The 116,224-nt window shown below is 39.5% G+C and overlaps 2 protein-coding genes and 1 long non-coding RNA gene across 4 annotated transcripts; 1 reads left to right on the plus strand and 2 right to left on the minus strand.

Annotated features, from left to right (window-relative positions):
• Positions 1 to 1,864: 1,864 nt before the first annotated feature.
• On the minus strand, positions 1,865 to 15,436 carry LOC111932000 (uncharacterized). Its single transcript, XM_086898075.1, has 6 exons — positions 14,902 to 15,436; positions 14,477 to 14,860; positions 12,699 to 12,826; positions 9,759 to 9,887; positions 7,140 to 7,190; positions 1,865 to 2,064 (listed from the first exon to the last, which is right to left on the minus strand). Exons 1-6 carry the CDS (start codon positions 15,434 to 15,436, stop codon positions 2,026 to 2,028), a joined length of 1,266 nt encoding a protein of 421 aa, XP_086754201.1. The 3' UTR covers positions 1,865 to 2,025.
• On the plus strand, positions 14,900 to 115,761 carry BMPR2 (bone morphogenetic protein receptor type 2). 2 transcript variants are annotated; one of them, XM_086897087.1, is made up of 14 exons: positions 14,906 to 15,667; positions 66,903 to 67,076; positions 68,347 to 68,526; positions 94,685 to 94,795; positions 95,313 to 95,404; positions 97,446 to 97,676; positions 100,359 to 100,473; positions 102,054 to 102,214; positions 103,294 to 103,441; positions 104,388 to 104,524; positions 108,108 to 108,280; positions 109,353 to 110,614; positions 111,981 to 112,061; positions 112,309 to 113,546. In XM_086897087.1, the coding sequence occupies exons 1-13, from the start codon at positions 15,592 to 15,594 to the stop codon at positions 112,028 to 112,030; spliced, it is 2,910 nt and encodes a 969-aa protein (XP_086753213.1). In that variant the 5' UTR covers positions 14,906 to 15,591; the 3' UTR covers positions 112,031 to 112,061; positions 112,309 to 113,546. The 2 variants fall into 2 exon arrangements, with proteins under 2 accessions (XP_023786605.2, XP_086753213.1); XM_023930837.2 differs by lacking the exon at positions 111,981 to 112,061 and having other exon boundaries at positions 14,900 to 15,667; positions 112,309 to 115,761.
• LOC147652210 (uncharacterized) lies at positions 87,739 to 89,631 on the minus strand. Its single transcript, XR_015289138.1, has 2 exons — positions 89,519 to 89,631; positions 87,739 to 87,911 (listed from the first exon to the last, which is right to left on the minus strand). It is a non-coding gene; the product is annotated as an uncharacterized LOC147652210 (long non-coding RNA).
• Positions 115,762 to 116,224: the final 463 nt, after the last annotated feature.

Here is a 116,224-nt window from a genome sequence, read left to right on the forward strand (position 1 = left end):
CTGTGCTCTTTCTCTGATTTCTCAATCAAATTTGCTCCACATGCAACTTAAACATCTGGGTTTCCTTTGGCTGTCAGCTGTTGATTGTCGTCCCCTCGTGATGCCCTGACCTTCAGAAATTGCTGCAATGAACTGTTTTGCCTACCCATAGTCAAGTTTCATGCCTGCAAAAGATGCAGATCTTTCTTCTTTCCTATTTTTAATTCATATTTCTTTTTTCTGGTCCCTGTGCTGTCAGCTCAATGTCAGAAACCACAAGAAATGCTGCCCTGTGAGGGCAAGTCCCTTGAAACATCAAGTCCTGTCCTCATCTTCCCCTTAATTAATGAATTCAGACAGAGAGACAGGGGCCCACAGTGACCCTCATGGCAGCCTGTATCAGCCAGCCCTGCTCTCTGCTGGGGAAGGGTTTGGGCCAACTTTGTACTAGATTTTGGCTAGACTGGTTCTGCCAAGCAAAAAATGAGTGTCTTTACTGTGACAAGTAGTGCTCTGGTGTTGGATCTGACACAGCTCTGCCATTGCATCACACAGACACATCATCACTGCCCTTCAGCTGGGCTCTGTGAATCATCACAAGATGATGCCTACAGGAAAGAGAAGCCAGCTTGGTGATGTCTTCTTCCGGAAGCTACTTCTCTAAGATGGACCACAAAGTCTGTGCGCTCAGGTGCCATTTGTCCATGGAAGTTAGTTTTGCATGTCTTTCAAAGGACACAGTTAAAAAGTGGTTTTATGCTTTATGCAAAGGTGGATTTTTCCCATGAACTTGCTCATGAAAGCAAACGAAGAATCCAACACTCTTCCTGGGAGCAACCCCTTTATCCTAAGACACTGTTCTGATGTGAGGGGAACAGCCATGAGGCAAGCCCCCCTGTGCCCACAGGGCCACCCACAGGGGCAACGTGTGCCACTGTCCCTAGAAAGGCAGCCAAGGAAGAGGGGGGCAGAGACTCAAGGCTGTTCCTGTGTGGATGGGACATGCTTCCCATGCACCTGTGGGCTGGAGGAGACTGTCTGGGTCTGCACCTACCCACTGCAAACACTGCCCATCTTTGGTCTTTTTCCATTTACTTGGGGATTAGTCATGCCAGGGCTTCAATGTTGCAACTTTGATGGTGTAATCCTGCCCTGTCTTTGGTAACTCAGAGTCTTCTTGAACACGATAGCGAAGTTTAATACCCGATGTGAAAAGCAAAAATATCTATAAAGATGAGTATTAAAGTCCTTCTGGATGAACTAATGTGTCATGAAAAAATGAGAATAGAAATGGCACAGAGGGGATTTCTTTTTTGATCTGTCATTGCAGACCACTTTCAACTGTGAATTTCTTGATAAACATTTAATATTCATTTCACAATTCCATTTTGACATGAAATCTTCAGGGATGCATAGTTCAAATACAGCAAAAACCATATTTCTAAAAGAAAGTTAAACTGTTCCTGGTCCATGTACTTATTTCAGTCTTTCCAGATTTCTGTAATCTCTTCACACCAGTTGAGATGCTGCAGAGAGACCCTGGTTTGCTTTGGCTGGTGATCCAGCAGAACTGGGATGTCACATTGGCAGTGACCAGCTGAAGTCCCAGGGGATGAGATGCTGGAGGGAGCCTGTGTGGGCTGTGGTCCTTGTAATTTGTGACAAACATGACAGGCAATGAGCTTCCATCACTGGGGACAGCCCTACCCCCCATCAGAGTCACCCTATGAGAAAAGCACATAAGGGGTGAGGAGCGGCTGGCTGGCTCTAAGGAAACTGCTCGTGCAAACCCGTGGCTCAGGGCCATCCCCATCAAACAAGGTGTAATTCCCCTTCTGAGGTGGCTCAGTTTGGTCTCTTTAGATTCATGCATCAAAAGCACAGCTAAAACTAAACATCACCTTTACTCAAGCTGCACAGGCTACAGAAAATACAGAATACTTGCCCTGGTTTGTTTTGTGTGGATCACGTCCTGCTTTCAGTGAGTTTTTGTTAAACATCTCAAACACAGTTTGGGGGATTTCCCTTCAGCCTTCACAGCATCCTTCATTTCTTGCCCATTGGAGTTATCCTGCTGCTGTTGCACTGTGGGAACATAAGAGTTTTGACCAAGTATTTGTGAAACTCCCTCCACCATAACAAACCTTCCTGAGCTTTGACAGAGCCTGGACTGGTGCTCTGAGCAGGGGAGAACCTGAGAGGTTGGCATGAGCACCAAGCCAGCCCCCAGCCTGCTGAAGGTGCTGCTGGGAGGAAGGTGAGAGTCCTGCCAGGCTGAGAGACGCTTTTGAAGGCTGCAGCTTCATCTGATATGATTTCATAAAGCCAACATTTAAGGGTCAGATAATGAGATATGCTGCCTTCAGACATTGCATACACAAGCCCAGCCCACTGCTGAGACAAAAGTGGCTTTAAGCCCCATCTATCCAACTATCTGATCCATCTGTTTGCCTTTTGCCAGCTGGCATGAAAGGTTCTTTTATCTAAAACTATTTCCAGCTATTTCTTCTCTCAGAATCTCCAAAGTGTTTGCATGATTTGAAAGAACTATTTCCAGGATTTTTGGCTGCACAGCATTCAAGCTTCAGATTTTACAACAGGTATTTGAGCACATTTCCCTTGTTTTTATAAGGGCTTTTACAGCAGGTCATCTGTCATGGGAAGGGTGTGTCTCCTGCTCCAAATATTCACTTTCTCATGTTATTTTTGATACCTCCTTAGCAATTGCAGGTTGGCAGCATATTATTCCTGGTAAGCCAACTTGAAAGAATGAGCAGGGAAGTTTCGTGCATGTGATGAGTCTCCAACTGGAATGGGGAGAGGTTCTGGGAGGAGAGAGGTGTCTCATTGTGGCTGCATCTCTTTGGGACTTACTGGGCTCTGGGATTTGCAGATGCCCCACTTGAAACTACACAGACTTCCAGGTGTGAAGCCCAGAGCTGCTGCTGAGCCCAGTACTGCCCATGGAATGGAATAGAGAGAATCCTTTTGCTGCTCTTGTGAGCCTGCCACTGAGGTATTGGTAGTTTTTTACTCAGAACAGCTACTTTGAAAAGAAACTTTTATTGCTGTTCAGCACATGGTGGGCAGCAATGATTGCTATGTTTCCTTATGGCAGTACCCAGGCTACTGTATATTCAGTTTTTCAGGAGTAGCTTTGATAGGTCCAAGTGGGAGGAATTGTGATGTGGATTGTACCTCACTTGTTTCAGAGAGCTTGAATAGCATGTAGTTGTCTTCATACCAAACAGCCACAGTTCCCACTTCTCTGGGTGGCAGCCGCATAAGGGAGCAAAACCTGAAGACTGGCCTGTCCCTTACAGTGATGCTGGATGGTGGCATAAAGCAGAGGACTTCAGCTACCTACTGGAGAAGTGTTTGATGCCAGTCAAAGCTATTGCCTGCTATGTATTTCCAGCCAGCATAAAGAGGAAACCTTTGTTTTGTTGTGTGCTTTTTTTTTCTTCTGTTTTTTTAAATATGTAGCAATTTGTGGCCAAATCACAGGGTCTCAAGGGAGCATTCTTGGCTGAAAAAATTACTTCAGAATTTGGCCCAACATAACTTTAAGATAAAAACTTTTATGTAATCACTAATTCACAGTCACAGTTGCTTTGGCTTCTCTCATTATCATTCCTAAGTTATTCTTTTCATGCTGGGAGTTGGATTTTCCTGGCACTGCATCTGTTTCCAGCAATGTATACACCACAACTGCTGACAACTAGGAGTTGGATCCCATGTTCCTCGACCCTGGCTGTAGCTTGTTTTTTCTGGCACCACTTTAAAGTCTCCCATCTGCACTTGTCTCCTGATGACCAGTGGCGGTCCTTCAGCCATGTGAGAAGTGCCTGATGTTATCCTGTTGTTCTCGCACTCCTCCAGACCCGTTTCTCGGTCAGGCCATGAGCACAGCCCTCGCCTGTTCCTAGATAGAGCCTTATCAGGGCCAGCCGTGGCAATGCTCCCAACCCCTTCCAGCCCTCCCCTGTGGCTACTGGAAGGCCCGTAGCTCTGTGCATTTTAGCGTAGCAGAAATGCTGCTCTGCTGCTTCTCTGGTTTTTCAGTCCTCTTTGCCTTCCTGTAGAAATGTCCCCCTGCCTTTGTTCAGTCTGGGCTCTGTAAGAAATCACATCTGCATCCTTCAGTTGCTGAGAGCCAGAGGGAGAGCTGTGTACTGGTGTCTCTTCTTGCCTCTCATCTCCACTGGGCTATTTTTGCTCAAGCCTGCTGCTGGTTGCGCCATATCCAGCTTACTCATAAGATGCCGCTGTTCCTCTTAGCAGTATTTTGAATGAGTACAGCTGTTCTACGTTTGAATTCCTCCTCCCTTGGCTTACCAGGAGTACAACTTTTTAAGGGTTGAGTGCTGTTTGGTAACAAGCAGGTGCCCATGCTCAGCCGAGAGGCTGGGTATTTCTCTGGGTTTACTGTGTAGTTTGATGTGGGCACCGTGTACTTGACAGATTAACAGTGTGTTCATTCCTCCTCCACTGCTTGTCTGGGTTTGTTTATTTCTGTTATTCCTGTTATATTCAGTTTCATTTGTTATTTTTGGCTTTGTTTTCCAGGCCTCTCTCCTTTACTTACTTTTGTTCAGGTTAAAGGAATCCTTTTTTGAGCTTTCTTAGTGTTTTGAGGGAAAACTGATGAGTGTTTCATGCCTTTTAATCGTACCTCACCAGACAGGGCAGGCAGGAGCTTGCACATACATGTTCCTTCCCTGTCCTTATTCAGTTGTCAACTGACTTTGATCTTCCTATACTTCCCAGCATGTGTTGAAGCTTTACTTGGCACTCCAGGTTTCCATTACTTCCATACCACAGCTGACATGATGTAGCAGTTTTCAGCCATCCCTCTTTTTGCTGTCAGCCACTGGCCGCCGCCAGGAAAGCGTTACCCCAGGCCGGGAAATTACTGGGAATGACTCTCTCCTGGAGCCCAGCTCCCACCAGCAGCAACACTGGTGGTTAGGCACGTAGGCCTCCCTCACTCAGGAGGGGAGCAGTGTCCCAGCCTGGCTGTGTTTCATGGAAAGCCGTTTTTTAGCTTATTTCCTTTCCTGCCTGCCAGTGCCCCACTGGTTTCCATGGTATTCGTGGTTGTGCAGGGGTGGCAATTTCAGTATCCTGGCAGCCTTCCAGGCTGCCTCTCCATAAAACCCTGTGTGGTTTCAAACGTGTATGTATATATATAAGGCTTTTTTCTTATTTTTCCTTCATCCCACAGAGCTGCTGTGTGCTTTTAAGCAGTTAATCTATTCCATCCTTCGCTTATCTCACAGGCACAGTGTGAGGTTGTGCCCATTCTTGCTGGCAAGTTGCTTTGAGGTTCCCCTGATGAAAGGTTTGCTTTAAAAGCAAAAAGCGATCAGAGCCATGTTATCGCTCTCACTTCCAGGGGCTCATACAGAACATCCTGCTGAAAGGACAACGTGGTCCCAATGACCATGAGCTGAACTTAGATGGGCTGGCATCCCCATCACTTCCATCCTATCACATAAGGGCTCCTTCCATGTCTTCATGCACTTCACACAGCATGAGAGCTGCTGTGGTCACTGTTGTCAGTGGGTGTGAGCTCCCAGCCCAGCCACACATCTGTAACAGCAGTGCAGAAAAACATCAGAAAATCTTTCTTGTTCCAGAGGAGATTCTGTCAATCCTGTTTTGTTTAAAAAACAAAACCAAAACAATCCAGAGCTTTGCTCTAAGCAGTATTTGGAGTCATCCACAGACACATCTGGTCTCAGCTTCATGCAGGCTTTCATAATGGTCTCTAGCCATAATAGTCTCATTTTTTGGAAGCGAGTCATTGCTGCTCTTCGGGTTGAATGAACTCTGAGCAGGCGTGGACCTCAATGCGTCAGGGTGAAAAAACACCTCGTGTCTGGGCTGTGGGAGGCTGGAGGGGTTGGAGAGAGGGGGTGCTGTGTTTGGATACACACAGGATGGCCTCTGTTACACATAACTTGAGAAGAGTGATTAAATGGCGACCTTCTTGGCTAAAGATGGCAGGCTGTGATTTGTGATTTTGACTGTTGTGGGCTATGTTTCATGTGATAGGATACATCTGGCAACACAGGGGAGTACCACATTGAAGGCCCTCATTGTTGAGATGTGTTTAATGGCCCTGAGTTGAAGGAGGATGGTCCTTGGTCTGCTAAAGGGAAAGGGACTGTAAACTGCAACATGTATTAACTATTTCTATCTGTAGAAACCACAGGAAGAGATAATCCAGTAGTAACAGCTGCCCCTGGAATTATTTGTGCACATGTTTGGCTCCAAAGCTTTTTACCCAGCTGGCTGGAGGTCACAGTGAGTACAGATAAGTATTTGCCAAACGCTAAGGAGAAGACAGGACAAGGTCAGAAGCTCTTCTGGTAGCAAGGCAGAGCATGTTTAGCAAATGCTATCTCCTGAATTGGGGTGAGAGATTTCATCAACAAAGTACGCAGGGGAGCTCGGAATACAAGTGGAGGGCAGGAAGAATATGCTTTACAACTTTTGGTTAAGCCAAGAAAAACTTGAGACTTGCTGTTTCCTTTGGAGTTGAGGACTATCTGCCAGCCTGTCCCAGGGACCTACTCCTGCAGATGAGCATTGTGAAACTTCCAAGCCAGTGTCCCTGGCAGTGTGGTTCATATCAGAGATCTGAGTTTAGCACCCTCCTTTTTGTTAAATCAAAATGCATTTTAATTTTAATTTTTCTCCTGTAACTTTTTTTCTCCTCCTCTCACTCCTCAGATCCTCTCTCTCCTGCCTACAACTTCCTCCCTCTTTCTGTTCAACATTTAGTTCAGGGTCCATGCTTCTCTTTGCCCCCATTTAACACCCCTTCCACCCTTCTGTTGCTGGAAATGTGAGAGCTTCAGCAGTTATGAGAGCAGAGCTATAGGGGTGGTAGCTTTTCCTTTTGCTAAATGCAACTTCTCCAAAGTTGAGGGGGTTGAAGGTTGAAAGTAAATAAACACAAAAGTGAAACTGGCAACAATGCTGGGGATGGGAAACCCTGCTCAGACATTGATTTTACTCAGCTCAGAGGGGCATGAAGAAAAGGGAGGAGAAAAAGAAATATGCAAAACATGACAACTATTTTGTGGCAAATGTGGGGGGAAAGAAAAGAAGGCAAAGTGCTTTCGAACTTATGAAATTCCTTTGAGCACCTCTGTAGCCTCTTTGTGAGATAGTCCTCTCCACTTTTGGTGAGTTTTCATCTGTGGAAAAATACAAACTCTTTACAATGGAGATAAAGAGCAATTTTTTCTCTAGAAGTCTCTTCCCACTTATCCCTGCATCCTTATTTATGTGTTTGCCTTTTAATCTGAAATTGCAAGCAGAGGCAGAGGTTTCACAGAGTCTGAGTGCTGCCTATGCCCCCTAAGCCACTCACCCAAGGCTCACATAGCCCATTTTGTGTTGTGGAAATAGCCTCTGGAGGCCTGGCTCTTGTTTGAAAATTAAAGCTTTTAATGTCTGCACAGTTTCAAATGACTGTAGATGGTGTAGGGAGGCACTGTGCCCTCAATGTTTCCTGCAGGCCCTAGCAAACAGGACTGATGCTGGTGGCTGGAGTTGGTGTCCTGGCCTGTATCACTTCAAGGAGAGGGCTCCTGATGGATGCTTTGGGGAAGCAGTTAGTTGGGTTCATGTTTCCAAATCAATCCATGAGAAACAAGCAGGGTGTGCAGAGCTACTGACTCATTTCTTGATCTGTAGGAACACTCTTCTCAGATAAAAATGTCTCAAAATTGTCAGGCAACAGATGTCATGTTACAGGCAGAAGCAGAAGGGATAGAAATCTCTTGTTTGGTTTACTAAAAGGTAAAAATTTTACTTTTATCTTCCCGCAGGTGATGTTCCCAGAGCTGCCTGCATGCAGGAGAGGAACACTGGGCAGGCACACTCAGTAACACCTTTCTCTGGAAGCTATGGCTCTGAGGCTGGTCAGCCCTCTGACATTGTCCTTGCAGTGGCAACAAAATCTGCATTAAAAGGGGCTTCAATTCAACTCTTTTACTCTTTTTCACATTTGCAAGAGAAGACAAAACCTGAAGAAGCTCCGCTGTTTGGCTCATAGTTGATGCCCTCCTTTCTCACTGCAAAGGGCAACTGTTGTAAGAAGTCTGAGCAAAAACTGTTCCCTCCACACTGTCATTTAAAATAACAAGGAACAAGTGAATGTTGTAGACACCACTTCTGTCCTTTATGCCTGACATGTGCCAAGCTGATGTGGAGTTCAAATATGGCCACCAAGGAGCACAAACAGAGGCTGCATCCTCTGGACCTCCACCATGGAAAACTGAGTGCAGGTCTATCAGTGCTTTACCAGAGACTTTCATTTTGTTCTCAGAGGGAATTTTTATTACCTTCCTGATAGAAGTATTGAGCTGATTGGAGAAATATTTTCAGTTCCAATCCTAATTGTCTGTGAGAAATTAAAGACCAAAAATGAAAAGGTGGCTTTTGAAAACCAGCCTGACTTGCACTGCTAACTATCTTGTGTAGTGAGTGATTAAAAAAACATCAACTAACAACAGAAAAAAACCCAAACCAAAAAACCCAGAACCAGAAAGCAAAAGGAAGGTAACAGTAGCAGGAGAGAGTGTTGGAGATTCCGTGAACACTGTTCCCAGCCGCCTATCATGAGTCTGAGAAGGCTCAGGTAGCTCTCAGGAATGAAACCCTGCAGGTCTGTGGTGATGACAGACCCATCTGCTATGGACCAGAAGATGATTCTGACACAGCTCATCACATTTCTATTTCTGACTACGTCTGTTGTTGGATTTAATGAATAAGTGATGTTTTGAACTGATAAAAACCCTGTAGCAAACTTCCCATTTTATGTCATGATCTACAAGCCAAGAGATTCAGACAAGCTGTAAAAGGCCTTTAACATATGATTTCAGACTTAATTCAAATTGGGAGGTGCTTCTCAAAGCTAACTTGAAAGTTTCTCTCACCTCCACCCCCAAAGTGGACATAAGATTTCCACAGACTAAGCAGTGTTATCTCTAAAACAAGACAGCAACTGCTATCAACACTGTTGGTAGTTCATTATCACTGGGAAATATAACGTGTTATGAAATGTAAAAATGGTGATTAACTATTTCATTACTAATACTTTTAGAGACAAAATACTCCCTTTGTTTATCCCAGAGTGTGCATCTTCCTCGTCCTTCTCTGTGCATACCCAAGGCCGACCTGTCCCACACTCACCTGCTTATGTTTCCAGGCTTGATCCTCACACCTTTGATCATGCAATTATGGGCTCCCAATAGGAAACCACTTGCTACACCAAAATCAGGGAATGTGAGACCAGCATAAAAAAAAAGAAGTGAACCATCAAAATAGATCTTTCTGGGGACTGCCACAAAAGTGGTGCAATTAATTTTTGCAGTAACTTACTAAAAATCTGCCATCAAAAAATAAACAAAGCTGCCACAAAACTTCTCTTATGATTCAGGATGTTGATGTCAAAGACTGTTATGGCTTCATTGCACAGTGTCATTCACCTTGTAGTAGATGACAACAGCCTGGTAGAGTGAGAAAAACTCAGGTCTGAAAACACTTACTAGTTCATACTCATAAAAGTTTCGGGGTTTTTTTCAAGAGCCCAACAGTAAGGTGCTCTTTTCTGTGCCTCAGAGACAAAGGAAAATGAAGCCATAACAGCCCTCAGACAGATTTTACGAGTCTAAAGGCCAAAAGCAAGGTCTGGTACAGATTATTTAACTGGACTAAAGGGGAAATTAATTCCCTCTGAGGCAAGGAATTTGATTTACCATTTTCTTAAGGCTTTTGGTAGAATTGGGAGCATGAGAGCCTGGTCTGGTATGTGATGCCACAGGAAGTTTTGCCACTGTCACGTCTTGGCAGGACAGGCTGACCATTGTGGATTGGGCTTTTCCTGCCTGTCAGAAAGAACAGAAAGAAATGGACTTTACTCCACAACAACCTCTCTGGGATTTCAGTCATGGTTTGGTGTCCCTCTGTCCCTCCTTTGTAGAATCCATTTTCACAAAATAATACCAAGCCCCAGAAAAGGAGCAAAACCCAGCATTCAGACAAGATGAAAGTGCTGCTTCCTATTCCCAAGGAAACATGTCCATGACTGGGAAAGCTGCTTTGGTGTTCATATTGCCTATGAAGTCTCCAGAGGCTACATAGTTTTTCCTTATGCACGCGTGCCTGCTTCCCTGAAACTGTGGTCTTCCCACAGCCACCTTCCCTTCCTGACTCCAAGGGGACTTTTGGGGTTGCATTAATGCCACTTGCAGCACCCAGGATTGGACACTGATGGGAAAATCTATATAAAACAAGTAACCAAACACTTCCAAAGGTAATGACGTCTGCATGTGGTTACTTGTTTGGCTGCACTGGCTGAAGCTGTAGCTGCTAACTCAGCAGACTGGAAGTAGACACTATTGTCTTTTCAGTGAGTCCTGGCTGCAATTCAGGATGTTAATAATATCTAGAGAGCTATAGGAGGCTTGGATCCCATCTATCAGGAACCACCTCTCCACATACAGTTACAGGAGCAAGACTGGGGAGATGATCTTGCTGACAGTTCCCTAGTGTTCTCCTAGTTCTCCCAAAAAGTGGCAGGTATTTGTTGGGGAGATCTGTACCGAACCCATTATTTATTCAGCTATCACTTAGGATCCAGAATGGGTGTATTTATTTGAAGGGAAGTGTGTAAAAATCATGATGGCTGTTCTAACATATGTTTATGCATCAGAGTCAATGCTAGGGGGATGCTTTATTTTTAAATTAGGAACAAAATATCCCCTAAAAGCTAAATATCTGGATGTGTTATATTCTTTCCCCAACACTTATGGCAGCACTGGGAGAACATCCCAGCCAAGCTGACAGGCAGCCAAATACAATTTATGGCTTGTTTTAAACTGATTTGTTGACTTCATGAAAGGCCCTGTCAAAAAGAACAGTCCCCTGAGTCCTAACAATGATAACAGTTATATTGCATCAGTGCTGAAAAACTCTTGGATAACAGTGAACCTACCCTGAGAAATCTTTTCAAAGTGCCTGAGCATTGGATTTTCTGAAAATAAATGAAAATCATGAAATTGTTTCATAGTTCATTTCAGTTTTCTTCATTCTTTGTTCATCTCATTTTCCACTGATTGGAATACTCTCTTGGTAGCATGAAAATAGTTTCCTTTATTCCAGGTAATTAAAGATACGTGTTGTTTAAAGGAGATGCTGCTAACAAGGACATGTTTAATTTCTCTTACGTGCAGTGTTGAATTTACCAGTGATATCAACATGTTTGTGTCTGCATCAGTCTGAGCCAGAGTGGGACACTCCTGAGTCTCCTATCAGCTGCATTTCTCCTCTCTGTATCCCACTGAAGCAAAGGGCAACCCCCACGTGCTGTTTGTGCCTGTGCTGTTCAGAGCTCCCTCACCCAAGGGCAAGATACACGTCTCCTTCTCTATCTGACCTGCATCTTGGGGAGCTTCCAGCCACCAGACCCTGGCTCCTCTGCCACTGTCCTCCTCATCCTTGCCCCATGACCGTGCTGCTGAGGCAGCCTTGCCTCTGCCTGGCTGGGAGAACAGTGAACACAGCTGAAAAAGACCATCTGCTTCCTAAGGTCTTTCCTCCTCACATTTTCTAACAGTCTTATCTCCAATAAGTTCAATAGTGTTCACTAGTGTTGTTTCATTTCTGATGGTCAGATTTCTTCCTGGTGGAAATACAGTGCTTCAGTCAGAATATTGGCTTTTAAATCTTGGTAAATTTGACGTGTTTTCTCTTGTCTCCCCCCCTATCTTTACCTGAACCTGCACCCCAGATCTACTGTCCTGCAGCTCAGCAAGTTTTCACTATCCTGACTACTTTCCTGTACGTCGCACTTGGTGTTGCTGAATATTAGGAGAGCGAAATCCTAGCTTACAGATAAAACAATATCACAGGAAGAATTATAAATATGTTCTTGTCCAAGCACATAACAATGAGCGAGCCTGACTGTGACAGTCTGGTTCTCTGGTTTCCTCCCAGCACCGTGGGAAAAGGAAGCTGCTTCTGTGTTTAGACAGCAGCGATTGCTTTCTACATGTGTGTGCTGAAGTGGGAGTCAGCCCCTCCTCGGCCCTGCCAGCTCCAGGGACAGCGAGGTGCAGCAGCTCCTGCTCTGCCACCTGGCATCGGTGTGTGACTGGCGCCAGGTGCAACCTTCACAGCCACACCGCGCCAGGAGGGACCTGGCCCTTGCAGAGAACATCTACAGGGCTCAAAATAGCTTAGGGAAGGAAGGGAAATTCTTGCAAACTGCTGTGATTGCAAGTGTGTGAGATTAGTCCAAGGGCCTGATATAAACTCAGGCAAAGCAGATGGAAAGCCCCATGCCCTTCAGTAGTGTGTTTTCTTGATCAGGTTTTGGTTTTTTGTGAAACTAAAAGGAAATAATTGTATTAAAAAGGGCATGTCTTTCCCCTTCATTTTAGGAAAACAGAGAACAAAAATCCAATCCATTTTGTGGAAAGAAAAAAAGAAAAGTAGTTTAAGGCAGAATATATGTTTTTGCACAATTTCTTGTGGAGAAGAACTCCTAGTGTTAATTAATGAGCCAAAACTAGAACCATTGAAACAAGTGAGGCCTCTGTCATTTACTTCAGGGTGAGCAGGTTTTCATACATGTCATAAACAATTACAGTAATTTTCTTTTACCATCTAAACAGTGAAAATGCTGTGCAACTCACATGGCAAGGTTCTTGTTTTCTCTGAACAAAGTAGATCTCACTTATTCTGTCGGTAGGTACAGCTGGGCAGAAGATGTGTTGCATAGTTTGGTGTCTGTGGAACCAGAGAAGAACACTGGATTTTGGTGCTGCAGAAAAAAAAATTCTGTGTTGGGGTTTTTTTCCTCTCTTGGAGGTAAAACTGTTCTAGCTGTTGAGGGGGGAGAGTTGGTGTTGGTGTTGCTTCTAAAGGTTATTTCTTGACATTCACATTCCACAAATAACAGGAAGGATACTGTGGTTAACATGTGTGGTTAACATTGCAGTTCTGGAAAGTGGCAATACAAATTACAATCTGTGATGCTGTATTTTATTGTCTCACCAATATCCATATTAGATCTGCATAGACTGGAAGTAAAAGTATTATAGGAAACTTTAAAAGCATTTTATAACTGTCAGTGTAAATTCACCTTGACCCTAGGAATGTCAAACTATGACTTTGGCCAGAGCATCACAATGATGAAAATCCTAGTACAATTTATTTAATAATTCTCTTTATGATAAAAGTATCAGATTACATCTATTTCATCTGTTATGGCTTGTCAATAGGAATGGAATTATGCAGAATATCACTAAAATTGCAACTCTGACTTGCAACTACACCATTTTATTTAGTAGCATTCAATATCTTGAAGTGTGGAATTTGATTTCTGAACTTGTATTCCACTCTTGAAACTAGTATAGGAATATAGGTGTGTGTGTATATATATATATATATATATATATTTGGCACAGAGAAGCATTTCCCATAATCAAACCTTTGGTGATGCCCAGATATGAAGGTGCTTCCAGTGTGTAAGAATCCTTTCTTCTATGCTATAGCCAGTAAAACTTGCTTGAAACAAGTTCTAGGCCAGAACATCAGACACTAAGTTCCAGTCACAATTCTCCATCAGCTGTTGCCCTCAATTTATCTCTTTGGTCCTGTGCAATATAGCAAAGGTTAAAGCATACAAATAGCTGAGTGGGCTCACTTTATCTTTGTTTTGAAATCATAAAATCTCTTTAATTTAAGAGGTAGATAATGGTTTTGCTTGAGAGATTCAGGTGGCTGAAGCCATATGAGCTGAATGGATTTCAGACTGGACATTAGGAAGAAATTCTTCACAGAAAGTGTGATTATCTATTGGAATGGTGGAGGTGAGGTGGAGGTGGTGGAGTCACTGTCCCTGGAGGTGTTTAAGGGAAGACTGGACATGGCACTTAGCGCCATGGTCTAGCTGACAGGATAGTGATCGGTCACAGGTTGGATTCGATGATCTCAGAGGTCTTTTCCAACCTAACTGATCTGTGTCTCTGTGACTTGCCTGCGCTCAGCGAGGGAGAGCAGGAGGTGGTACGGCCAGTGCTCCTAGGGAAGCTCACAGGGACAGAGATAACGGGGGCTTGAACCCAAGGACGAGGCAGAAGCTGCGGGGTGCCTGACAGGCAGGCCACGGAGTTCAAACATGACGCAATCTCTGAGACTGCTAAACATTTTTTTTTTTCTTGTTGTTACAGGCGTTTTTTGTGAATCCTGAGCTCACGCCTCCCTGCTGACAGCCTCCCTCACAGAAAGGCTGCATGGTGGGGGGGCGTTCGCCTCCTTCCCGCGGCCTTCCCGGGAAGGTCTAGCGGGGCCTTCCCCTCCTCACGGAGCCGTCCCTCGCCCCCTGCTCCCCTGCCCGTGGCGGTGTCCTTGGCCCCGCGCCCCCTCCCTCAGCCGGCGGAGCTCCGCCCGACGGCCCCGCTCTGCCTACCTGGAGCCACCTCTATGGTGCGGGGCGGGGCCGGGGGCGGTGCGGCGGGACGGGCGCCCGGGCCGGCGACGGCAGCGACTCCCCTTTGTGTCTGGAGCCGCCCGTGCTGTTGGGGCGGGCGGGCGAGAGGGGGCGCGGGCGGCGGAGCTCCGGCCCTCGCTCGGCTCCCGCCCGCAGCCGGCGGCGGGCAGGGGAAGGAGGCGGAGCGGCCCCTCGCCGGCGAGTCCGGCGCGGGGGGAGGAAGGCGCTGGCAGCGCGGAGGGGCTGAGCGGAGACCGGCGTGAGGAGGCCGGGCCAGGCTGCCCGGCGCTGTGGAAACTCGGGGCGGGAGGCGGAGGAGGGGAAGGGCCTTCGCCCGCGGAGAGCGGCCGGGTGCGCTCGCAGCTGGAGCCGCCGAGGAGGGGCCTCGCCGCCCCGGGCCCCACCTTTGTCGGGGTGGCCGGGGGTGGCGTCGGTGCTGCGGCGGTGGCCGGGGCAGCGCGGAGGAGCCCGCCCGGCGCGGGTGGCAGATGGGCCGGGATGCAGCCGCAGCCCTCGCCGTGAGAGCAGGGAGGCTCGCCGCCGCCTTCCCCGGAGCGTGAGGCAGCGAGGAGGGGCGGCCAGAGGACAGAGACCTTTGCCGGGATGGGACGCGCCGCCGCCGTGAGCCCCTAGCTCGCTCTCCGTGCCCCGGCCAGCCCGCAGGGCCCGCGCTGACTGTGACACCGCTGTGGGCGCGTCTGGATATGTTCCCTTCCCAACCGGGCGCTTTCTTCGATGTCGTGAAGCTGCGTGGGAAATAGCCCGGTTCCCAGCGGGGTCGGGAGCGTGCCGCCGTCCTCCCCGCGGGGGAGATGCCTCGGGGCTGGGAGGCAGAGCCAGGCGCTTCCCCCGTGTCCGCTGAGCGCTGCCGGCTCCCGAGGCATGAAGGCAGGCGGCTGTAATGGAGTAAGAGCGAAGACGGCTCCTCTCATCTGCCATTTGCCCTTCCAGACGGGATTGTAAACCGAGAGAGTTAAGGAAGGCTGTGCGAAAGCAGGAGGAATTTCCTCTCTTCGGGTTTGGGGTTTTTTTTAACCCCTTTTTTTTTTATTTTTTTTTTCCTCCTGCCGGCTCGAACCGTGGCTTGCCCAGGTATGCCTGCCTCACTGCAGCACCTTGTGCTGGTGCTCCTGCTCTCCAGTGCCACCCTGCTGCTCGGCACTGCGGCTGGTGAGTAGCCACTGGGTGTAACGAACTGGCCATTTTGGCAGCGGGAAGGGGGTGGGGTCCGCTGCTATTTGGGCACATCTGTGCCTCCTTACAAAGTGGTGTGCATCTATTTCAGCGGCGAAGCCTGATAAAAGTTTTGAAATCCTGATACGTTAAATGTCTCGGGGAATAAAATCTGCTTTATTGTGTAAATGAGCTCAAGCTGCACTCAGTAAGAATGCTTTGCTTAGATCTGCATCTCTTGTCTAATAACTTACTTCAGTTTTGGAAATATATATAATCTTTTTGTTTTGCATACCTCGCCCTTTGTAAGGTAATGCAGGAATTTTTAATATATATTTTAATCGTCAGTAGAGCAGTGCCTGTTTTGCTGTGGGATCTTCGGGCACAGCCATTTTTAATTTTATCAGCATCGGTGTTTCTCGGGGCCTTACACATGTGCTGTAGTTTTGCAACAGAATTACTGTAATGTGTATTTTTTTTTTCCCTTGAAGAGATCTGAAGCAAATATGGAGCTGTTTCTTTTGTCACTTGTGATTATAGAATGCAAAAAAAAACACTGTTAAGGAATGCTGAGAGGTCTTGAAGGGTACTCTTTTTTTTATAACAAGAAGTTGGAAGCAGAAATGCTAAGAGCATCCGTGCTCATATATTTGGACACTAGTCCTATTTTTAATTGTGTTCGGAAGCTCACTGTTAGATATGCAGGGTGTTGGAATAGAAATATGTGTTGGTCTGGCATCCTTAGCTTTTCTGTCACGGTGACAGATTAACATGTTGGAGCCTTCGAGTGTAACCCAGCTTTGTTAGGCAGGAATACCAATTGTTCTTGCAGTATGCATTTTCCAGCACTTTTGGAAGACTCCTACGACTTTTCTGTCGTTTTACTGATCGGTATCTAATCTGCAGTGCTTGCTTTTCTTCGTGTTATTTTGTAATCTGCTGGGTATAAGCGAATCTTCATAGGAAAATTGCTGAATCTTGTTAAGATGACCCAACAATCTGATGGTAGTTTCCATGTTATATTTCAGGGAGGTCTTGAAATTAATTGGTCAAAGTTGAAGATACTTGGGGTCATTTTTAGGAAAATCCTGTAAATTACACATGTTTAGGCAGTTTCTATGTCGCTCTGACTGGATAGTCTGTGATTTTCTTACCTCTACATACTAAGAGGTCTCTTTCAGGAAGATTCATAAATGAAAAGCTTGATGTTCCCTATATCATCCTGACCTTTGACTGCCATTATTTTAGATGAGTGTCTGCAGCGTCTCTCTGTGGTCGTTTCTGAGGAGTGTTTTTGGTTTTCTCCCTTTTTTTTGATTCCTGAGAGAAGGGACTTCTGAAGGTCAAAAATCTTGGTATTAAAGCACATACGAATCAAGAATGCTTAGCATCTCAACTTTTCTTTCAAATGTATTTTTTTAAAAAGTATAGGCTTTTTTTTGCCTTTGTGAAAACTTCAGTGAGTTAGTAATTTCTGTGCCCTGACGAAGAAGGGTTTTACTGAAGGAGCAAGTACAGGTTTGTACCAGGCCAAGGGCTGGGCAGGTGCTGTAAGCCCATTTGCACGGTTTACCCAATTCACTTCAATTCTGACCTGGCAACAGCGTTCCCAGTATTTCAGTTCTGCCTTGTTAAAAGGGTATTAATGATGCCAGCTTGGTTGGTTGTTTTGTGAATAGGAACCTATTTTCCCATTGTGATTTATTTCTTAATTGTGAAATTTTAACAATTCACATTTTAAAAAAACTTAGTCATAATTCTCTGTAAAAGTTATTATGTGGATGATTTGAGCTTTAGTTAAAGAAGCTAATGGTTGATTTCAAGTTTACACTGCATTTCAGAAAAAAATGTCTATACATGGGGAAGCTACACTAATGTGTAATTCTGCCCTTTTATGTTCATGAAAGAGCCAACACTCTTTCTTCTCTTCCCCTCCCCCAAAGTATGAACTGTATGCTCCCATCAGAGTGAAAATGCTGCCTTTGTAGCTTTGAAACCTCTATTAATTCTTACTTCTGATTAGGGAACAGATACTATATGTCAGCAGTGTATAGAATTGAGTGCCTATAAATGCAAAATCATGACATCAGAGGGAAGGTATTTTGATAACAGGTTTTTAAGTTTCTGTCTGGAGGAGAATATCTGGACCTCTGGGGAGAGCTCCACAAAGACCTGGGCTTAGTATGGACAGGAAAGGGAAGATAAAAGGATGGATAAAGATGACAAAAAAAAGTCTTACTGTGGGGCTGTAGATGATAGTTCCACTCATAATCTGGAATATGAATGAAGAAAGAATGTGGTTCTTCCTTCCCCTTTGTAATTGAAGATAAAATAAAGAACTAGCTCTAGATTCAGAAATATTTGCTGGTTATTAGGAGGAGAATATTACTGGTTTCCTCTATAAAATACAGATCTTAACAATTATCTGGTAAGTCTGCATTTAAATAATGTATTAGGCCTTGTAAAGAGAAGTGCCTCAGTGAGGTCATTTTACTGACAACAGTCTTGGATAGAGGTTCAAAAAGCAGTATTGGACAAAAATGGTTTGCAGTACTTTGTTCTTTATTTCTCAAGTTCTATTTCTAAATATTTTGTTTAGAACTATGAAGCATGTATAAATATGTCTTTGTATTGTGGAGAATTCTGGTGTGTTAATCATGAGGGTTTGTGCCTGAAGAGGTGGTTGGCGAACCTTTGAGCTGTTCCTCAGTATTGCGAAAGAATTTTGTTTGGGTGTCCGTATAGACCAGATATTAAAGATACAATCTTTCCTCATTTCACTTGCTTACGTTCTGTGATATGCAATACTGAACCACTTTTCCTTCTGCATACATGTCCAGGGTAGACAGCATTCCACTGTCTAATGTGTAAATTAGTTGCAGAAAATAAAAGGTAAAAATTAAATCAAACAGAATATCCTTTTATCTTTGGGAGTATTTTCCTAAATCTCTATCTATATGGTTCAACAGGGCTACAAAAATTAAAGCATGAAAGGAATTGGATAGAGATTGAATTATATTTTTAATGATGATTTTAATTATTAATTAAAATGAACTGAAGCATCTTTATCTAATTCTGTCTTGCTGGTTAAAGTTACTTTAATATCTCATCATAATTTCTTTGAAATGTGAATTGAGTGACACGAGGCAAAATATCCCTTGGATATTCAACTCAGTTCTTCTAATTCAGTGTTTTGAATTAGTAACTGATTCTGTGTATCTTGCCTATTAAAGAGTGGGGGTTTTTAAACTTACCTGCACCCCAGTTTCTACCTGTTTACTAGAGCTACACCCATTGCTTATGGCTTTTTCAAATGTAACCTAAGAAGTCAGTTTATTTTCTGTTTGTGTTGGGAGCCGTCTCAGAAGTCTTAGCCTGGGAGATGGAAACCAGGCTGTTGGCTTGAGGAGCACACTGGTATGCCTGATGGATAATCACAACACAAGCACAGCCTGGACGCCAGGCTGGGGCTTTGTGGGCTGTCTGCTTGTGAAAGAAATTGTGTAGCTGTGAAAGCCCAGGGTTCTGCACAGAGCCATTCACCCCACTGGGAAGAGCCTTTTTTTCCAATAGGTATATTAGCCTGTGTGAACTCCTCGATATTTCAACTAAGGTGCTTCCAGTTTCCAGGCAAATCTCAGCACTTGGGTACTGCAGGCACAGCCTGTGAGGAAACAGAAGCTGTGCTCATCTGGTGGCTGAGGAACTCAAATTTCTAGCCCTGAGACATTACACAGATACCGTGCTCCCCTGTCAATGGTTTTACCCTCGAAGGAACCATGTATAAAAAGTTGGCTCAATTATCTGCCTGTCCTTCTCTGATGAGGGCATACTTCACCCTGGACAAAGAGGGAAGCATAACTGTATTTCTTAAAATTATTCATAGTGAAGTTTGTTGAAGTGGTTATTTTAATGGCATCTCCCTAGCACTTACTAAAAATTTCTGTAAAAAAGTTTTGTTGACTTCTACATTGTTGTTCCCCTTTCTTTTTATATTTCATTGAGTATTTATCAGTAATCTGTGTAGTCAGTGGCATTGTTTCCTTGGCAGATACCATCTTCCTCTGCCTTTCTCACTGGAGAGACAAGAAAGTTGTATTGGGTTCTTCAGAAATGTTTTATTCCTAACAAGAGAGTGCCTGGTGCTGGAGCTGCATTGTGTTTGGACTCAGTCTGGCTGTGCTATGAATATGTGCTGTCATTTTCTGGGCAGAATATAACTTTATAGCCAGGGCTGTGAGCTGAGTGTAAAGTTTCATTTGGAACAGAATGTTTATGCCCTGAATAAAACAGGCTGGGTGATGATTTAGGTTGGGTAGGACTGGAATCTGTGCATAGCTTACAGGCAGTAACTATTAATTTTATTGAGATTGTAGACTTAGTGGAGCTACTCACTGCTTGATTTTGAATTTAGGAATAAGTGACATACAGGAACTCTTCCCCTAAAGACCAACATTTCACATTTCAGTATGAAGACTGATTTTCTGCAGTGTGGCTTTTATGGTGTTTTGTTTTGAGGGTTTTTTGGTTGGTTGTTTTTGACTTGTTTGTGGGTTTTGGTGTTTCTTTCCTTTTTTTTTTTTTTTTTTTTTTTTCTCCCCTGAAGCGTAAGTTCACAGAAACGTAAGGCTGGAAGTGATTTCTCTGTTTCCTCCATGGTCTGGTTGTGTAATTTCAGATAATAATGTCTGTCTAACATCTCTAAAATCTCCAGTGAAGAGGGATTTCACAGCCTAAGTAGTCTGGCCTGTTACAGTGCTTAATTGTAATGTTTTTCATAATGCAACAGTAGTAGGGTTTTTTCTGCCTCTTTTATAATGCAAGATTGTTTAAGATATGCCTTAATGAATATGTGGCAATCCACCTGAAAATGTAGTGTAGAGTACACAAGCAGGCAGTTGCCAGGGAATGTCACTTCAGATAAGTTCCTGTGTTAAAGCTTAGTGTCTTGACCTTAGCTACAGTAATCTGTGATGAAAACCTTGAGTTGACATAAGTGTTTTAAAATGCAATTTTGCAGTTCTAAAAAACTTGGAAAACTGTGCTCTTCAAAAAATTTTGATTTCTGATGGTGCCTTCCTGACTCGAGATGTCTGTTCATCTGTTAATTGCAGAGCTGGGAGCTGGGCTGAGCAGCTGAGAATCTGATAGGAGAGGTCAGTCGGGGGGTGTGGTGAGGAGGAAGAAAGGCTGGGACAGGAGAGATTTGAAAGGATGAAGGATTCGGTCTGGTTTGCTGTGGGGTGAGAACCAAGGCGTATTAGACAGCCAGACAGAGATAGTGGCTGAACATTTGTCAGACTTGCTTGGAGAATGAGTGGAATGAACCTTTTGCACTGGGAGGAGTGGGAAAGCATAGTTGTAGGTAGCACTTTTGAAGATTTCTTTCTTGTGAGAATGAATGAGACATAGTCATTTAGATGATCCCTTTACCCTTCCCTTTTCCCCTCAGTCTTCTAAGTTTGGAAACAACAAGCTTTTGGGTGGTGATGGCGTTTTGTTTCAAGTCACTGGGATGTGTCAGTTCTGTCAGTTGCCTTCTTGAGTTTGCATCAGATCATGTGCATCAGATCATTTTGTTTTGAACTGTAAATATGTCTACCTTTTGCATCTCTCAGTATTTTCTGTATTTTCTCTTTGGTTTATTATTTCTGTGAGAGAAGGAAGGAGAAATAGGCACTATGGACCCAGAAGACTGTCTTTGACATATGTTAACCCTTCTGCTTCCACCTCTAACTCTGTAATCTGCTAGCCAATTTCAACCATATGTGAAAGATGAGAAAAGTCTCAAGAGATTAATTTGCTACTGTTTTCATGAAAAATTAGAAACTGAATAGAGGAAACAGTTCCAAGGTAGAGGTTTTTCAAGGGAAAAGGGGAGTGTAACTGAGGCCAGGTAATTCTCTTTGTTTAAAGCTTGTTGCTCAGTCAGTGCAAGGATGTAAGTGTTGGTGCATACACTGTTCTGGACTATGCGCAGAATATTCTGTTTCCTGTTCACTTGGAATGCTGTAGGAGATCTGGGGGAGAATGAGGGATCCCTTCTGTGGGAGGTGTGGGAAAAGTCACATTTCTAGGCAATTACTACTTATGGGACAACTGGTGTTTCTGAGAATGTAGTAGCCAATTTTTTTGACTGAACTTGCAAGACAGTGCCCAAATCGCTTTACTGAATGGCTGACATCCATTGATGAGCTTCACAATGTGCATGAGTAACTTAAATGGTATGCATTGTTTTTCATACTTTGAAAACTGTGTTTAGCTGATTGTCCTGTGTATACACTGTAGTTCAGATATCCCACACATCAAGCTTCCTTATGATCTTCTTTTCAACAGTGCTGGAACTCAGGCCTTTCATGTGGTCCCTCTGAATGTTTTTGTAATGTATTATATTTGCTTCAATCTGTGAAGCTCATGAAAAATAGTTTTATTATTTGTTTAAGCAGGAATAGTGGAAGGTATGTACTGTCACCTTCTGGGCCGGAGTAAGTGGCAGACAATGACACAGGTAGTGGTACAGGGAACCTTGCATTACCTTGCCCACCTGCCACTAACAAGTCAGTACAGAAGCTCTTACTATTATGCCCAGCCAAAAGCTGACCATTTTGCTGCTTATTCTACTATATATCCCTTGACTATATTGAGTTGTAAAAGAAAAGATGGGTAAGAGGCTTTTTGGGGGTTTTTTGGTGGTGGTGAGATGGCTCTAAGTATGATCATAGGTCATGTATATTAATTGGGCTCCTTAGTTTAAACATTAGAGAATGCAGCACTCAATTAATATCAAAGTGTTGGGCGTTGGCAGTGTCATCTCAAGCTCATCATTCTTGGCATGAAGTGCACTTCCCTCTGCGTAAGTCACAAAGGTCAGGTTTACCTGGTGTGAGAAGCTTTAATATAGTTCAGGGACAAGAACAACTGACTAAACATGCTCTACTGCTCTAGCTTTTGCCTTATGAGACTTCCTCAGTATGGTTTGGTTTCTGTTAAAAATAAACCATTTTATTTCTACAATTAAAACAGCAGATACTTGATAGGATACTCTTAGACCATCCATGTTAAAGGACCTTAATTAGATTTTTCCAGGAATTAAAATTAATCCAAATCCTTTATTAGACTTGACAAACTTGTATCAGGAAAAATAGTGGGTTATGATACCATTAAAGCTATTTTCTCTAGTAATGACTGTATTAAATAAATTATATCACAGCAGTATTCTTAGTTATCCACTGTAAAAAATGCTTGCTTTTGTTAGTGACAGGAGTGGTTCTGTTGTAGTTATTTTGTTAGTGAATGTACTTGAAAATTCCTTCTGATGTTGTCCTACAGAGAAAAGTCAGTAAAGCTGATTTCTTTGGGCGGCTTAGTGTTCCCATACCTTCCAAGCCACAAAAATCTTGGTGTGGACATAATTTTTTCAGAAGATAATGTGCTGTACGGAGTGAACTTTTGTCAGTCTTTTTGTTTAAAACCTAAACGCTAGAAATTAGTTTTCTATATTTATTTGTAGAGAAGGGACTTGGCTGAAAATTAAGACGTTTTAAAATGATTACCAGTTCTTAAAATAAATTATTATATTTACCTGTCTAAGATATGAGTGGTATGTAAAGCCAATATAGTAAGGTGAAGAAAACTAAGGATGTAGTAGGAAAATTGTAGCAGCTGTCTTTTTAGTTAGACAGTGGCACTGCCATATATATGAAAAGCAGGCGCTTAACCCAAGAAGAAGCTTTCTATATTAAAATAATTTCACTTGGAATCAGAGAAGGATAAAAGGAACCCTGTAATGAAGTTTGTCTGGATGCCACCATGGTGTTGGTTTCTTACGTTTGCATGTTTGAAGTTCTTTTCCTTTATTTCTGGCTGTAATGGCCCAGGCCGAGGAGCTGCAGCCGGAGCAGCTGCCATGACCGAAATACCCAGCCAGGCCTGGGCTGTGCAGCTGTAGCAGGAGCCCAGGGAACACCTCCTGCCTCTCCTGCCTCCCTGGCTATTGGACACAGACTCGGCTGAGAAGTGGAAGAACTCGTTCCAGCCTTCTGTGCTATTCTTACTCGGCTCTGCAGGCAGGGATGAATGACTCAGTGAATTTAAATGAGTGAAAAAAGATGTGGAAACAGTAGGATAAATTATTCCTCATGCCCACTGCAGCATTTTTTGGATCTCTGTAAAAGATCTCTGGTCTTTTTTATATAGAAAATATGCAGATTCTCTGTTGTAATGTGTATGACGTATGACGAGTTGTAAAACATACATGTATATATGGGTGTGTCTGTATGTATCCTTATGGTATGTTACCAAAATTCCAGCCTACCACTATGCCTTTCTGCTATAACCTAGTATTTTAATATTAGCAGATTTACTGTTTGCATGGTATTCTTAATTTCAAAAAAGTCCTCATAAATGGTTTATTTTGCAGGATGGGTAAACTTTACACTTACTAATTACATCCAGATTCTATTAGGACCTGTTAAATAATTTCTTTTTTAGTTATGTTAAGGTGAATCTGACCTAATTAAATTTTAGTTAAATTTAATCTGTCGTAGCGAATGCTGTTGCAGCAAACACGATTATTTGGTTACAGTTGTTTCTCATTGTTTTAGTCAAGAATTTTAAATCTAGTAAATATTTTTTCCTGATTTTTTTCCATACAGTCTTAGGAATATCAAAAGTGGCAGAGAGACTTTCTTTGCTTTTATTGTTTCCTATCAGAGAAGTAGTACCATTAAGGACGCTGTCAGCAAATTTAGCTTCTCTTACTTTTTTTTTTTACTATTTCTTAGAAATACTGGAATAGAATGTTTGTGTGCAAAACAACTCCCTTATTATCATTTCACTAATCTGTATGTAGACTCTATAGCTACTTAAATCTTAAGATGTGGCCTTTGGGCACAGGAATACACAATCCAAATATGACATCACATGATAAATTTAAAAATGAGGAGAAAGGGGGGTTTATTTATAGTAAGTAGGACTGGTGATACAGTAATAATGTACTAACTCAAACAACTTCATGGTTTCACTTTGAGAATGTAAGAATATTTTCTAATAATTTCTTAATGTGCAGGGGGGAAAAATCAGTGAGGTCCTAAGACACTTGAATAATAAGTGGTACCATAATATATGAGAGTGATAAGAATGTTGTGAGCAGGAGTCACTAAACTGAGGAAATCTAGAGGCATTTAAGAGGGAATGTACTGAAAGGGATGTTGAATTGAGTTCCGTTGAGGAATGGAAGAGTTAAATGTGGAAACAATTATTCAGATATGATGTACTTTGAAGCAGTCATCAAAACAAAGTCTTTCATCTTGAAAAAGTGAAGCTCTGCAAAAGGAAGCAAATATTGTCAAAGTGATACCATGGTCAGCAACTTGATTTCTTCTTTGAGTTTCTTCTCACTTCTTGAGAGTGGGAGAAGGGTTAGTAACAAAAGAACTGAGCTGAGAACATAATAAGGTATGCAGAAAAATAAAGAATGGGCTTTTAATGTGGTATAAACAAAACAAGGAACAGACTTTGTGATCCAGTAAGGAGGGAGGAAGATAGGTGGAAAAAAAGAAAAAGCTCTGCAGTTAATTAAGGTTCTCATTAAACACCGGGGGACCCGTAGTGAAGAGTGAATTGTGTGTAGCACCAGGACAATGTGCATTGTCCTCTTACTCCTGGATGCCCTGTTTCAGAAGAGGCTTGCACTAGCTAAGTGAAAAAGCATCTGAAATTGCCAGTAAATCCAGAATGTGACCTAGAATTCTGTCTGAACTGCACTGTGTGTAGCCAATGCTCATGATAATAGCAGCAGATTTTTGTTTGAACTGGAAAGAAACAGATGAAAAACAAAACCTTCACTTTTAAAAACATTTTAAAAGATGTTTTTATGTGGCATATAATGCAAAACTTTGCAGAGCCTTTTTACAGAGGGCCTGAATAATCCACAGTTTTACTAACTGAAATAAGAATTTGCTTAAAATCTCAACCTTTTTTATTATTTTGTCTTTTGGGTTATAATTAATCTTTCATAAAGTTGTTGTTACATATTCATGAAAACCAGTGCTTCATTTAAGTGATTGAAAGGCTGTGGAGTTTTACATATACAGTACCTATGTTTTATTGTTGCTTTACTACAGCAAGATGAGGTATGGCTTCTCTTTAGTACTAGTTTCATGTATTTGTTGTGCATACGGTATCATTTCTGCCAAGTTCAAATCTTAAAATGTAGTTAAATCCATAGTTTTCAGGCATCAGAATTTGACATACATTTAATGACACTGCTGTATATCACTTCCAGTCTTCCTGCAATATGTTCGTGCATATAATGCAAAAGAAGAACCCAAAGATGTCAACAGCCTTTAGACAGGCTTCTAATGGAGGATAAATCAAGATAATTCTACATACTGAACTTTTTTATTGTACCAACTAACTTGTCTTCTGTATCTAATTGCTGAGGGGAAAATGAATATTTATGTGAGTGTTCTGTATTTAAATGGAAGTTTAAATAAGTCACTTTTTGTTTTCTGTGCTGATGTGAGGCCAGTTCTGAGCTTCTCAATGTTGCTTTTTTCATGTTTTAGTATTCACACTATAAGCTTAAACCCAGAATTACTCAGGGACAATGAAGTCCAGTGCAGTTATATTCTATTTCCAGATGCTTATTATACAAGATGCCGGTGTAATCCCACAAGCTTTTTTAGTATTCCTGTGTTCTGAATACTTTATTAATTTGTACACATTTATAGTTAGTTCTTTGAACTTGACAGAGGTTTTGGAGATCAGGCATTTTAATGAGACTGCCAGGAAACCCTGAGAAGTAAGCCTATTGCAATATCCTGGCTTCCCCAGATAAAACTAGACATCCTGGCTGGATGTTTACCAGTGTTATTACAGAAGAAGGAATTTGTGTCTTGATTCTTTCCTGGATTTGTGCATCCTTCTCCACCCTCGGTTTTGTTATTCTTTTTAGGATGGTTAGAATAAGCATGTCATGAATTTACCTTTATTTTACCGACATGTGCTTTCAACATGTAACTGCAACTAACAAGTTTAAAATCTAGGGATACCACAAACAAACAGTTATTACATTTAGCTGAAATATTTAATAGCACGGGAGGATGACGTATGCGATGGAATCCGATAGTAAATTCCTTTGTGGCAATTACATAAAGCAGCACGTTTCCGTGCTTCATTGGTAACACTAAAGCTTGCTTCACTTCCGTGAGGTGTGGGAATACGAGGTGCAGAGGTAACTGCATTCCATCAAGTCTCAGTCTAGACAGGCACGAGAGCATCATTCATCTTACAGCAAACAAGGTGGGATAATCACCTTCTTTAAAGTGACCTTGCAGCTGAAGAATGTGCTGTGGTGGGCGCACAGAAAGGCAAGGAGAGAGCTCAGTGCCATCACCAGCAGCACAGGTCCTGGAGTTAAGGGTCTCACCTGAAAGGATGTGATCAGAATTGCAGAATGCTGGTTCCTTCTCGTTTTATAGGGTTGGTGGTTTTTGAAAGAAATGGTTTAATGAATTGCTGTACAGTTAATTATGTTTGATTGAAGGAAAAGCTTATTATCTAGTAGAGGTGGGAGGAAGTTTGAAGTGCACTTTTACAGCAATAAGTATTAGGAAGCACTTGTAGAAACTCAACTCTTTAATTGAAGAGTAACAGAGTGAGCTTTGACTTTTTCAAACAGCATTTACAGGAAAAGGGCTTTTTTTGATTATATTTAAATTATGAAAGTTGATGGTGTCTACTTCTAAGGCATAGCAAAATTAAGAGGTGGGTATGATGTAGCACAGAGTGAGCCCTATTTCAATATTTCTGCTGTATTTTGTAGCCTTAGCTCTGCAACTACCAGAATTAGTTGGAGAGGACTTAGGAGTGGAAGAATGTGGGAGCTGTTGAGGAAAGTGTGGAAAGGTATTTTCAAGTTTTCTTGGTTATGTGAGGACAAACAATTAATAGCAAATGCCCCTAATGGCACAGGAGGCACAAAGAGTGAGATGTACCATGACAGCTTGAGGATGCTTGTTAACTCTTAACAAAGTGATATAAAGGAAGAGGATGAGTTCAGATGGAAACTAGTTTGCCAACTACTGTGCTTTGGTTGATTCTGTGAATGTTCCTAACCTGCGGTGTTAAGATAGCTTCTGAAAAGACGTTTTGAATATGCAGATGCTGAGTTGCTGTAGGACAAATTAAGTAAATTAACACTGTAATTTGATATTTTGTTATCTGGCTTTGTGGACATCCTTCCTTCTCCCTTGTCAATTGTACTGCTTAAGCAGGAGATCATAATCCTGCAGATTAAGATCCAAGTAGAGCATTTAAGGAAGGGAAGATGCAAATGTTTTTAGCAGAGAATGAGCACAGTTCTGTAGTTTTGTTTTCACTCACAAAATCAAAATTACCTAAAAAACATAGCATCATAAATAAACATTAAATTAGTCATATAATTCTCTAAACTATCATAATAGCAACTATTTGACCTTAATTCAGATGCTTTGTGCACTATGATAGTTTTTATAAGGTGTTTTTCTGAGCAGGGTATTTGCCTCATTTGGTGAAAAAGGGGTAATTTCAAGGCCTTGCAGGGAATAGACTTTCACAGTTGCAGAGTGTACTGATTCTCTCTTCCCCATGGATGTTACATACCCCAGTTCAGAGGTGGTTCTGTATGTGTGCTTCTTTCTTGATACTATGCATCTCTTCTTAAGTTTCACTTACTGCCCTTATTTCAGTTATTGTAGAAAGACATTTTTATTTCCACTTGAACATTGCTGTTATATGCATTTCTTCTCGTTAATGAAAAGAAACAAGTTGTATCATGTTACTAAAAAGAGATCTTTGATAAGTGCTCAGATCAACTGGGGTACATAAAGGAAGTGCAAGAGACTGAAGTTTATTCTTCCCTAGAGGAATGCTTAGTTTCTCTGACTCTTCTGGTATGCTTTCAAAAAGTAAGACTCCTTTATTTTTCTACTTTTATTGTCCTGCAGAACACAAACTCTGAGAATCTTAATAGCTGGTAATATAATTTGTCACTGTGTAGACAAAAACCAAAATTATTCTCAGCATTATCAACTCCTGTGTGGCAAGGGAAGGTGGGTGTGACAGTTCAAAAAGAAAATGATCATGTGCTCTTGGAGATCTGTATCTAGTCATTAATGTGATAGCAGATACCTTGTAGTTCTGCTAGATTTATTTTGAATTCTCATCTTTGTGTTTGGAATTGTATTGTGCAAGACTGATGAGATCAGTCTTTGGAAGTTAGCTTAGAACTGCTGTAGCCTTTGCTTGCTCTGCCCTTCCTATCCTTCCGGTTTTTATTCCCCAAATGTATACAAATGTGAACACAAATACTGTCTTCATCTCAAATGTCTCCATCTGAGGACAAAGATAGAGTTCCTTTCTCATGTCCCATACTTGGCATATGGTAGCATTTATCTAGTTTTGCTAAGGACTGCAGAAGACTTGTTCTAGCAGAAGACTTGTTCTACCTTATGACAATAAACTTCTCACAACTTTAAAATAAACAGAATTAAATGAGAGTCAGAGTTAACTAGGATTTCAGCAATGGTACTCCAAGAGAGAAGCTCTTAAATTCCTCTTCACTGATCCACCAAATAATTGCTTTTGGCCATCAGGAGCTGACAATTCGTGCAGTGCTGTCTGTCTCTACAGATTCCTGTACTTGAATTTAGTTGTTCCAAGTGCAAATGATCCCACCAAGTCGCAGTACTTGAGCAGCACAATCAGAATCTGTTTGTGTGAGGTCTGCATCCCTTTTTACACTTATACACCAGCAGCTTAAGTCTGGCTCCCCTGGCTGGCCTCAAGGCCTTACCTAATTCAGGCTTGCTATTTCTGTGTGGAACAGAAATAGATGCACTCAAAGGTAAAGTTGCCTGCTGCCCTTTAGGGCAGAAGTTGGTTTGGGAGCAGTATTTGGCTTTTGCTTTGAACCTGTGACAGTATTGAAGACAGTGCATAGTTGCAAGCCCTGATATTTTGTGAAAACAGCTGAGAGCAAAGGAAATAGTAGTTACGGCTGCTGTGTAAGATGAAGAAAGGAAATGGGAGCCTCCCTTAAGTGCGGCCACTAAGAAGGATAGTTAAAAATAGCTGCTTTTCCCCTCTAAACAATTGTCTAAGTTGCCATAAATCTCGTGTTTTCTTGGGATGTGGAGACAAGCCTCGTTCCCTGGGTGTTCTGTTCTGAAACACCAGTTGTGTTTTGAGAACTTGCTCTGCACACATTGATTATTGCAGTACAGATGTTTAAAAGGAAAAAACAAACATTGAGGCCCAGCTGTAATTGTAATGAGCAAAAGCATGACAGTACTTTAAAAACAAATATTGACAGTGGATGGGAGGAGGACCACAGTGAGATGAAGTATCTTGCTGTTGCTTAGTGTGCCACCAGCAAAAAGGAACAGATACCTGGTTTGCTGCCTCCAAGTGCATTGCCATCCACTTCATCATCCATTCATTATGATCCCAAACTGATGGATTTTTTGAGATTTATCATGCTAGGAAGCTGGTTGTGATAGCTTTGTGCTAAGTAAAGCTGCTCTCAGAGAGAAAAGTTAGGAAAAGTGGCAGCTTTATCGCAAAACATACAACTATTAGAGATGCCAATTTTAAAAGGAAAATTTGGTTTTGGAATGCTTAGAAATTCGTTTATTGCTTTCTCACCAATGTTAACTGCTCTGTTTCACTTCTATGCAAAAAGTTCAAAAGATAAAGTGCTGTCATTTCAAATATATTTTGGAGTGTTTTGCTTTGTGTCTTACCCTATTGCTGTTTGAGTTCTGATTAGTTAAACTGATTTTTTAATATCATTCCTGACCACTACTAATTTCTTCAACTTGTTATGCCAAGCAGGCCACATATTCCAAATAGCTCTAGTTTTGTATCATCCACTCATGCTCTTTGTCTTTTTGATTGAGCTGCTTCTGTGATGTTTAATAAAACAGCTAGGAAACAGATGACTAAAGAAGTAGTGTGTACAATTGCCCAACTGCTTAAATATATTTTAATGACTCAGCAAAAAGTGTTTATTTGGAAGAGGCATGGTGGACGTTCCTTATTTTAGATGAAAGTGAATTTCTAATCTTAAACTGCATCTAAATTAGCAGTTCCAAGTGTCTGTACTCTGACATGCTTTCACTGCTTTTCTTAGAAACAGCAGGAAACTAGAATGTTCCCTGTGTAGCTTATTTTCGTCCTTGTCTTTTGACAGTGAATCTAGTTGGGGTTTTATATTGCGAGAAAAAACAAATTGTAAAGACGTGGACACACTGCTGGAATTTCATTACTTTTATTTCCTCTTTTTCATATTTGCGTATTTCCTTTGGGTTTTCCACTTTTGTTTCTCTTTTCCAGTGTTCTTCAAGTCTGTGCAGAAGAGAGAAGAGGTAATTTGAGCCTTAGCATTATCCACTTACGTTGCTGGAATGCTTTGGTGTCTAATACATGTAGCATTATTCTGAGTCCTGCTTTTTTTGTAGATACCAAGAAACTCCTAGACCCAAAGGACATTTAAATGAACATATGAAACCCTAAGAGTGTTTCTGTTTAACCTTTTCTGAAACTATTAATTTTTCGATCTCAAGTATTAAGTTTAGTGTGAGGGAGTCCAGTCAGCTACTGTCTGATAATCAATAAAAGAAGAGTATATGGATTTACTCAGTTATTTCCAACTTCTCAGTGCAATTTGGTGAATTTTAAGATACACATACTATGGTGAAACTTTCATGTAGTTGTGTCTATTTTTTTGTTTTAATCATTTGACTTCCAACTTCTTCCTATTTGTAACAGCCCTTATTTTTGCTAATGGTGAGCTTTGTAATTTTTCTTAATGCTTTTTGTGAGTGTGAGAGAGCAGGTTCAGGATGACTGTGGTCCTAATTAAAGTTATTGGCTTTGGAATTAGGAGACAATATTTTAAGTCATCTTTGGACAGTTGGAACTTTGAGCATCCAAATTCCAAAATGGGCAATGTAGTGTTATTAGATTTTTGGATTAAAATGCTGTAGTTGCCAAACCTTACATTATGACCATATGAAAACCGTTATGAAAGTGGACATGGACACTGAGCTATAGTTTCTTTACTTTGTGGGAAACATTCTGACTAGGTGCAGATTTCAAACTATAGCGAAAAAGTACAGTAGAATTAAAAGTACCACAGTCTGTTGTGGAATACAGATGAATGTGTGACAGAGTATTGGTGAATAGATGGAAAGATAAGACATCTTTAATAGAAAAGGTTGTTTCAATGGTTTACTACTTGGAAGTAGTGAAATTTTAACATGAAAATTTAGTGAGGTGCAAGAATGCTGATAACATAATTGGAGATTAACTTTTTTCTGTCTTGATTTTCCCCTGTGACTGAAAGGCTGAAGCACTAGGTAGGCACTAGGCTAGTGTGAAGAATGAATCCTCTTCACAGGGGCTGTGGAATAAAGATCTGTGTAAGCATGTGGAAAAAACCACATATTTCAGTTAGTCCCCAGAAAAGACTGGACAGAGAGGAATTGTTCTTTGCTGAAAGTGTTTGTAGATTTCTTAGTAAATAAACTAAGGAGTAGATTTCTGATGATGATGCATGCATGCAATTTGTGCATAATTATGTGTCTGCCATAGTATGAGCGTGTTCCTACTTTCAGGTCTGTAGTATGTAGTCTTGTTGGTACTAAACACAAATCTGCAAACCAATTAAAAATGCATGGTATCTTACAATTTTTATTTGTTGATGTAATTCTCTAAATACTACAGAATGCAAATATGTGAACTTGCATCCAGATACCCCAGTGAGAGCTTTGTGCTGTAAGGTTACGGAAGAAATTAATTTAAAAAGAGATAAAAAAGCCAGCCACAAACTCAAAACTTCATATAGTAAAAACAAGATGTTATAAAAAAGACCTCTTGTTGTATGCTTTGAAGTGAGCAGTTTATGTCCTACTGTTTGCTACAATAATATTTTTCTCCTAAGCACAACTTTGTGACCAGAATCATAGAATAAATGCCAGGGACCTAGAGGGTGAGCAGGGGAAGAATAAAAAGCTGCTTCTGCAAGGCAGAGTTACTCTTTATTGGAGACCACAAGCATTTCCAGTCTTTTCTCTGTTGCAGCCACATCTTCTCCCTGGCTTTTGGTCTTTTCACTTGGTTTTGACCTCCTTTGCTTTTGTCTGCTTTCCTGAGCAGTGGCACCACTGCTGCTTTTTCCACTGACCTGTCTTCTGCCTTTTCACTGTTTTTCGCATACAAGCTTTCTTCATATTTTTGGGGCTTTTTTTCTATTTTGTGTGTTTCCCTGGGGAAAGGAAGATTAAAAGACAGAGTCATGCTTTTATTTCCATCTTTACCAGAGTAGCTGCTTGGCTGCTGGATGAGGAGCTGAAGTTCACCTCAGTTTATTCGTAAAGCACCAGGTTTTTCCCTGCCTATGGAAGCAGCATGTGCAACAATCCCATGTCCTAGAGAGACTGTAGAACGTGTCCAGTGCTGCTGGTCTGTGAAAAATTGAGTTTCCAAACTAACAACCTCTTCTGAAGTTTTTCAGAGGCCTATAATTTTGGTACTTTGTCAAGAATATGAGCAATCCTCTCTCTGTTCCCCTTCCACTTCCCCACAAGAAAATAAAAAGCTCGCCGCAAACCAACCAGGAGCCACACCCTTGGTATGAGGCAGCCCGTCTGCCACAGCTTAAATTCAGCTTCTTCCACTTTTAGAAGTCGTCAACAGAATACTTTAAAAGAAGCCTTTTAATAGGGACTTCACAACCTATTTTTTCTAGTCTTACTGCAGGCATGACAACATCATTTTAACAGTCTGTTTTTAACTTCTAAGTAAAAAAGTAGAAAAGTGCTTGCTGTATGAAATCTGTGACCTCACTGATAGTTCAGTGAATGTCTTAAGCAACTGAATATGGAGTTCTTCTAAGATGTGTCAGATCCTTAATTACAGGCAGAATTCCAGGCTGGGTTATAATAAATGTAATTGCTCCCTCCTCTCTCAATTTAAATTAAAAGTAAGTAAATATAAATAATGTCAACCCAACTGTCCCTCAATGCTGTCCTCAATTGGCTAACATTGAAAAGGTAGCTAACAGTGCAATTACTTTTTAGAAGAGTTCCTAAAACTTGAATTTCAGGTTATGTATATGAACGTACTGAGGTGAAATAATGTGAAGATAAATGAGAACAGGAGTACTTGTGGTGGTAAGCTTAACAAAACTGAATCATGATAAAAAGCCAATGACAAAACAGACCTAGTGTGTTAATGTAAATATTTGTAACCTATTTGACCTGAATTACCACTGTCTCCTGCTGTTTTGCAATTATGATGAAAACTTTTGTTCTGCTCGAATTTCTTGTAATATTATTAACAAATTTTTAAAGATATTAATTCAGTACTCAGTAATTTCATGGAGTTTGCATGGCGAAATCTGTAACCACTAGCAAAATTTTTTAAGAAGACAGGCAACCACTCCATTATCTAATGATGGAGAATTGACATCCCTGCTATTCTGCAACTTGTCCCCACTCCTGGTGATTCTCAAACAAGCTAGCAGCTGTGGAGGACAGTGTTCTAGTCACTGCTCAAGCTTGTTTTCTGCTCTGTAAGCAACAGAATGTGTATTCAGGTGAGTGTTTTTAATGGACCTATTCACAAGAGCATTAAACTCCTCAGATCTGCACATGCTCCAGTTTTTACAATCAGGCTTCTGAATAACAAAACCTTGTATCCCAGTGGAGACAAATTTTTGTGTTCTGTCTCTTGGACAATCCCAGTGGCGTAAACTGTGTGTCTGACAACTAGTTTTATGTATGAAAGATTGTTTCAAAGGCCTTTACAGAGCAATTTAATGTTTGTCGTGGTCCCTCTTGTGAAGACAGTGCTGTTACTGGCTGTGCAGGCGTAGGTGTGCAGCTGGCTGGTGTGGATGAGGTACCTTAACACACCCTCCATGTTTTTGAGAGCCTGCATGAGGCAGTCTGGTATTCTGATGGGGCCAGCAAGAGGTTTGATGTTTCTTAATTTACTCAAGACTGTTTTCTGTGGCCATGGGGTGTGTTGAAAAAAAGGAATGTGAGAGACTGGCTTAAAGGTATGGGGAGGAATCAGTGTAGAGTACCCCCCTCCTTTTGTGTATGCCAGGTGAAGCTTACAGAGGCTGTGTTGAAGTAGTTACCCTTCTTGGACAGAATTTTTCATTCCCATCTTGATGAAACATTTGGTGGTTCCTCTAGCAAGGAGAGACCTGCTCCAGGTCTGCCAGGCATTGCAGTTGATAGGGCACTGGTTGTTGGGGGATTCTGGTAAGTGCATGTTTTAACACTCATGTTTTAAATTCCCCAGTGATGCAGTTCCAGTCACTGCTTATGATGAAATCATGTAACCAGTAAATTATTTACAGAGTCAGGGCTGCATTGGCAGAGGTGCCCTCATTGTGAAGTGAAAGCTCCCTAAAGCAATGAAACAATAGAGAGTAGAATTGGAGCAGAATTTAAATGAAGTAAAGATTTTGTGGCAGCCAGTCAGAAGGTCAGGTCGGGCTTTCTGAAGTACTGGCTGGGTTTGTCTCTGTAATTTGATACTGCAGCCCTGGAAGTTTGTAGAGCTTTCTGGTTTTTTTAATCAGGTAACTAAAATGTGTGTTTGTTATAGTATCTTCTAATAAGCTACTATGGCTTTGCTTATCAAGAACCTGTAAGGAATTCACAGATCCTCTTCTCAGGTATTATTAGCAAGGCTGGGGAGACAAGGTCACTTCAGTTCAAGCTGGTTAAGAAGAGCATGCCAACCACTCTTGGTATGGCAGAAATCATATATTTAAAACAACAGCAACAAAAATACACTTCTTTCTCTCTACCTCCAAACTTACTCCTACCCTCCACATCCCAGGCAAAAACCTGACTGAGAACAGACTTGTTGGCAGATGGGAAGCTCCTGTTGTGACCATCCAGCATGGATTACATAGGCCTCCCAGGTCCATAGCCTCGTCTTAACAGAGCATGGGACAGGGATAGCTGGCTGTCTTGGATGGACATCAGGAAGGAATTCAGCAGAAATAAGGAATTGGATTCTGTGAGAAACTTTGGAACACCTTACATTTCAGTATCTCATGGATTCTTGCTGCTTTCAAATATTGTTATCACAAACTTGAATTTACTATCTAGTACTATCATTACAGGCTTTAGGTTACGTCAGCATGTCTTTAAAAGCAATCTGTAAGAGTTTTCATTTGTGTATTTGATGTTAACTCCAAAGTCAAATACTAACCTACATTACAGTGTTTACTACTAAAACTTACTTGCATAATTTTATGGGTTGTACAGTGATTATGAGTATGATACATTTTCAAAAGCTGTGTGAAACTGAGAAAAATGAATTTTGAAGGTAGATTCCCCCATACACAATCCTAATGGCCACTGAAGCTAACAGACAAATTCTCTGGAGCTTTCTAAATATTGTTCATAAACAGTAATAGATGTCTCATTTGTTTTTCTGATTCTTAACTATTGCCTGTGATTTATTACTTCATTAGACGCAAGCCATTATCCCACAGAAAACGGTTTTAGAGCTAATATATAACACTGTAAGAAATAATCTGTTTTGGTTTTTTTACTTTCCATGGTTCCTGTTTAAGGTAAGGCTATATAGTAAATTTTTGAAGAATTCTGAGTAACTTACCCTTTTATGAGTGAATTATCTGTTGTTCTTAACAGTTCGTTGAATATACACAGAATAGTACGCCGTAGCTAGAAGATACTTCAAATCCTTTCAGCTGCAGATAGACATGTGGTTGGACAGACTCTGCATTTCAGTAGTTTCGAAATGTAATCTGTGTTACTGATGGTCTTGGAGGAGGTAGAACAAAGTGAAAACTTCAGGACTGGTATGTAAGCTAGGCAGCTGGAAGCAAAGGACAATATTCACTTGTCATTAATTTAATGCAGAATGGTGCTTACCTGGGTCAGTGTGCTGGGATTTGCAAATGGTGCTACAGTGTCACCATTCTTACAATTTGTGGTTTAGTGGGCAGTTTGTTACCTTGAAAGTAAGTAACCCATGAGATAATAAGTTATTCTGTTTTAAAATGTTTAATAAAAAATTCTAGCTGCACTTCTTTTATGCAGAGAATTTTATCAAGAAATACATTTCTCTCTGTCTTATCCCTTCCCCTGCCACCCTTCTTTTCTTCTTCTTCATTTCAGGGCAAATAGAAGTAATTTCTCTGTGGGGATGGTGTTTAATGTGTTTTTAAAGATGATGTATAAATTTGTAACTATGAATGCTGAATTTGGGGTTTGCGTGGCATTGCTTTTGAAGTGTCTGCAATTAACAGTAGTTGAGGTTTGGTGAGTGAGTGCCCTTTGAGAGGCAGAGGGGTACTTAGAGTTCTTTGCTTACTTGTGTCCCATTCGTCTTATTCTGGCAAGAGCCTTCAGGAACTAGGCAGGAGGCTGAGGCTTCTGGAGCTGATGATTTAGTCATCCTTCTACAGCAGCAACCCATTATGAAATCTCTCCCAGCTTCTCTCCTGCTTCTAGCAATGTAGTCCTTCCTCTCCCTTGTACTCATCTGGAACCCCTCATTAAGCAGATTTAAGTCTCTAACTGGCAGAAATTTAAGCACTGTTTTTGTGGGGCTACTGACCTAGTTTTCTGCCAGACTGGTGAGTTACAGCAGCTCGTGGGGCTCCTGCTGTGGGTCAGCTCCAACACTTGTTAGATAGTGGGAGTGTGCAGTGCTTTTGTACCCTGCTTTGGAATTTTCAATGTTTCTGGCAATTATTCTGAGAAAGAAATTTACCTCTGCCTGCTCACTATTTGTCCAGGAACTTAGGGCTGTTAGATGGTGAAACACAATCTGTGTATGTACTTAGATTCTGTGAGTGGCTGGGTTTCCTGATAACACACATCTATATCCTATTGTAAACGTAAATTTGAAGAACCCGTGGCACTTCCCTCTGGTGCAGAATGGTCTTTATTTCTTCTTTTGTATTATTAGAGCAAGGTTTCATAGCTAGCTGTCTAAAGTAACAACATGAAATATTGTAATGTCACAACTACACTTGGCATACAAAATTTGTTGTAGAATAATACAGTATTTATGTGCTGTACAAAATGTGTTACAAGGTGTAAGCAGTTAAAAGAAGTGCTTCATTATGAAAAATCCAGGTGATTAACTAGTAAAGTTCATAAGATAATTTTTTAAGACTCTGTTGCTGTGTATTTTTCTTCTTACAGCAAATCTTAGAACTTTTTTCACCTACAGATAGATTCACCTGCCTTCCAAGCTGAAAGGCTTGGAAACTGTTTGCCTGCTTGTATTTCCTTATTTTAGTAACCATTTCTGTTAAGAAGATTGAAAAGATGTTCTGAGTAATCCAACACCTTTTTATCTTCCATTACTATGAAAGTTCATTCTTGTAAAACTAATATAAAGTAATTTTTGTGATGATACAGTGCAGTTGCCTTGTGTGGTTAGTCTGTCTTTATACATCATTTCTCTGAGAAGCACTCCCTCTTCCCAGTGCCTTTGCCTTATCTTAGAGGAAGACCTGAGATGTTTGCACTGGACAAGTGGTCTTGAATTTCATGAATACTTGTGTGTAAGGAAAGGCAAGTCTGATGATTTGCAACTTGAAATTCCAAAGTCCACTGGTATTTGTCCAGGAGTGAAGTTACTCAGGGTCAGTACAAAGAAGGAAGTAACAGATTTACTGCTCAGAGATGCTTCGGAAATGTCTGTGTGGAGTAATTGCTAGCAGGAAACTGTATGGGAATAGGAAGTCTGAAAAGGCCAAAACTGGCAAGTTATAAAATTTGGGGAGAATCCAGGCACCTGTGACAAGCAGGCTTATTGCTGATTTTGCTTTTTAACTCGAGTGATGGTTGCCCAACAATCTGCTTTTGATTTTGAGTATTTCAATGTGGATTTGTTTCTTTTTATTTAAAAAAATAAAACTCGGTTTTTAAATATATAATTATGGCAAATTTTTCAACTTTTCGCTTGGCTTCTAGAGGTTTCTAGAGGCTTGTCAGAGATGAGTATAAAATGATTTTCAGGAAGGAAATCACGTTGCTAGTAAATAATCCAATTAAACTTTAATGCAGAGAATGTATAGGTGTCTGATTTCTCTGGGATAGAGAAATCGATCATTCATAGTTACTGAAACAATGAATGTTTTCTCTACAGTTTATTTAAAGGGATGTTCAGAGAACCTCTTGGCATATTCTATGAAAATATATGCAAATTGACTACCCAGAAGTCCACTCACTGAGCTACCAAAAATGTATTAAAGCACTTCAGAAAAATTGAACTAAGCAATCCCGAAGTGTTTTCAGTAATATAGCAGCTTATTTGCATTTCTCGTTTCTTTACTGAGAAATCTGAGATTTCTTCATTGACTGGTAGATGTAGATGTACTTGGTAATAGGTTGATGTGAAGTAGGTGGTGTTACATTTTGGCTCCACAGAGGTCAAAGAATGAAGTGCAGTGGTATTTAGTGCTCAAAGGTTTAGTATTTTGCTCTTCTTTGTACAATTCTATATTGTTAATTACTCAGTGCAGGATGAGGTTGCATCTTAAACTTCTGTAAAATTCCCATAAAGGCACCGTGAGAAGTCAGTGATTTCAAAAATAATTTCCCCATGAAAAAGTTATTGGTATTAATTCGTGCATGGAATCACAAATTGGAATACTGAAACAATCAGATGACAGTGGCAGTTTTCTATCATGGGTCCAGACAGCATTTGATGAGTACAACTTTCTATTTCAGTGATTAGACCATTGGCTAAAAAATACTTGGATTTTTGCATTTGTGGAATTGTTAGCTGTTTTGGTTCACTTTGGAAGGAAGCAGTGAAGCCTGGAGTGCAGTTCTGTGGCGAAGGAAGTTGGTCTGAACCTGGGCCTGGCAGGGACTACCTTTGTGGACTTCCACCCACCTCCAGTATGCACTGGTAGCCAGCTGGCCTTGCCTTCTCTTCCCTGCCAGCCCCAGGGCTTCTCAAGACTAAACTTCCCCTGCTCCCAGTTTGTTCTTTGCCCAGAGCATCTCTCCAAACTGCTTCTCTGTGCAGTTCCATGACTGTCAGCTCTATCTCAAGAGAAACAGCAAGTAGGGCAGGGGAAGAGGCAAAATGGTGCTAATCCTACTTCAGCGTGGGTTGAGAGGCAGTGTAATGGCCCCGGGAGAGAAAGAGAGAATTATTCCTGGATTACTGAGTAACAGGGTTGTCTAGAGTTATTGAGCAGCCGATTAGGAGAAAAATCTGTCTCACCACAATTGGTCCGTGGAGCACAGGAGACCCAGTAGTTCACTACTGATGTGTGAAAAAACACATAAAACAACTTAAAGCTGCATTGTCTCAATGAAAATCTTGGCTTAAGTGTTGATGTTTTGGGAACTTCTTGCCTGACAAGAGAGACAGAGATGTCTTTTTTTCTTCTGCTATTCCCTTTGGTAGTTTACTTGATTTACAGGAGAAGGAGGCTTGTTTTGGCGTTTGACTATATTCTGCTTTTTAGTGATCTTTGGAGGAGACCTCTGCTGCAAAGAAAAAGGAACTGAGTAACTTCGAGCGTGTTGTGTTACACACCGACTTTTGTTACCATCTTTTGAATTTCTGCAGTGATTTTTTTTTTTTTTAAACCTCTGTTTCTGTCACTGGGTAAATAGCAAGTGGTGTGAATGCTTAAGTGTTGGGGTTTTTTCCTTTTTTTTTTTTTCTTTTGTTTTGTTTTAAAGCACCCATTTCTACTTGAGAAGCATTTCTTTGTGGTACTTCCCAGCCCTTATCTTTTGTTTCATGAGGGCCTCCCTAGAATTCTTAAATATGCTAATCCCTGGCAGAAGGAGGGTAAAGGCTTTATAGACATTTTGGGTTTGTGAACCTTTAGTTACTTAAGATAATAAGAAAATGTAAATAATAAAGATATATAAATGATGTGGATATTATTGTCTAAAAAGTGTACAGTAGATACAGCTGGCTTTTGAGAGACTTCTATAGTGGGAGATGAGAGACATTGAAACAGGAAACTTGCAGAGCTCTGAGGAACTGTTTCTAGCTCTGCTACTATATCATATTTGATGTCTTTCAAAATAATATTGTTGCTGTTCTGAAAAGCTACTTGTTTAAATAAATCGTCAGTAAAATTTTGCATAAGCTTATACTTAACCTATTTATAATTTAAATATTTCATACTGAAGAGTTGATTATGACTGGTTTTTCTTTTCCCATTTCATCTATTGCTCTGTTTTAGATTATTTGGTAAGGTGATAGTTGCATTATGGACACAAGCTGTTACTATGGGGTTCTGCATCATATTTGGATAAGCTGTAAGCATGACATGCAGAAGAATGTGCAGTGTGTATGTTGCGTGAGATTGTAAGAAAATAATGTTCATTTTTGAAGAAAATATGGGACTGATACTTGGTGTTAGCTCTGTGATTTTTAGATATGCTAGCATGAGCAAGAAAAGAAGGACGTGAAGACTGATTTTATCACTGTATTTATGATCTATTGCAAACTTGCTAAATACGAGGTTCAAAATCATTTCTTGGGGCACATACAGCAGAAAATTAACAAATCTTTAATGATAAGCACAAAGTTAAGAATGAAGTTATGTTCTGCTGAATACTGATCTTGAATGATAAGTCAAACAGTGACATTTATCTGGTGTTCATAATAAACAGCTTGGGTTTGCATAAAGATTTTTCTTGGTTCTTAATTGCTTTTTTTATAAAGTAATGCTTTATAATGGACTTTTACACAATTGGATAATTCTTTTTTTATGTGACTTGGTAAACAAATGGTTTTGGTAGTCAATTATGGACATTTTAAATGTCAGTTTACATGTTCTAAGGCTATAATTGTCTATTCCAACTCTAGAGAAAGATGTCAATCTTACCAAGATTGAAGGAGGTCATTGCTAGCAAAATGTTTTGTTGCTGTTTTTAATGCAAACTGTTTCATGCCATTACCTTCCTGAAAAGAATATTGATTAATGACATTAAAGGGTATTGAATTGCATTTAAAATTTCGAATTGCTTAACATCCATATTTGCATTTTAGTTGCGTAAAGCCCATTGTTGCTTTTCTATGGAAGTTGTGATTTGATACAGTTCGTTTCTTTGTAAAGACTGTTGGCACATGTGCAGGATAGAACTGGATGATGAAAAGGAGAAATACTCACTTCATATCTGTAGAAGAAAAATTTCTAGAGGGTTTTTTTTGCTGTTTTGTTTTTTTTAAACACAAAATGCCATCATCTCTGACTTAGAGAGTCCTAAGCTGCTGCTGCTTAGAAACCAGAAAAATGTACTGGAAAATATTGTATGTTTCTGTGTCTGACATCTGAAACTGGTCTGAATTGGAACTCATCCAAAAAACATATGCAGTGTGAGTGCTGGATTTCAAAAATACTGTACTCTGTTACTGGCACCAAGTGAATAGCTGGAGGGAAACTAATGTAACACCCTAAAACCTTTCATACCCTGAGCAGTGAGCTTGCTGAAATGCCTTTTAACCAGCAGGATAATCCTTGTAAATGATGTGCATTGGCAAAAACCTTTTTACCCATCTTGAAAATAAAGGTTTTCTGATCATTTTGCCAATACGGTAAGAATGACAAAAGGCCAATCTTGGGCATTTTCCTGTGTCCTCTTGTTCAGCATCACGTAGGGGATTTGTGCTGCACACCGATGGTGCTATAAATAAATAAAAAGCGTGGTTTTCCAAAGCACTCGTCCCTGCTTCTGATGGAGAACGTGGAAGGTGAATGGCCTTAATCTGAAGCCTCACCCTTGCTGTGGTGTGTGTGCTTTGTCACCGTGTGTCACGTAGGCACTGGTGCCATCCTGCCTGCAGTGGGGGAGGTCCAGCGTCCTCGCAGCTCCTTCGCTCTGCTGCTGCTGATCCTGCTGCTTTTCTGCTTCATTACTCTGATGTGGGCATTGTTGATGCCTTTTCACTCTGTCCCTCAGTCTGATTCAAAGGCTACTTTAGTGTATCTAAAGGAAAAGGTCTTTCACCTCCTTCTCTCTCAAAATATACCCTACTTAGCTGACTCAGTGGTGCGATTATGGAACTATGTTCAGCTGCACTGTTACAGAGATTTATATGAAATCCAGACTGAAATTTTCATCCAGTTTGGTGAGAAAATGATAAATGGAATAACAGGTTTTTCGTGATAGCAGCTTGCTATATTACAGGTTGCTGAATATTGTTAAAAAGAGCAAACATTTCCATCTCTTCCATCCTCTTAATTATGCAGGATCAGTGTCTCTTCTCAAATATCCTTATGTATTAATTCTTATTTTTGCATTTCACAGGCATTCATTTGTATGTATTTCATAATCTGAAATTAGCAAAATGAGAGGATGATGTCAGTTGCAACCCTTTCCTTCAATATCATATAGAGGATTGCTAATTATTCTAAAATTAAGTAATATCTAATACATTAAATCATTATTTAGGTATAAAAATGGGTTTACATTTCATCTGATAGCACTGTTATGACCAGTGGATATATAATTTGTGATTAACGTGGCAGTGAATTGTCATGACAGTGGTCATTCAGCCAGTGCCTTGCCCCTCTTGGACAGGTGGACTTATCTGCTGTCTTCCAGCATCCTTTCTCTTGTACCCTTAACCTTCCTTATCTGTACTTTTTGTTTGCTGTTTGTATTTCCCACACCCTGTGTGTGCTGTTACTACTGTATTTAATTAAATGGTTCACCTTAGCAAAATTATCCAAAAGGGCTGCCTTGCTGAGCAACATGCTAGGGAACGCCTTTTGTAGGAAGCAGTGTCTCGTTTCCAAGTGTCATCTGAAGAGACCTGCACCCCCTTCTTCCTTTCAGCAGTGGGGAGGCATTAGGTTTTATCTGTAGAATTTATTACAACTTGACTTTGTGCTCATTAAAGCTCATCCACGTATTTTATGTGGTACAATCTCTTTCTTTTCCTAATTCCTTGTTCAGTGATACATGATCAAGCAGTAACCTTCTCCCTTCCCTTTGGGAAAAGCTTCTTCCATCCCGACAAGGCTGGCATGGGTGGAGGGAGCTGATGCTGGTCCTAACCTAGGATTTACTTGGTGTGTTCATTAGATACTACAAATGTCTGTAATGTAAGATTTGAAGTGTAAATTAGCCTTTGCTAAATACTATATATTTATAGTGTGTATGTAATTTTTATGTTTAAAACAAAAGGCTAGGGCTGAGAACTGCTTTCAGCACAAGATGGTAATAGGAGTAAACTTCCTACGTGTTTGTTTTGAGCTTGGGCAGTGCTGGCATTGAGCCTGAGGAGATGGGATTCTTTGTTGATTCACTGCTGGTAATTTACCAAAGTTACCCTTTTCAGATGGAACTTGGCTGCCAGTAGGATCTGAACGTGTGGTTTCTCACAGGGTGTCCCTCCTGTGCACAAGTGATCTTTTAGAAAGGATGTGTTTTGGGCCTTGTTAGCAAGGATTTGGGTTATACCCTGTAATATGATAGTCAGTCAAACTCAAATTACAGTTTGAATAAAGTTTGCAAATTATTGTAGAGAAAAGTGTCATTTCTTTCCAAGTAAATAAACCCCTAGGCCAAACAAGAAAATCCTACTCCATAAATGGGTAAGAGATAGCACTTTTTGTGCACAATTCATTGTCTTCTGGCTATTTTTGTTGTTGTTGTTTAAACTTGAAACTTAATGTTAATCCACTTGGAAGCAGAGAAGCTGCTCTCTATTGTATGTTTTTTGTTTTAAACCAGTCTTATAGTTAGTCAGAAAAGGAGATAATCTAAAATACAGATATGAAGCATAAAGATGACTGTCATTTAAAAAATGTGGAAGTATGAGTGAGCATTACATTCTTGAGCAAATTGAGTAAGTGGTGTCACTAACGTGTTATTGAGGTGTTTCTTTTGTTGATACTTGTTTAGAGAATGAATCTCCTTTTGCTTTGAAGAATTTTGTTCCTGTTGTAGTTATTTGCCCTATCAGTGATGCTTAGAAAAGAAATAAGAACTTCTCTACAAGTGCTTTTCCCCCCTCAAATGTTGAGTATATAACTATGTTTCTAGCAATTGAAATTAGAAGAGTTAAGGGTTTCTTTTGCATCGAATATTATTAGCTGACTTGAACAGCTACAATACATAAACTTTGTTAATTGTTAGAAGGTATTAGCACCCGCTTTTCTTGGAATAGAGTTGAAGTGACACCGGATTAACTCAGATGAAGTCCGGGGTGTGCGATATTCTAGAATGTCTGTCTGTCTCTTTATTTTGGAAGTAAAAGCCCTGCTGTCAGGCGCGGCTTTGCCCGCGGTCCTTGTCTGTTTGATGAAGGCTGTTTGTGGCGCTCAGAGGCGTCTGCAGTGCCAGGGACTTGCCAGGACCTCATTAAGCGCAGCTTGGAGCAGAGCCAGGCATTCAGGGCAGGGGAGCCTCAGCGCTTTCTCTCCCAGCGAAGAGAGGCAGTTCAGAAAGGGAGGGGGAGAAAGAAAAGACGGCTTCACCCATCAACTGCTGTGTTTTATTGTGCTGAAGGGGTTAGCTGAGTTCTTGGAAATAAACTCCGGGCCGTAACTTCTGCTGGCTCTTGTAAAAGTTGAATGTGGCCCCTCCTGTCAGTGAGACACAATGGCTGTAACAGGACATTCAAAGGTTTTCCCCTACTCTTGGTACTGCTCTTGTTGCATACTCAAAATAAAATGAGAAATAACGTGTTAAAGACGTAAACATCGCCACTTTAGAAAAATACAATCTGGTTTTCACATGTCCCATTTGTTGCAATCTGTAAATTAATTTTTTAAAAATGTACTTAAATCCATTTTCCTAAACTGTAAATGATTAAAATAATAATTTCTATAAGGCATAAAACTATTTTTTGGCTCATACTAAAAGTGTATTCTCTATATCAGTTATGACAAAAACTTCAGGTAATTTGTAACTTTTCTGAAATATGCAGTAACTGGGGGAACTGTTGGAAGAGATCAAGAAAGAACACGTTCTGAGAAGTTCTGCCTGACACGGAAGGATTTTCAACTCTGATGCCAAATTTTTCCTTCTATATTGAACCTTTGATTTTGATCTGGAAAAGATTTAAGGCTTTCTGAAAAACACTGTAGCTCTGAGCAGCACCAATATAAAAAGCTTTTCATTTAAGTGCTCCCCTGCTGAATGTTTTGAACAACTAAGATGAAAAACTGTGCCCGGAGATGTCTGTGCAAGGACAATCCAGAATAATTTAGTGTAGCTGAGCCATTGTCGTGTGGATTGCTTTTAATACACAGCGGACTGGATGTGTGTTACATACATGTATCTGAATCTCTCCTCTGTCTTTCTCTTTTACCCAGAAGTGCCCAAAAAGATTGCAGGGGGAGCAGGGGGAAGCATGAAAATGAGTTACAACCTGCTGCCAGCCAGGGCTGTCAGCTGTGAGAGGGACTGTTTGCTCGTGTTAGCTGACTTGTTTTGGAAATTCGAAAAAACAACTCTTTCCAGACTTTTCTTTAGAAATTACAGTCCCCTCATCAGTTTAATAGTTTATTTAGGAGGATGATGGTCTTCTTAGCACAGCTGGGGAAACCTCTTTTACCTGAAGAAATAAATGGTGGCTTTTGTTGATGGTTGTACTGGCAAAGCTTATACAGTGCTGTTTTCTGTTTTGAGACTAGAACCTGATAATGAGTCAGAATATTCATAAAACTAACACATGGCCCCTCAGACTCCCCAGGACTTGTGATTTCAGCAAAACCCCTTTGTAGAGATGTGGTAGACAGACTGTCATGCAATTTATTGTTTGGGACCTGTATGTATCATTTTGTAAACTAGGGAGTATGTCTTGAAGGTATTTGTTACTGTTTTTCAGGCATTGGACTTACTTAAGCTTAAGGAGGTGCTGTTGAATGAGATAAATTGTAGTAAAGGAGACTGTATGCTGGTGAAACATTGCTGTTTGTACAGCTGCAGGTCAGTTAATAGAAACATAAAGAAGCAGGCCAGGATGGGGATCTGAATAGTCCTATATTGTCTGAAAACTGAGCGGGGTTGATTATGAAGGCGGGAAGCAGCCTGTCCCATACGGTGGTGTTAATCATTTTCTGGGAGCAGGGCAGTGCTGCTGAGTGGCTAGTTAGCTTTAAACCAACATTTGTTTTACAATGCAGATAAGTTGTCTGAAAGAAAATGTACCTTTTTTTTGTTTGCTTTTTCACAGGGACTTAGAATTACTGTAAGGATTGCACAAACTGATGTTAAGTCAGTATAGTGGTTGTCTTTTGCTAGTAAATCATTTGTGTGTAGAGGGGAGTGAGCACTGAGTTGATACACCAGTATTGACATATAGCTGGTACTTGAGCCTAGAGGGAGTTGATTTACAATTTCTTGTAAAATACTGGTTTAATTTTTAGGGGATGTAGCATCAGAGAGAGGAGGATCTACCAATGGCTATTACTTTCTGTTGATTTCTTTTTCAAGAAGTGGCAGTTCTGCAAGTATTTAAAACAACACTGTCAAAAGCTAAAAATACTGGAAATACTGCTGACCAAGCAGAAAACTCTTATTTACACACACACACACACACACACACACACCCTCAGCTAGAAAAGGAGAGTTGATTTGAACATTTACTATGTTAAGTACAAATTTATTAATAATAGTGTGTAGGAAAAGTGTAACTGACTACTGCAGCTTATTTGTTTAGTGAGTCTAGAATGGATGAAGAACAAACTTAAAAATCCTCATAGAAGCATTTGGTTTTGACTTTTTCCCTCCTAAGCTTGACAATGTCATCTTTTGAGGCAGTTTGAAAGATGTATCTATTTACAAATTTAGGAGATTGTAACTTTGCTTGACATGGTCTAAACAGTGCTGCATGTTCTTAGAGCTGTACTTGGAGATGTGGGAACTCCACAGCCATAGATCCTCCCTGCCATCTTTGTGCTTAAAGGTAGCTGAGATAGTTAGTGGGATAGTTAGGAGGAAGTAATTTCGTTGAAATTTTACCTTTTTTCTCCACAAAATACACACAAGTGAGATGTGAACTCCTTGAACTTGTTTAGCTCACAAAAATAAAGTTTTAAAGATTCTGAATAATTATAAGCAGAACCATCTCTAGTTAAAGCTAAGCAGACCAGTATATGTGGTGTTTTTATGTGCCTTGATAGCATGCCAGAAATGTGTACTCGAATTTGCATGTCTGGGTTTGCATTTACTACATAGAGAACCATTTTAGAAATGTTTTCAGTTGTTACTGCTGTTGATGGTAGTTTGTCAACTTTGTTTGCAGGTTAGATATTGATAATGCTTTGAACTTCTTCTCAGACCTGAACTCCATATGTAAGATATCCATCAGAAATTGTAGACACTCCCTCATTTATGATTTAAAAAATGAAAATTATTATTGAAGAAAAATAATTTAAGTTATTACTTACACGTTTGTCAAATGACAGTGGTAACTTAAACCTTTTTATTGTACTTGCCCCATTAGTGACAGTCAGATTCCACACTGCAATAGATGGTATTTATAGGGACTCAAGTTAATTGGCAGCTGAGGTTGTTTTGAGTGTTATGCCCAGGGCTCTAGAAGGGAAGTATAGATGTGTGCTCTGTCTAGTATTTTTCAAATATGGCCTGCACAATATTAATTAATTTCATGACCTGTTTATTTCCCTCCATTATTTATTTTCCTTTCAGAAGGAGAATTCATACTGTCCCTATTTTCCTGCTCTTGAATTCCTTGAGAGGTGTTCCAAGGCAGCACAAATATTTGGTGTCTGCTAGAAAATGTTTTTTCTTCCACTCATAAGAACTGAGCCATCTGCCAGCTATAGCAGAAACTTGCCATGAGAGCTACAGACAGTATTCTTTGATGTATTAACACTTGTTTTCGTTTATGTGAGCTGGAGGACAAAGGGCTGAACCTCCAGGGCACAATGATGTTACTGGTACATGACCATATTGCCATTTGAAAATGGTGGCTTGCAAACGCCCTGTAAATGCTGGAGTCTGTGCCTGCCATTAGCAGTGGTGAGTTATTCGTCTCTCCCAGCACCACAGCCCTGCCCAGGGCCTTCATTTGGCACAGAGGGTGCAATAAATATCAGAATTTCACCTTGCAATGGAGGGGTGACTTCTGCAAACTCAGAAAATGGATTAGACCAGAGCCTGGCAAATGTCTTGATAATTATTTTTCAGAATAGGAGCCAAACCAGAGAATCTATCAGAATTTTTGTTAATTCCACATGGTTTTGGCAATGGGAATACAGTGGAGAAGTGATGTATTCTGATGGTGTTCTAATTTTTACTTGAATATTAAAATGGCAGTTATAGTTTGTACTGGCACCTGAAAGGATCTTTTGGTTTTTCTTGCTTCCATAACATTGAATTTCATGCGTAACTTTGGAACCAATGAACAAAATACACAATTTTCTGTTATTCATCCCTGGCTGGTTTTGTAAAAAAGATAAGCCAGTGGTGCCTTTACTCCAGTCTTTTTCCTTTTCCTAGAGGTAAACCAACCCTGGATCTTTATACAGTCTCCATAATACTTTAAAAAAAATTATTGTTGCTGTTAGTCTTTTCTAAGATTTTGATTCAACAATACACAGACTTTTCTGCAAATTACATCCAGGTAGTTAGGCAGTATTGGTGTGCAGCAGATGTAATGAAATGTTACAAAATACCCTGGATGCAGCATGGTGAGTCAAAGAGCTGGGCTACCAGAGAAATCTGTAAATGTGGAATTCTGGCTCTGCTGAAATATGTGGCAAAACTCTCTGACTTTAATGAGGTCAACCCTTGGGTTGTAAACGGACTCAAATAAATACCTTGCATAACTCTTTTTTTGTTCTAGTGACATTTCCTGCAGGCATTTGGGTGCAGATATTGATTGCTTTATTTCTTTTCAGAACTGTGAAACTAGGTGAATTTATCCAAGTCTGTGTGGTCTTTGCAAAAGCAACTTCTGCAGCAGATGTCCCTGCTAGTGTTTGGAGGCTTTGTAGGAAAGAGAGGCTCCTTAGAAAAGCAAGATAGACATGGCATTTTATTCCATCTGGAATCTGAATGTGTTGCATCAAGGAAGTTTCAAGAGCTGCAGTTGCTATAGTGATGCTTGCAGTGATGTTTTTCAATGCTTATTTTCTTTGAACACATATAAAAAATAAAGCTTAAGAAAATAAAAATTGTCAGCCTCAGATTCATTTAGTTTTAAATGGTGTCTGGAGTGGAATCTTGTAAATCAATTTATGCATGTCAAGAAAACTGTATGAAATGAAAAGAATGTCTGCTGTGTTCATCCTACTGCCAAGTGTAAGCTTTGGGTTTTAACAGACAAAATTCTTGATTCTCTTAAGATGCTGGTTGTGCCAGTGTAGGATTAATGTTAGTGTGTGCTTCAGCAGAAGGTGATGGGGGTGTGTGCCTAGATCCCATAGGATTCAATTGTTTGTAATGCTTTAAAAATGGACACCGCTGTGAGGAGCGTATGCTGAGCTTAGATTAAAACACAGCAAGACACTGTATGTGGCTCCTCTTCCATTTCCTCCCTGTTCCATTGCAACTGATCTTGGTTGGGAAGCTGTTTGCTCTGCTGAGAAGGAGCAGAGAGACCTCTGCAGTGTTTCTCAGCTTTCACCCTGACATCCTTTTTGCTTCTAATGTTGCCACTTGGCACTTGACCGGAACTTAACTTCAGTATGATTTAAGTAAAGTGTAAATGGTTACATGTCTATGCTAAAAAAGTTAGGGAAGTGAGAAATGTGGGTTAGATATGATGATGGGAAAAGTTCTGGCTAAATTGGGAGCGCTGTGTTTCCCAGGGGTCCTCTGAGAGGTGTGCTGGCAATTAAGTAGGAGGCACTTTTAAGTAAACTTTCCTGTGGCTGTAAAATCCCTTGTGCCTAGTAAAATACCTTTTCTTTCCATTGGGGTGGTTCTGGTGCCATTCACCTCTACCTGGTATGCTTTCTTTGTACTCTGGAGAAATAAGTATCCATGAGGTCTTTACTTTTTGGTCAAATTTCATTGGAAATTTCAAGTGAACAATGTTTTATGTTGGGCAGGAGAGGAGGACAGAATCTGTACAAAAGAACTTCTCTTGTCTTAGCATCTGGTGTCTCTAGGTTATGGAGCAGACATAGGGCTTAGAAAGGGACTGTTTTTTGTGTGGGTAGAAATAAACCTGTGGGGGAAATCACTGCTGTCATTCTTACTGCAGTGCTGGGCTCATCCACTGGTGAATGCATATCAGCGTGAGCTCCTGCGGGTCAGTTTGTGAGTTTGGTTGGCAGGCTCAGCTGGAGTCACCAAGAGACTCTTCCACAGTAGGTGCCTGTGCCAGTCAATTTACCAGGGCCCACAGAGGTCTCTGGAATGTCCTCACCTCCCATCCCTCAGATTCTGGAGTTACATAAGTTATCCCATAAAATGAGAGAACAAATTGCTTCTCCTGAACAGGGACTTTGGTAAGAACTTTGTGGTAACAGACAACATGATAGTAACCAGGATGGATTTTATCTTTATTTTAATGTTTTTGATATGTATGTGGATGAAAGCCTGAGTCGGATCATGTCTCCGTTTATTAATAATCAGAATAAAGATACAGTGAAATGACTCAGGGCAAAAAATACTGAAGTGTGAAGGCCAGGTCACAGGCTGAAGAATGCCAAAGACAGTCACAATGGAGCCATGTGTCGTGTCAACTTAATACATCTGTTAGTATGGGGGTTTTGCTGATACTTTTTTAATGGTTTAGAAAAGAGAAACTATTTTCTTTGTTGTATACTTACATTATGGTAGAAATTAATATCTGCAGAAGCTTGGATAAAATTAGGTGAGAGTGATGGTGACTTGGCAGCTGCTCAGAGGAACTGTGCTGTATCTATAGGGTGACCTAGAAAAGGTGTAGTGGTGCTTAAGAAACTGGCAGCTGCTATCAAATGCACCAGGGGAGAAGCAGGCACAAAAATGATAAGCAGATTGAAAAAAAAAAATCAGCGGGGGACTGAATGTGGTGGGACTTTGAAAGGTAAGGTACAATGAGGTTAAGCATCAGGGGGAGGAATGGCAAGAGAGAGAACCTTACTGCTTCAGGGGTGTAACAGGGAGGGGGAAAGGTACATAATAATGACTTCTGTGGTGGTGTAAAACCTATCTGGAACTTTAGACGTTGGGGGACAGATTCTGCAGTCACTGTTTCAGTAGCTTTTAAAGTCCAAATACTAGTGTTATAATGATGGTATTTTATGAGGAAGCTACTCAGTGTGTTCAGAGATTGCTGAATTTTATGGTACTTATCTTGTCTGTATTTTCAGTTACAAGTTAGTATTTTAGGAAAGCTTGATAATTGTCATGTCCTGTTAAAATTTTTCTGTAGTGTTGAAAATACCCTGAAGCTTGATTTTCATGTACAGAAAAAACCTATTTTTGTTTAGAATTTTATTTAAATCTGTAAATAAATTCCTCTTTTTTTTATCCATGGAATGCTCCTTTTCCTCTGTAACTAGTGGTCACTGGTTTATTGTCAGATGGTAACAGTTGCACATTTACTTTGCTGGAGTTTCTTAATTTTCTTTTGCTATTATTCTGCAAAGATGACTTGGCTGGGACTTTTGTGTTCTGCTCTCTTCTTCACAGAGAAGATTATTTGCCAATAATTATTAATTATATTTTTATATATGATTTGCCAACGTTTTCATTGTTTTACTTTCAATTTAGCATTGATACCTGTGTTGTACATCCTTATGGTCAAATGTTCTCAGAGAGCACTTACAACATACTAATTAGAGGCAGGGGGCCAGGGGGAAAGGATTAAGGAAGCTGAGCATGAGCTTCTTTTATATTTCCTCTGTGAGATCCAGCAGATTCTGTTGTTTGGATCTTCTTCACTTCAATTTCTGATAGTGTTTTCTGGTCCCTGAATACTACAGTGACTGGGTAACATTAAATCCCACATCAATCAAAGTATTTTCTGTTTTCTCATCCTTGTTGTCCTCAATGATGTGGAACTGTGATTTAGAAAAAAAGGTGTAATGGAAAGTATAGCTTTTAAAAATAAAGAAAGCAAAGGCACTGTGGATGAACTTGTGTTTAGACCTTCTTAGACACCTTTGTTTGGATGAATGGATAGGGAGGTGGATTTCAAGAGATTTTATGTAAGAGTGAAAAAAGCTTGCAAACCTGAGAGGTTTACCTTTCAGTATTATGGGAGACAGCAAGCAAGATCTGGAGAGGAACCATGTTGTAAACAAAGAAGCTGAGGATAAAACTATGGTAAGCTGCTTTTCTTTAACTACTCTGCCTCGTTCAGACAGAGCATTTAAAAACTGAATGGCTGTTGTTTCATCTTATCTCTGACACAGGATGTTCAAAGACCTTTAAATCGCCAGAAGGTGAGGGAGAAAAGACAAACTAGAGAAGAAGCAAGTAGGAAGGAATAATCTGTTTAATCTGAAAGCTTTCTGGAAAGCTGTGCTTTGAATAACTGGTGCATATTTATATTTTTGTAGTTCCCCCTAGGCAGTCTGTCCTCTTTTGACTGGCTGTGAAATTCTGACTTTGGCTTCCTCTTCTGAGATATAGAAGCACTATCAATACCTACCGTGATCAAGATGATCCTGTTTTTCTCCCTGTACAGGAATCTTAGGATTTAATATAAAATTCCAAATTACATAGACTAAAGCCAGTGTTAGTCAAAGTTAACCATACATAGCAAAACAAAAAGAATGCCATGTCTATATTTTGAATAGAGATACACAGCTGTACTCTGCTAACATTATTTTTTTTACCAACTACCTGAGGGATGAAGTAAGTTGGTTACTGGTGTCAGCAGAAGACTAAAGACTCTTCCATTTTTTTTTTTTTTTGGTGTGTTTTTTTTTTTTTTTTGAAAGCAATGCTGTAAACAGATCAGTGTCATTTTAAATATGCTGAGTTCTGCTGCTTTCCTGTTTGGTAGTAGCTTGGTCTCCACTAAGAACAATAATTCTTTCTCATAGCCTTAGGGACAGAATTTGGGCATAACAAACTATTAGAGGACTATTTAATAACAAGGACGGGTTTTTATTTTATTGAGGGCTCTTGGAAGTTTCTATTTCACAGTTTTTTCCTGCATGTGAACTGAAAAGATACTTGACAATGTTTTGAAGATAAGCCTGTAACTTCCAAATTGTTCCATTTTTTCTCTTTCCGTGATTTATTCTAGCATGTCTAAGGTAATAAGGTCTCATGATAAGATGAATTTCGGCATTGGTTTAGTTTTTAGTGCGATTGAGGCAGAAGGCTGAAAAGTCAAACCTTCACTGCATGACATCCTTAGCTCTGAATGGCTAAGTGTTTAGTAAGCCCCCAGTTCTTCATTTTGTCAGGTTTTACTGTAAATGTAGTTTATAACAAGATTTTCTAAAAGCTCATGCAATTCCTATTACATAAGTTCCATTTTTATATATAATAAATAAAATAAAATAATGAGTTATTATCACATTATCCTTCTATACTCTTCTCTCTGGCAACAATGGAGTATTCCTGAAAGCACTTTCCAAGTAAGCTAGCTGTCTACAGTCTATGATAATCAGCTGTAATGGCACATAGGCAGCTGGTTTGCTAATCCTTTGATTGCAGTATTAGTTTGTCTCAGAGATTCTAAAAACCTGTCTGATCCTGTAAATGTGTTTAGTGAATATTATGGAATAAATTATATCTTGCCTTAAGACTCTAAAACACATATTCAGGTTATGAGTTGTGTATTTTCTGGGTTTTTCCCTTTTCTGATACTTATGTTTATGTTTAAAGGGGAAAAAAAGACATGTCTGTCCTAAAACTGCTCAGCAAAATATTGAACTTCAATTCATTTAACACTGGAAGGATTTGTATTTTAATCATCAGAAATTGTCCTTATCTGGCTTATCACCCTGTCAAGTAATTCAGGATCAGATCAGGATCTCTTATTTACAGAGAGATTGCAAGTAAGTTTTCCTTTATACAAATCTGTTAAGAAGAACAGAAAACCTACTTTGTAGGTACATATGGATTACTTAAAATATGCAGTAATCTGTGCAACAATGTATTTTTTATTAAAAAAAAATTAATATGTGTGCAAACATGAGTGGGTTTTTTTAATGTGAAACTTTAATTTTCATAAATTAGAGCCAGTTTGCTAGGAAATAAGTACATGAGTTAATAAACCTGATCTGACTTGATGTAAAGCTGTTACTTAAGTGTTTCAAGTTATATTGTTTTGTCAAATATCTAGTTCAAAATAAAGAGAAACATGTATCAGTTCATGGAATCATAGGATTGTTAAGGTTGGAAAAGGCCTCTAAGGTTAAGGAGTCTAAGCATTAACCCAGCACCTCCTTGTTCACTGCTAAATTAATTATGTCCTCAGTCATAAGTGAAAATGTTCTTAGTAGAGGCTAACAAAGTGTTTGATCACAGTTTTGTTTCAAAAGACACCAACTAAGTAATATTTGTTCAATGTCCCTGTAATAAAGATATGTAACACTTTGTGGTGTTGAAAGACTAAAGTCTTTCAAAAAAAGTGAAAAGAGAGGAAACCACCTCTTTACTGGTAAATTCTAGTATTGTAAAGCCTCTATGCTATTGCGGTTTTTTTGGTTGTCATAATGAGATTTGGCATTGTTGCTTCGTAACTAGTCCCAAATGCCAAGATGGTGTTTGTGCTTATTTCCTGCCCTTTAAGTAGGTCTAAATCAGAAAAAGTTCAAACTGTCCTGGACTGAAATGCTGCTGATCTCGTGTCTGTGGCAGAGAGCTGCAGTGTGTGTGTGGGAGTCCCTGCACAGCCTGGCTCTGCGCTCACCCCTGCAGCAGCTGCTTGGTAGATTAGGCTGCCTTGCAACCTGCAGAATCTGATGTTTTCTACTCACACTTTTGCTATGTCTTGTGAGATGTTTTAACCTGTGCTGCCTGAGTATATGTATAGGGTGAGGAGGTCAGATGGGTCTTTTGAGCGTAGCTCTAGCCATCATCCTCAGGTGTGTAATGCAAAATGTTAAGCAAGTTGATTGCAGTCTTTTCCTCGAGCTTCTATTTTGGGAGTGCCCTTTTCCATGTTTCCTGTCATTAGCATCAACAAAGATAATTAAAAACAATCTTATAATGTTTAAATTTTTTTTTTTTTGTTTCCTTGTCCCCAGAAGTTTGTTTCCTTGGTGTGACGTACCGTACTTCAGTACGTGAAAGCCAGTCCTTGAAACAAGTGTGTTCAGTAACCTGGGCTTGTCTGCATGTACCAACCATGCCCTTTTTAACTGCATAAATTTAGAAATCAGAAGTTAATGAAGAGCTTGTCTTGACTAGACACTGGTTTGTTTTTTTCTGACTATACAAAGTCTGCAAAAGTTTGCCTCTATCACCTTCTTAGCCAGTTTAAGTTGGTTTTGGTACAACAAGGATTTAAATGGAAAAGAATAAATACATAAAGAAAATGTATGAGTTGATTTTAAATAGTTCATTGCTGTACCCATAAATTTCTAACTATTTAAACACTGTAACATCAAGAAATACACGAACAGTGACCTCTGTGTTCAATGGGCTGATAACCTTGAAGTCTAACAGAAGCAAAAGTCAATATTTTCTGGTTTTGACCAGTTCAACAAACACCATAAATACCTTTAGCTGACAATTCTTTCCATTCCTGCTCTCAGTTAAGGAACATAGAGTAGGAGTGTTTGAAGTAAAGTCCCTTCCTGTAGCAGCCCACAATCTCTTACAGGTCCTTGATAGTTTGTCTTCTGCATAAGCGGCTTTCACTTTGCGCTGGCTGTGTTAAGGTGCCTGGGGAGCTGTTGTGTTGACCATGCTCTTGACTCAAGATAACAGTGGTTTGTGGGGTATTCTGTGGCATACTAACAAATGTCTTGAAGAAAAAGATTTGAGATGTTTTTAAATTTAAACATACATTCTGTGAAGAATTCTGGAAAGGTGAGAAGCTTCAAACCCTCATGAAGCATGTCAGGGTAGAAGCTAGTTTCTGCCTTTTGCTGCTCTTGTCATTTTCTTCAGGGTTTAAGATTTCAAAGCCAAATAGATTATGCTTCTGTCTGAGGGCAAAATATTGATATGATTCTGGAGCTTAATTTCCTTGTAGCTTCAGGTTGAAGAATGTTTGCCAGTTTTTGAATGTTTCAGTATATTCACAGTAGTGTAAGCGTCCTGAAAATGTTTATAGGAAAAAATTTTTGTAATATGCTGTAAGAGACAGGCTGTATGGGTTCTGTCTTTTCCCAGATTTAAGGTACTGAAAAGTTCTCCAGAAAGTGTTTCAGTAATATCTGCAGTCAAAATGGCATCCCTGCTAGGTAGGAAAGAGTGAGTACATTACATGTGTTTGGGGTTTACAAAGTAGCAGATCTTTTTCAGAGGGAATGTAAAGCAGACTCTGAAATAAGCAATTTTGCTGTGGGAAGTCTGTTATATCTGAATTTAGGGGCTAAATACCACATCATTATTTTGCTTTACTGTTGCTTTAGTTGCAGAGTTTCCTGTGTTATTCCATGCAGATACTTTACTTTGACAGCCCAGATAAACAAAAACCAGACACTCATACCCAGGAAAAAAAAATCCCTGAACACCAGACTAGGGCAAAGATAAAGAATTCAGGCTTTTTCAGTTCCATGAATAGACACTGGCCACTGGAAAAGATTATGTGTGACTAAGGCTGTGGTGATTTCTGTTCTGACATAATTGCTAAACAGCAACATGAAATTACTTGTTTTTTCTTTGAACGGAGACAGAGTCATTTAGGAAGTGAAAAATATATTAAAAAAAACAAAAATTGAAAAATGCTAGACTTGTTTAAATCCCGTAATTTAGCCACTCTTTCAGATTAAATGGTGACTGGGATTTTTCCAGGAGACCTTGAGAAGTTGCATGTCTAAAATCTTGCTGAGTCAGTGAAGGCCATCTACTCCCTTCCCTGTGCTTTTCCAGAAATCTGGGTTTAAATGACCTTTAGTGCATGTTGGACTAACTCTTAAATAAAGTGAAAGGTATACTTAAAACTAGCTTGCAAAATACTTCTCATTGAAAATTTTTTTTGCTCTACATTGTGAGTCTGCGAGTAGATTCTATCTGAGGTAATTTGGCTATGTGTAAAGACTGGAATTCCTGTTTGCTCGTGGAGTAAAATAAGCAAAAATCATTTAATCTTGAGACGAGAGGACAGTGCAAACTAGTTAATGTGATTTGAAACCACAAGGATGCTTTTTACCTTGCTAATTCTCACAGAAAATCATCATCTTCAACTACATTAATTTAATGGAAGCTCTAAGATCATTTTAAAATAAAGACAAGCATTTGGAGTTGAGGGTAATTTTTTTATGCTTTGTCCTCCACTAATGTGTTTAGTTTAGTAGATTATATTCTGCTTTAAGTGGGTGTTAAACATACGCTATGATCTGACACTTTTGTGGTATTTAATGGTTTAGTCATGTTTTATGCTAAGTTGCTTCTACTTTCGAGAATTTGAGATTAACAGCATTTTCAGAAGACTTTTTGAATGTGCTTGGACCGTTGTGTTTGTGTAGGACACACTGACTGGATTTTGCTTTAATATGAAATGAAAAGTTTTTGGAAATGGCTGTAAGCTGAAGTCTGATGACAAAGATGGGGGTGTTTTAAAGCTTAATGAAGTGAATGCTAAAATGCCACTACATCTTACTGTGTCTACAACATCAAGAAACCTGCTGTAGTCTCTTGCTATGAAGCATTTAACTGTTTAAATGCCAAGTTGTGTGATAAAATGCCATCAGTCCTGTGTAATTACTGAACTAAGATACTGTTACAGTTTTTTAATATACCAGAGGGTTTTTTTCACAGCTAGAAGATGATATATTGAGGAATTTCATATTGGTCAGATTGATAACCTTTTTCCACTACCTTTTTCTTACATGTCTTTTGTTTTAATTTTGTCTTGTTAAAAATCAATGGGAATTTAGCAGAGGGGAGAAAAAGATGGAAGGAAGAAACCTGCTGCACTAGACAGACTTATACAATAGAAACAAATGTTCTAAGTGTGTATCTGCTGAACACAGCTATACAACAATGTTAAGGAGAATGCTGAATCACTGTGAGAAGTAGATTCCTTTTCTTGTTTAGTTGTATACATTGTGGAGGAGATATTGTAAGGTGGGGGAAGCTCTGGTTAGTGGCCCAGGTAGTCAGAGGTCAACTTGTTACGGCTGTGGTTGAGGCTTCGGGACACTTGAGTTCAATTCTGCAGTTTGTCCTTCTCTGACCCTAATATCCTCATTGCAGATTCAGCTTGAATCTCTCCGCATATCAGCTGAAAAATGCTCAACCTTTTGATGTAAAGCACTATTAACTGTTCAAATTCACTTGACATTCTTGAATTTTGACCCAAAACACAGGTGTTGCTAGCTTTCTTGCCACCATGTCTTGTGCTCTTACTGGATGGATAAAGTTTTGCATCTGTGGTAATGTCTGGTTCACATGAAGTTGGCACAGCAAGGTGGTCTGGTGGTCCTCAGAAACATTTAGAAAGCTGTAGAAGTAAGGCAGTGACATGGTTTATTGGCAGTAAACTCAGGTGTTTTTTCATAAAATCTGGCAGCGTTCGGGAACTACATAATTCGTCAGCTGCTAGCAATAAATCTCTGCCATCCTGGTTCTTAGCTGTGTGGCTTCTCTTGCGTAAGCTGGGTTCTTCTAAGGCAAGACTTCCTTTGAGAGTAAATTTGGGTAAAAGGAGAACAAGGCCTTCAGTACAGAATTTGAGTTGATGATTTACTTTTTGGCCTCTCCATACATTGCTATTTACGTGAATTCCAATTAGTGAAATTCCTGGTATGGTCAGAGGTATAGAATACTAATGTAAGACCACAAGAGGGGCGTATGTTGGTAGCTGGGAGCCAGTGAGATTGTGCCAGCAGGGTCAGCTGGCCCCAGAGGAAGCCATGGACTGTGTACTGAAGCAGTCCGAGACAGCAGTGCCTGAGTGGAAAGCAAAATGTGAACCTTTTGCACAGCGTGACTCAATACAGCTGCCACATGATCTGGCTCTGTTGCACTTATTTAGTGCTAGCAGACCACTGGTTCTTCAGAATGAAGCTGAAACACCAAGATACCCATGGACTGTTAAAGAAAACTCAACAGGAAAAGGCTCCACCAGTGTCTCCATTGCTGCTGGTAGCCTTGATCGACCCACAACACTGTGTTAGAAAGTGAGCAAGGAAAGAAAACAGATTTCATATTTACTTGCTTGAAGGCTAGACTGAGGAGAGGGAAAGACCATGTACAGAAAAAAACCACTTGAATTTTCTAGTCTGTTTTGAGGGCAAAGGACCTTGTAGTGAACATAAGTTATCTTGTCATCTGCATGTGCAGTCAATCACTTTGAAATGGGTAGCAGTACTAGCATTCATTTTAGTTTTGGCACTAGTTCTCAATCAAAGCCTGGCTCTGTGTAATTGCCAGCATTTGAAACTGTGATGTTAGTCAGCAAAAGCAGACAAAACCAAAATAACTTGCATCAATGAAGGCTAAGGACATGCAGTACTGTGAACAGATTATTCCAGATTTTAACACTGAGTATAAACTGTAAAGGGTTTATTGTCAAAATATATATTACATATATATATTATATATATAGTATAGATAAGATATATATAGTATATATAGTATAGATACTAAGATATAGTATATCTTGAGGTACGTATTTTGTCCTGTAAAATAGTTAATGATTATGATGGGTTTTATTTCCCCTCTTTTTCTTAGAAGGAGGGGAAAATATGTGAATTTACCACAGATGTAAATTTCTGAAGCATTTTTCTTTACTTTCCTGCCTCCTTCCTAGAAATTCTGCTGTATTGTGCAAATTTCCATTATTTCATCTTCATGTCTTTAAAAGATTAATTAAGTGGTTGTGTTTTGGAGCCCATCTGGAGGACTTCTGATCTGGAAGTTTGCTGTAAAGCAATAGGCTGTGCAGCCTGCCTGACCAAACATTCCCTGGCTTTGTTTTCCACTGTGCTGCTCCTGACCTCCTGCTCAGAAAGTCTTCAGGCCATTTCATGTTGGTTTAGACCTTCCTTAGGCATGTTCTCATGCCTAATCCTTAGGCAGACAATTTATTTGTTTTTCTGAGCAGTCAGTGCAGAGCCCTGGTCAAACATTCTACGAAATAGAATACTGGAAGTAGAAATATGTGAAAGATTACCAGTAGTTTAGCTTTTTTCCTCCCACTCTAAGTTGGTATTGAGGATGGTCTGTCTTGGAGGAGCATGACTTCCTTCAAAAGACATCTGCTTATGATATATTTTAATATAAGTCAATACACATTTAGAAATAATTGTAATTAAAGCCTCTGAGGAGAAAAAGATAAGAAAAGCAACATTAGAGTTTTTGCTAAGTGATGATTTCTTCAAGATTCTGTTTCTCTATACATCACAACAGAAATCAGCTATCAGAATTTGAAAAGATATACTCAGAGGAACTTCCTGATATATACCTTCCTTATAATAGCATGTGTCTTCATAACACAAGCTGTCTCATCACCCTGTCTTGAGGGCAAAGATGTTTCCCCCTATTGTGTAAATAAAGAGCTCCACAGAAAGCTGACAGGGCCAAAATAAAACAGATTTTGTGTCTATGGCTGTTCTGATGAAAATCTTGCTAATTGAAAGGACAAGTTACAGAAAAAACATCGATCTTTGAAAACAAATCTGTTGCAGCCTACTGAGATTCCCAGCTGAATATGTAGTGGCCTGTATTTAAAGAAATCACATTACAGGCAAACAAATGCTCAGAAACCTTTTTCTTTTTTTGTCTTTCTAAGTTGTCACCTATATGAACTTAAGTGCAATTGGTGTGATTACCAACATGGTACCCTGTGTGTGGTCTGTGATGCCAGCGGGTCTGTTCTTGTAGATTGTGTGCAGGTTTGTCTTCAGACTGTTCTCATGTTCTTTCATTTGTGACTGTTGAGTCACAAAATGTTTTGCCTGGCATTAATCATAAAGTGGCAAGTGTTTTCTTTATTATCTTTAATCCCAGTTATTAGACCATGGAGTAGCATTTGAGTAACATTTGAGACTTTTTTTCTTTTCCCCCTCACTTTGCACTTGATGTGAATTCTGTGTACTGAATTGAATAGATGCAAGGTCAGGAAGCATCAGTTAAGTACTAATGGAAGTGACTTCCGATGCTATTAGTGAAAACATGACTCATGTTCTAAGGATTTGCAGTTGGATTCCTGTAACTTTTGGTATTTCTCTTTCATTGTTTTCAGTAGTTGTTTTCCTAGAACACACAGTGATTGTGAAAGAATTACTATATTAAAAACAATAGTGACATTTTCATTTGTTTCAACTCATCCTAGTATGGACGAATTTTGTGTTAGTAACACACAGCATTTCTGACATAGTAGATGCACTTGTTCTATTTTTCTGATCTTGGCTGTTCAGAAATATCTTTAGTGGGGAAAAAAGGCGAATACTCAAATAGTAAACATCTCAGGGTATTTTATGTAGTGAACAGACAGAATTCACTTATCAGTGTGAATCAGTTCTCTGTTTCTGAGCAGCTGGAAATAACATCATGATTACAGAGAGAAAATATTGAGAACATCTATATAGCATTTTTTCCTGTGATAATGTTCAGATTTTCTTTGTTGACAGTAGAACTGACAAACTGTAGGATGGTAAATCACATAAAAACCTGAGCCGTATGCCAAAAGGGAATTTCTGAAGCCCTGGTCTTCTTTCTCAGGGCTGTATGGTGCTATGGGGATGAGCTCTGTGCCCCCAGACCACTGCAGCAGTAAGCGTCAGCCACAGGACAGACTTGGGAAACGATGGGCAATTCCCAGTTCCTTTGTGATTACAGGAGAGTAATTTATTGTAGTCTGTTTACCCATTCTCCACTTGGAATATGACAATAAGTTTTCACAGTTTGATTCAAGTAAAGTGTGTTACAAGCGCGTGTGGTGATCAGACTCACCGGTAGTGGCGGCCGGGCAGAAAGCTGAGAACATTTACCCTTTCTTAGATGACTGCTTGGAGCACCCATATTCCATTTGAATGCCGCTCATGTTTGTTTCTGAAACTGTATATAAAATATGAAAGCGTTTTTTTGTATACAAAGAGGTGTAAAATGGGCTGGAGAGCAACAAAACTTATTTTGAGGTTTGGGGGTTTTTTCTGGTTTGTGATAGGGCATTGAAGAGCTTGTTGTGCTCGTTTTGGTTTTCCCCTTGGTAAAACTTGTGGGAATGGTGCCTTCCCCTCTTGTCTTTGTTAGAAATCTCTGTAGGATGAGAGAACAGAAGTTGGAGTTCATTTTATTATTTCTACTGGATTATTTTGACATTGTTTGACTGGTATGCAATACAAGAGGAATGGAAAATTGACATTTCATTACAATTCCTTCATAATTTGTTGTGTAAGTTTTACTTTCTGTCCTCTTCTGTCAGCCTATCTGTTGCTTCTACAGTTTTTCCAGTAGCAAATTTTTCAGTGGTGTATGACATGTAGGCATTCACTTGCCATTTATTTATTTCAAAATCTCTCATGAAATTTCATTAAAGGGTTAATTAGAAAAGATCTGAATGTCTAGTAAGTTCTGTGGGATGAAAAAACAGGGTTTACTCAGAAATTTGCCTTATAAAGGTAAATTCAGGGTTTTAAAGGATGACTTCAGCCATGCAGCAGACATCCTATAAATCTCTGCTGCTACTTACTTAAGTGCTAGGTCTTGGTTGTGTTTGTAGCTGGGACGTTTCATGTCTGGGCAGATAAACTGCATAGCTTGATCTGTAAATGGCTTCTGCATTTTGCTGATTTCAGAATACATTGCTAGTGCATCTTGGGTCTGTGAAATCTGTAAGGAAAAGAGCACTGTACAGTGAACTGCTCACAGCTCCCTAATATCTGGTGAGCACACATGTCTGCAGGGACTTTTCCCTTCATGTTTCTGACAGGTAGCAAATGAGCTAGTTGTATTCAAATAGAGTGGTTCAGGAGCCTCAGTCTTCATAGGATAAGTTATTTATTTTAATTGCTCCTGTTGTTTAATGAAGATCTTAACATTAAGGTATTTCCTTGGGTCTATTTGGATCTATTTGAACTGAAGACAAACAAGAGAATCCAGTAGTTCTAGTCTTGCCTTACCATCTTGCTTGCCTTGGAGACAAAAAAGAGCAAAGTAGCCCAGCTGAGAAATAATTTTTGTGTCTTGTTTGCTGCACATTGGGTACTTGGAGACATGTAAGAATTGAAGAATGGCTGAGGTTGAGAGGGACCTCTGAAGGTCATCTCGTCCAACTCGTTGATGAGGCAGGGTCACCTGGAGCCAGCTGCCTAGCACCATATGTAGACAGTTTTTGAATATCTCTAAGCATGGAAAAGCAGCTTTGGAATTGTTTCCAGCTAAGCTGCTACAAAGAGTGTGAGTGGCTGCCCTCAAACATTGCAGGGACTCAGCTCCCACAGGACAGGGGATGTGTTTCCCCTCCGAATGCACCCTGCATACCTGTTGGCTTCCATGATGACTGAAAACTGACAAATATCATCCATTTGGAAATCCAAATGAGCAACAGTATTTTACTTTGAAGAGTAAGATTTCTGTTGAAATAGGTCAACTTTATAAAGAGGCACTCTGGCACTTTGGTATGGTTGTAGTAGTATTTTGTAGTACTTCTTTTGGGCAAAGTTTAAGGCATACAAGCATACTCACCTAGGCTAGAGGCTGCTTTCAAGACCTGACCTAGAAGTATTCCAGTACTAAAAGTTTTAAAATCTGACTAGTTTCCACTGCCTGGAAGAAAGAAATCCCAGAGCAGGAATGTACTGAAATCATGAGCAGTAACTGAAGCAGCTCATCTATTCTGTTGTTCTGCAAGACGGTTTCTGTACATCTGAATGCCCTACCCAATTTTCTTCGGCATTACAACTTCAACAATGAACATACAGAGGCCATAGAGAAAAATAAAGTAGCTTTTGTTCCATGTCCCCTGTTCTCCAGATGTTCTGTGCCATGGGGGAAGGGGCAGGGGTCAGCAGAGTATTGCAGTGGGTACTGCTCCCACAGGGGCTGTGCTTCTCCAGGTTGTAATTGAAGCAGGAATGTGCAGTGATCAGCATGAAAACTCTAGTTGTTGGATGAGTAACCTTTATTTTTTGTCAGAAAAGTTTCCCACTGAGATAGTCTGACATTAAATTGTGTCAAGTTAACTCATATTTTTATTACTTTGCAAGAAAATTTGTGGACACTCAGGTTGCTAGCTCTATGTTGTATTTTCTCATGTTTGCCCCATCCTTCCCTCCACAGGTATTCTTATAAATTTTAAATCAGAAAAGCCTTTGGTAGTTACTTTTACTTTCTGTAGTATATGTATGGTTGGACAGCATCTAGCATGACTCTTAATAACTTCTCTTTTTTTGAGTATCTTCTCATATTCTTACCTCTCAACCTTGATCCTAGGAATTTTATAGAAAGATTAAGAGACCTCAAAAGGAAGCAATTAAAGTTGTCTCAGTTGGTGGAGCACAGACATGATACATGTCATTATTTGTTTTCTGAGTCCAAGGCAAACTCAAAAGGTTTTGGTTTGTTTTGGTCTTTTTTCTTCTTCTCTTAGTTCATGGGTTCAAAGATTTTTTATTTTTTTTTTTAACATATTGAGGCATTATTAAAGTAGACTTTCCTAGAATTGATTTTATTTTTAAATAAGGAAACCAGATTTGTGTGGCAGTTTCATAAATTCTGTTCTTTTAAATTAATTTTTCACAAAGGCAAGTTATGAAAGGGCTTATCTTGCAGCAGTTTGAGCGTTTTGTAAACAACCAGATCTTGGATGGCCTTAGCCCCACTCAGCTATCATATGCAACAGGTTTTAAAACCTTCCTACTGTCCCTCTGCAGATATGTCCTATTTCACAAGGCTGTATACTTTGGTCCCATTGTGTCTTGAAAATTGTAGTTTTGTGATAGTTTTTTCTTCTTTGAATTTTCAAAAAGTTAGTGAGATCCAGTTCCCTTACAGCAGTGGGGTCCTGTCCTTTTCATACATTGTTTCTTGGCCAGTCCCATGTCACGGAGCAGAGAATGCAGGACAGATGCTTCACGCCTGGCATACTCAGCTGTTCTGAGAATAAAACTGCAGCGCGCAACTGGCAAGTTCTGCTGGAGGCAGCATGTGCTGGCTGTTAATGTGTGACCTTTTTGTACTCAGTAACTTGACTAGCTGTGCTCAGAGAGATTTAAAAAAAAAAAATTGGATATGAAATTTAGGCAATGGACTTTCTGAATATCCAGTAAGTCACTGCTTCATAATAAATGTATTTATCACTGCAGAACTTACAGAAGTTAAGTGTTAATAGTGCACTGACCAGAGTTCAGAGAGGTGGGTGAGCACCGTGCACTGCCAGCCAAGTTCTTGGAGCATGAGGGGCTGCAAGTGATTGGATTACAGTGGTTTAAGAAGTTCCTGTCTCCTCAGCTGAGAGTTTTACCGCCACTGAGCTGACACACGGCTCAACTGATCGCACACGCTCTATCAGACCAGTAGAAAAATCAGCTAAGTTGTGCTATTTTAGTTGCTGCTGCCGCAGAATAAACTGGGAAACACTGACAGAATGGTGGCCTGAATAGAGCACCAATTTATGGTTGCCTCAGCATAAAAGAATTACAAATTTTTGACTCGTAATGAACAGTAATAACCTTAAAAGTGAGATGCATGTATCCCAGTCTCTTGTTTTTTCTTACCCCATGTCCCATGCTGGTGACACATGAAGCAGTGTTTTTGCAGTAAGTCTGCCTTGCTGAAACATGGCTTCTTTGGGGCCACTGCTGAAGAATGATCAAAGAAATAAACTGTGTGTGAGGAGATATTTTATACAGAACCTTTAATAATTTACAATTGCATATGCTATAATTTTACTTTAAGTTCAGAATCTGTTTTTCCCAAAAGACCAATCTACTTCATCTTGCATCTTTTTGCTGCCAGTGCTTTGATGGGAGTTAAAGAACTGGATGAAGTCTAGTTGTTGAAATATGTAGTACAAATTCTTACTGTGATTGGATGTTTGCTGAGCTGTACTTCTGAGTAGTATCTAAGTGCCTTGGAGTTACACATCTGGCTTTTTTTGAATGTATCTTTTCAGAAGACCTTAATCATCTTTTTATTAGAGTTAATATTTCGTGCACAGAATCAAAAATTATTTTTTCTTTCTTTGGCTAAAGCTACACAGAGTGAGGAGCGGCTGTGTGCATTTAAAGACCCGTATCAGCAGGACCATGGAATCAGTGAGAGCCGAATCTCCCAGGAGAATGGCACAATTTTGTGCATGAAAGGTAGTACCTGCTATGGACTTTGGGAAAAAACACGAGAAGGAGACATACATCTTGTAAAACAAGGTATGTAACAGTTCAGTTTTAGTGCAGTAGTTTTCTTATTTACTTAATTTCTTTGTGATCTAGCCAGCTGATACATAGCTGCACTACTGCAAAACTAGACTTCTTGCACATTGTACAAATGCATAGTTTTAAACTTCCCATTTAACATTTTTAAGTGTGAACACAAAGTTTGTTTGAAATGAATGACTTCTAAAAGACATCAATGCACAGCTGAAAAAAAAATTCAGATTTCTTGTTACTTACAAGGTCCAGAGGAAGATGGCTTCCTTGAATTTCAGTATATGTATTGATAAATTTAATAGTAAGTGTCGTATTAAGTAAAAAGCGTATATTCATATTGATTAGATGTTTGTTTACAAAGCAAATTGCAGCTACAGTTCACATATCTACTGTAGTTCAGTGCTGTTCTGTGGGGAGGATGAAGATAGGAGGGGTGAAGGGAGGTGTTGCAGTTTCTGGAGGCATGTTTTGATGACCATTCTCAGGGACTCTGCTCTTTTTTACTTGGATGCAAGTTAATGTAGTATAAGGCTGAATGACAATGCAGCTGGTGTTTACAAATAGCCTGTGGAGCTGTAGTCCACGATTGCTGTTTGATCTTGCAATCTGCTGAAGGGAGCAGCCTGACTGCTCACCTCTGCCCCACTGCTGCCTCTTTCCCTTCCAGGTATTTGTGGATAAATGACATTTAACTGCTGTTGACCATTCTTGGGAACAAACAGTTGCTGCAGGGACAAAGGACCTGGTATTAATCAGGCAATAAGTTGTGATCCTGTAGAAAAGTCCAGTGATGCTGACAATGAGGAAGGGCAGAATTTTGAAACTTATGTAAGAAGCACCAAGCTGTAGATGCAGTCCTGTGGCCTAAGGAAGGGACTAAGTCACAATTCATTTACACAGTGGACCAGAGAGTGGTGATACGGTCTGTGGTATCAGAGAGATGAGGAGTGGCATACTTCTGCTTAGAAGGCTCAGGAGTTCAGGTTTTATCATATTTAGGCAATAGCCAGACACTTCTGATCTTGGCCTTCATCCCTGCCCACATTTTCTTCTCCTTGGCTATGGGGAGTTCTAAAAGAAATTCTTCAGGTTTTGGTTTAAAAGGTGGTAGTAAAGTCAGACAAGCAAGTTATGTTAACTGTTTTCACCCCACTCTGTAATGTTTAAGTAGGTAATGTATGGATTTATGTAGGTGTGTTTATCCAGCCAGTAGAATTAATTTTATGCTTAATTAAAAAAAAATAAATCTGTAATTTGCTGCTTTTTACAGGTTGCTGGTCTCATATAGGAGACCCACAGGAGTGTCACTTTGAAGAGTGTATAGTTACGACCACCCCTTCCTTGATTCAGAATGGAACATACCGCTTCTGCTGCTGTAGTACAGACTTGTGTAATGTCAACTTCACAGAAAACTTCCCTCCTCCTGACCCTACTGATACAACACCTTACAGTAAGTCAGATGTTTGTGTCTCTGTCACTTCATGGTATAAAGATTTAGGGAAAGAGCCTTCTTTTGTGGTACTGTTAAATGTGAAACCTGTGACCTTTCTGTGTCACAGAGATGGCAAACAGAACAGAGCTTTCTCTTAGGTAGTTTGTTACTCTCATATTCCACATTGCTCTACAAAGAATGAGCTTACACAAGAGGATTGTTTGTATAGGCAACTTATGAATGCAGCTTATATTTTTCATAATGGTCTCTAATCTTGTGTGTTTTGATATTTGGATGCCCAGCTTCATAAGCCTGTGGAGGTATGCAGAAGATTCATGACTTCACTTGAGAACAGGCCAGTGGTTTCATTAAAGCTACAGTACCTTTGGAAAGTTTGGCCTGTCTGGTCAGTCATGAATCACAGGTAGTTTTGAGTGGTAGAACCAGTCTTGTATCAGACTGCTGAAGTTCTCTCCAACAGCCTCTGAAATCTTCTGACTTGTCTGAAAGCCTCTGACTTCTTTTTTTTGCATATCTCTGGTAAGGGCTAACATTGACATAAAGTTCAAAGAATACTAGTTTGAGTCATTTTCTGTTCAGTTGTTTATTATAAAATCAGGCTAACATACAGACCAAATCAAGGGATCAGACCCCTTAACCTGTTGTGACAGAAGCAAGATCATAAGTAGCAGGTGCACTCTTATATTGTTCCAGAAGTTAAGAACCTGTAAAGAAGTTGAGTTAGTGGCCTAATCTAAACATTTGGATAGCCTTTTCTAAATAGGAATTGTGAAAGGGAAGTTGAATAAAATTAGGTATGTAAATGCAGGCATAACTGTTCTGTATGTTAAGAGTTCTTTATCAGTGGAAAGTATTTTGTGAAATGAAGGTGTATAATTGGATAGCATTTACGGCTGTGGAATGCAAAAAGAAGTTTGTGTTTAGGAATGATAGTAATGAAATGAACTTCAGTGTGTAGATACTGATCACTTCTCCTTTCAAAAATGGCTGTAAGGCCTAATATTTGTAAGGAAGTTGGATCAAAATGAGGGTTTGGCATTAAAAACCAGCAGTCTTTAACTCGGAAAGTGTGCACAGGATGAATGGGTAAAGAAAGTTGGTAGAACATGCTGCCTTTTGGTTGACAGTACTATTTGTAGAACCAGTGAACAATCACCATTTGGAATCAGTGTCACTGTGCAGTGCAGAACAGACTCTGCTTGACTTTGGTAAGAGTCATTAGATTCGGCTTCCCAAATGTGACTGGAGTTAGTGTTGTGCAGGAAAATTAGACAGGAGGAAAACCAGGTGTAAGGGTAATTCCTTGTCCCTTTCTGTCCCCCCAAAACAGGAAGACCAGGTTCTTACAAAATGATTTGTGCTTGTTCTTCTCAAAGGATAAAAATTACAAACTGAATTAATTCAGTTGTTGAGTGATAAGATCTTCAAATAGTTTTAAATGGAATTTTTGATAGCGGAAGATCTATCTTAACTTGCAAAGTGGGTGGGTGTTGCGGCTGGGTCTGGGAAGCAGCTCTGTCTTATCTTAGGGGACAGATCTCCAGGGATCTGTCAGAGGACTGGGCTTCCTCCACAGGTGGGGGAGGGAATTAAATCTGTAAAGCAGTCCTTAATTCACCCAGCTGTAATTGAGTGCTGCAGCGTACATATCTACTGAGTCCAAACTGTTTTGTGTTATTGTGTCACCTTCCATTTTCATAATAGGCAAATTTGGCTTTAGGCATAAGCACAAGCAAAGTAGGTTGCTTCAGAGCACAGTTGTCTGTCTGCTTTGACTGGGTTAAGAGATGGAGATGGGCCATTCCAGCAGCAAGGATGGCCTCATTTGCCACTTTGTGTTTTATTTGTAAAGCTCTACCATTGCTGCATCCGACAGAGACACGGGGGCTGCTCCTGGCTGTTCATATCCAGCACTCTGCTAGCACTGTGTGGAGGTACAGGATACTTGAGAGAGCTGGAGGGGTGAAAAAGCAGGAAGGCTGCAGCACAAAGACTACTGTGATGTTACATTTCCAGTCGTGGAGTGTTCACGGTTTGTCAGCTCCTTCCAGAACCCATTCTGGTGCTGTAAGATTATATTTTGGCACATTAAGTACAGAATTCTTGGCTTTGGCAAGGTTTGAGTTTTTATAGAGCTGTTGGGAGGGTTTCTATTAGCTACTGGATACCTTTCTTGGGCACTCTTCCAGCCTTTCTGTTAGAGTTGACAGAATGCTGTAAGGACATTAGCAAGGTTAGCTGCACAGGCTGTGGCAATCTGTGTTACCATACCTTTTAGATTATTAAATTGAACAGGTCACAGTCACATGGGAAATCTGCAGAAGATTATTTCACTATAGCCTGTGAACTGTAAGAGTGCTAATTTTCATCTATATTTTTGATAAATAGTTCTTGAATGGCCCACAGTAAGGTATGAGACCTCCTAGAACCATACTTATGATCCTGGAAATTTTGAAGTGGAGGTGACTGGTGCACAAGTATGTGAAGCCTGACGAATTCAGCCAACAGTTAACTAAGTATTTGTAAATGTTTTTCTTCTCATTTTGAGTAAAATCACACAGAATAAAAAGTTCCTGGAATGACAAGTAGAAATTCAGCTGTAGTTTAAAAACTAATGGAGCCTGAACACCTTGCTGATGACCCTAATCAATTTAAAGCTTAATTTTTAAGGAAAATTGCAGTTGTTCTTTTAAAGATGCTTTCTTACAGCTATATGAAAAATCTGTGGAAACAGCAGAATACTGTTAGGCCCTTGAACTAAATCCATCCAGAAAAATAGTGGAGAATTATAAAAATTACTTCAACTTTAAATCTTTTAGCTACAGTTTTTCTATGATGCTTAACAGCAGTGTGTTGAAAGATACAGCTAGACTATAAATGATTCAAGAAGACAAAATTAAGATCTAAACACATGTTAGATATATCAAATTATCATTGTCATAACATATAGCAATTAGAAAAATTAAGTGTAATATTTAAGATAATGTCAATGTTGTTTTTAGGATGTCAAAACATTTATCTCGCAACTGTATCTGTGTAGAACAGAACAGCTTGCTTTTTCTTTTTTTAAATTCATGTTTGATTAGGGTGTAAATACATGTAGCCCAACCTGTCTTTTAACAAAATTTTTATGAAAATGAAAAATAACATTGAGGACAAGCAGGTTCTTGAAGCCTGAAATTTAATCCTTATTGCTTGTTAATGTGCAGCTGGTAATTTGAAACAATCATACATCTGAGTAGTCATAATATTCATCTCTTCTATCTTAAAGATAATCCAGGCAGATTTGAGTAGCTGTTGGTTGCTAATCCCTCCAGGTAGAATTTTGCAAATGCTGTAGGATGGGTGATAGTCTAGAGCCCACAGTCTTGGGAGGTATTAAAAAGGCAGAGATTAAGATAGCTGTTTCCTGATGCCAGGAAAAGTAGTGATTGGAGAATGGTGTTTATTTCTGATTTCAGGATTTGCCTGTGGAGTTTGAAACTGCGTTTGAGTAGCTCCAGAAACAGCCACTCATCCTCTATCTTTAACTCGCACTTTTGGGGGAAGATATACTTTCTTCTTCTGTTATAAATCACTCATGGAGAGTTCACCGTTTTTCCATTTCTTATTTTCACAAAAAATTGACCAAAAATATTCCATCTCAGCTTCAGCCAGTATATTCATATACCACGTAACCCTATCTAAAAAGTGCCAACTGTGGCTTCCTGAGTCAGTGTTTTGAGATGTGTTCACTTTGTTAGCTTTGTCATATATTTAGTCAGACTTGCTAAATATCTGCCAGTTATGAGTACAGAATGCTTCCTAAAGTCTGACACTGTTTTGAAGACAAATTCAGTAGTTCCTCAATCATTCATAATAGCTAGTTAAATAGAAATTAAGTAGCTAAAGACTTAAATGATCTCCCTTGTTGGTCACAGATATATTGCTGTAATGAAACATTCATGTTAAAATAACATCAAGATGAAAGAGCAATTTTTAATTTTTTTTTCCCCTCAAGGCTGCTTCCTGGTGCTGCGAATAAATTAATGTAGCAGCAAATGAGTGTGAAGAATGTATTTTTCTATGACAGGTGGTGTATTTGTGTGATATGTAGAAAAAACTCCTGGCAGCAACAGTTGAGCAGTTACTGATACATGCAGTTGAAAATTACATAGGGTTTTCATCTCATAACAGCAAATGGTGGCTGCAGTTTTTAGAGGATGTAGGGAACCTCTGTTGAATAAGAGCACTGAGTTGTGGATAGAAAGAGACCACCTCACACAGTCAAGGGAATTATTTCTCACTCTGAAACACTGATGACGGGCTATCTTTCCAGTGTAACATTCTTGCCTCTCTTTGCCAGCCTTCTTGCTACCTATATAAAATAGGTATGTAAAAGTCTGTCTTGAAGTGCTCATGGAATTGTGTGGAAACTTTGACAAAAGCTACCATTAAAAAAAAAGAGAAGTCATTACTAATATATGTGCCTGGGACTGGTTAATTATTATAGTAATGAGACAGTTTTCATTTAACTATTGTTTTTGAGAGGCAGCAGTTAGACTCACGTAGCTGTGGGCACGTGGCCCAATCTAACTCCCACTGAGCAGGAATTAGATCATGTCAGGCTTTTTTTGGAAAGCTGTGGCCCTGCTCACTCAGTTGTCTTGAATGGCTTTTTCTGGAGAACAGCATCTGATATTAATTTATAACTGAAATACATTTGCTTCAGCTGGGTTGCAGCACCTGATCAGCTAAGTTTGTAGCGATGTTTAAGCTGACCTTTGATTTCTGATCTGCCTAATCTAAAAAAAACCACTCTGTAAATAAGCTTTTTCCTTCATGTGTATTATTCTTTTTATTTTCAGGTGATTTAGATATAAAGAGGAAATTGCAAACCTTTGCAAGGTGGCAAAAAGGTTTTAAAAGATGAAGGTGGAAGTGATCTACACTGATGTAGGATTGAAACTTGTACCCTGGAAATGATTTGGAGTCAGGCACCTCTTCCTTCAGTGAGGGGACGAGGCATTGTGTGCTATTAATGTACCTTCACTGTGCTATAAGGCAGGGGAGGAGATATTAAGACAGTGATTAAGGGCCTTAAGATCTCCTTAAAAAAGAAGTTTACTTTGAGACAGCTAAGAATTTGATGCCAGAGGATGATACTGTGCCTCTGAGGAAGTTGCTTTAGGGCGCTGTAGAAAATGAAGATGCTGAGCTGCTGAAGGAGATACTGGTCAATGTGCAAGGAGATTTTTTCATGGAGATTGTATGTGTAGCAGCTGACAGAGGGGGAAAATTAACTGTAGGGCTTTTTTAAAAAGAATTCTTTAATATGCTGGCTTCATTACGAAATATTTGGATTTTTAGCCAGCTGTTGACAAAGCTGTATTTTCCTGAACCTTCAGTTGCCTTTCTGTCTAAAATTTGGTGCTTAGTGGGGCATTTTTTGCTGTTTATTTGGTTACAGTAAGTTAATTAACTGCAGAGAGGGCTGTGACACGGGGTACACATTGCTACAAGTGCTTAGTGATAAGATTTTGGAAATGTAGGCTAATTAAGACTATATCTTGTGCCCTTGCAACTGAGGGAAAAGTGATGGTGTTGTGGATTAGTGCAGGGGAGAAAGAATAGAAGTGAAAGTTATTAAAGCAATTGCAATAGAAGGTTATTTCAAAATCCAATTGAAAGCCTTAACTTCTGTAGAAGCAGTGGAATGTTTTGCAAGTCTCTCAAGATAACTGGTAATGCTTGTCGAGTAACTTCAGTTTCCCATTAAAACTGAATCTGTCAAAAGCAGAGTCTCTTAAAGATTGTTGGTAGCAGCACTTACTGTTTCAACTTCTAAGACATCATAGTCTCCTGAGATTAAATTTGAATCTTTACTGAATTTAAAAGTAAAGCTTTGATGTGAAATTGGAGTCTTGCATATGAAATGTTAGCTGTGAAGGCAAAACCTCCTTAGGCAGAAAACTGTATGTGTAAACTTTTTTATGCTACAGAAACATTTAATCAGGAAGATGAAATTGCAGTGTTTTACTTGCACTGACATTTAAATGTTTTGGAAATGTTTTTAAATTTCTGCTATGCACCAAACCCGCAAAATGCTGAAAACCATGTTAAAAGAGCAAACATGTTTGTTTGAAAAAGCAGAAACATTTCAAATATTATTTTTACAAAAAAACCAATAACCCAAACCCTCTTTTTTTTTTTCCCTTTTATGAGTACATTCCTTATTGCTTTGTCACACTCCTGTTGGAGCACACTTGATAGGAAAGGTAACTGAAGGAATTAGTAGCGATCTGGAGGACCGAGAGCAAGGATCTTTGCAAAGTTCTCTTAAAAATGTGCAGGAATCTAAAAAGGGCTTTTTCTGGATGCAAGGTGGGATTTTTTCTGTATTGTGACGCTGCAATATCGTGTGTTTGTGATGTGCTAGAGCTATATTTGTGCTGTGTTTAAGAGGGCTACATATATTTTTCTTGAGTCCTTAGAGATTTCAATTCCTCAAGTACCTGTGAGCATAACTTTGAGCTGATTTGTTTGATACAATTGTCTGATCTGCGTCTTTATCGTCCTTGAAGTAGCCTGCTTGTTTCTAGTACTCCACAGTGACTATTTTATTCACATTTGAGATCTACAATTAAGAAAGGAAATACAGGTTTTTTGTAATGTAATCATTGGTTTTGCCACCTTCAGTATTAGTGAAAATGTGCATTTTAAGTTAACCAGTATCTGTAAAAAAGTGATTCACAGTCTTGTATCATGTGCAGTTCCTGAGGCACTAATTTGCATCTCAGCTGGAAATTACTTGCTTATGTTTTATGCACTTCTAAGAGTTTAAAGATCTGCAAATATCTTTGGGTAATACAAATATAGTAAAGATACTGTTTCCATTTGGTGGGAATGCTGACTACTGTCAGACCTTTATGTTGTTTTATAATACATTCAGTGTCATCATTAGCTGATACCTTTTGTGACAGTGTGCATTGGGGCTTTATTGTGAGCACCTTATAGACACAAGGTAAAAGTAGATAAGGCTCCTAAGAATTATACTCTTTCAGAATGCTTTAGTGGAAAGCTGGACTTTATTTAAACAATAAAGGTTGCATATAAGGAATTGTTTTGCCTCAACTGAAGGCAAAGTGGAAAAGAGACAAGGGTGCTATACTTTTTATGTCTTTATTCACATTCTGCAATATGCAGTGTAATACATATATGCAATATCATCATTTTTCTAAACAAACCCTACACTGCTATTTAATGTAAATCACTTGAGAAATAGGTAGGAGCTCTTTGGATGGCAGATTGACGTACCAGTGCACTTCTGGGTGACATTATAGATCAACAGGCTTTCTGATGGTGATAGTCTTCAGTGACTATTCTTCAAATATTTTAAGACTGGGTAGACTTTAGCATTTCAGTGGGATTTTAGACTACAGCTCTGTGGAAGCATTTCTCCTTTAAAGGCTTGTGAATTTTGTTTAGGTAACTCTGCTCAACAAAGTATACTGACTGAATTAGCCAAGATAGTGTACATTGAAGTCATTGCCAAGCAAAATGGAAACACTGTTTATGTTTTGTGGATGTTCTGCTTGTCTATGTCCCTGTGCTTTTTCAAATGTTTATTTTCACATTGGCTGTGTTGATCTCCTGCTTTCCCTTGTCTTGTCATGCTAGAGGCTTCTTGCAGTGAGCTGGAATGGCAGAAATGGCTATGCACAGGCTGCTCAGTGGTTCCAACTCCTGACAGAGGGCATTAGCTTCAAAATACTGCAGTTGTATCTCCCTTGGCAGCCTGGAGCTGCTGGGCTTGCTGTGAGTGCTGTTTCCTGTAACCCACTTTGTCCTGCCATGTTACCCACAGAGCACCTCAGGATTTTTAGCATGGCTCTGCTCTGGTTTTCTTGAACAATTTTGCAGTGAATGGAGTTAAGATTAAAAAGCAAGAGCTCTGTGAAGTTTGGTTATAAAGCACTGCTAGGTGTTGCCAGCTACTACTAATAAATTCCTACCCTGTGCCCAGCACAGTAATAGTCTTTGTCCTCAGACTACTGGCATAGTAAGAGGCAGACTTGGGACTGGAGCTGTCAAGTGCAAAACAGAAGATCACTTACAAATACTGGGTTATTTGCTCTTTGGTGCTATTAGACTCATCTGTGTAGAACAGTGTTTACATCATAGAAAACCTTTCATGTCTTTTTTTTTTTTTTTTTGCTTCTTAATTAGACATTTTCAGTACGCCTCACTTGTTTCTGTCCTGTGTGCTAGTTTGCTGACGGAAATCTGATTCTCTGTCATGGTTTTGAGATGGATACAATTTAAAAAGAAAGCTTTAGATTCTTGGCATTTGACTTACTCTTAGAATAGCCTGTTAGCCCAGCTTCTTTGCAGTCTTACCTGAGCTGCAGCTATAGCTCAGCACAGTGCCTCAGAGGAGACTGAAAGTCCAGACAGACACTTAAAATATGTTGGCCCTTCAAAGTTGGTCATTAATTACATTTCCTTGTTGAGCTGTTTCTGATAATTTTTTTTCTTTATCTGAAAAATAATGTGGTCCAGAAAATCCAGTACACCACTTAACAGTGATTTCTGGCTCCATTCCTTATGATACAGCATTCAGTGTCTCTTCAGAGAGGGTGCTATCTGGAGGTAGAATGCTAATGACCTTTCAGTCTGGCACAATCCTAGGAGCTCTAGGTAAATAAAGCATTTGGTTTTTAACGGTGTGATGTTGTTTATAAGGACACTTGAATTACTTTTAAGCAAAAGAGCTGGAATTATGCAGGTTAGCTGCCAGGTGGCTCCTGTAGAGCAGAGGCTGGTGCAGAGCAGGCTGTGAGTGGAGATGGCAGCATTGCCCCCAGATCAGGGAGCAGAGGCTGCAGGCAGCACCGTGCTTGAATCTGGCTTGCAGGTGCTGCAGCCAAAGCCTGAACTTGAGACTGTGTGTGCTTATCTTTGTATATATATGCACTAAGTGACTCTTCTTTGTGTGATTTGATTGCTTTCACAACTGTGCTGGTGGACCATCTTTCGTCAGGAGTATAAAAAAGGTTAGCAGCTATACTTGATAGAAGCTATGGATTGTCTCTTTCCCTTCATCCTTTCATCATATCAGACAAAATCTTTGCATGTGGATTCATACTGGGGATCAGTGTTTTAAATTAGTTTTCCTTACAAGGAAAGGTTCATGTCCTTCTTATTAAAAGAGTGACTGGAAAATTCAGCTAAGTGCCTCAAGTGTTTGGATTGTGAACTCGTGACTAACTCTGGAATTCTGAATGTGAAGTTTTGTAACTGGCCATCTAGTTCCTGACATATGTCATCCTGGCTATAGATATCTCCATTATTTCTGAAGAACTGAAGTGTCATGGTTGTTTTGAAGTTGCCTGAAGTGATCTTTTGGCTTTCTTGCTAACAGAACACACGTGCTTGAAAAACAGAGTCTGTAGAGCATCCAGGTGAGCCAGTCCAACCCAGGAAGCACCCGCATCAGTGTGCTCCTGGTCATGTTACCCCTGATTATACACCAACTGTAGGTTTTTCCAAAGCTGTAATTTTCAAGATGGAATGACTCCTATTGTTGTGGTCCAAATGGAAGATGATGGCAGTGTATTCACTAAAATCTTGGTGAAGATTCCTGTGAATATAATTATACTTAAACAGGGATTCAAGTTGATACCAAAAGTCTGTTTACATTTGAGTTGATTGTATAATGAAGAAAGCTTACTATGGCTAATAGGTCAGAGTGGGATGTGATGAGTTCCTGAGAAAGTTATAAGGAGACCTAAATGAAGTTATGAAGTTAAATGAAGTAAATGAAGAATAGAGTTCCTCAGTCCATAACTAGGTTTGTATACCCATACTGAATATTTCTTTGTGTCTTTTTATCTCTGTATTTTGTGGTGTTAGTCTTCTTAGTCATGCTGCAGTTTTGTTCTCTTTCTGTGATAGCTTTGGAAATGTTCCTTCCTTCCTTAGTATATTGAATTAGCTATTGTTGATGTATACTATTCACTATTATTATTTTTGCTGGTTTGTATTTAATAAATAAAATAAATGGTGAGGTGTTGCTATGGACACTAATACATGAGCATTAGAGTTGGTACACCAAGTGTTGTGTCTATTTTTGTGTGTGACAGGGACCTTTTTTCCCTTATTGCAATTCTCATTAGGACTGAATTTTGTGGTAGGAGATCTGATTTTTCATGTTAGCTGTTAGAGGTCTGCAGATTTTTATTGTTGTTTTTTAGTATCCATGTTTTCAATATCAGAATAGATATTGATCTTCTGAAAAACTGAACATCAGATTTATTTAGACAGTCCATACATTTCTTCTCAGAAGTCTTTGTTTTGTTTTTGGGATACTAAGGTGTTTTATTCTGTAACGCTTTTCTTAATTTGAAAGAAATCAATATATTAATTAGCCTTAAAATATGACTTACTGAGTTTCACCCTGTTTCAGTTTATTTGTGTAGTATACTTCCATGCAGAATAAATTAGTGGAAAAACATTTGCTGTATAGATATGTCCTGGGGGGGAGAAGTTAGCAATTCAATCTTTAAGGGCAAGGAATGCACTGAAAGATGGAAGTGTGAAGATTTTCTATCAGCTTAGCCTTTTTTTTTTTTTTTTTTTTAATTGTGCTTTAGCTTTTTTCTCTTATTTTGAAGTAGAAAGACAGATTTGTAATTTTCTTAGAGATGTGAGAAAAGACTTCTTTTTCTAAGACATTGATATCAAGCTGCAGTGAGATAGGAGTTTGTGATCCATTTCTTTTAAATTCCTTTGAAGATTCCAGTGAGGTGGACTCAAATGTTTAATCACTACAGTTTTATGCATTTATTTGAAAGATTGAGCCTAAAAAATGCTGCATATATGTTTCTTTGCATTATTATTTCCCAAAAGTTTCTGGAGTACCTGTGAAGGATATTATGCAGCTTTTGACTTTGGCCTGGATTTTTGCCTTCTCTCGGACTGGTGGCATTCATTTAGAATCCACAGGCAGGCCTGTAAGTATTTTCTGAGACTAGCAAAATATTCCTTGTTTCAGACATTGATATTGTCTTAAAACTATATATAGTTCGAGCAAGTGTGTAAGGTATCCTTGCATCCTGTGTGAAAACAGGAAAACTTGCTTAATGCTAGATGGGGAAATACAAGTGTTGGAGCTGTAGCAGTGAAAATTATTTTTTTTTCCCCCCTGTGCCAAATAATATTTTTTTTAAATCTTATTTCTTTTTGTCTTTGAATTGTGGTTCAGTGCCTTGTCTATCGATTTGTTCACAAATTGGGTGTGTCTGTCTGAAGGAATACACTGCGATCATTTTGCTTGGTTGTAGTTCTGTTTCTCCTATTAAAGCATTAACCTGCTCTAAAAGCATGTAGAAATAGAACTTTAAACCCCAAAAAATTAGTACTAGTGTTATAAAACAGAAGCACAGTTTTTATGTATGTATTTCTTTCACCTGGGGGTTTTTACTCTTTAAAAAAACTAAAACCAGAAAAATACACACATAAAAACTTCAAAAAGAAGCAAAACCCAAATCCACCCCCTCCTCCCCAATAGAGAAACCAGACAAAATAACCCCCAAGCATGGAGAAAATACCCACATTCACACCAAAATGAACTCCTGACAGGGTAGGTACTCAAACTGCAGCAAATACAAATTGGTTGTATTTGAACTGTGGTTCTGCTTTTCTCCATTTCATTTTTCTCTGAGGATATAATTGCAGTGACTAAGGCAAAATGGATGATGCTGAGCCACGGTGAATTGCACTGAGCAGTGTTCTTCCTTTGGATGCAGGTCCAGACACTGTTGTTCCACAGTGCTATGGGAAAGCAAAGAGAACTTGCTGAAAACTTATTGCAATTAAGGCATGGAAAGTCAGAGAAATCAGTGACAGATGAACATTTGGAAAATGTTTTAACTGTCTTTTTGAGAAGTTTTTTTTAAATGAGTCTGAAGATGAGCTTCTCTGCCTTTGTGAGCAGACGGATCCTGCCCTTGTTACCTGCAGGGAGGCTGGGCCGTGCCCCCACCGTGGGTTTGGGTGAGCAGAGCACTGAGACACTCCCAGCTGCAGAGCCATTCATAGCATCTCTGGAGCAAACTAAAACTGTGTGTGGGTGAAATAAGTACAGACTGCAGCCCAGCAGCATTACACATCTCTGAGCGCTGTGCCAGGCGCTCTGGGGGTGCTGTCCCCAGGCCCTGCCAGCACTGCTCTGGCTGGCACAGAGAGACAGAGCCAAGGGAGGTGCAGGCTGTTCCTGCCCAGCTTTGGAGGGTTAAATGGGAGACTTCTGTCTGGCACTAAGAGAATAGTGAGCAGGAGCAGTGGGAGGGAATGCATCAAGGAAAAGGTTCGAAACTAATTTGAGGTTTCAGTGTGTAGCTCAGCTGCACTAACATTACTTTTTTTCATAATAGTCTTGGAGTGTTAGATACCTGTGCTGAAGACAATAATAATTAAAAATTGCTAATGGGGGGAAAATTCATGAATTGAGAATCCTTGATTTCACTGGATACTACAGAACAGACAAGTGAAATAAGGCACTAAAGATATCAGTCTGAACAGGTTCTCCCAACTCTGCTGAGCTTGTTCCTACACAGAGCTGGTATGTAAAATTATCTGTAGTAGACTACTCAGAGCAGGGGGTGAGCACAGTCCAACATTTAAGAAGACTCTGGCTGTGTAGTCACTGTGCCATGATTGCTGTGGAACAGAAGTTTCCTGTTGTATAAGGGGACACAGCACAAAGTATTTGATTAGTTGAGATCATGTGTCACCTAAATGTTCATCAAGGACATGTTTATTTTATGCCTGCACACTTACATGTGAATTTATGAGTTGGTAGGTGGACATAAACAGGTAAATTAAGAGCTTTTTCTCGTTCTACCTCTGTAAGAATTGAAATTGTCACTTTTTAGGCATTTATAATGCTTAAGCCAAACCTGATGAGAAGCCTAGCACATCTGATGCCAGAAGCATGACATGAATTTCTTCCAGTGCCTTAAGGTCTTTGTAATCATTGTAATGGGTTATGTCTTATTCCCAAAAGTGCTATTGGCACAATGCCAGCCTCTGTTATGATAGAGCCCTTGAAATGAAATTGGAAGGCAAGCTTTTCCATTCTTTCTAGATGATTATGGAATGAAAACAGTTAGCATATAGGTGCAGGTTTTTCTGAGATGCAAATACGTTCTTGCAAATGCAATCAGCTTACACCTGTAATGGAGCTATGTTTTGATTGTTTGGTAGAAATGTGGTCAAGTACTTGACAACTTCATATATTTTTGCAGTGAGCTGGGCTCCTGACAGACCTTTCCAGGTGTTGAAACCTTTCAGGAAATGGCAGTTTAGAAAGAAAAATAGAAAGTGTGTTGTGTAAGTATCATGTAACTAATGGAACTCACTTGGATTTCCTTTTTTAAAGAATAGATTTGGAACCAGAACTCTTGTCTAAAACAATAATAGGACAATATCTGCTCGGAGGCATAACTAGTGTGATTACCTGTGAGCTGTTAGAAGGAATAAGCAAGGAAAACAAGGGGAAAAAAAACAAACTCTGAAACCAGAGTTAAGGCTGAAAGCATGAAGTTGAATTGCAATCATAAATCCTCATTTTTGTCCTGGTTATACATTTTCACTTTGAAGCTTATAGAGTTGCATATTCCTAAATCTAGACTACTGATTGAGGGTGTCTTAAATTTTGAGTGACCAAACAAGGATGTGTTAAAAGTGTCTTCAATGAAGTGTAGGAATGCTTTAATGGTGACCAGTTGGGAACCAGAGAAACCATTTGAAAACCTTGCCTGTGACTGCATATATTTTGTGATGTGTTAAAGTGGGAACACCTGACAGAAAAGAGCCTGTCTCAAGTTTAGTTTTGATTTTTTGTTTTGCAAAAAAAGATTTCTACTTGCTTAATGGGACTTGAAGCTTTTGCCTTTCATTTAATAGGATTTCATGGTATGGTCAGGATTTGACTAAATTAGATTGACAGAAGACTTCTTTATATTCATTTTTTTAAAGGCCCCTTTTTCTATTCTAATTTCTACAGTATCTGTGTAAATAAGTGTCTTATGAAGGTATCTGTTTTAGATTTACAGTTTAATTGTACAGCATGATTAAAACAGCTGAAACCAATACTCAGGACTGTGACCAGTTCAGGGATTGATTTAAGAAAGTTTTTATTACATGGAAAACATATTTAAAGTAGAAGAGTTACAGAAGCCATAGCATATGTAAGTGACATTCATCTAGCAATCATGCAGATTCCAACATCATTTGCAAGGAATTTCCATAGGATTATGAAATGTCTCCTCATGACCTATTCAGATTTGTGCTGAAATATTTATTCCTGGTTTGAAACAAGTTTGTTACTGTAGGGCAGACAGAACATGTTATACAAGTGAAGTCAGCTGTAACACGAATTGATAGCTTTGATGCCAGCCTTTGTACTTGATTGATGTATATTTATTTTGGCAGGGATGTTGCCTTAGATATGGTCCTTCCTCCCGTCCCGTGGGCTCCCCTTTGGCTTCCGCAGCCCGCCCCCAGCTCAGCACAGCCCTGGTTGTGCAGCACAGCTGTTGGGCACTGCTGGGCTGGAGCAGCACCTGGGAGTAGGAGGCAGGGGATGCCTGAGCTGGCACTTGTGCTGCAAGAGCTGAACATCAAACGATGTCTGTATTTCATCTGAAATCAAGTACTTAGATCTGTAGAGGGATTTTGCATAAGTGCAAACTAAGGATTACTATTTATCATTATTGCCTTTTTCATCTTCACGCTATTTTAAAGTAATCAGAATAACCTTTGAAGTTAGGGGAGGTACTGTTTTTCCCATTATATAACTAGCTAACATAAAGCACTAAGAAGCAAAGTAACCTACCTAAGATCAGGCTTTTCTGTCGGAGCCAGAAACACAATCTGAGTTTCTTTGTTTTATATTTGAAGTTCTGAAGTTTTTTTCTTTCCTGTAGGAAAAGAAAATGCATTTGCACATATCTAACGTGCACTTGTGTGCCCTCACATAAGATGCAGACTTTTTTTCTTTTTTTCTGTTTGAAGAAGGTCACTCCAGCTGGTGCCTTGGAAACAGAAGCTGTGTGCCACAGGAGACTATTGATTTTGCTGGGGTGCTCGTGAGGTTTAAACCTTTCTCCTCTCTGAGCCTCTCAGTGTATCAGCTCTTGCCCTGCCAAGTGCTGGCCCTGCCGCTGCCTCTCCTCCTCATGGGCCTTGTCAGGTTCCCACAGCCTATTCTGTCCTTTATTTCCTTCTGCTTGAGGATGTCCCCAAATAGCTGCATCTCCTGTCTGGGCAGGAGAGGTTCTTCCTGCCCAGAAACCATGTGAGCCTCCATTTAAACAAGGACAGTAGAGGGAAACAGCCCTTGCTAAGGTGTCTCAGCTGGGAAGGAGAGGCGGCTTTCAGCAGGAACCAGGAGAGGTTCAGCTGCCCCGCCACCCTTCTCGGCTCTCTGGCACGGACACAGGGGTGAGCAGTGTCCTCAGGGATGGCTGTGCTGGATGGGACTGGATGAGGAGCAGGAGTGAGACTCAGACACTCCTGATGCAGACTGAACAAGACTGGTCTTGAGGAAGAGAAGGGGAGATGCTGTTCACTACATTCCTCAGACTCCCTGGAGCGAGATAGGAGGGGGAATTCTGGTCCCAATTCCCACTTCATCACTTGTTTTCTCCTAATAATCATCTCACCTGGGAAATACCTGGTAAGACCAACCAGTACCATGTTAGAGCATAGAGAAATGTAATGTTTATTTTCATCTTAAAATTACAGAAGACTTCTAAAATATTTTTGAAGTCCTAGAAAAAACATTTGCTGAAGTTATAAATTATATGGCCACGTAGAGAAGATGATTGCGGAGAAGAAGAGATTAGGTAGGATTAATGGGAAAACATGACATGGACATTCATGTTACTCTCTCCTCCTAAACCATGATAGCAAGAGCTAGAGCAGATGTACCTTTTGGAGCACTACAGGCATTGTCTGAATTTGCATTAGCCAGACAAACATCTTTTACTAACTGGGAATGTTTCTAAAATATCAGACAGATTTAACTCACAACTCTGTAGTGTAGGCCTTTAAATTTAAAATCACAAAACCTGCTCTGTACAAGAATGTATGCTATACAGAGTTGTACTAGAAATGTAGAAATATGTTCTTGAATTGAAAAGCGTAGGAAAAGTTAAGTTTTAGTACTAAAATACTTGCTACACTTGAGGATTACACTTGAGGATTACAGTATTAAGCTGATTTAGGGTATTACATCTGAAATACTAGGACATAAACCAAACGTGTAAGGAAAGGTTTTGTCAGAACTCGTTCTTGCCCTGTTTGTATTGATCTTGGACTTCTACTTGAAACAGGCTGGCTGCCTAAAATTCTGCTATAATTCGGATTTCATTGCATGCCTGGGGAAACGTTTTGGAATAAACACCCAGTACAATAATGTCCTTTAAATCAGTTCATTCTCCATTGCCTGCTGCTAAGGTTGACAAGAAAAAACAACTATTCCTGAAAGTCAGAGCGAGGTGTGCAGCTCTCCCGACAGGACACGAGTGCTCTGCGTTCCTGCCCACGTGGGAGCAGCACCGCATCTCTGGGCCATGGCTGTGAACAGAGGCACCGCCACTCCTTCAGGTGTGCCCAGCAGGAACTGCTGGGACAGGCCCAGACATCCCACACTGCTTGGGCTTGGCTCGCCTTCCCACCGAGGAAATGGCTGGCAAGGGGGGGCCTGGGTTTCTGTAGGAGCAAGGGGGGGAGCGTGACTGACTGGTAGACAGCATTCCTGGGCTTCAGCACTCTTGAAGACATGAAAAATGCAGCACATGGGATCAGAGCTGCCTTTTGTGAAGGATCTGAGGGTTGGTTTTAGCTCACCCGTATAAAAACAGGCATTTCAGTGTTTTGATGTAATTTTTGGGCTCTATTTTTAGTGCCTGGGAACATTACAGACACGGAATATATAGCTATTGAGCCTGTTGGAATTAAAATAACTTCAAATATCTTTAAAGAGGATTTCTGAAGCACTCATTTTTTTCCATTGCAGCACATGTAGTTTTTGATCAAGTGCATTACAGAGACTGGAAGTATGCCATTATGTTAAAGCTGGTGTTACCATTTGTTTTAATAAGCAGGAAGTCCTTTTGGTCCAAGATGAATATAAGGAGATAGTGTAAATATTGTTTTCAGCCTTTTTATTAAAAAACATTTTTCTGACTTTTATTTCAATACAGAAGATGTCCCCAATGTGTTGTTAAGTGCTCAAATTAGCTTTCCATTTAGCTTGAAGGTAAGGTTGAGGTGAACTCAAATCCAGTTTGACTATTGAAGCAAGATACTTCTTTGAACTCTCTAGTAATCAAATATTTATTGGTATATAGGGAACTTCAGAAAGAATAACCTAAATTTAGTTCTGTGTTAGGATTGCTATTTATTTTACATACATCATGATTATAAGGTTCTGTTTAGTAGTGTTAGAAATATACTAAAGATGCCTGAACTCCCAGAAGAAAAGGCAGAAAGAGAGGTTTTGTTGGGTTTTTATGAACTCATTAATTTCTTCTGCACATATGTGTAAAACTGCTAATTCACCTCTCTGTATCTAGTCATCAAATAAGGAGTAGTTAGGGATTTCATAACCTACTCTCCTGCCAAAGACATTACCAGTCATGCTTCATTTTTGAGTTTCATGTATCACTGTAACCTTCAGCATTCAAAATTAACAAGAGACCAATCTGAATGCCCCAGCCTGGCTCCAGATTTGGGTGCTCGGTGGCAGCTAGTACACCACAGAAGGATAGAGGAGGGGAGTTCTGCTGAAGGGATTTCACCTCTGGGATTGCCTGGCTGCAGGGACAGCAAGGGACCTCTTTTGGAGACAAAGCTCAAATCCAAATTGTGTTTTCCAAGAGCAGATTTTTGAAGAGCTATCTGCCCACTGAAACTCTGCTATCGTGGATGGCTGACTTCTAGATATAGCAGGATTCCTCTGGAGCACATTATGGGAATTAAATTTTACAGCCTGAGCTGTATGATGTTTTGAGGCATTCACTGAGGAGGCAGATGGGATTTGTGATGTATGAGTGCCAGGTTTTGATGTTACTGCAAGTCTCATGAGAGACTGGTGTGTTCTGACAGTCCAGGTTCCAGACAGTGATGCAATTATGTGAAAAGTGCATTAAAATTTTAGCTCTCCTGATGTGAAGAAAAATATAAAAGATGTGTCATAAAGGGCATCTTATGACAATAAGTATATAAAATTTTACATAAAAAGTTTAAATCAGTCAAATATGATGATGCTGAGTGCAAAGTGGAAACATATTGGTGACTGTTTAAATCTTTTCATCAAACACTGGAATGATTAGAAGCAAGTGCAAATTATCTGTTTCATCTAAGCCAATAGACTGGAAACCAGAGACTTGCTGTTAAGTCCAGGGAAAACATCCATTTTGAGTTATGAAAGAAAACTGCCTTAGGGTTATGGATTGGCAGGATTATTCTGTTAAGGAACGTTGCACCATCTCCCACAAAAAGCACAGTTCCCATTGTGTTTTCCATCTGCATGTGCACCGTGCTCAGTCCTCTTCCATAGAAGTTGCCTTGCTAACTTCATTTTGCCTTCAAGTGCCTTCAAAAATTTTATGTGAAAGAGTGGTTCCCTACCTTAACTTTGGTTTAAGTATTGAAGATGGTCACGTTGATAACATTTTGTAGTCCAACTACAAAATTTTGACATGGATCTTAATCTTATTAATAATTTGTCAAATGCTTACAGAAACACGCAACCCCTACCTCTTATACATTGGTTCATGAAACAGAATTAGGGTAGTAGTTGTTTGAAAACATGGACCTATAAAAGCTTAGGTCCATAGCAGAAGTTGTTAAGAAATGCTATTTTTTCCTTTCATCATTCTCAAATATACAAATATTTAATATAAAATTTGGAACAGCTCCTGCTGGAGTTCGCTGTAAAGGTAGAACATAATTTAAAGGTATTCCAACCTTGTGGCTCCAACTTAACTAAAAATACAGGTTTAAGTGCTTTTAATTAAGTTGGTGTAGATAGGATTCTTGATTTCATTGTATGACCTATGTTTCTGGTATCTAAAAGGCTACTAACTTTTTTTTTTTGGTTAGAATTCTCTACATATTTTTTTTCCTTACATATTTTGTTCCCTGCACTGAATGAATTTAGGATTTTATTTAATATAATAGTTTGGGTTGTTCTGGCATGGTGTTTATCTCAGAGGTTTTCTTGTCATTTGCTCTAATGTGATGAAGACTGTATTCTCTCACTGAAGGACAGAGGATCAGGAATGAAGCAGTGGTCACTTGGTTGGAAAGAAACGTCGATTACTGTCCTGAAAGGAGGAGAGGAAAAAAACCCTTATGAGGTGTTCTGGTTGGTTGGTTTGCTGCTAGAATGCAGAAAGGGATGCATATTTTACTAGTTGTGGAGGATTCTGAGGACATGTTTGATACAAGCTTTGTGTAGACAAAACAGATAAACAGATTATGATTAGGTTTGTGGGCCTTTGGAAAAGATTGCTAATTGTATGCTTTTTCAAAGGACCAAGATCTTATCACTGTCATGAAAATTGTGCAGGGCTACCACGAAAAGAAATGTGACTTTAAAAGCAATTTGAATTAAATACACTTGAATGGCCTCTTTCTGATCTGCAGAGCATATTTGCAGTTATCTGCAGCTGAAGGCCACATTGCTCCCACACTGCAGCCTTCCATCTCATGCTACATTGGTGACACAACCAAAAGCTTTTTCTCTTCCTTCTGATCTCATCCTCGGTATCACTGAGATTCCTTAATGGAAGAGCAACTTCTGCACCAGATTGGCTATGAACATATTGAATCTATCACATCAAAGAAATAGTTGTAGGATGGCGTGAAGACTCTGCTTCTTTTTAAAGTTATCTGTATGGGCAGATCTTTTGAATCCCTGTGTAATTTTACTGACTTTGATCAGAATCCATACAGCTGTAGTTGTTTTGAAGAATCAGATGTTACTGTTATGTTGTGAAGGTTAAAGCATGGTGTGTCCCTTATTTGTTTAAGACTAATGTCACTACTTATGTGTCTTACAGCAAATTAAATAAATTATAATATTTTGGTACTTATCAGCTTTAAGATCACTTGGCTTTTGATACATAGCTACCAGAAAATCTGTGGGAACATAGGTAATTACTTTTAAAACTGATTTTGATTATATAGAATAATTACATGTTTGTCTACAATGTTTTTATACAATGCTCCTCTAAACTTAAATACACACATATATTTTCTAGAATTATTTACTACTGTGTGGCAGATACACAGCTGTGAGTCATTTACATAAAGAGCAGGCAGATTTCAGAAAATGGAGTGAAAAGCTTTAATAGCAATATAGAGATCTGGTGGAAATTTCTGTGCAAATGTCCTTTATTATATGATCACCACCACATATATAGCATAATATATAAATATGTAGCATTGAAACAACATTCCAAAGCCCCAAGGTTTCATATTTAAATATTAGAAGGAAACAATGTCATTGCCTGCACAGATTCAAGGCCATATCCTTTCGTGTGTTTGTGTTGGGATACAGCCTTCAATTACACAGTCAAATTTTCCCCCTTGGGATTCCTAGTTTTTCAGCTTGGTTAACACTTAGTGTCTTTTCTCACGGCTGTCTTAAGATGTCTCATCGTAACAGTGACCTCCCTGGTGTCTCAGGGAGCTCTCTGGCCATGGTGGTGCAGCACCTTTGGTGTAGGGATAGAGAGAAGTTTTCTGGACAGCTTTCAGCTGCCACGGGGAAGAGACCTTCCTTGACTTCATTTCCCATTCCATTTGCTTCATACCCTCTCATTTCAGTAATAGTATTGGGGAAACAAAGTGTTGAATGGTGAAGTAGGAAATATGAGAATTCTGCCTGGGCTCCTCACAGTTCATCATCCAGACTGGAATATTTTACCTGCAAGAGCACAGACTTGGGTGCTTGAACTGATGCTGGGACGTTGCCGGTGCTGGGTTAGTTGGTGCTTTATCCAGAGCAGCCTCTCCTGTCTGCAGGTCCCACAGTATTTGCTGAAGGGGAAGGAAGAGAGAAGAATGGTGCATTCCCTTCCTGGCTCCCAGGAAGGAGTTCTGTATGTTTTCAGACTCATTTGCCATTGGCTGTCGTTACCTGGCTTTGTCTCAGTTTTCTCTGATTTCTCACAACATTCTTTGGTCATACGATAAATGCTAATTTTGAAGTATGGAAACAGGAAGCCTACAAAAGAGGCTTTAATTTTTGAAAGTTAAATAAGAGAGAAATAAAAAACTTTTTCAGCAGAGGCTCAGATTGAAATACTTTTGCATTAATTAATATTAAAAGTTTATGTTTATAGTGGAAAAGTTACTTGGAAGAAAAAACATTGTCCTTCCCGATGCCATTAGCACTGGCAGTATTCTTTTCTGTGTTGTTCCTGGGGAAGGTTAGGAAGGCAGCAGTTTGACAACTTCCATGTGCAGCTTAATCCAAAAACCTGATTCATCAAAGATATTGTATAAGTGCTTGGAAACTGTTGTGGCAGCAATGCCTGAGAAAAGGGAGAGAAATGCTTAATGTGGTAGAAGTGCCTGCAGGGAGTGTCCCAAGTGCAGGGCTGGGTTCAGCCAGATGACTCACTTCTAACTGAATACTAGAAGCATTCCTCTTCACGATTTGCTCTGAAATACATTCCCAGTCATTTGTGTGTACCTTTTCCACACACAGGAGCTGTTGTACTCGGGTTTTTGGAACCTGAAAACAAGTCCTTTATTGATGATGAGGTCAGGACACTTCTGGGAATGGTGGCTTGTTGGTTACCAGCTGCTCCCCAGCCAGAAGGAGGTTGTCCTGTTTTAATGAGTTGTGCTTTGTTTCTTTTTCTTACTTTAAAAAAAAATAAAAAATGACACCGTTTGCCGTGATATTTCTTTGTCTTGGGATTGGTAGACTTGAGTAAACTGCTGACTACTATCAGGATTATTGGCAAAATGCTTCAAGACGGAGGTGTGTACATGCTGGGTGTCTTCCACGTGGCATCTTCTCACTGCTGCTTTTAGAGTCAGTAGACCTGTGAGCAGTGCTCTCCTACCCATTCAAGTGGGATAAGAAACTGGCTTTTAAGGTTGTTTGGGCCTTACAGCAGTTTCTGTTGGTATTAATTTTTTGTTGTGGCACATTTTGTTGCAGATCAGGGAGCCTAAGTTGAAGCTGGAAATAAAAGCCTCACTTACATATAGCAGTGAAGCAAGCACCTTCACTAGCCTTCCTTTCAGTTACAGTAACATAAATCATGCTATGACAAGATCTTCTGTGTACAACTGTAGATAGAATTTAGCTCAGCAGCCAACTCCATAATCATTGGATTTTCTAGAGTCTGCAGCTAATTCTGCTCTTTATGGTATTGCTTTTTTTATGCAATACGTTGGTTTGGGAATAATACTGAGATACTGGCACTTCCAGTCTGAGATTTGAAAACAGTATTCTTAAATTAGTTGGTATTTGTCACTAAGTACCCAGATATTGGTAATGATTCCAAAAATTCAAATGAGATTGTTGTGTGGTTTTTAGGCATGTTTAAAGTCAGTTTGTACAATGACATGATGAAAAAATACTCAAGCTGTAGGGCACGTGTCTGGTCCTCACAAATAAACTTGAAAAGCTGAGTCCACTGATATGAAGGAGGGATTGTCAACAGCTGAAGACCAACCAAGTCTTAGCTCAGAAAAATGTAATACCAAATCATAGCTTTCATAATGAATGTCCTAATCACGATGAATCATGGTTGTTTTGAACCAGACTGTAAGTTCATGGAAGAAAGCATGAACAGAGACTTGTACACGTGTGCATTTTACATCCTTATTTTAAAAGTGCCTTGCTTGAAGGTAAGTGATTACTTTTATTGGCCTACACTGATGTGTCTTTTGGTGAGTTAGTTAAAACACATCTCCAGATAAAATCGAGATAAATATGACTCTTGTGCATATTTATATTAAAAACTTGAATTAATTACTTAGAAGTAGATAAAAGAGCAAATGTGAACATCTGCATAGGCCTTGAGAGGTCCTGTGTGGTTCTTAGCTAGGCATTTAAAAGTGAATATGGTATAAAAACTAAAGATGAAATCTATCCAGAGGAGGATTTACAAAGTTAGGGAGTTAATAAGAGTTTTGTTAAGTTTTGGAAGGTTTTTAAACTGGGTTGATAAATTTCTTTTGGTTTTTGATAAATATCCTTTTGGTTTTGTTTAAGAAAGATTGATAATCTGACAACATTCTAAATTACTGTTTTACGAAGCAGATAGGGGGTTGACAGAAATAACACTTGTTGGGGGGAGGGAAGGATTGGAGCTGTCTGGGCCTTTTGTCATTGAGGAGGTTTTGTGCTTTCCTTTTAGAGTAGATTTACAAGCAAAAGATAGCTGTCCTTGCTGGGAAATGACTGGCTGTCACACACAGCATTTTACTCACTCATGCTGTTTTGAGCTGCATGTTATCACTCCATTGAGATGCTCACTTTACTAAGAAATTTGTATTTATTCTTAAATTTATAAATATTGCTCATCACCCTGACAGGAGTAACTTGCACTGTAGGACTCATTTGGCTGTTGGAATGTTGACAGTGTTATTTTAAAATATTTATAAGAATTGAAGATTAGTTCAAGATAAGCCAGTCTAAAATTCTTATGAAACAACTCCACTTAAAAAGAAATTATAACTTCTTTCCTCGTGAAGACCAGGGAGGTCTGTGGGGTTACCTGCTGGCTGCAAAGCTACCCACTAAACAGAAGAAGCCTCCAGAGGGGATGGTCCATCAAGGATGGAGAGAGAAAGGATCCTTTCTCTCTGCATGTTTTTCAGCTGCTGATGGGAAAGAAATGTTATCTTGAGATTTTCTGGTATCTCTTCAGCCTGCAGAATGTCACCATTCACAGGCTTCTGAGTGGAGTGTGCCAAGGCAGCCAGAGCTGTGGAGGAACGTGTTGCTCAGGATGGCCTTTGACAGAGAAATCCCATTCCAGGGCAGAGGGCCCTCCTGATGGAGGCATGTTGTTAAGCCTTTGATTATACAAAAAACTGAAGAAGAGCAGTCAAACTCGGGCATCAGATACCATTTGGCAAACCGTGGTGGAAATGATTGCTGGTTATTTGGCAATGGGAAGGTGGCAAATGGCTGCACTCTAGTTGTGCAGTCAAGGAAAATACAGCTGGGATTACAACCAAAGGGGGTCAGTCTCTCAAAACCTGTTAGTCCTTGGTACATGCTAAGCACGGTCTTGAACTGATGCAAAACCCACCACATTTAATATGTATTTTAAAGGATAACCCAATAAAATGTAAATTCCATTCATAAAAATATGAAAGTCAAAACTACCATTCCTCTGCCAGCAATTACTCATCTGCTTACACTTGTGTCATGTTTCATACAGCTTTGTATGATGTAACAGTTTCCTTTATGATGTTGTGGGTTTCAATATGTATGTCTATGTTTTGAATTCATAATTTAGATGACATCTATAATGTGTATCTTTTAATCTTCTCACTATGGAAGTCACAGCTCATATTCCACATTAGTGTTCTATGGCAGGAACTTATTTTCATTGTGAAAGTTATTTTACCAAAATCATTAGTGATGGTATTTCTTTTGACAGAACAAAATTAAATTTGATGGTATTGTGATCATCATGAGCTCTTTTTTATTCAAAGGGAGTATCAGATATGAGCTGCCTGTTGGTTTTGAAAGGTGATTTTTCACATACTTCTGTCACAGCTGAAATTGTCTCTGGCATTCTGTTGTACCAGCTTTTCATTATTTCCCCTTACCATTATGGTTATGTAAAAATGTCAATTGTCACCTTTTAAATTTGCTTTTCCTTCTTATCTGGTTCTCTTGTGTCTGTCCATACTGGGAATTAGAAGTAGTGAATCATGTTGAATTTCTTTTAAATGCAATTCAAGAAAAGCGAATTTGTCAGTTTATTCAGCTAGGATAGACTGGGATAAATTGTATTTCAGTCTCACCTAAAAGTTTATCCAATGTTTAAGTCTTGTGTGCATTTTATATTTTGTGGTTTTAGCATAGTTAGGACTCATTACAGTCTTTAAAGGAGTACTTTTTGCAGTATATAAGACATGTTTAAACATAGTTCTCAAATTTGGTTTTGAAGCCAAAGTAAATGAGGTCTTGTAGCGCCACATTCCAGTGATTCTGACATCAGAGGAGTATCTGCACTAATAATTTTTTGTATTAAAGTGGCTGGATATTTATATGCCTGCAAGAAGCAAGACTGGAGTCTGACATGGAGAAGCATTTCAAGGTGCTAACAAATGTTCTCATGAATTTTTTTTTCCTTTCTGGCAAACTTAAAAACTCCACCAAGAAAACTTGATAAAACCTGATAACCAAAAAAAATAAGATACTCATTTTGACAAAAAGCCAAATGCTATTTAAAGCAGATTTAATAAAAGTAGTTTTATTTAATTTTGTTTAGTGTTTTATTCTTGTTTTGGGTTTTCTGCTTCAGTCCGTAGAAATACTTCTGTCTTTTTGTGTATTAAGAGCTAAGAATTATACCAAAAATTATCTGAGCACTGACACAAAACAAATCAAAACTCCAAAGTATTTTGAAATATTTGCTTAAATGGACTTGTGTATGTTTTAGGTATTTGAGTGTGAAGCATTCAGTTTTCATCATATTTGCAACCTGATTTGCAAGCTCATGAGATTTTTGTCCTGGGAAAAACAACAAAAGAACCTTGTAAAGGTGACAAACCTGATTCATACCAAGAAACTGGATTATGGCACAGAAAACAGAGGAGGGCTGCATCAACTTGGCCTTGTATGGCTGTGCGGAACTTTGCCAGATAGAAAGAAGAACAATTTTCTGCACTCAGTGCCTCTCGCTACAGGGCAAGCAAAGGCTGGGAAAAGCTGTCAGTGGTTTTGAGCTGATTGGCTCATCCATAGATTTTGAGAGGAAAAGGAGTTCAGGGGATGTTCGACACTCCAGAGTACATTTTTCTTATTGTTGTAATAACAATTATGTATTTTATAGTGTTGATTCTTTCAAATTTACAAGTTAAGAGTCCTCATTTTGTTTGCTTTCAGATTCTTCTCATTCTTTTCATCGAGATGAGACCATCGTTATTGCCCTGGCATCTGTGTCTGTACTGGCTGTTCTGATAGCTGCTCTGTTCTTTGGATACAGGATGCTTGCAGGTAGGGATTGATGATCTTTTTGGCTTTGTTTTTTTCAGTTGTTCATTTGGTTATTGCTCAAAGTTATACTTAGGTCTTCTGTTCTCCCCTGTCCCTGCTATACTCTTGTACAAAATGTTGCTCCCCTTTGTCCTCTCTGACATTTTATGGTGATACCCCTCTCATAACAGTTTGGAGAGAATGATGACTTATCTAAGCTGGCATTTTGGGACCCATTTTTCTTCCACAAATCCTCTGCTCAGCACAGTTTAAGTCAGGTGGTCAACATGCTTTATAGTTACTGCCAGTGACTTTTGAATTATCAAAATAGTTGTGTAGCAGGTGTCTATAGTTTATAGCTTATCAGCACCTTCACTGCTCATTTTGCTGACTTTGAGGAGATTTTACAGGACTCCTTTTTACTTGTTGCATCCTTGCCTACAGTATGTAATTCAGCTGCCAGGTAGGTTGCATTTTTTTCACTTGGAGCATGTCCAGAAAGGAAACTGGCTAATTTCCTATTCACCCTCTTCCCCAGGAGACCGTAAACAAGGTTTGCACAGTATGAACATGATGGAGGCAGCAGCATCAGAGCCCTCATTGGATCTGGATAATCTAAAGCTGTTAGAGGTAAATATTCAATTCAGTTATTAATCTTTATTTTTATTCAATATAATAGTGTGGTCATATCCCAGGCATAATTAGAGAACTGAATGTATCCACGCTCCTGTAATGCTTTCTTTTAAATCACAGTTTCAAGAAGAAATTAAAATAAAAAAGGGATTACTGCAGGTACATTTTGTCAAATTTGTTAGTAATATTGTTGGTATTAGGTGGAAAGTGTTTTACCTTGAGAACAAAAAAAAGAAACACTGGGAGGTAGTGGGGGAAATTAGAGTGTGCTGTATTTCAGCATTGCATCAAAAGATCCATCTTTTTTACTTGACATTGCTTTCTTTTTAATGCAGCTTGCTTTTTAATGCAGTCCTACTATAGGAATTTGAAATTCTTTAGTAACACTCTTGGAAAATAGAATGTACTGCAGATAGGGCAGTATATTTCAGTAGTGGTGCATTTATGTGTAGTCATTCTTCAGTGTGGGGCCCTATCTAGCTCCATGGCAACTAGAGGCCAACCAGAACTTTCTGCTCAGCTTGGTGTTAGATGTATCATCACAAAACTGCAAAATGTCATGCTTCTAGTTGGTATGCTCGATGGAACATATGGAATTTTTAAAAGCTTTTAGCCAGGAAAAAAAAAGAGTAGAATGACTGAGATGCAGACTGGTGCTATTCTTTTTCCCAGTACCAACCCCCCCTAGAGATGCAGACTGCAGACATGGAGTGTGAGTTGCTCTAGGGGTGACAGCAGGCTGTTCAGCATAGAACCTTGGGTGTCTTCTGCCACCCAAAAAGTACTTGAGGCGCAGTTTACGAGAGTCTAACAAAGGGGTATTGTAGAGGTGCACAAAGCACCAGATGCAAGCACTTGTACTGATAATGCGGTCTTGGAGAAAACAGTGACTTTCTCCAAGTCTGAAATTTGGTAGAGAGATCTGCTATGGTGCCTTCTGTCCTGCTTTTGTATTTGAAGGGGAGCTGACCCTCTACCCCCAGTCACAGGGTGTTGCAGGACAAATGTTTTAACCTGTGCTTGCCTTTTGACATCTCTGTGGGTAGATTACATTTCAGGTTTGTACCTTGAAATTACTTGCTGCTGCATTGCAACCCAGTGATATAAAAGAACTGAGAAACAGGAAGTCTTTCCATTAAATGATTTATTTTTTAAAACTTTCCTGTAAGATGATTTTATCATCTTTAGAATCGTTATTTTTGTTATGCCTTCTGTTTTCTCTTCCTCCTCCAATTGTAAGTATTTAGATATGGCTAATGAAATCTTTACAGTTTCATGTATGAGGCTTCCTGAAAATTATTTTAATAGGGGCTTAAATTCTTATGTAGTTGGAATTTTTTGAGCTTTAGAAATTAGGGCTCTTCCTGGAGGTGTTTCTGCATTTTGGTTTAGAGTAGAGATCGCATCTTTCTTCTGCAGTTACTATGGAGATGTGAAAGGCCATTCTTGAAGACAGTCTAACATAGTGGGGGCTAGATTAAAGACTCACAGGTAGTCAGGAATTAATTTCTTCCTTCTATTAAAATTTGTTTACCTCTCTTGGCATCTATTTTGCACTACAAATGTGTATTTTTGCTGCCACTAACCTGAAAGGTACAGCTTATAAACTGTCCTAAACCTAAATGTTTCCCTGAATGTCTGTGATTTCTCAAGTGAAATGAAGTTGATCACATAAAAACTATAAATCTTTAGTAGGCAAAAGTTAGTAAGAGAATTAGCAGCACAAAACACATATTTTATTGATTCTGTATATATATAAAAGTACTGAATAGATTATTTATGCTATCTTTACTGGACATTCAGACTATAAATCAATTTAGTAAGACCTATGTTGGCTTGTGCTGAGGTTTCCAGCTCCAGAAAAGCCTCTATGAAAGCATTCTAATTCTGGTTTTCATTACAAAATACTCACTATCTTCACTGTTCTTATACTATAAGTCAGGGTGAAAGTTGGCATACAGTTCTTGTAAGGGTGAAAACTTGGGTTTTGTCTTCATCTGTTATTCTGTGAACTAATTGTTTATGCTTGCATTTGCAGTTGATTGGCCGGGGACGATATGGAGCAGTGTATAAAGGTTCCCTAGATGAACGCCCAGTTGCTGTGAAAGTATTTTCTTTTGCTAATCGTCAGAACTTTGTCAATGAGAGGAACATTTACAGGATTCCACTGATGGAACACGATAACATCGCCCGCTTCATTGTGGGGGATGAGAGATTCACTGCAGACGGCCGGATGGAATATTTATTGGTGATGGAATATTACCCCAATGTAAGTGCTTCAAAGAAATCAATTGGGTTGGTTAAGAATCCTGAGAACAGCCAAGTGAAAAGGATGTACTTTAGGTTTTGGTGGTGCTTCTTGCACAGTAATGTAAAAATAATCCATATAAATGACAGTTTTAATGGACCTTATTGTGCGTAACTGTAATACCCTTTTAGATTTCCTAGTTAGTGCTACCAGACATAGTCTTACAAATTCCTAGCTGTGGAGTACTTTTAGTCAGGCTTTAGAGGGTTTTTTAGTCAATTCTCTCCTTATTCAATGACAGAATCTGAAGAGTTGTTTTTACTTAAAAATATCACCTAATAAATTTAAAACTTCTTAATATTAAGACATTATTTCTGTCTTATGACCTCACTCAATAGCTGCAAAAAGTGGGGATTTTTACAGTGAAATGTAATAGATACAAGATGTCAATCTAGTTTGTGGTACTATGCATCATGGTGCCTTTTTTATCCTGTTAGCTTCTTTAAAGCTTTCTGTGGCATAAACAGATGATGTAGGACATGTCTTAAGAAGGCAGCCTTACTTTCCAGAACCATATCTTCAACTCTCCTCAGCTAACTGAATGCTTGTATTTCTCAAATTCATGGATTGGTGTACTTAATGTTCTGTGTGTACACATATACAGTAACAGAAACATTTAAAAAATATGCAGTATGAATGTGAGTAGCTTCCTCGAAAGTCATAAAATGTACATGGGGATAATATATATGAAAAAGCAAAAAATGGTGTCACAATTTATCTTGGGGAGATTTTTTTGCCTGTGTATGGAAAAGAACTTTAGTTATTCAATTAAATATTTCTTTTAACAAGCTTTTTCGTCTCAAGTAAGCAAACTCGTATTTCCTGCAGGCTGTGAAGGGGATGCCTGAAGCCTGATCTTTTATGGAGGCAGAAGGATAAAAGCTGTTTATTTGAATAGCAAAAAGGAGCATAACAGTGCTAAGCAGCAGTAATGATGGCCTGTCTTAGGGGTTTTTAGGCTCTGTGTATATGCTTGTATTGAAAGTTAAATGCACCCATGTAAATACATACCTTAAACATAGGTATGTATTTACACATATGTACACTATATACAGACTTAAGGCAACAAAGTATAAATATAAAAAGTGTCTTAACTGAAACTTTTACACGAGGGCACACTCAATCATGTCAGTTTTTAAGACAGGCATCTAAGAAGAGATTGCAGAAACTAGAAGTGACCATGAAAAAGGTCAGTTGTGCCCATACCAGGTGGACAGTGGCAAGGCATGTGATTCTGACAAAACTCTGATGTATTTTCATGTAATGAAATGAAAGTTAAGTAAAATCAAATGAGTATTCTACTCCTGGGAGGGCATAGCATAACTGTCTTCACAGGTGATCTGGTTTTGCTGTTTTCTTGAATGAAAGGATTTTCAGTTGAAATGCAATTTGACTGAAAATTGTGTCTTGTTGCCTAGGTAAACAGGCTCTGTTAATGACCTGATTAAATGTACAGATGAAGCTTATGACATCATATTATCAGATTCCTTCCAATTGTGATATTAAGAACAGCAAGATTAGTCTAAAATCAATCCACTGGTTGTTTGGAAGTCACTGGAAAAAGTGCACAGCAGGTGTAATTAATGCACAGTGTGATCTGTAATTCAGTGAGCAGATGTTCTGCTGTATGTGGAGTTAACAGCAGAAAAGGAAGCCTGCTGTGGCAGCCCTGCTAGAAGGGAATTGCAGTGTCACCCTGGAGCCATAAATCTGATTTCAGTAAGGACTAACCAATACAAGATGTGCAGGTGAACTATTCCCCATGTAAAACATCATTCTCCCTCAAAATACTTTCCTTTGTGGAAATAAGAACACACAAACCAGGGCATTTTTACACAGAAAATTGTTCTTGGTGTTACTTTGGTGAAAGAAGACAGGTTTGACCCAGGTTGTGTTTTTATCCAAACATGCCTTCAGACCGAAGGAAATAGGCAAATAAAAGGAATGATATGTGTATTTATCAATCAACATGCTTCTCTGATGAGACTCTGAGGTGTAGTAGGTCAGTATGGGGGTCACTTGTGATGACATAATAGCCACAGAATTATTGCCCCAGTAGTCAGACACTCTTGTCCCTTTAGAAGAACATAAAAATTGTTCTAAATCACACATAGAATCTTTGATTGTTAAAATATCAGTTTTATCAAAAGTTATAGTCAGAAAAAATATCCTCAGTTTAGCATGTAACTCATGACTCTGAAAAGATAGTCTTAATTACAAATATATATATATATACATATATCTAAATCTTGACTAAAACTTTCCCTGGTTATCATTTTAACTTCACTAAAAGCATAAAATCACAGCCTTTAGCTAGCTTAAAAATTATCTGGTGGTGGGCAGGCTCTGCAGCAGAAAGATCATGAAGCTGGTTTAATACAGTGAATATTTCCCAGTCACATCATGACAACAGTCCTGTGGCCTCCAGTAGAATTGGCTGGAGTCTCAACCCACTAAGCCAAGAAAAAAAAACAAAACAAGCTGATGACATTTGGAGGCTAATAAGAGGGATTGTTCTTAAAAATCTGTAAACAACAAGAATAAATGTGAAATGCCTTTATTTCTCCAAAAGATTTTGAGTTATTCTACTGGACAATGATTTTAATCCATGTTTTTTGTCTTTTTTGGGGGGGCTCTTTTTAGGGTTCTTTGTGTAAATATTTGAGTCTCCACACAAGTGACTGGGTGAGCTCTTGTCGTTTGGCTCACTCTATAACTCGGGGCTTGGCGTACCTGCACACGGAGCTGCCTCGAGGAGGTAAGGCCCGGAACAGAAACAAAGATCTCCAGTATATTCTTATTTCTATCAGGTAGTAGATTCCAGACTTTCTTTTTATCCTACTGTGATGAATGCAAATAGAGATTGCTCAGAACTTCTGATTAGTTCCCTCCTTCTGAACAGCCCCATTCTGTGGGCTCTGTAACCCTTGTGTGAAAACAGAGTGCGAGGTGGGAGAGCCCCAGAGAGAGGCAGGAGGAGGCAGAGATGTGCAGTGCTGCTGTATCATGGCAACAGATTACTGAAGACCTGAAGCACTGGCTGCCTCTCCAGCAGAGGGCAAACAGATGAGGTGTTGTGTCTGTTTTTGCAGTTCAGAAACAAATCACCTAAAGACATTTTTAGTTTGTGTGTGAAATGTGTACTATAAAATTAAATCTGCTAACCCCACTGTAGTTTTATTTGTCATGTCTCTGGATTTTTGTCTGAGGGTTTGGGCTAGTTTTTGCTGTGTACAAACAATACTGCTGGACTTCTGGTACTTTATTAGAGTATTGGCTGTGACAGTGTATTGATTTGGATCTTTCTGCATGCATGCTTCAGTCAGTATTTCAGCAGCTAAAGTGTCGTAATTGTAAAGTAGATATTCTGAGATCTGTGATGTATCAGGCTGCAGAATATGGCCTGGCACTGAAAGGTTAGGGTTTTGGCAGGAAATAAAAGGCTGGTTTCATTTTATCTACATTAAGGTGCTAATGTTTGGATTAAAATTTCAAACTGTGTATCTCAAATGTTAAGCATGAGCATTAGCAAAGAATGACAACTAAAGATACTATTAAAAGTGCTGAAAATACCCAAATCAATATTCCTTTGTGCCACTGAAACTGCAGCTATCATCTTAACTTCATCATTTTGAGATGTGCAGACAGGTGTGCCCATTAGCAGCCAGAAAATGTGTAAGTGTTCCATCATAAAGGAGAGACAGTCACTGTCTGTGAATGCTAGGAAGGAATACATGGAATAGAATAAATTCCACAGTAAAACAAGTTCTGTACTGCTGGCTGCTTTACTAACAAAATAATAAAAACTAGGAACAAGCAAGATTATTCTTTGGAAAAGATCAGATCCCTTGCAAGATGAATATGTTCAGGCTCTGGAATAATATTGTCTGTGTATCTTCTGAATAAGTGCCAGCAGTAATTCCAATTATAATGTAAATAATTGGTGCTGCATTTGACGCAGGAGTGTGGAAATGACAGAGAGCATTTGGAATGGTTATTAGGTTATAACGACAGCAGATCTGTGTTTAAGTATACCGTGTCTTCACTGCCAAAATCATGCTGAAATATCCATTGGGAGGAAGACTGTTGGTGAACATTAGAACTGTATAAGGCGGTAGCCTAATATATCATATATATCCAGTGAAACTCTGGATGCCAGTCAGTTTTCTCTAGATAGCCTCCTCCGGAGCTCATTGTAAAAAAGCAAAAATGTTAGCTTCCTAAAAAATAAGTTGATTCTCTGTTTATAATAGCAGAGCAGACATAATGAGGTTCTCTCATTTTGCCAAACAGTAGAATTGCTCAAATAGTAACAAGCACTTCTGTGTGTCCAAATAGATCATTACAAACCTGCAATATCCCATCGTGACTTGAACAGCCGCAATGTACTGGTAAAGAATGATGGAACATGTGTAATCAGTGACTTTGGACTCTCCATGAAATTAACTGGGAACAGACTGGTACGACCAGGTGAGGAAGACAATGCAGCCATTAGTGAGGTAAGTACAGATGGTTGGATGAATGTTCAGGTGGTACAATTTCTGTAATGGGGAATGACTGCAGTATGCGTGAAAAGTGGCTGAAGCCTCCATAGAAAGAAACAGGTTTTGTTCTCAAAATACTCATCAGAAACCTGCCATTTTGAAAGGTGATAGATTGGCAGACTGAAGTTTCTGTGTGAGACATGAGAAGACACAAGGTAGGTTTGGTTGCCATGTTCTCTTGCATTATGTGGTACAGGTTCCTTCAGTCTTGTACTTGTAACTGAAGACCAAACATTCTTTTGTTTTGGGGTTAATTTTTCTGAAATGGTGACACCACATTCTGCATCTTCTGCTTGACATCCAATCCAGGCTACTGAAATACAGTGAGACTGTTTTAAACAAAGAATGCCTAATAGTTCAGTGTAGTTATTGTCTGTGCTTTTACAGAAAAACTTCATTTATCATTCAAAGAACATGCTACACAGTGTTAATCACCCTCCCTTAGAAAGCAAGTGCTAAATTGAAAATAGCTAGTGCAGAAGAGCTCCATCTAGATCTTCTCATACTGAACAGAGAAACTGCTAGTTAAAATGCGGGGATGGGGAATAATCCTTTGACAAAATGCTGTCCTACAAGTACTGATGACTAAGTGCTCTGATATAAAACATATCCTAGTGAAAATGAATAGGTATCTTCCAGGACTGTTGATAACCTTTGACTATAGAAGATGTAGGGTGGCACCTTGCTGACAGTCCAGGAGTAGAGAACAAGTTTCCTATTCAGCAGGATCCTTTTCCATTATGATGCATACCTTGGTGTTTAACAGAATAATTTCAGGAAAAAGAAACACTTATACTATATCATATTTCATATGAGAACATTAAGGGACAAAATAATTTTGTTTTGGTACATACAAAAAAGTGACAGAGATGGGGAAGGGTTTTGTTATGACTAGACAGGTAAGCTGAGTACATTGATTTGGAACGAGCTGTGCTTTCCTTGTAAAAAATAACAAGCAGAATAGGGCATTTAAGAACTCACTCGAATTTTGAAACCACTTCCTGATGTGAAGCTTTGATTTGATGTTTTCCCAGGTCGGTACGATCCGCTATATGGCCCCAGAAGTGCTTGAAGGAGCAGTGAACTTGAGGGACTGTGAATCTGCTTTGAAACAAGTAGATATGTATGCACTAGGCCTTATCTACTGGGAGATCTTCATGAGATGTACAGACCTCTTCCCAGGTAAGGAAAAGAACTGAGGAAAACCATGATCTAGGAAGTGGCACCAGCAGCCAAAGCTACTTTAGAGCCCGAGCTCTTGGAAGTGGAGAAGGGAAGCAGCTTCCTCAATTGCTTTTGCCATTAAGTCGGTGCCATCTAGTGTTCGAGGTGGTGCTTGTCAGGACGGTGCATCTGAGGCCGAGGCGTGGTTCTGCTGAAAGGCACCTGTTCAGTGCCGTTTGAGTGTTATTATTGTTGTTGTTCTTGTTATTATTGTCCAGAGTTTAAAAATGCTGGGAGTTGGGCTGGTGGCAAAGGCAGTGTTTCCAGTTCTGAGAACTGATATAAGTGCCTGAAGTGTCTTTCAGACTTGTCATCATGAGAACATGCTGTGACTTAATATAGCCTTTAGTTAGTTGTACTTTTATTTATGATAGGACATTGAAAATTCCCTAAATTGAAAAATCCTCTCTACCCATAACATAAGGCAAAAGGAAGTAGACTTAAAATTTTCACATGAGATTGTGCTACATCCACCATTTTCTTCCCAAGCTACAGCATGTAGAATGAATCTAAAATGCAGCATACTCTCTACAGTTCCACAGCTGTACTTTATGTGCAGAGGCTTGTAATCTTGCTGGGCTTACTCCCGAACGAAGTACATGCATATAATCAGGCAGTGGCATTTCACAGAAAGGAGGTGTCACCTTCAGGCTCCAAGACATTCCAAATGTGCCACCAAACCAGCAAAGTCTATCAAAGGATGCTATCTTTTGGAAGGTTGCTGAGCAGGACTTAATTCATTTGCAGTTAATTCAGCTTTTTTTGGAAGTTAGACTTTGGGGAAAGTGGGGAACATCTCAATAGACAGCAACTTTGATAATTTGATAATGCCTTTCATCAGCTGAAAGCCTTTGCCTTTTAATCTATGACTGATTTTTTTTTCCTTTCTTTCTTTTGCTAACAGGGGAATCTGTGCCAGAGTACCAGATGGCTTTCCAGACTGAAGTCGGAAACCATCCCACTTTTGAAGACATGCAAGTCTTGGTGTCTAGAGAGAAGCAAAGACCAAAATTCCCAGAAGCATGGAAGGAGAACAGCCTGGTGAGAGAGAATATTTTCAAAGAAACAATGATTTAACCAGCTTTAGGGTGTATTCATTTCTTACAAGCAATTTTTTAGGTTTTGGGGTTTTTTTTCCTCTTTGTTAGTATTTAAGGATTGGGAGCTGTCTCTGCCTGGACTTCTTAAATATTGAATTCAGTTTTTAAAAGCTATTGATGCGAAAACTAAATTTCTTTTAAGGACAAATACTACTGTTGTTGTTGTTGCATGCTGCAATGTGATATACAGAAGATAACCTGTTACATTAATTTTAGACACTATCCTATAGTATTATGCATGAAGTGCCCATGTGTTCTCTGTGTGCTGAAGGAGAAACATGAAGCCATTTTTTGCCTTTTGACAACTTATAAACTAATAAAACTGAACTAAAACATCAACTGAAATAGCTGGCAAAAACATCAATATACTCTACCAAAACTAAAATTGGTAAACATTGTAATAAACTTTTTTGAACTTGTATAGTCCTCAGGACTTGCAGAGGCTAAAGCTTCTAACAATCATTTCATTATAACTACATAAAAATTTTTATATGGCTTCATTTGACCTGCAATTTTTATTTTCAAGACTATAAACATCATAATATTGTTTGTTGTTTTGAATGAGTGTAGCTATGGCTTAGTTCCTTGCTTCTGCAGACCAGCAAGTTAGAGCAAGTCAGGTGAGAGTCTGTGCTTGCTTTCATCTGCAGCAAAGGTCAGGTAATGTGAATCCCCTTGGCTTAGAGGGGGGTGTTTGTCTTTTATTACAAGCACAGTGCAGTGCAAACAGTTACTGGGTTCCATCTGATACAGGGTAATACATCTTAATTGCAAGCATGAAAATGACATTCTTGACATTCATCCTGTTATTTAAAGATACTTCTTGTTATTCCCTTATTGAAATGATGCCCTTCAATCTTCAGAGAGACTTTGGTGATTGATAAGTTTGTAGCTAACTGTGCAGACGAGGAGGAGCCCAAGGTTCACCTGTGCTGGTACTTGCAAATATGTAGGAGCCTGCTTTCAGAGAGGAGCATAGCCTGTAGTAAAATGTGTTGTAACCGAGCTGAGAGCTTCCAAGAGAGGTGATTTATTAAACACTTCTGGCCAGCCAGTTTCGGGGGCAAAGGGGGAAGAAGAAAAAAGGAGAAATCAGCACCCAAAGTATAAGGGAAATCAAACAACAGCTGTTTTAACTATAGCCATGTTGGCAATGGATCATTGGAAGAACCAAGCTTGACAGCTGTGTCTGAAGGCAGTTAAAACTGAAACAGTTCAAGGTTTGTTTTGTGTTGACTATCATTTTAAAAGTTAATTATGTTCTAGCAAGCTGATAGACTCCAGCTTTATTAGATGATCCCCATATTTAAAGTGCCTAACACATTCTTTGTGTTGCTGCTTTTTCTCAATAATAAAAATGGTGATGATAACTCCAGCTCTAAGAATTGATCTACACCATTGCTTTAAGAGAAAAGAATAATCACAGGTGTCAAACAACTTCTTCTATCCTATTCCAGTCTAGGATAATACCTGAATGAGCACTCTAGGGCAGATAGTGTAGAAAATTAAGCTCCAGACAACCTCACTCTGGAGCCAGGTCCTGTCCTCCTGCATCTAATGCATGGGATAAAAGACTTTTTCCCATCATTTAAAGCTCTGCTGACATGTTGGCTTATAACACCTTCATGCAAAGTCACCAATGAAACAAATGAATTTGTCCTTTTCTTTTGCAAAATACAAATAAAAACGTTTTCTTTTTTAATCGTATAATTAAGGTACTCAGAAGATGTGGGATCCTGATTTGTGGTTGCCTATACAGTCTTGGTCTGCTTCTGGAACCATCTATGTTATGTTACAGACCTTGATTAGCAGCATTGTTTTTCACAGTATAAAGAAATAGCCTGAGCAATTCAAAGGCTATAAAATGTGTTGACATGTTATGGTATTCTTGTCTCACTTGCCGAAGTGGGATCCATGCTTGACTTCAGAGGTCAGCACTGACGGATATTAACAGAATAATGGAGATTTCTGGTCCCTTCTATCTTTTTGATGAGTGCTAGTACTTGTAAATAGTTCATTTTAGCATAGTTGTCTTTGAACCTGAAACTAATAGAAAACACATAATTGTGGTAAATGGTGGTGCTAAGGAACTTGAGTTTTGATCACTCTCTCTACAGTCAGTACTGTGTTCCTTTAATGATCCTTAACACATCCAAAGCAGAGGATCTGCTGGGGGACAGACAGTACTAAATTAAACTCTGGTTGAATTTGCTGCTGGTGAAACCTGTAGGAGAGTCTTGCAAAGAGGCAAGGCAGGAGATTAGGGCGTCCACTGCCTTAGTCTAAATTGTGATGAAATCAAGTCCTAAAAGCTGAATGAAGGCATTTTGTTGTGGGAGAGAAAATGGATCTAGCACCCTCCCTTGTCCTTATCCCTGAGGGTGCTTTTAGACTCATGTCCCTCAGCTAAGGAGAGGGCATTGGCTTATCCCCTCTCTGATCTGCTGTGGGAGGGGAGATGGAAGGTTTGCTTGTGTGGGAGGTCGTCCCCACCTGTGCAGCCAGAGCTGCCTCACTGAGCAGCAGTGATTGCCAGATGCAAGTGATGCCAGGAGCCCACTCCATGGGTGAGGAGCTCTTGGCTCATGCTCAGAGCTAGTCCTGGCTTCCACTGCCAGAAGGGCACAAGGCAGTTCTGGCACAGAGACAGTCGGCAGGACCCACTGAATGCATTAGTGCCCAGATGGGATTATATTCAGCCCTCAGTGCTGGAGAGGTTAAAGCTGGGCTGTAGATGTGAGTTGTGCTGGCAAACCAGCTCCTCTCCATGGGCATAGACTGGCAGCAGGGGCCCATAAATGTCTGCCTGGCTTTTGTACTCCAGATGGAGTGGAAGAAGTGTTCAGTGCTCGTAATTTCAGTTGTTTCCTCTCCAGTTCCCTGAACATATGGCAGCATGTTTTGGAGGTCTTGAGCTCTAATTCTGACTGTACAGTTCGTCCCGCAGTGTGGTGCCAGGAACACGTGTGTGTTTCTGTTTCTACACCTGTAAAACAAGTGCAACAAAAATCTCCTCCCATGGAGCAGACAAATTCATTGATACTTAGGAGACATTCGGATGTCACTGTGGAACCAGAAGAAGACAAGGATGATGAAGTGAGCACGGCTGTTATTTGCATGCGGTGCAGGGGAGCGAGGCAGTGACCATTAGCAGAACTATGAGGATAACCATGGCAGCATTTCCAAAATATCAGCAATCCTACAAAGCTCTCATAAGGCAGGGGGAGTGAGCAGAGCACACATCCATCAGAGGGCTGGCTGAAGGTTGTATGGACATTGGTGAATGTAGCTTTCCCTAAGTGTCTTCCCAGTTGGTGTGTGTGTGTGTGAGAGGTGTGATACTATTAGACTTGCATATTGCTAATATTAGGTTAAATTAGCTTTGAATAAAATTGTGTATCTTCTGTTTCTCTCTTTCACCAGCTTGTGACTGTTTTCAGGCATGCAGAATGTTGCCATAAAACAGTAAATTAGAAGCACAGTATAAAAGTAAAATAACTTAAAGGGGTTTTGTCTCCTGGCAGGCTGTGAGGTCACTTAAAGAAACAATTGAAGACTGTTGGGATCAAGATGCAGAAGCTCGACTGACAGCACAGTGTGCTGAGGAGAGAATGGCAGAACTCATGATGATTTGGGAGAGAAATAAATCAGTTAGTCCAACAGTCAACCCTATGTCAACTGCCATGCAAAATGAGAGGTAAGAAGAGAACACATTTGGGTTTAGTCAGCAGGAAATGCTCAGCTCACTCCAGGACAGAAGCTACAGCTTGCTGCACCCATTAAGGGGTGTGTGTTACATGACCTACTCTGCATATGGGTATTGCATGACATAATCCCAACTGCTTGTGTTCTTAAGATCTCCTGCATGTCCCCAGAGTTCAGACACCTTTTATGTACACAACTGTATTTCTCACAGAGGGGCTTTTGAAACTGAGCTCAGGCAAACTGTCTCAGCAGGCTTGCCATGATATGAAGTGACAAAGTGAATTGTCTTTAAGTACTCTTGTTAAATGATGCATAAAACTTCTGTTTAAAGTGTTCTGCTGAAAACTGAATTTGCAGTCATATGAGTTCAGGAAATTACCAAGTCTCAAATCTGTGATTTTTCAAAACTACAAAGAGTTTTGTTACAAACTGCAGGGCCATTGTTTGAGTCATTGTTACTCTGACCCCAGCAAGAGAAGTGATGCATGTTCTCTGCTCTTATGTGATCCAGAGGGAATGAGAATTTGCAGACTCAAAGTGCCTTTAATAGTATACTCTAGAAATCCAGTTTTGAGAAAAGAATAATGTTGCTGTATATGACAGTGTTTATTGTCGTGAAAAAATATTATGTTCAAATAATAGAATATCTAAATTGTCAAAGTAGCAGAGTTTTCATGGTTTTTTAGGACCTTGTGACATTTTCCCAGCATCACTTTCTTGATCTTGTCTTTTGGGTTTTTGTTGACCTTCTTCAGCATCACTTCTCTGCATCTAGAACAGAACCTTATCAGTACTTTGCCAACTGGATAAGCAGCACATTGGACAAATAGTGGATTACTGTTCTGTTAGGAAATTAAATCCTTGATGAAATTTTGCCCTAGTAAAACAAATTTTCTTATCCTCAGCACTTTTCAGTGAAGTGGCTGCAACACATCAGTTTGTGCTGTATTTATCCTTAGTTTAAGCATGAAAAGAAAGATACTCAGCTCTCTTAAATGAGAGGCATTATAGTATGAGGTGATATTTACACATATGATCTTAATACCACTTATTTTTTCTTAAAGGAATCTGTCGCATCATAGACGTGTGTCAAAGATAAGGCCATATCCCGATTATTCTTCCTCTTCCTACATTGAAGATTCAATCCACCACACTGACAGCATAGTGAAGAACATTTCTTCTGAACATTCAATGTCCACTACACCACTGACTTCAGGGGAAAAGAATAGAAATTCCATTAACTACGAGCGGCAACAAGCACAAGCTCGCATCCCCAGTCCTGAGACGAGCGTCACCAGTTTGTCCACCACCAATACAACTGGCCTCACTCCTAGCACTGGCATGACCACCATATCTGAAATGCCTTATTCAGATGAAACAAACTTACACACCACAAATGTCATGCAGCCAGGTGGGCCCACCCCTGTTTGTCTGCAGCTAACAGAGGAGGACTTGGAGACAAATAAATTGGATCCAAAAGAAGTGGATAAGAACCTGAAAGAAAGCTCTGATGAGAATCTGATGGAACATTCACTTAAGCAGTTTAGTGGGCCAGATCCACTCAGCAGCACTAGTTCCAGCCTTCTTTATCCACTGATAAAACTTGCAGTAGAGGTGACAGGACAGCAGGACTTCACACAAGCTACCAATGGTCAGGCGTGTTTGATTCCAGATGTCCCATCTGCTCAGGTCTATCCTCTGCCCAAGCAACAGAACCTTCCGAAGAGGCCTACCAGCCTCCCTCTAAACACCAAAAATTCAACAAAAGAGCCACGGTTAAAGTTTGGTGGTAAGCACAAATCAAATTTGAAGCAAGTGGAAACGGGCGTTGCCAAGATGAACACTATCAATGCTGCAGAACCTCATGTCGTGACAGTCACCATGAACGGAGTGGCTGGAAGGAGCCACGGCATGAACTCCCATGCTGGCACAACCCAGTATGTCAATGGCACGCTGCCCTCCGGCCAGACCGGCGGGTTGGTAGCGCAGAGGGCCCAGGAAATGCTTCAGAACCAGTTCAGTGGGGAGGACAGTCGGCTGAATATCAATTCCAGTCCCGATGAGCACGAGCCCTTGCTGAGGCGGGAGCAGCAGGTTGGCCACGATGAAGGTGTTCTGGACCGCCTGGTGGACAGGAGGGAGCGACCACTGGATAACGGGCGAACAAACGCCAACAACAACAACAGCAATCCATGCGCAGACACAGCTGCAGCCAGTGTCCAGAATGTAGTGAGAAATCCTGGGCAGACCCAGACTAGAAGAGCACAGAGGCCTAATTCTCTGGATCTGTCAGCCACAAGTAGTTTGGATAGCAGTAGTATGCAGTGTAAGTGCCTGCAGGACTGATGTTTCCCTGACACCTTTCTACCTAATAACTGCATATATCTGCTTGAATAGAAATTATTTCCATCTCTCCTGTCTCTCCTCAAAGCATAGTTATTAAATCTCATATAAATGTAATTTCTCTCAGTGTGATTTCAGCCTTTTTGATGAAGTCCTGTTTCCATAATTTCCCGTATATTAGATCACTATCATCCCTCCACATACACAGAATAAATCTGTCTCTTTCTAACCCATCCATTCTGACTCTAGGTTAACTTCCATTATTCCTTGCAAATGCCTTTGGTAGCTGCAAAGCATATTGAAAAAGTGTCCCATTTTTTTTCTGCAGGGGCACATTATACCTTCTTTTCCCTCATTCTTCTTTCCCTCATTCTCTAAAGAGTAGCTGTCTCTAAGATGCATTGATTAAAATTATTTATTATAATAACTACTTATATGCTTCGTGATTTTAAAGTAACTGATTTTACTGTATTAGCCCAGCCTAAATGGAGGAGGCATTTTCTATTTTGCTATCCTAGCTCCAATAATTAGAGCAATTCTTCATCAGTTTGCCATGTGCATTTAACATTAAACCAAGTAATTAGAGAAGGAATTTATTTTAATAGTTTATTTCAGAATAACTTTCTCAAGGTTTTATGTCCAGAGGTCCAAGAGATTAAAATGGGGTTCACCCTTTTACGTTAAAAATGTAATCATGTAGTTATAGTTAAATTAGGTACATCCTCTAGATCTGAGCCTGTTTGAGCTTTTGGAAAGACCTCCTGGTGTCCATTTTAAAGAAAATATATTTCCAGAAGTCACTGTAGTCTTGAAAGGTGCTTGCAAATCTCATGACTGTGTTTAGGAAGATGCTGTGATAATAGTGGAGTAAACTGGGATGCCAGGCATCTTTGGAAATAAAAGGTTTAAAACCAAGCAAGAACATATCTTTCAAGAAATGTAGTTGAATATTCAGCAATGGAATGCTTAAGCCTTCCTTTTAAGTAAGAATACTTAATTTTTGTCTTAACCTGTTGATGTGAGTTGAAATCTTACTGAGATAAAGAAAAAATATTGTTGCAGTCACTTTCTTTAATTGAAGATTAAGTTAAAAGAAGGGATTGTGTAAAATTTTTTAACAATCAGATTTCTACTGTTGAAGTTTTATCATGGTTAAAGTTGGTTTTGCCAGTTTTGCAATCCAGCATTCCAAATCCTGACTGAATATCTTAACAGAGAATGGACTATTTTGTTTTCAGGTGAAATGCTTTGCTAGGTGGAATAGGATTAGGGGACCTAACTTTGCACTATTTAAATTTTAGCCTTTGCTGTCCTGTAGTAGCAATGTTCTTTTGTACCTCCCATTACAGGTAATGTAAGATACTATGATTGCAAAAGCCCCTCAAATGTCAAATGCTGATTCTCCTGTTTGATGCCATTGTGCGTTCCAGGTAACACAAATTACTTCACTGAAGTAATTTCTGAGAGAAATCCAACCCTTTGTTTTAGTGGCAGCTGTTGTAGTTGATAGACCTGTCATGCCTCTGCCACACAGTTGCTTCTGTGTTTAAAGGTTTTGTTCTTTTGTTCTGTTTCACATAAGTAACAACCCCAGACTCCGATCTAATCTTGCCTTCCTCATAATGCTATTTTCTGTTCTGTTTTTTTGTTTTGGTTTTTTTTTTTCTTTTCCTTCAGTGGGTGACTCTTCACAGGATGGCAAATCAGGCTCAGGAGAGAAGATCAAGAAACGTGTGAAAACTCCGTACTCTCTCAAGCGGTGGCGTCCGTCAACGTGGGTCATCTCCACGGAGCCGCTGCACTGCGAGGTCAACAACAACGGCAGTGAGCAGGCAGTGCCCCCCAAATCCAGCACTGCTGTGTACCTTGCAGAGGGGGGCACTGCCACCACTATGGTCTCTAAGGACGCAGGGGTGAACTGCCTGTGAAACACTTCAAAAGCCAACAAATGACCTTTTTTTTGCATTATTTGAAACAAACGTGCAGAAGACATTTTAAAAAACTGCTTTCTCCTCCTGTCAGCAACCCCTACCAAGGACTCGCTTTAAATAGATTTCAGCTATGCAGAAAATTTTTAGCTTATGCTTCCATATTTTTTTATTTTGTTTTATTTTTTGAACGTTTTTGCACTTTTATTTAGTATCGCTAAAGTTAAGTCTGTCTGTTTTGACCACGGAATATATATATGTGTATCAAAGATGTGGTCTCAAAATATTTTTTTAAAAAAAAAGTAACAAAAAAAAGTATTGCTGATAATCAGTTTGGACCAGTTTCTTAAGGTCACTAAGATCATAAGCAGACTATAAGACAGGTTTGACTGCAGTGGTGTCTTGTAACCATGTTTTGATTTCTGTGCACAAGCTAGTCTGTATATTTCTATGTTACAAAGTGTATTCTCTTTTGAGCCCCTTATTTTCCTTGTGTCATGTTGAAATGTGCAATAGTCTATAGTTCACAGTAGGCTTTATTGAAAAGTGTGTTTCTAAAACTGCCACATGTTCCCATTTTTGTATTTGTTAATTTTTCCTTGACAGTTGAGCAGTCAGCCGGTCATGACAGTGAACTTCGCACATCGTAGCCAGCTTGAAGCAGCTGCCAATATCACATTGTGCTCAGAGGTGACAATGCATGGATTTTCCCCAACTTGAAAGGGCTTTAAAAAAGGAACAAAAAAAAAAAAAAAAAAATCTGAGCTCCGTACCTTTCCTTTGATCCTCCCAAATCAAAATGTGTTTCCTTTATAGTAGTAGATGCCAGCCTGTGAAGTTGAGTAACAAAATGTTGAACAAATGTAAGGAAACAGTTCCAGCCATTTTTTCCATTTTATTTTGTGTGCAGTTGCACTCCCTGTATTTATGTAAAACCTTATTTAGATCACTGATGATGTACATTGAAAAATACATCTTATTCAGAAATATTAGTAATTGTCATACTTAAAAGCTTGAGTGAAGATAGGTTGTGAACGTATTTTGTTTACACAGAGAAAAAAATGATGAATCTTACTTGGCACAAAACAGTTTTGTGATGAGTCACAAGTCTTTCCCGATTTACCTCCTTACAGACAGTATGGGGTAAAAATCAGCCTGATTACTTATGCAGGTAGGTGCATCCTAATTGATTGTTGTTGCCAAGTAGAGTTGAAACACTCGTCCTCCCTTCAGAGTTCTTAGAGGCCCTCATTCATCTTGTTAAAATTTATTGCATGCTTTTGAAATTCATGGGTGTTTGTGGGGGAAGGTTGGGGATTTTTTTCCCCCCCTGCTTAGTCCCTTCTTTCAGTTTGTATGCACATTGATTTTAGCTGTCAGTGAATGTGAATGTAATATGTATTGAGATAAATTGTTTTTTCACTATCTCAAGTAAACCTTTCCTTTTTTTGGAATTATTGGATTTACTGGCCACTGAAAGAAAAGTAATTTTCTTATTAGTTAGAACCTCCTTTCACCTAAGAAATAGCCTTCCACCTGAGAAACATTCTTTCCACTTGAAAACACTTCAGTAAAAACTATTTGGGTATAAAAAGGTGTAACACATTAGTCTATGGTAACAAGCTAAGATTTATCACTTCATCTGAAAATGGGTGATGTTCAAAGAAAGAAAATCAATTCAGTCAGCCTGCCAGACTCCTGTGGCAGGATACTGGCAGCAAACAATTGCCTCCCCCAGCCTGTCTCCTTTCCGCTGACTGAAGCAGATGCTCTCTGCTTTTAAGCTCATTTGTTTCCTTGCCGTTTTACCGTTTTTTTCCCCCTGAGGTAAACTTTGTCAACCCTGTTCTTCTCTATCTGTTGATACAGCTAACCTAATACATGCCTTGCTTACATCTGGTTCTTGCTGTTCCCCAAAATCCCTTGCTTGTGCTTGATTGCTATGATTTTTCTCTTGTAATGCTTCTTAACATTTCATAGATTCTCCTAGATATCTCCAAGAGATAGCACTATAAATCCAGACTTTTATTAAGTGTAGCTGTAGAAATACAAGCCACGAGGCACATTTTGAGCTCCCTGTGTTCTTTAAGCACCAGTTCAAATAGTACCTCTTGTCTCTGAGGCATTATTATGTTTTCCCTCTGTATAATACAGTTATATCTCTTCTTTTTAAAAATACAGCCTTCTTCTGGTTTGACTTTTAATTCACTCTCTGGCTTCCCATCTGCTGCAGTCTCACATCCCAGATGTTGAAAACCTGCCAGTTGCTCAGCTGGGTTTCAAGACCTGAATCAGAATTTCTGGCATTCTGTTCATATTGCTCACTGTGGCTGTCTTCTCTTCTGGCCTCCTGTGAGTCTCTGTTTGGAGTGCGCGGTGGTGTTTTTTGGTGAGCACCGTATCGTGGTGTTGAGGATTCTTCACTCCTTTCCCAATGACTTTTGCTTTGCCTTGCATGTATCATCCATCAGCATTTCAGAATGTGGGCTGAAAACAATATTTAGGACTCTCAGTAACAACTCAGACTGCTCTGGGGAGAGAAAAATTACTTCTCTGACTGCTGCTTCTTTCTGCTGAGACAGAATTGCACCAGTCTTTTAGCCTTTCTTTGCAGGCCATGCCTTTGTAAGAAATCCAGCCTTTTTGTGATCAATGCAATCAATTTTAATACCAGATGAAAATGTTGTTCTGCAGTTCTCCTTCAACATTCTTAAACAATATTTTATTTCTTTCCTTTGTCTATTTCTATTAATTGCTGGAGGGCCTTTGGAATGAATTATAATTAGTAGCAATATTGGCTGTGCAATCTACCATGGATAAATATAATTTGTAACATGATAGAAAAATGTACTTTATCATGAAATACCCTATAGGTTAAATAGATAAAAATCTATTCTTTTTTAAAGGTCCATCAAAGCAAACTCTTAGGTAGGTACCAAAATACTGTAATTCTGCCCAGCTAGATGAAATCAGACTAGCGGTTTGGTTTTAATGTTTAATTTAGTAATGCTATTTTTTTTTCTCACAGCACATAATCCAGTGTCCATAGAATACTTTCTCTGTAAGTTAAGTGATACTGAATTTTATCTCATGCCACAGGGAATCATCCTTAACGAAACAAAATACATTTAAGAAAAGGAATTTTATAAATCAAACACAGGGATAGTTGATACTGTACAATAAACAAAGAAGACAAATGTGATTTTTTTCCGTGTGAGTTATGATTTTGCTAATTTTATTTAGTTTAAAAAAACCAAATGAAAGTTGATAATTTTCTGTCAGTTTCTTGTGTATATTGCAGACAAGATAAAATATGGCAAAATTAAAATAGAATGGTGGTGTAAATACCTGTTAGTTGTGCCACTGACAAATAGGCAACAGTAGAATATTCATTATGGTAATTTATAATGGATAATTAAAGTAAAATGATAGAGGAAACATTTTTGATGTTTGTATGTATGAGACAAAATCCAAAATCTTGCTGGGTATAGAAAATGGCTTACCAGTAGAAGCCAGGAGAGTTGCTTAGGGTAATGCATTGTCTCTTGTTCTGTCTCCTGTAATAGTGATACCAACAGAACATGGTTTTTAGAATGTGAATTGTAGCCCTTTGAACAGACGTGCCTCATAGTCTTCTAAAATTGGTATTTTCAGGTCAGATTATC

Source organism: Cyanistes caeruleus, chromosome 7, assembly GCF_971803275.1.
Source record: "Cyanistes caeruleus chromosome 7, bCyaCae1.hap1.1, whole genome shotgun sequence".
Taxonomy (NCBI): domain Eukaryota; kingdom Metazoa; phylum Chordata; class Aves; order Passeriformes; family Paridae; genus Cyanistes; species Cyanistes caeruleus.

Bases quoted from the DNA above. Each gene is read 5' to 3' on its own strand.
- BMPR2 (XM_023930837.2), top strand. From the start codon at position 15,592: ATGCCTGCCTCACTGCAGCACCTTGTGCTGGTGCTCCTGCTCTCCAGT. The intron at 100,474-102,053 runs GTAAGGCCCGGA...GTGTCCAAATAG, and splicing joins CACGGAGCTGCCTCGAGGAG to ATCATTACAAACCTGCAATA. The intron at 108,281-109,352 runs GTAAGAAGAGAA...TTTTTCTTAAAG, and splicing joins ACTGCCATGCAAAATGAGAG to GAATCTGTCGCATCATAGAC.
- LOC111932000 (XM_086898075.1), bottom strand. From the start codon at position 15,436: ATGGCAGATGAGAGGAGCCGTCTTCGCTCTTACTCCATTACAGCCGCC. The intron at 14,861-14,901 runs GTGGGGCCCGGG...CGGCGGCTCCAG, and splicing joins CCCCGGCCACCCCGACAAAG to CTGCGAGCGCACCCGGCCGC. The intron at 7,191-9,758 runs GTAAATCAAATT...ATTTTTCCACAG, and splicing joins CCAAAAGCCTTAAGAAAATG to ATGAAAACTCACCAAAAGTG.